The sequence below is a fragment of the Fulvia fulva genome, chromosome 3, assembly GCF_020509005.1.
Source record: "Fulvia fulva chromosome 3, complete sequence".
In the NCBI taxonomy this organism is placed as follows: Eukaryota; Fungi; Ascomycota; class Dothideomycetes; order Mycosphaerellales; family Mycosphaerellaceae; genus Fulvia; species Fulvia fulva.
In genome coordinates, this window is record NC_063014.1 from 4,191,691 (window position 1) to 4,335,869 (window position 144,179).

At 44.6% G+C, this 144,179-nt stretch overlaps 10 protein-coding genes across 10 annotated transcripts; 3 read left to right on the forward strand and 7 right to left on the reverse strand.

Annotated features, from left to right (window-relative positions):
- Positions 1-27,708: 27,708 nt before the first annotated feature.
- Positions 27,709-28,037, reverse strand: CLAFUR5_20395 (uncharacterized protein; the record flags this gene model as incomplete). The annotated part of the gene is made up of 2 exons (XM_059463231.1): positions 27,709-27,752; positions 27,986-28,037. The coding sequence occupies 2 exons, from the start codon at positions 28,035-28,037 to the stop codon at positions 27,709-27,711; spliced, it is 96 nt and encodes a 31-aa protein (XP_059318936.1).
- A 30,309-nt stretch (positions 28,038-58,346) lies between these two features.
- On the reverse strand, positions 58,347-59,978 carry CLAFUR5_08383 (uncharacterized protein; the record flags this gene model as incomplete). Its single annotated transcript, XM_047907531.1, has 3 exons — positions 58,347-58,551; positions 58,607-59,814; positions 59,913-59,978. The coding sequence occupies 3 exons, from the start codon at positions 59,976-59,978 to the stop codon at positions 58,347-58,349; spliced, it is 1,479 nt and encodes a 492-aa protein (XP_047759646.1).
- A 135-nt stretch (positions 59,979-60,113) lies between these two features.
- CLAFUR5_08384 (uncharacterized protein) lies at positions 60,114-60,747 on the reverse strand (the record flags this gene model as incomplete). Its single annotated transcript, XM_047907532.1, has 3 exons — positions 60,114-60,466; positions 60,516-60,659; positions 60,693-60,747. The coding sequence occupies 3 exons, from the start codon at positions 60,745-60,747 to the stop codon at positions 60,114-60,116; spliced, it is 552 nt and encodes a 183-aa protein (XP_047759649.1).
- Positions 60,748-62,122: 1,375 nt separating this feature from the next.
- Positions 62,123-64,654, forward strand: CLAFUR5_08385 (uncharacterized protein; the record flags this gene model as incomplete). Its single annotated transcript, XM_047907533.1, has 5 exons — positions 62,123-62,880; positions 62,939-63,772; positions 63,810-63,928; positions 63,977-64,264; positions 64,335-64,654. 5 exons carry the CDS (start codon positions 62,123-62,125, stop codon positions 64,652-64,654), a joined length of 2,319 nt encoding a protein of 772 aa, XP_047759648.1.
- A 31,710-nt stretch (positions 64,655-96,364) lies between these two features.
- CLAFUR5_08386 (Putative protein disulfide-isomerase) lies at positions 96,365-97,912 on the reverse strand (the record flags this gene model as incomplete). Its single annotated transcript, XM_047907534.1, has 1 exon — positions 96,365-97,912. The coding sequence occupies one exon, from the start codon at positions 97,910-97,912 to the stop codon at positions 96,365-96,367; it is 1,548 nt and encodes a 515-aa protein (XP_047759651.1).
- A 341-nt stretch (positions 97,913-98,253) lies between these two features.
- On the forward strand, positions 98,254-99,564 carry CLAFUR5_08387 (Vacuolar protein sorting-associated protein vts1; the record flags this gene model as incomplete). The annotated part of the gene is made up of 2 exons (XM_047907535.1): positions 98,254-98,362; positions 98,417-99,564. The coding sequence occupies 2 exons, from the start codon at positions 98,254-98,256 to the stop codon at positions 99,562-99,564; spliced, it is 1,257 nt and encodes a 418-aa protein (XP_047759650.1).
- A 513-nt stretch (positions 99,565-100,077) lies between these two features.
- CLAFUR5_08388 (Sphingomyelinase) lies at positions 100,078-100,947 on the forward strand (the record flags this gene model as incomplete). The annotated part of the gene is made up of 1 exon (XM_047907536.1): positions 100,078-100,947. One exon carries the CDS (start codon positions 100,078-100,080, stop codon positions 100,945-100,947), a length of 870 nt encoding a protein of 289 aa, XP_047759548.1.
- Positions 100,948-101,264: 317 nt separating this feature from the next.
- CLAFUR5_08389 (uncharacterized protein) lies at positions 101,265-101,597 on the reverse strand (the record flags this gene model as incomplete). Its single annotated transcript, XM_047907537.1, has 2 exons — positions 101,265-101,345; positions 101,448-101,597. The coding sequence occupies 2 exons, from the start codon at positions 101,595-101,597 to the stop codon at positions 101,265-101,267; spliced, it is 231 nt and encodes a 76-aa protein (XP_047759162.1).
- A 461-nt stretch (positions 101,598-102,058) lies between these two features.
- Positions 102,059-102,541, reverse strand: CLAFUR5_08390 (uncharacterized protein; the record flags this gene model as incomplete). The annotated part of the gene is made up of 1 exon (XM_047907538.1): positions 102,059-102,541. The coding sequence occupies one exon, from the start codon at positions 102,539-102,541 to the stop codon at positions 102,059-102,061; it is 483 nt and encodes a 160-aa protein (XP_047759409.1).
- Positions 102,542-143,837: 41,296 nt separating this feature from the next.
- Positions 143,838-144,166, reverse strand: CLAFUR5_20257 (uncharacterized protein; the record flags this gene model as incomplete). Its single annotated transcript, XM_059463093.1, has 2 exons — positions 143,838-143,881; positions 144,115-144,166. 2 exons carry the CDS (start codon positions 144,164-144,166, stop codon positions 143,838-143,840), a joined length of 96 nt encoding a protein of 31 aa, XP_059318937.1.
- Between the last annotated feature and the right edge of the window lie 13 nt (positions 144,167-144,179).

Sequence of the window (144,179 nt, forward strand, 5' to 3'; positions counted from 1 at the left end):
TAAGCGAACTAGGTCCTAGAAGGAGGACTATTCTAGTAATATAAACGCCTCGATACGAAGATATAGATAGATAGATATTTCATTAAGCTGTTGTAGTGCCCTTTGGCCTATGCAGCTATGCTATCTTGTTTTTGTATATATAGAGGGGAAACCGTGTTGGTGAAAACCCCTCCTCCTTCCCGCCTGTCTTTTCCTCCTCGTTGTCGTCTTAAATTTCCCTTGTTAGGGGTACGCTAGTGTCATGGGCCTGCCCTGATGACTACCCTATCTGCAACCCCCCTCGCTTCCGCCTCTTGTCTATCCACTCCTCCGTCTCGCTCGCGAGGCTAAACTGCTGGAGGTATCCCTGCTGTAGTATCCACCGAGAGATTCGGCGAATGTTGCCTTTGTCCCTAATAATTGACTTGTAGTCTCTCCTTCCCGCTTGGTGCCTCCAATTTCCCCTGCCTCTCGCCCACTGCGGGCATCGTAGTAGCATATGTTCTGGGTTTTGCGATGGGTAGCCACACTGGCAGGCTGGGCTATAGATGTCTAGTGCGCGTCTCCTGAACAGGTAGGCCCTTAATCCAATGTGTTCGGACCTGATTTGGATCGCTATGCTTGCTTCGGCCCTTGTCAGGTCCCTATATAGCTGGTAATTGTGTCTCTGGAAGGCTCGGAGCGCTATCGGGCCTGTTGTCTTAGGGGGCTTCCTTTTCCAGTCCTGCTCCCATAGGCAGCTCGCTATCTGTTCCGCTAGGTTTTGGGTCTTAGCCTTGCTCCCGCCGGCCTGGCGAGTCCTACGCTCCTCCTCCTTTCGTGCTAGCCATTCGGTGCTTGTCTGTACGGCCGTAAAGGTCGTAAGGTCATCCTCTTTTTGGCTTGTCCTATATCCTGCCCCTCTCCGGTAGCGGCTTTCTATCTTATTCTTTGCCTCCTGGATCGTGGTTTGTGCTAGGTAACCTGTCGTCTTTGCCGCGTATTGAATTCTCATTCCCCGGATGTACTGGCCGATTGGTGGTATTCCTGTCTCCATTTCTACCGTGCTTGTTGACGTTGTCTTGTATGCGCCTAGTACCCTACGTAGGTTGCCTGCCTGTGTCCTGTTTAGGGGTTGCTCTATCCGTTTCGGGATCGGCTTGCCTGCGCCTCCTGTTCCCCAAATCTGTGCCCCGTACAACATAGCTGGTCTGACGATCGCCTTATACATTACTCTTGCCTTGTCGAATGTTGCTCCCCATGTAGATGCCGTAAGCCTCTTTATCGAGGCTTCATTGACTTGCGCTCGACTCTGGGCTTTCTTAATCTGTACATTCCAGCTTAGCTTCGGGTCGAGCCAGATCCCTAGTACTCGTAGCTCCGCTGATGGCTTGGTCTCGTAGCCTTGGATTCTTACCGCCGCCTTCATATTATGGTGTGTTCTCGCTTTACTGAAGTGTATAAGTTGGTACTTTTCAGGGGCGAACCGGGCACCATGCTTCTTTGCCCACTCCTCGCATTTCTTGTGCCTATCTTCAAGGAGGCGACAGTTCTCTTCTGTCGAGTCTGACCAGGCCAGGATGTTTGTATCGTCTACGAACCCCGATGCTGAGGTTTGCGGAGAGGTGAGTAGGGGGATTAGATCCGACATAAATATTAGAAACAGGATAGGGGAGAGAGTAGATCCCTGAGGTATTCCAGTCTCTGCCTTCACCGGGTCGGACGTGTACCTTCCTAGGACTAGGTATGTCGTCCGTTCCTGGAGAAAGGAGAAGACGAACGACGTTGCCCACTGGGGGATGCCTTTCTGCTGTAGGATATGTATTAGCCTTTGGTGTGAGACGTTGTCGAAGGCCCCTGCGATGTCGAGGGATAGTAAGGACGCCGCTCGGTTCCTGCCGTAGTGCCAGAGGGTCTGGATTTGCTCCGTAATTAGCTCCATTGCTGTTAGTGTCGATCGCTGGCTTCTTCCCCCCATCTGTGTTGCTGGGAGTACGTGGTTGTCCTCGGCAAGCTGCGTAAGTCTCTGGCAAGGAAGGAATCGTATTTAGCAAGCTAGCTACGAGATAAGGTGACAAGTCTTAACCGCGCTTTCCCACTCATCTAGCACCACCGTGTAGCCTCGTTTCGAGAGGTTAGCCCGGAGCAAAAGCTTCCCTCTACGCCCTCCCTCCCTGTTTGCTCCTTAAGCCAATATCCACCTCCATAGGCCTAAGCCCTTTAGTGCTCTCTATTGACCGACATGCGCATCCGTCCTCTCGGGCTGTACAGACAGTGTCAGCCGTCGCTGCCAGTGTACACCACGCCCCAGGTTTTGACGCCCTTCGCGTTACCGCAGCCTATCTCTAGAAAGCGGCCGTCCATGCCTCGCAGGTTTGCTCGGGGCACACACCACGCCGGGCAGCGTACTCCTTGCGTTTCCACCTACTAACCAATATGAAGTTCCTTATCACCCTGCCCTCGATCCTCCCCGATCACAGAACTAATCCACTTGCATTGTACGTCTTTTCCCCGTCCTAACAGCCGTCTTTTCCTTGCTTAGGCTATCGTCTTTTCCTCGTCGCAATCTACCATGTCAGACTAGGTGCGTTGTGTAGCGGGACAGGCAGTGCCTCAGGCAAAACCCTCGTTCCCATACCGGGTGTTCAACAGGCCCTTACAGGCTTCGTCGCGTGTCCACCTACCCACCGCATTGCCCGCTGGCAAACACCAGATTGTTTCGTAGTCCGCTCGACGCCGTTGCATAGTCCGCTCAGTTGTTGTTCTGTAGTCCGCTCGTCCAATGTTCGTCGCTTAGCCCGCTCGGTTTGCGGTCTCCGGAGGTGAAAATTCTGCACTCATACCAGAGGTGTCCTGTCGAGCGTATAGGCCACGGTTCCGCGCCCTTCTTACACGTAGAAAGAAGAGGGACTCGCTCCCGACACGAGTACACGCTCGTCGGATGGTTTTCATACCCGTTTTGCTGGTAGTCCTCTGTTCGCCGCGGCTTCGCCTACGCTACGCGCCCGTCGCGCCCACGACGCTCCAGCGTGAGAATACTTGGCTCTCTCGTAGCTAGACGAGAGGTTCGTAGCCGACACCACGTACAGGTGATTCTCGTCGTCGACCTACGAAGATATATAAGAGTAGCTATAGAGTGCTCTAATACTTTAACTACTAATAATACGGCTATATCGCGCTAAAGTATACCGAGAAGACCCCTAAGTACCTATACTACGTAGGACCGTATTAGGGGAAACAATACCTATAGGAGGAATCGAGGTACGCGTACTACGGCCGTAAATACCCGGTATACTCGAACCAATACCCTATAAGGATAGGAGCGTAAGAAAAGGCCCGCTAGGCTAGGGTAATAACCCCGGCGAGGTACTCTATACTAACGCTTAGTAATTCCTAGTATAGAGGATTCGAGCCGTAAAGAGGAAAAGGATAGACGAAGCGATACAAAATATATAGTAGAGTACCTACCCGCTACCGGGACGCCTAAGTAGGCTATAGAGGGCGGTAAAGAAAGCTAGTTAGATACGAATCTCCGGGTACCCCCTAACGACCGAACGCTAACTAACCTAATAGGATAGCGCAATAAACGAAGGAGCTATATAGCTAACGAGCACCCTAATAGACCTTATCCTAGCTAGTCCGTAATACTAATATAAGCCAACCTTACTATTATATAGTATAACGGTATTAAAAGTAAGGACAAGGTTTAGCTCTACTTTCTCTAGGAACTCGACGACTAAAGGTATTATATTGTAGCGATATAAGAGCTATAGATAAACCTATATACTAGAAGACTAACTACCTATACCGACCTACGGTACTATATAGCTATTAAAGGAGGTATAGGCTATAGCCTAAGGATATAGATAGATAGATTTGTTATTTCCCTATTCTAGGACCCTATCCGGCCTATATAGGTATATATCTATTGTTATATACAAAGGGAAACCCGAATAGGTGAAAACCCTTCCCGCCCCCGACTACTCCTTATCTAGTTTAGCTTTCCCTCTAAACGTACGTAGTCTATGTCACTACCCCGTTAGCCCCCGCTCCTAGCCGGTCTCGTCGCGCTACGCCGTATCCTCTCTTCCTATACTACTCCTACTAGGCGGTACTATTCTAGCTAGCCCTTCTCTAGTATCTAGTTCGTAATACGCCGTAGGTCCTTAGCGTTATTAAGAAGTGCCCTAATCGTCCGGTTCCTCGCCTTTACTATCCACTCCCCCCTTCCTAGCGACCACCTCGGATAGACGAGGAGTACGTGCCGTACGTTCTAGGAGCGATAGCCGTAGGGGCAGCTAGTATTCGTGTATCCTAGAACCTTCCTCTATAATAGGTACCCCTAGAGGCCGATATGTTCGCTTCGTAGTTAGGTTACTATACTACTCTATACCCTCGTAAGGCGGTAGTAGATAAGCTTTAGGGGGTGCTTGACCGCGAATTTCGTAGCTAACTATTCCTTAGGTTGTCCCGCTAGCTAAGGGCGTCTACTATACCCTATAACCTAGTTGTTCTACCTTTCCTTCTATAGTTACTCTATAAACAATTTCTTACCCTCCTATTATATTACTACCTATTCGTCCCTTACCCGGTAGTTCGGCTCGTTTCCGGGTCGAATGCCCTTATATACTAGTACTAATTCGCGGGCCCTTACGACTATACTAGCGATAACCTTCTATACTAGGTACTATACCGACTTGCCTAAGTAGGAGGTCCGTAGTCCCTAGATATATAGGTCGATCGGCGGTATAGCGGTCTCGTACTTAAGTATCCTTATTAGTATCGACTTATATACCCCGGTAACCTTCCTTAGGCATTAGTTTTAGATCTTCGCTAACGGCGCGACGAGTCTCTTTAATAGGTAGGCCCTCTCGCCTAAGGACTACACTTAGCTACTATAGGTAAGGACTGGCCGTATAATAGCCGTATATAGAAGTCGTAACTACCGAAAGTCCGCCCCCTATATAGACGTAGTAAGCCTCTAGTATAATACTATATTCTGTTTAGCTTTCTATAATATTACCTATACGTACTTCCTCTACTATAGCGCCGGGTCTACCTATAGTCCGAGGATCCTAAGCTAATTTACCGGGTTAGTCGTATACCCCTATATCTAGATAGAAGCTTATATATTATAGAACCGTGGCCGGCGCGTAAAGTGTATTAGATTGTACTTTTCTAGGGCAAACCGAGCCCCGTGCCTCCTAGCCTAGTCCTCGTAGATCTTATGCTTCTCTTCTAGTAGCCTATAGTTCTCCTTAGTCGAGAAAGACTACGCTAGGATGTTTATGTCGTCTACGAAGCCGCTCGTAGCGGTGTTCTAGGATTCTAGGGCTAGGAGTAGCGTCGCTATAAAGAAGAGGAACAGAATAGGTACTAGCGTTAAGCCTTACGGGATTCTAGTATAGACTACTTGAAATGGGCTTCTATACTAGCCGACTAGGATCGACGTGCTACGGTTTTAGAGGTAGGACCGTATAAAGTTAATAAGCTACTTAGGGAGTCCTTTCGACCTTAGGATATAGAGTAGCCGCGAGTATAACACGTAGTCGAAGGCTCCCGATATGTCTAGACTAAGTAAGGATACTACCTTGTCCCTATTCCTATACTAGATAGCCTTTATCTAAGAGGTAATAAGTTCTATCGCGGATAGCGTCGACCGCTATAGGCGCGTACCTATCTAGGTGTCCGGGAGTAGAGAGTACTCCTCTACCGCCTTAGAGAGTCTCGATATAACTAGCTTCTTAAACGCCTTTCTAAGAGTATTAAGGAGCGTAATTAGGCGGTACGACTTTACCTACGTATAGTCTTCCTTTTACGGCTTACGTAGGACTACTATTATTGATCGTTTAAATACTATTAGGTAGTATCCGGTCTATAGGCAGGCGTTAAAGATCGCTACGGCTACTAGGGCTAGTTAATCTCTACACTTCTTTAGTAGTTTGTTTAGGATCCTATCCGGTCCCGGGGCTTTCTTCGCCGGTAACTTCCTAAGTATAGCGGTAATATCTCCCTCGGATATATCCTATTAGACCGCAATACTAGGGGCTAGGGGAGTAGAGCTGTTTATGTCGCTTAGATTAGCCTCGACTAGGGGCGGGAAGAACTTGCTAGCTAGTAGATGCGCCTTGGCCTTAGGGTCGCTAACCGGGCTACTAGGCGGTTATAGCGCTAGGAATAAAGAAGGAGGGGCCCTATATAGGGTCCTGTCGGGCTCATTTCGCTAGCTTCTACATTCTCGCTAGCTTGTCGGCAATTTCTTCTACTATAGCTCTCTAGCCGACTACTTTCTCCCTCCGTATTGTAGCTTTCTTTTATTAGTATGCCTCCCTATATACGCTCTAGGCCTCCTTGCTATAGCTGCTTATCTATACCCGGCGGGCTCTCCTTACTTCTCTTACTACCGTAATATACTTCGGCGTCTAGTATAGTTTAGACTATGTCGTTAGTTAAGTAAGCGGAACGTAAAGTAAGGTCGCTTTTCTTATTTCGTCTATTAAGCCTTAGACTACCTCGTCTATCTCGTCTTTACTATTATATTACTACTACACGATCTAGACTAGCCTCTCGGAGTCGTCGAGGTACGCCTAGATATTAGCCTAGTAGGCCTTTCTCTAGTTTAGCTTAGGGGTTCTCGCTAGTATATAATATATCTATATCGTAGTAGAGGTCCTGACTAGTATATAGTCTAACGACGCCTCGAGTTTATGTTCGATCCTATAGTAGTTTACTATCTAGTAGTAGCTATCTAAGATCTAGGAGAGGTCGATCGTGCCTTAGAGTCCCCCTCTCTTCTAGGTGCCTAGGTCCTTTAGGGTATTAAGGGCAATTACGTTGCTCGCTATTAAGTCGAGTACTTCGTCGGCTATAGGGTACGGCTATATAAGGCTTTCCTAGGAAGGGTAGTATATATTAAAGTCTCCTACTACAATGTGGCACCCTTGTCTCTTAAGCGCACTGTCTAGGTATCTATAGACCCCTAGGTCGCGGCTAGACCTCGAGGCTAGCGGTTATATATATAGGTTGTATATCTAGGTACTACCTACGTAGAGGGAGGTAATATCGCCCCCGCCTTCTTCGTCTACGTAGTACACTACCTCCTAGTCGGATTCTAGTATGTCCTTACTAATATAGAAGTACGTACGGGGTCTACCGTCGCCTCGTAGGTATATATAGCCTAGTAACTTATAGGTCGTTAGTCTCTTATAGTACGGGTTAATCTATAGCTCCTAGATTACTAGGACGTAGTAGACGTACGGGTCCGCCTTATATAGGAAATAGTTCTAGACTATATCCTTACTATAGTTGACCTTATACTAGATAATACTAAGCGTGTCGAGGCTAGTTATTGTTATCGATAATCATTTCCTCTATAATGCCCTATATCCTACTACCTAGCGCGTCCTAGTCTACGCCTATCGGTTATATACTAAAGGGGAGCCGGGCCTAGTTAGATTTCCTCGCCGTAGCTAGCAGAGTACGTGGCCTCCTATAAGCCCTAGGTTACGTATCCTTTATATCGTTCTCGGCCCTAGGGCGCTTATACCCGACCGCCGCTAGCTAGTTCCGGTATAGGCTAGCCTTACGGTCGCCGTAGAATCTTAGGGCGACGGTTCTGTTTATAATTGCCTTGTTTTTCGCCAGTTTCCGCTATAGGCATTCCGTACTATACGATAGGTAGTGCCCTAGACAATTCGCGTACCGTCTCGTAGTCGATATATAGTCCCTAGATATATAGTCTCCTATATAGTTCGAGTAGGCCTACTTGTTTATATACGTATAGGTTTAGTATCCGTACTGTTAGTATTTAAAGTATTAGAGGACACGAAAGGATAAGGAGTACTTTTCGACTATCTTAAGGCTATATTACGAGATCGAGCCTTGTTCTATTACTAGATCCGCCGCTTTCGCGTCTTATAGCTATACGATTAGCGCCGAGGCCTTCTTGCCTTCTAGCTATTTATTATAGAGCCAAGTCGCCTTCTAGATTAGAGAGTTAAGAGTAACCGGGTTGTCCTCTTAGAGAGTACGTAGGTAATCTTAGTTAGTTAGGTCGAACTCTTTAGGTATATCGTAGACTAGGATCGTAAGTTACTTCGTTAAGACCTTCGCTAATACCGTAACCTTAGATACCTACTATAGCTATACCTCTAGGTGCCTCCTAGTAGTAGTAGAGCTAGTATAGATCTATAGAGTACCGTTAGACTATTAGTTCACTACGACTACCCCTAGTTAATTAATTTGCTAGGCGAGCTCCTTATTCGATAGCTTCGTAACTTCGACGTAGTCTTCCTTTACTATAATACGGATCGAAACTATATCGTACGTTAGGCGGGCCCCTAGTATCGATACCGCGACCGATACCTAGCTATAAAGGTGTTGATTCCGGGTAGCCTTATTAATCGCCTAAGACGTCGTCCTTATTTCTTATTACCCTCGGTAATACGATAGTACGAGCGCCGTACGTAGCTAAGTAATTATTACCTATAGAGACCGGTATAGGAGCTAGTCGTTAGTTTCTTTACTTTTTATGCCCTCTATAAGTTACTACTAGTTGTCTTAGGGGAGCTTTGTCTATAGAGCCGTAGGCGCCGGTAGTGCCGTAGCCTAGGCTACTATTGCCTAGGAGTTACCTAATGTAGCTAGGTACCTCCGTAGCGTTTAGAGCTAAAGAAATAGGGTAAAGAGAACTTTAAGCTATCTAAATTAAATAAGGTAGAACTCCCCTAATTCTAGGGGTAGTTGCCTACTTTATAGATCGTTAGAATAGCCTTAATAAGGGCTTTCGAATATATCGTGTTTAGTCTAGATCGGGGATATAATATCTTACTTAATATAATTACGAGATCTACGATAAGGAGCTTATAGCTATCGTTCGCGTATTCGAGGAGTAGCAACCTAAGCTAATAAGCGTACCTTCTAAGGTCCTTACCGACCAATTATAAGGGCTTAAAGTAGTTTATAACTACGAAGTAACTTACGAGACGCTAAGTAAGGTAGAGTAAGTTTCTCTTAGGCTTCGACTTCTAGATTAAATATCGCCCTAGTAAGCTAGGTACTAAACCTAATAGCTTGACCCGTCGACGTTAAGATATAGACGCCGAAGACGATAGAAAGTACCGATAGTAGGTAGTACTTAAACCTCGTAACCTACTACCTAAAGTATAAGAGCGCTTAAGGCTCTCCGCCCTAACGACTTTACGTATAGCTACGAAGTAGTACTAGCTAGCTCTATACGCATTAGACGCTAACGAGGTAGCTATCGAGGAGCTAATCGAAGAGGTATACGCTAAGGATAAACTTACTTACGGTATTAAGAAGGTACTTACTAAGAACGCCCGTATACTACCTTAAGCTCTAGAGGGTTCGAGCTATATCTCTCTAAGCGACTTCGAAGTGACCGAGAATAGTATAGTCACTATTTAGGGTTGAGTCTACGTGCCCTATAAGCTAAGACTAGAGCTTATAGCTAGATACTATAATGCTCCTATAGCCGAGTACCCCGGCCGTAAGAAGACCGTCGACCTTCTTACTAGAACGTACTACTAGCTAGGACTCGCTACGGACGTTACTAAGTACATTAAGAACTATTATATTTATACTAGATAGAAGGCTTTCTATAACGCGTATTAAGGATCACTACGGTAGCTACCTATACTAAGTAACGCGTACTAGGAACTTATACTAGATTACGTCGTCGAGCTACCGGAGAGCTATAGTATAGAGGGTATACAATATACGAACGTACTCACCCTTACGGACGGACTTACGAAGTATAAGCACCTTATACCCGTAGTAGACCTAACGCCGGAGGTAGCCGCGGGTACTATACTAAAGTATATAATTAAAGACTATAGTCTCTTTAGTACTATTATATCCGATAGAGGTATATAGTAGACTAGTTCGTTCTAGAAAGCGCTAATAGCGAGACTTAATATACGTACTAAGATCTAGACCGCTTTCTATCCCTAGATAGACGGATAGTCTAAGCGTACGAACTAACTAATAGAGTAATACCTCCGCGCGTAAATTAACTATACGTAAGACGAATAGGTCTAATAGTTACCTATTATAGAGCTTATACTTAATAACTAGTAGAGCGCTATAACTAGTATATTACTATTCTTTACGATACTCGGCCGTAATCTAAGAATAGAAGTCTTACCTTAGGTAACTAGACCTACCGCTAAGCTCCCGGAAGTATAGGCCCTCTCGAAGAAACTTATAGAAGACTTTATAACCTTTATAGAATAAGTTTACGTATACTATATTACCTAACTTAACTATATCTAAGCGCGATACGCTAACGTCGTAGCTAGTAAGCGTAAGCTAGCGCCGTAATATACGATCGGAGATAAGGTTTAGCTAGATATATAAACCCTCCGTACTTAAAGGCCTTATAAGAAACTTAACTATAAGAATATAGGACCCTTTACTATTACGCGTAAGATTAACGCGGATGTGTACGAATTCAACCTATAAGAAAGTATACGTATTTACCCGCGCTTCTATACTAGCGTATTACGACCGGTAAGCGACGACCCCTTTCCTAACTAGTTATAAGGATAGCTACTAGTCGAGGCTACCGACGGAGATAAAGAGCCGGAATATATAGATAGATAGATAGATATTTCATTAAGCTGTTATAGTGCCCTTTGGCCTATATAGCTATACTATCTTGTTTTTATATATATAGAGGGGAAACCGTGTTAGTGAAAACCCCTCCTCCTTCCCGCCTATCTTTTCCTCCTAGTTGTTGTCTTAATTTTCCCTTATTAGGGGTACGCTAGTGTCATAGGCCTGCCCTAATAACTACCCTATCTACCACCCCCTAGCTTCCGCCTCTTGTCTATCTACTCCTCCGTCTCGCTAGCGAGGCTAAACTGCTAGAGGTATCCCTACTATAGTATCCACCGAGAGATTTGGCGAATGTTGCCTTTGTCCCTAATAATTGACTTATAGTCTCTCCTTCCCGCTTAGTGCCTCTAATTTCCCCTACCTCTCGCCTACTACGGGCATCGTAGTAGCATATATTCTAGGTTTTACGATAGGTAGCCACACTAGTAGGCTAGGCTATAGATGTCTAGTACGCGTCTTCTAAATAGGTAGGCCCTTAACCTAATATATTCGGACCTGATTTGGATCGCTATGCTTACCTCGGCCCTTGTTAGGTCCCTATATAGCTAGTAGTTATGTCTCTAGAAGGCTCGGAGCGCTATCGGGCCTATTGTCTTAGGGGGCTTCCTTTTCTAGTCCTGCTCCTATAGGTAGCTAGCTATCTATTCCGCTAGGCTTTAGGTCTTAGCCTTGCTCCCGCCGGCCTAGCGAGTCCTACGCTCCTCCTCTTTTCGTACTAGCCATTCGGTGCTTGTCTATATAGCCGTAAAGGTAGTAAGGTCATCCTCTTTTTGGCTTGTCCTATGTCCGGCCCCTCTCCGGTAGTGGCTTTCTATCTTATTCTTTACCTCCTAGATCGTAGTTTATACTAGGTAACCTGTCGTCCTTACCGCGTATTGAATTCTTATTCCCCGGATATACTGGCCGATTAGTAGTGTTCCTGTCTCTATTTCTACCGTGCTTATTAACGTTGTCTTATATACGCCTAGTACCCTACGTAGGTTGCCTACCTATGTCCTATTTAGGGGTTGCTCTATCCGTTTCGGGATCGGCTTGCCTACGCCTCCTGTTCCCTAAATCTATGCCCCGTATAGTATAGCTAGTCTAACGATCGCCTTATACATTACTCTTGCCTTGTCGAATGTTGCTCCCTATATAGATACCGTAAGTCTCTTTATCGAGGCTTCGTTAACTTGTACTCGACTCTAGGCTTTCTTAACCTATATATTCTAGCTTAGCTTCGGGTCGAGCTAGATCCCTAGTACTCGTAGCTCCGCTAATAGCTTTGTCTCGTAGCCTTAGATTCTTACCGCCGCCTTTATATTATAGTATGTTCTCGCTTTACTAAAGTGTATAAGTTGGTACTTTTTAGGGGCGAACTAGGCACTATACTTCTTTGCCCACTCCTCGCATTTCTTGTGCCTATCTTCGAGGAGGCGACAGTTCTCTTCTGTCGAGTCTAACTAGGCTAGGATGTTTATATCGTCTACGAACCCCGATACTAAGGTTTACGGAGAGGTGAGTAGGGGGATTAGATCAGACATAAATATCAGAAACAGGATAGGGGAGAGAGTAGATCCCTAAGGTATTCTAGTCTCTGTCTTTACCGGGTCGGACGTGTACCTTCCTAGGACTAGGTATGTCGTCCGTTCCTAGAGAAAGGAGTAGACGAATGTCGTTACCTACTAGGGGATGCCTTTCTGCTATAGGATATGTATTAGCCTTTAGTATAAGACGTTATCGAAGGCTCCTACGGTATCGAGGGATAGTAAGGACGCCGCTTAGTTCCTGCCGTAGTGCTAGAGGGTCTGAATTTACTCCGTAATTAGCTCTATTACTATTAGTGTCGATCGCTAGCTTCTTCCCCCTATCTTTATTACTAGGAGTACGTAGTTGTCCTCGGCTAGCTACGTAAGTCTCTAGGCTACTATCTTTTCTAGGACCTTCCCTATCGTGTTTAGAAGTGCGATTGGTCTATACGACTTGGGCTAAGTATAGTCCTCCTTCTATAGCTTACGTAGCACTACTGTCATAGACTCTCTATACGGCTTCGGGTGATACCCTAGCCGTAGGTACGCGGTAAGCAGGTCTACTAGGCTCGGCGCGATCTCTTCTCTATACTCTTTTAGTAGTATAGTTAGTATCCTGTCTAGGCCTAGGGCTTTCCGTCCTTTTAGCTTACTTATAACTCCTGTTACTATATTAGAGCTAACCGCCTAATCTATGTCTAGGGGTCCCGGGTATATACTCGGGTCGATATCCGTAAGGTCTGCCTCTACTTACGTCGAAAAGAAATAGTCGGCTAATACATTTGCCTTATCCCGGGGCGTAGTCTAGGCGATCCCTTCGCGGTCTACGATTAGAGGGAAGTAAGGGGTTCGTTACTCTTTAGGTAGTCGTACCTATTTAGCTAGTCTCTATATCTATTCCGGGTTTTCTATAACGAGCCTAATCGTCGCTCTCTAGTCCTATAGCTTATCGCGTCTTATCTATACCTTCTTCTCTTATATCGCGCGATAGTATTGCTCCTACGTCTCTTAGGTATACTCCTTCGTCTACTATCGCCTTGCCCTTCTAGCCTCCTTTACCTTCGTAGAGTATTTAGGGGTCTAGAAGGCCTTCTACTATATTAAGGGCCGGAGTAACGGCGTATATTGTTCCGCTACCTACTATATAACCGAGGTAATCTGTTCCGCTACTTAATCTAGCTAAGCTATCGTCTCGAGTTCCCTATACTACGGTAGGTTCGCTATTAGGAAGTCTCTTATATCGTCCTAGCGTACCTTCTTCTAGTTACGGCGTAGTTCACTTACTAGCTCCTCTATCGCCTTCACCCCTAGCGTCGTTTAGATAGGGATATAGTCTAAGGAGGCTTCTAGCGCGTAGTTTGGTCGGCATTCGACTAGTCTCTTTTCAAGTTCTTATAATAGAAAGTATAGGTCGATCGTACTTACACTTATACGGGCCTTCTACGTCTCTATTCCCTTTGGTATTACTAAGGCCATTCCGTAGCGTACGGTTATATCTAGTAGCTTTTCCCCTAGAAACGCGTACGGGAGAGTGAATTCGAGTCCCTACCGTAGGTAGTAGAGGTTAAAGTCGCCGAGGAGTACTTGCTTTATGTCTTAGCTTAGGGTCCGCTCTAGGTAGGCGAGGGTTCCTAGTTCCCTACTCGTCCGACCCCGCGGTAGCGGGTTATAAACGTTATGGATCTAGATAGGGCCTTGTGTCGTGTCGATCTAGATTGATATTATGTCTCCTAGGTTGCCCTACTACGGTAGTATAACCTTCTACGACTCAAGGTCTATAGTCTTGCTTACGTATATATATGTCCTCGGGATAACACCTCGTTAGCCCGCGATTACGGTATAATATCTCCGGTCATTACAAGTGGCTAGGAGTCCTTCGTAGGGGTTGATCTATAGTTCCTATACCGCGATAACGTAGTGCCGTAGCGGGTCTAGCTCTTATAGAAAGTGGCGCTAGACCTTGTCCCTACTTTTGTTTACGTTATACTATACGATAGTAATGTCGTCGTATAGTATTATTCGTTATCCGTAAGGTCCATTTCCGTACTAACCTACTATATCTCCTAAGCCTATATCTCGCTGTCCGGCTAGCCCTAGAGCCGCTAGGGCGCCCTAAAGATTCGCATTTAGCCTAGTTCGTTAGCGGCCCGGTTAAGGTGTCGAGGCCTACCGGGAGGTAGATACGTTTACGGTTAGGTTCCCTTGTTCGTCTCTTCTACCCTCTTCCTTTTACTCGGTTCGAAGCCCTTATATACGGTAGGTCCCTCCTACTACCGTTAGGGGTACCTAGCTAGTATAGAAATCCTTACTTGTCTCGCTCGTTCTTATGCTACTATTTTAGTTAGGTATTAGCTTGAATACGCTAGGTGCCTTCTGCCGTAGTATATATACCTACTCTCCTTTTTTAGGCATTCCCTTCCCTAGTATAGGCCTACGTAGTAAGGACACCTTAGGGTCTTCTCCCCGCATTTTAGGGCTATATGACCGTACTATTAGCATTGGAAGCATTATAGTACCCTATAGCTACTTTAATAGATCTCCGTGTCTATTCTCTCGTAGTTCTAGAATAGCCTATTATCTAGTATCTAGTTAGCTTGTTCCGCTATCTCTACCTAGATAATTAGCGATAAGTATGTCTTTTCCCGGTCTACTGTCTTATATAGCTATACCGCCTTCGTTAGTCGTACTCCTACGGAGGTGTTCTAGTTCTATACTTAGAGGTAGAGAAGGTCTTCGACCTTAAATGTCCTAGGGACCCCGTAGGCGATGACGGTATACTGTTAGTAGGAGACTCGTACCGACTTCGCGACTTTAGTAGTCTAGTCCTTATAGGTCTCTAGCTTTCGTCTATTAGACTCTTATACGGTAAAGAGTCTCACTACGCCTATTGCCTCTACCCTCGCTCTAACTACCTCCTTTTGGCCGATTCTATCGACAATCTCCTTACTTATTAGGGCTACGATTTCTTGTTTTTCCGCCGGATTAGTAATATATAGGCGTACCGCCTTACTTGCCTTCGGAGGGGGTTAATTCTTACCTACTACTACTATTGCCTATATAGTTAGTCTCTAGGCTACCTTCTATGTTACTTATTAGATTGTTTTCGGGATTTAGTGTAATAGCGCTTTTAGCGCTCCTAGTAGCTGTGCTATAGTGTTCTTATATGTCCGGGCTAGGTGTTCGCTATCCCCTAGTAAGTCTTCCGCCTCCGTATATAGGGTCGTCCACGCTATATTGTTTGTCGTTAGCCTCTACTTTCTATATAGTAGGCCTTGGCTTGTGTCCTAGGTTTTTCCTTAGTCTGTTCTACGGTTTGACTCTTAGTATAGAGTATTCGTAAGGCTGTGGCTCTCGTTAGTTACTATCCTTTACTACTGTTTAGGGTCGCGCTTCCTAATTAGGCAGTTGTCCTCCGTAACTCCGTAACTCTAGGGTCTGCCTTTAGGGGAACGGAACCTTAGTTTTAGGGTTCTTTATACTACGATTGCGCCGCCGCTAGCGTAGGCGGGTCGCTACTACTTGAGTAGATTGCTCGCCTTAATAAGGGCTGTCGAATAAATAGTCCTCGTCCGCTATAGGTATCACCTTTACTCTAGCCGGAATATATAGTCGAGGCGATTATAGATAGTAAGTAGACTAGAAAGATAAGAAAGTACGTAACGTATACTATCCGCTAGGTAGGCGGTACTATTAAAGAGGTACCTTATAGTAAGTTAAAAGGTAGTATAGAGGAGGTGATAGCCGACTATTACTATAAGAACCTATTAGCGGCCGGTCTACTACCTAGCTTACGGAAGCCAAATAGTTAGATACTAGACGACCCGGATATTATAGATAGTAAGCCTATAACGCTAAAGAATCCGTTACCGATAGTCGACCCTACGACGCCCGCGTAATATAGATATAACTTAAGGTAAGCTAAGGCTTAATATATAGACAGCTTATCTAAGGTATACTACGGTAGAATATAGACTCTCGACTTAAGGCTTACTACGGTAAGATATATAGTCTCTCTACGGTTAACCTAACGTAGGATTAGTTAAGCGTTATATAGATATACCCTACGTCGATATATTTCCGCGTCTAAGGGCGTACGGCGGTTTAAGAGGGGGGATAGTATTACAATTCACCTCGTAAGGCTATACTTAGTATTACTTTACCTCGTACGCTAGCGTACCCGGACCCTAGACCCTAACCTCGGCGTTTACTTTATCGCGGCTTTACGACTTTCTTATCTTCTCTTCTTCGTAGAACTTATTCGATACTAAGGTGTTTATACGTTTTCGCCCTATATCGCCTTATCCGTATTAGAAGGTACGTAGCGCCGGATAATATTATATAATAGGGCTACCTTAGGTACTACCCGTAATATCCTTAAGAGCCTAGTATTTCGCTCTAAGAGTAGTCCGGCTATATATAAGCTCTTATCCTAACTTAGTCGTTATCCGGAGAAGGTAGGTAATAAGCTTTAATTGTATAGTAGTAAAGATATTATATATCCGTTACCTTTAGTCTATATCTATTTATTATAGCTTAATAAGGTCTCTCGCTATAGCGTCTCCTACCGTATACGCTTATTAGATTTCCTAAAACGTTAAGTAAGTAGGCTCTATTAGCCCGTTACTTAGTTAGTAAGAATCTATATACTTCTAGATATTTTAAGATTTAGCGTAGAGCTCTAGCTAACGGTTAAACTTATCCTATTAGTTATAGCTCTTTAGAACTACTGTACTCTAAGGTAGGGTACTAGTTACTACGGTCTCGGTAGTTACTATAACTATAGATAGAGAGGCTAGTAAAAGTTCTATACGGGTTTACTAGGCCTAGAGGTACTACTATACCGGTTATAATAGTATCTTTTTTAATATATATATATATATATATATTGTTTATTAAGCTGTTATAGTACCTCCTAGCCTATCTAGCTATTCTACTTACTTCTGTCTTACGAAGAGGAAACCGCTCGCGGTAAAAACCCCTCTCCTCTCCTATACTACTATTATCCGTTATTTGCCTTCCCGCTTTCCTTATAGAGGGTATACTAGTGTTATAGGCCTACCCTAATAACTACCTTGTCTACATCCCCTTAGTCTCCCTCCTCTTCTCTATCTACTCCTCCGTCTCGTTAGCTAGTTTAAACTAGGCAAGGTATCCTTATCTTAGGACCTAACGTACTATTCTCTATAGGTCGCTCTTATTCGTAAAGATCGACTAGTAGTCGCGTCTAGCTGCTCTCGCTCTCTATATACTCCGCCCTTCTACCTACTATAGGTACCGTATAACTATATATTCCGGATTCTACGACGGGTAGCTATACTCGTACGCTAGGTTATCTATATCTAGGACGTTCCTCCTATATAAGTAAGCCCTAAGCCCGATATATTCGGACCGGATTTAGATTATTACGCTTGCTTCTACCCTTATAAGGTCGCGGTATAGGAGGTAGTTATATCTCTAGAAGGTTCGTAGGGCTAGGGGGCCTATTCTCGCTAGCGGGTTACTATTCTATTCCTATTCCTATAGGTAGCCGGCTACCTACTCTACGAGGCTCTAGGACTTTCCCTTACTCCCCTTCTTTTCCCGGGTTCTTCGTTCCTCCTCCTCCCTCGCTAGCTACTCCGGCGTTACTTATACTTTCCTAAAAACCCGTAAGTCGTCCCGCTTCTAACTCCCCCTTACGTACGGTCCTATATATAGCCGGCTATATCTCTATACGATTCGTACTGTCTTATCGTAGATAGTTTGCTATACTAGGTACTCTATCGTCTTCGCCGTATATTAGATCCTTATCCCTTAGATATAGTAACGGATAGGTAGTGTCCCGGTCTCTATCTCTACTACTCTCGTCGGTATAGTCTTATACGCTCCGAGAATTCTCCCTAAGTTACCTACTTAGGTTCGATTAAGAGGCTATTTAATCCGTCGCGGTACTAGCTTATCGACTCCCCCCGTATCCTAGATTTATACCCCGTAAAGTATCGCTAGTCAAACGATTACTATATAGATAGATAGATTTGTTATTCCCCTGTTCTAGGACCCTATCCGGCCTATATAGGTATATATCTATTGTTATATACAAAGGGAAACCCGAATAGGTGAGAACCCTTCCCGCCCCTGACTACTCCTTATCTAGATTAGCTTTCCCTCTAAACGTACGTAGTCTATATCACTACCCCGTTAGCCCCCGCTCCTAGCCGGTCTCGTCGCGCTACGTCGTGTCCTCTCTTCCTATACTGCTCCTACTAGGCGGTACTGTTCTAGCTAGCCCTTCTCTAGTATCTAGTTCGTAATACGCCGTAGGTCCTTAGCGTTGTTAAGAAGTGCCCTAATCGTCCGGTTCCTCGCCTTTACTATCTACTCCCCCCTTCCTAGCGACTACCTCGGACAGACGAGGAGTGCGTACCGTACGTTCTAGGAGCGATAGCCGTAGGGGTAGCTAGTATTCGTGTATCCTAGAACCTTCCTCTATAATAGGTACCCCTAGAGGCCGATGTGTTCGCTTGGTAGTTAGGTTACTATACTACTCTATACCCTCGTAAGGCGGTAGTAGATAAGCTTCGGGGGGTGCTTAACCGCGGATTTTGTAGCTAACTATTCCTTAGGTTGTCCCGCTAGCTAAGGGCGTCTACTATGCCCTACACCCTAGTTGTTCTACCTCTCTCTCTATAGTTACTCTATAAACGACTTCTTACCTTCCTATCGTATTACTAGCTATTCGTCCCTTACCCGGTAGTTCGGCTCGTTTCCGGGTAGAATGCCCTTATATACTAGTACTAATTCGCGGGCCCTTACGACTGTACTAGCGATGACCTTCTATACTAGGTACTATGCCGACTTGCCTAAGTAGGAGGTCCGTAGTCCCTAGATATATAGGTCGATCGGCGGTATAGCGGTCTCGTGCTTAAGTATCCTCGTTAGTGTCGACTTATATACCCCGGTGACCTTCCTTAGGCATTAGTTTTAGATCTTCGCTAGCGGCGCGACGAGTCCCTTCGATAGGTAGGCCCTCTCGCCTAAGGACTATACTTAGCTACTATAGGTAAGGACTGGCCGTATAATAGCCGTATATAGAAGTCGTAACTACCGGAAGTCCGCCCCCTATATAGACGTAGTAAGCCTCTAGTATAATGCTATATTCTGTTTAGCTTTCCGTAATATTGCCTATACGTACTTCCTCTACCGTAGCGCCGGGTCTACCTATAGTCCGAGGATCCTAAGCTGATTTGCCGGGTTAGTCGTATGCCCCTATATCTAGTAAGGAAGGAATCGTATTTAGTAAGCTAGCTACGAGATAAGGTAACAAGTCTTAACCGCGCTTTCCTACTTATCTAGTACTACCGTATAGCCTCGTTTCGAGAGGTTAGCCCGGAGTAAAAGCTTCCCTCTACGCCCTCCCTCCCTATTCACTCCTTAAGCTAATAACTACCTCTATAGGCCTAAGCCCTTTAGTGCTCTCTATTAACCGACATACGTATCCGTCCTCTCGGGCTATATAGACAGTGTTAGCCGTCGCTACTAGTGTATACTACGCCCTAGGTTTTGACGCCCTTCGCGTTACCGTAGCCTATCTCTAGAAAGCGGCCGTCTATACCTCGTAGGTTTGCTCGGGGCACACACTACGCCGGGTAGCGTACTCTATACGTTTCTACCTACTAACTAATATAAAGTTCCTTATTACCCTACCCTCGATCCTCCCCGATTATAGAACTAATCTACTTGTATTATACGTCTTTTCTCCGTCCTAATAGCCGTCTTTTCCTTACTTAGGCTATCGTCTTTTCCTCGTCGCAATCTACTATATTAGACTAGGTACGTTGTATAGCGGGACAGGTAGTGCCTTAGGCAAAACCCTCGTTCCTATACCGGGTGTTTAATAGGCCCTTATAGGCTTCGTCGCGTGTCCACCTACCTACCGTATTACCCGCTAGCAAACACTAGATTGTTTCGTAGTCCGCTCGACGCCGTTATATAGTCCGCTTAGTTGTTGTTCTGTAGTCCGCTCGTCTAATGTTCGTCGCTTAGCCCGCTCGGTTTACGGTCTCCGGAGGTGAAAATTCTGTACTTATACTAGAGGTGTCCTATCGAGCGTATAGGCCACGGTTCCGCGCCCTTCTTATACGTAGAAAGAAGAGGGACTCGCTCCCGACACGAGTATACGCTCGTCGGATAGTTTTTATACCCGTTTTACTAGTAGTCCTCTATTCGCCGCGGCTTCGCCTACGTTACGCGCCCGTCGCGCCTACGACGCTCTAGCGTAAGAATACTTGGCTCTCTCGTAGCTAGACGAGAGGTTCGTAGCCGACACTACGTATAGGTGATTCTCGTCGTCGACTACGATTACTATATATATTATTCTTACTTTATCGAAGGTCGCCCCCTACGTTAACTTAGTAAGACGTGTTATTAATGCCTCGTTTACTTATAGCCTGTTCTAGGCCTTCTTAATCTATAGGTTCTAGCTAGATTCCTAGTACTCGGAGTTCGGGGGAGGGCTTCGTCTTGTATCCCTAGATTGTTATAGTTGCCTATATATTATAGTAGGTCCTCGCTTTACTAAAGTGGATTAGCTAGTATTTCTCTAGGGCAAAACGGACGCCGTAGCGTCTAGCCTAGTCCTCGTATACTCTATATCTCTCCGTAAGTAGTCTATAGTTTTCCTCCGTTATCGCGGACTAGGCTAGGATGTTTATGTCGTCTATAAAGCCTAACGCCGAAGTCTAAGGGGACGTAAGTAAGGAGATAAGGTCAGCTATAAAGATTAGGAATAGGATTGGCGATAGCGTAGATCCTTAGGGGATTCCGGTCTCTACGTATACCCTTTCGGATTTATACCTCCCGAGGACTATTCTCGTAGTCCTCTCTTTAAGGAAGGAGTGTATAAATTTCGTAGCCTATATAGGGACTCCCTTCTATCGGAGTATATAGAGTAGTCTTTCGTAGGAGACGTTGTCAAATGCTCCGGAGATGTCTAGGGAGAGTAGCGATACTATTCTATTCCGTCTATAGTACTAGAGGGTTTAGATCTATTCGGTTATTAGTTCTATTACTATAAGGGTTAAGCGGTTACTTCTCCCTCCTATCTATATCTCCGGGAGGATATTGTTCTCCTCGGGTAGTTCTATAAGTCTCTAGGCTACTACCTTCTCTAGGATCTTCCCTACTATATTTAGGAGCGTAATCGGTCTATATAACTTGAGCCTATTATAGTCTTCCTTCTATAGCTTCTAGATAACTACTATTAGGGAGTCTCTATACGGCTTCGGATCGTAGCCTTTCCGTAGATAAGTAGTAAAGAGCTTAGCTAGGCTCGGGGCGATTTCCTCTTTATATTCCTTTAGTAGGAGGTTTAGGATTTTAACGGGCCCTAGGGCCTTTCCTCCCTTAAGCTGTTCTATAACGGCCTTAACCTCGCCTAGCTAGACTGTCTAGTATATGTCTAAAAGTTCCGGGTACGACGTGCCTACTATATCCGTTAGGTCCGCGTCGACTTATATTAAGAAGAAGTAGTCCGTAAACGCCTTCGCTTTTACCTCCGGCGTTAACCTTAGCGTCCCCGTTATATCGACTATAGGCGGGAAGTAAGGCGTCTTCTCTATCCCTCTAGCTCTCGCCTACCTCGCTAGTTACTATATCTAGTTAGGATTCTCTATTACGAGCCCTACCGTCGTTCTCTAGTCTAGCTATTTATCCCGACGTATCTAGGCTTTCTTAGCTTAGCTAGCCCTTTAGTATACGTCCTATATTACTTATATATACTCCTTCGTCTACTCTCGTCTAGCCCTCCTCGCCTCCTTTACCCTTTCCGCGTACGCCGGGGTCTAGAATAGCTTCTATCTTTAAGAAGGTCGAATATAGGGTATATACTGACGAGCTACCTCCTATACGACTATTAATATCCGTTCGGCTTCTTTATCGAGCTCGGCTTCTTATTCTACTTCTGTTCCCGTTTCTAGTCCCGTATTTGCTCTATTACCGTATAGTCGTACCGCTAGTTCGTCTCGGATTTCCTCCTACGGGGCCTTCTTCTAGTTTAGGCGTAGCTCCGCTATAGGTTCCTCCTCGACTCCTACCTCGATTATTATCTAGATCGGGATATAGTCTAATCCTACTTCGAGTAAGAGGTTCGGGCGGTACTTGTCTAGTCTCGTTACTAGCTCTCTAAAGAGGAAGTATAGGTCAATCGTACTTACGCTTAATCTCGCCTTCTACGTCTCTATACCCTTTAGGATCGGTAGTTCTATATCGCGGCTCGCGGTGATTTCTAGTAACTTGCCTCCTAGGTACACGTATAGGGGGGTGAAGTCTAGAATCCTATTACGGGTAGTAAAGGTTAAAGTCGCCTACTAGGACTTAGTATATATCCCCTTATTCGAGTATCCGGTCTAGCGTAGCTAGGGTTCCTAGGTCTCTACTCGTTCGTCCTTATAGAGGAGGGTTATAGACGTTATAGATTCGGACGGTTCCCTAGCCTATTACTATTTCGATTGTCGTTATGTCCCCCTAGTAGCCCTCCGGCTACAGTACGACCTTCTATACTTCTATACTAATAGCCTTACTTACGTAGGTATATATTCTTAGGGTATATTCTATACCTCTACTAATTACCGTATAGTATCGTTAGTCGTTATAGGTTGCCTATTTGCTTATATATAGGTTAGTCTAAGGTTCCTATAGCGCTACGACATAGTGCTTTTAGTAGTCGAGTTCTTATAGGAAGTAGAGCTAGACCTTATCTTTACTTTTATTAACGTTATACTATATAATAGTAAGGTTGTCCTATACTACTATTACGGGCTAGCTAGGATAATGTCTATAGGGGTGCTCCGGGCTTAGGTAGTACCTACGGTTATCGTATCTTCCTCTTAGGTTAGTAGACCTTCGGCCGGTAGGGGTGTTCTAAAAATCCGTATCTGTCCTATCTCGTTTACTACCCTATTTAGCCCCCTTAGCCGTCCTAGCGGCGGGTACGTACTCGGTAGGGTACTCCTTATAGCCTCCTCCGTTCTCTTTCTTTTTACCGCCTTAAAGCCTTTATATTAAGCGCTGCCTTACTATAGGGTAGGGTACCTCGCTAGGGTGGTAATCCGTGCTTAGTTAGCCTTCCCTTTTACGGCGATCCGGGTTAGGCATTAGCTCGAGTACGCCGGGTATTTCCGGCTATAGTATACGTACCTTACTTCTTCTCGTAGGCATTGCTTTCCCTAGTATAGGCCTACGTAGTATAGGTACTTCGGGGTCTTCTCTATATATTTCGGGGCGATATGTCCGTACTATTAGTAGTTAAAGCATTAGAGTACTCTATAGCTACTCTAGTAGATTTCCGTATTAAGACGTTCGTAGTTCTAGTATAGTCCTTTATCTAGGACAAGGTTTGCTTGTTCTATATTTACTATCTAGACGATTAACGAGGAGTATATCTTTATTAGTTCGACGCTCCTATATAGCTAGACGGCCTTAGAGAAGCGTACTCCTAGCGATGTGCTCTAGTTCTATATTTGTAGCTATAGGAGGTCATTTTCGACCTTAAAGGTTCTAGGGACCCCGTAGGCTATTACTATAAATCGTTAGTAGGAGACCTTTACTAACTTTACTACTTTAGTTATCTATTCCTTATATGTCTCGAGTCTTTATCGGTCTGTCTTATATACGGTAAAAAGCCTTACTTCCCCCCTTAGCTCTACCTTTGCTCCTACGATCTCCTTCCGGCCAATTCTGTCTACGAGCTCCTTACTCGTAAGGCCCTCGAGTTCCTTTTCTCCTCCGGGTCGGTAACGTAGACTCGGATCGCGTTGTTAGTCCTCTAGGGCTAGGCCGGGTAGTATCTCGCGGCGATTATAGCCTACGTAGGGTTCTTCTATTATATTACGTACTATATAGTCTAGTAGATCGTTCTTAGGGTCTAGTGTTCGAGTGCCTCAAGTATACTAAGGAGCTACGCAATTGTATTCTTATATACTCGGGCTAGGTGTTCGTCTTCGTCTAGTATTACCTAGGCTTCTTTATATAATTCTGTCTACGCGGAGGGGCCGGGGGCGGCTAGGGTTCGTTATGCCTTTCCTAGGCCCTTAGTATATTGTCGTTAGCTATTGTCTTACTATTACTAGGTTAGTTATTAGCTTAGCTATTAAAGGGTTAGTTACTACTAGCTAGATTTCTATGTCGTATCCCCGTTTATAGCGATTTAGGTGTTCCTCGTAAGCTGCTTAATGCTCGCGAGTTAGGTATAGGATCTAGTCTCTATATCGCTATACTTTAGCTACGGCTAAGGTTAGAATTTGCCTAAATAGGCAATTTACCTCCGCGGCTCCGTAATTTTAGGGTCTAGTCGGATAGGAGGTAGATTCCTGTTTTCTAGTCGCTTTCCGCGGCAATTACGCGGCCGCTAGCGTAGGCGCGCTACTCTTATTCTCGTTAGGTAATAGCCTTAATAGGCGCTTTTAAATAGTACGTTATACGTGTCTCTAATCGATAGAAAAGCTATATTACCGTTCTTATATTTTTTTTATAATATAAAATCTACTTTAGGGCTTCCTTATTATAGTAAATATTAGTAAGCGCTAGTCGGGCTTATAACTTCTACGTTATTTATATAGGAAGTGATTATCCGGGCTTATATAGGGTGTTTTAAAAGTAGACTATATATTATATATATCTATCTAGAATAGATAAGTATTACTCTTAAAGAAGCTATATTTAACTAATTAGTTACCTAATTCTTACCGTACGTAGCCTTACGTTTTAATAATAGACTATTACCTATATATACGCTTAGATCGCGATAAGAAGTAGTAGGCTTTCGATAGAGTCTTTATTATTATATATTAGCGTCGTAGTATACTATCTTAGATATAGAGGGATAAGGATAAGGATATAGATAAGGTTAAGCCTAAGCGGAAGAAGACTAGAGCTTTATAGTAATTAATAAGAGACACCGATCCTATCGATTAGACTAATAGAGAAAGCGAGGTATAAGAGCTTCTTTAAGAGAGATTAATAAGTACGTTAATAGATTATATAACGTATACAAGATAGCGTTTAAAAAGCTATATCTTTCCTTAATCATAATATAGTATATAGCGCTATAAGTTCTAACGTACTTTACTACCGAGCGGGCTATACTACCGAGCGGGCCACTTTTACTAAGAACTGGACCACTTCTATAGATATAGCTATATAACCACTATTATAGCGTATATTATCTTCAAACGAGGCCAAACTGACCTTCGCTGTCTAGGCTACGAAACGCGACGCGATAATCACTAATCGACTTACTATAAAGGTATACGACGCGTCTCGAACTATACTAGGGTATCGATTGAATAGACGACCTCCTCGGGGTAACTACGAGCCCAATTTGGAGAAGCTTATAGAGCTAGAAGAGAGGGTAATACTTGAGTACATACTCGAGCTAGATCTTAGAGGTTTCCCGCTATTAAAGGCTAGTATACGAGCAATAGCCGATTTATTACTATAAGAGAAGGGTCTTAAGCCCGCTAGTCTCAATTAGACAGACAGGTTCATTAGGCGGTATCGTGAGCTAAAGGTTCGTATAACACGTAGATACGATTATTAGCGAGCCCTAATAGAAGATCTAGACGTTATCGAGAGGTAGTTCTTGCTTATACGTAATATAAAGGAGAAGTATAGTATCCTTAACTAGGACACCTACAACTTCGAGGAGACAGGGTTTATAATAGGTGTTATTACGTCTTAGAGCGTCGTTACGGGTTCAGAAAGGCGTAGCAGAAAGAGGAAGATCGTTCAATAGGGCAATAGAGAATAGGCAATAGTGATTAAGACTATCTATATAGACGGAATAGCGCTCCTACCCTACGTTATCCTTATAGGTAAACAGTACATTAGTACCTAGTACTAAGACGGCAACTTAGGTCTAGACTAGACAATCGGGCTAATATAGAACGGCTGGACTAACAATGAGTTCGGTATATAGTAGCTAGAGTATTTCTAGAAGTATCCTATAGCTCGTACGACTAGGGTATAGAGACTACTTATTATCGATAGCTACGAGAGCTATAACTCGAAGGCATTCTAGAATCTGTATAAGGAATATAAGATCTTGGCCCTATATATACTATCGCACGCCTCGTACTTACTCTAGCTATTAGATATAGGTTGCTATTCGCCTTTAAAGAAGGTATACGGTACTTAGCTCTCGGGCTTAGTACGCTAGCGCATCACTTATATCGACAAAGTAGAGTTCCTACGCGCCTTCCGGGTAGCCTATAACGCTATATTCAGATAGGAGAACATCCTATCGAGGTTTAGAGGCGCTGGTTTGGTTCTATTCAATCTATAGGTAGTGATAGACAAGCTTAATATTAAGCTACGTACGCTAACCCCTCTAGCTCCGGACTCTACCCCTTAGGAGTCGAAGACACTACGAACTACAAAAGAATTCGACTCTTAATCGACACTAGTAACAAACAAAATGCGTGCCCGGGCAGGTTTATCGCCAACCTCGTTATAGGAAGGGGTGTATTAGCTTATAAAAGGGAGTAGAGAGATAGCGTATTAGATAGCTCTTATACGAAGCGAGATTAGTAAGCTATATAAGTCTAACGAGGCCCTTATATAGTAGAAAGTACGAAAGCGTAAGTATATTTAGTCTAGAGGGTCTCTAACCTTCGATAAGGCGTCGCAATTAATACCTCTAGAGGATACTAGAAGGTAGGAAGTGAGTAGAGAGTCGCTAGATAGTGTTCGGCTAGTACTAAGGCTACGACGCTATAAGCGATATAGCGAGTCGGGGTATAACGTACGTACCTATTAAGTAGACTTACTAGATAGCGGAGAATCTAAAGAGGAATTGTCCTCCTAGTAACAATTCTATAGAATGTCGTCGTATTAAGATACCGTCGTAATCGAAGTAGAAGTAGTATAGTTCTTAGTAAAAGTAGCCCGCTCGGTAGTATAGCCCGCTCGGTAGTAAAGTACGTTAGAGTAATTATATATTAGCGGCTTCTATTAAATCTATATAGCTTATCACCTATATAAACCGCGCTATCGCTAAATATAATATATTCGAAAGCCATTATTAAGGCTATTCTAACGATCTATAAAGAAGCCTACTACCCCTAGAATTAAGGGAGTTCTACCTTATTTGATCTAGATAGCTTAAAGTTCTCTTCACCCTATTTCTTTAGCTCTGGCTACGATCGACTTCCCCTTCTAGACTAGCGATCCCGAGCGTCGGAACCCGAACCCGAATTCAATTTGAACGTCACTTCCTACGAGGAGAATAAGAGAAGGATTTTGGATTTATTTCCTAGGATAACATAACTACTTTTCTCAAATCACCCTATACTAGGATAACCTATAGCCCTAAATAGGCGTAGAGCGAGGAGTACCGAAGGGTCGATAGGGTCTATCGAGTAGTACTATATCTAGAAGAAGAAGTAGAGCATTAGTTATAAAACTAAGGGCTTAGGCTCAAGGCTACTTCATTCTTCTAGAACAGTACTCTCTAGAACACTCTTCGATACCTAAGGGCAGTCCCCTAGCCTACGAGATAGGTTTACGTTACCGTAGGCTCTAATACTTAAGAGTTAAGAGCGACTCTCCTCTAAAGTATACCTTCTACTACTTAGTAGTTAGAAGAGTGCCCTAGTGTCGCTAGTAGGCTAGGACCCGAACGCGATTAGAAATAGAGTGATTAGATAGCCCTCTCGGCGTAGAGTTATTATAAGTCTGTTTCTAAACCGAATTGCTACTAAAATAAGGTAAAGTAGACGTCGATTCTACCCTTCCTCGCTTAGAGAATAGAGACGAACTGGGCGGCCTAGCTACGCTAATCTAACGGTCTACGGGCTTAGTTCTTACTACGAACGAAGCTAGAGGAGTAGAACAAAGGAAGATTATACTAGTCGTAGGCGATAAGAGGTCGAACCCTTTCGTAGGAATTACTACAGACATCTCGCCTCTAAAGCGATTTGAAGTAGGTAGAACCGCCTAATCGAGCGCTTTAGAAGCCGAATTAAAGCTAAACGAGGCTTATTAACTCGTTATCGAAGCTACCTCTTTAGCTAGAGGCGACCGAAAGAGACAGGACCGGATCCTCGAACTAGGGGGGCTATTTAGGACTTTTCGAGAAGATAAGGCTCTTCTAATAGTAATAGCAAAGATCGAAAAGTAAGTATCTACCCTAGAGGGGTTAGTCGCGAAGCTTACTAAGCTAATCGATAGCGGGAACCGCTAGGAAGCGCCTAAGGGGATCCGAGGGACAAATAGCTAAAATAGCTAAAACGGCTAAAAACTAACTTTTATAAGTATCGTCTCTAGGGGCGACCCTACCGTTCGTACCTAAAATACGATACGGCTACTAAATAATACCCGGATAAGACGTGACCTTTCCTAGCCTTCAAAAGGACAGTCTACTACCGAATAGACGACTATCGAGAGCCGTAAGGACTATACTAAGCGTAGGGATAATTAGATCGTTCTAGGAATTAATAACCGAAGTACTACCCCTCTCGATATAATAGCTATTAGGAACAAGGTAAACTTAACCTTCTCGAACGCTAACCTCTACCCCGGACACTCTATTCTCTTAGGAGCTCGTCGATCCGAGAAAGGGAACCTTGTCCTAATACTACGGGACGAAAAAGCGAAGGAAATACTTAAAAAGAACTTCTCTCTCCTAAGAGAAGATATCCCTATCCTCTAGGTCCTCGAAGACAGCTCTTAGTATAAGGTAGTTATCTACGGGATAGACTCTATTACCTTTAAAGAGGACGGACCGCGAAAGGTAGCCGAAGAGCTCGAAGCCTTTAATAAGGGCTTTAAACTCGCTAGTACGCCGTTATAGATTACGAACGAAGAGTATAGGCTATCCTAAATATCGGGTTCAATACTACTCGCTTTTAAAATAAGCGAGGAAGCTAGCCGAGTAAAGAAAGATAGCCTATAGATTAGTACTAAGTACCTACGAGTATAAAGAGCTCTTACGAGAGAGGAGAGAGAAGAGAAGCGTAAGGCGAAAATAACTACTTCCGAATGTTAGATACGCCCCTTCGAGTCGGTAAAGGATACGATAGGTCTATTACCCTACCGAGCGGGAAAGTAATTAAACCCGCGACTAAAGCCGTAAAATAGCTAGGGATTTAGTTTAATACCTATCTTACCTTTAAGGAATATATTTAAATCCGTTCAATAAAGGCACTCGCCTCCTTCTATAGGATGAACCGACTAGCAAATATAGAGAACGGTTTAAGTACTCGTTCTCTCCGGACTCTCTACCTAGTATACGTTAGGACCGTAGCGGACTACGGGGCGCCGGTTTAGTAGAAATCTAGACGATCTATTATTGCTCTAGAAGCGATTTACGGGAAGGGAATTAGGAAAGTCCTAGGAGTATTTCGAACTACTCCTACGGAACCGTACGAAAGAGAAGCGGACCTATTAATCCCCGGTATTCGGCTAGAAAGGCAGGTCCTTAAGTATAGCCTCTAGATAAAGAAGCTCCCTAAAGACAACCCGATAGCTAGAGTCCTAAAGGACACTACCCCGGTGGTTACGAGACGGGCTATAGAATCGGGTTACGAGCCTCTTCCGCCGAAAGAAGGGTCAAAACTATAAGGAATCTAAAAGAGACTATAGGCTTTTAAGTCGCTAGGTATAACTAATAAAGAACACCTTACCGATCTAGTAGCTTCGGCTACGAGAGACAGATTCTATAAGGCAAAGAATAAGAAGGAATATACTACGAATAGCTACTTTTCTCGGTTTAAATATAAAGAGTCACTCCCGCTATAAATAAGATACAAACGGGTAATATCTAGCGCCTACTACTCTCTACGTCTAGGATACGACTTCTTCTACGACTACCTATATTGCTTTTATAAAACGAACGACGATAAATACCGATACTACTAAAAAGAGACCCCGATCTACCTACTATAAGGGTGCCGCCTATACTCCGAAGTACGGACTAGAAAGATTAGAATTGTGGTCTATTCTACTCTATTCCTATCGATCGATACACAATAAGAAGTTGTCGATTATATCCGTACTACGGGGATAGTAACACCTTAGTAGTACCGCGAAAGGGCTACTAAACTTAAAGAAGTCGACTAGAAGTTCTAGAGCTATCTCTCGATTCTAAAGGGTCCGGCTACGGGGGAGACCCTAACGAAATTTAATACTAGGCCTAATCGGAAAGTGCCTAGGCCTAGTTTATACGCCTAAGTTACGCGATTTTAGATCTGGTCTCATTTCTACTATACGAGTACGGGTTCTAAAGTTATCGCCGCCGGAAGGTAGTAATTACTAAGCGCCTAACGCTAAATCTTAGCGCCTAACGCCAAGATACGTAAAGGCAAATAACTCGGCAGTTTCTATACTAATTACGACAATAAATAGCATATTTTATAGCCCGCTTTCTAAGGAATACGATATAATAAAGGGACCCCTCTAAGTTACGTAACCCGGGACCTAGAGCGCGAAATAGAGTTAAAATCGCCGCTTTCTCGACTTTAGAGCTACGCTCTAAGCTACTACGGCTATTTTTCTTAGGTTTTTTTAGGGTTTACGGCGTAAAAGGAGTAGGGATAATCGCCGGGGTCCGTAAGGTAGGAAGGCCTTAGTAATATTGTAAAGAAGGAACTTTAGGTACTCTTAGAGGTTTTTATCGCCGGAAGGCTTTTCCTCTACTAACGAAAAGAGAACGGTAGGGTAACCTACCTATATTATATAGTCTAGGACTTAAATAGTACGTTAATAGAACAATTAATCAATTAATTAATCTAGAGTAATTACTACTAGTACTATAGCCGGTAAGCTAGATATATTACTATTATAAGTTCTATTAAACAGGTACGGGTAGATAGTAGCGGAGTAGAGTAAGAGATCAATCTTTAACTAACTAATAGCACGAGTATGTAGCAATATATTAGGAACCAATGTGTTGATTCTATTAGATGTCTATCTAAGCTAAAGGGGAGAGAAGGTATCTCCCTATAAGCTAAGTCATCGTAGATGCCTTAGGCTACTAGATCACTTCCTGATTATTAACTCCCTTTAAGATGCTACATCTTAACACTCCTACTTATCTCGTATAGGAGGTTACAGTCTGCTCACTTCCTATTAATAGTACTTGGACCTTTTTATGACAGGTTCAGCTAGCTTATAAACCTCTAGAAGTATAGACTAGTCTTTAGTTTTGTAAACCCGTCTACAACTATCTTAGAGGTTAGGTTGTACTTAACAGCAATAAGCCTCCTCTACTAAAGTTTCCTAACAGCGTTATAGGCAATATCAATGTGCTTCGACTTGTTATAAATATATATATCTTTTACTAGGGTAAGGGCAGCTTAATTGTCACCTCTTAATTAGACAAGTCTCAAATTTGATATAGTCTCCTAGTTTCTAGTGATTCTTAGTTAATAGGAACAGTCTCCCACTAACTCTAGACAATCTATTTCTCTTAGTAGTGAAGCTAGGAATTAAGACTGCTTTGTATATACATTTATAGCTATATATTCAGCCTCTATTATAGATGTTGCTACAGACTTTTGCTTCTTGCTTATCCAAGAAACTAGTGCCCTATAGAGGAAGAAGACATACCTAAGGATTAAGACTCTGTCTGCTTTGTCTATTATATAATCAGAATTACAGTATCTAATAAGGTGTCCTTTTCTAGACTTTAAGAACTGAAGTCCTAGATCAGGGTATGATCTTAGATACCTAGTGATCTTCTTCAAAGCCTTCATGTAGTAGGTAGATAGGTCACTTACAAATGAGCTTATCCTTCCTAGGGCAAAAGCAATGTCTAGCCTTATAATTGTTACTAGCTATATCTAAGTACTATTAATACTCTAGTACTCTGCCTTGTCACACCTCTTATCTATGTGGCTTGAAGGTTTGAGAGCCTTATAGCTGTCTATAGGTAAGTGTATAGGTGCTGCCTTCTTATAGTTCATTCCTATCTTGGCTAGGCTGTCCCTAACAAAGTGTCCTTAGTCAAGTTTTAGGATTCCTCTCTTCCTATCCCTTATAACTCTTATACTAAGGATCTTTTTAGGTTCACCTAGATCTTTGATCTTAAAGATCTTGCTAAGTTCTCTTTTGAACTAGAGAACATCTATTAACTTTAGTGTAGCAATTAGAATGTTATCTATATATATAAGGATTATGATCTCCCTCTTCTTATAGATAAGTAGGCATAGATCCACTTCTGACTATGTGAATCCAATCTCTCTAAGCTTTAATACACAGAGTTAATTCTAATCTCTAGCTACTTGCTTAAGTCTATATAAGCTTTTAAGGATTTTGAACACTATGTTTAGTAGAAGCTCAACTCCTAGTAGTAGTAACATGAAGATGTCTTTATAGAGGGTGCTTCCTATAGATGCATTGTTCACATCCACTTGGTAAAGATGAAGATCCTTCTTATACATAATAGCTATAAACACCCTAAGGGTGTCCTGTCTTACTAGAGGTGTAAATGTCTCTATAAAGTCAATACTAAACTTCTGTAAGAAGCCCCTTATAACTAGTTTAGCCTTGAACTTTTTAATAGCTCTACTAATACTTCTCTTAATATCAAAGACCTATCTTGATGTAACTAGATTTGCTCCTTTTAGTAGAACAGAATTTTCCTAGGTATTATTACTCTATAGAGCATCTAGTTCCTTTTGGATTGCTTCCTTCTAAAGATGTCCCCATTTCTTGTCATTTATAGCATCCTTATAGGATTTTGGAATTGGGACCTCTTACTTATATATAATAGCTTCTACAGTTACTATAAAGGCCATTTCCTTAACTTCTTCTAGGAATCCGCTATCCTATAGTATTGAACTGTCCACTGATTACATAGCTATAAAGAAAGCTTAGTAAAAAGCAGTAAGGTTCTCTAAGAGGTCTATTGCTTCTCCTACTTTAGTAGTTAGTTCGGGCTTAGGGACTATAGATTTTAGGGCTTTCTGTTTCATGTCATAGCCCTTAATATTATAGTCAGCCTTTCTCTTTCCAAGGGATGATTTAGGGACCGTCACTTATGACCTAGTAACGTCTATTTCCTAGGGATCTAGGGAGCTTCTCTTAATTAGCTAATCGATTTTCTGAAATTCCCCTACGTTCTCCGGAGGTTAGGGAAGTTATATAAATAGCTTTCTCGGCTAAGCGACTTTAGGGCTCTCAATTGGCTGATCTATTTCGGGGGTGCTCTAATAGACGCCTAAATAGTAGGTAGATTGTCCTAAGGATACGTTCTTCCTCGGCCTTCCTAAGGGCTTCCTAGCTAGTATACTGCTTAGTAGATTCAATATTGGAACATTAAGACCTATATCACCTCCAGGCTAGTCCTTAAAGAAGTCTATATATGTATGTTGTTTAACAGCTCTTATGTCTTGTTCCTAAAAGAGCTAGGCTTTAGCTATGTTTTCAATATACCTAATAAACACTACTTCTTTACCCCTATTTATTAGCTTGTCACTTCTTACCTATTAAGGTTAGGATCTTGTGTCTATATAGACAACAGCTTTATATCCCTAAACTTTCAAATAGTTAATAGTCGGTTTGATACTATTAAAAGCCTTATCTAGTAAAACCTTAAACCTATCCTAATCTAGGCTATTTAGCAGTTTGTTCCTTATATAAGTTTAGGCCTCTAGTGCTCTAGGCCAAAATTTAACCGGCATTTTAGCCTCTTTAAGCATTGACCTTATAGAGTCCTCTAAGGTTTATATTGACCTCTCAACTAGTCTATTCTATAGAGAGTTGTATACCTTAGTCGGCTCGAGCCTAATCCCTAAATCCTTCTCCTACTACTTTACTAATACAATAAGTTCTTTTGTATTGTTAAGCCTTACTGCTTTTAGCTACGCTAATAATTTCCTCTCTACTTTGATCTTCTAGTTCTAGAGAGCAACTGGAGCATCTTCTCTTTTCCTAAGAGGAAAGGTCTACCTCTTCCTAGAGAAGTTGTTAACAATCTCAAGCTAGTATTTAAATCCTAGTCTTAAGATTAGTAGTGGGCTATATATATCAATAGATATAAGGGCAAGCCTTTTAGGTCTTCTCTCTATAACTTTGACTTTGTACTTCTTAATCTTTGCTATTAAATATACTCTACACTAGTGAAAGCTATCCTTAGGGATAGGAATAGGTTCTTTTAAGTCTGTTACCTTATAAAGATTCTAGAGCAAATTCTTCCTAAAGTGTATAAATCTTCTATACTAAAGCTCCTACTACTTTAGGTCGGTCTCTAATTAAGTAGTTACAAAGGAATTCTCTATTAGTAGTGTATATAATAAGTAATGTGCCCGTTCTTATAGGAGAGGAGAAATCTTATTAATAAATAGAACCCCCCTAAGGAGCTTTGTCTAGACAACAGTCTTACTAGAGGGGGAAATAAGAGAAAATGATAGAGGTTGAACACTTAACTACTTACTAAACTAGTTCTATAAAACTAGGTTTACTCCTAGCTTAGGTATAAGTAGGACATCTTCTAAAACAACTTTTCTACTAGCTCTCCTACTCATCTCTACATTCCTAATATAAGTGGCCAATAAAAACCCACCTCCTACTTTGATCTATTTCTTCCTTATTAAGGGAGTTATAGATCTAAAGAGGCAGCTTTAGTTAGTTATATAGGATGAAGTATAGGAGTTAAGTAACTACTCTAACGAGGGGAACTTGCCTTAGACTTCTATAGTTGGGTGAGCCACTTTATTATACTCATCATCATCAGACATTGTCTCTAGGGATGAGCTGCATAAGTCACGTGACTCTTGGGCGGAAAAACCTTTTCTAGTCTTCTTTACTTTAGAGGTATAAGACTAGGCCTAGTTCTTCTAGAGTAACAGTATGTTAGAGCTAAGTTTCTTCACTATTTTCTTAAGTTCTTCTATAGAGGACTTCTCTCTTAGTGTCCTCCTTAAGGTGTGTAGTAGAGTTCTCTTCTTCTTAATATATGTTATATTCTAGGAAGATAGTAGTTAGGAATAAGATCTAAGGACCTTTCTTGCCTTAGGCAAACTAGGGCAGTCCTTAATCAGATGATCCTTCTTATAGAGAAGGCAGGAGAGTGGTCTTACTAGACCTAAGGGCTTGACCTAGGTGGCTACTATACTATACTTAGCCTTAGAGGGATCTAACCTAGCTTCTTAAGCTTTAAGGATCTTTAAGGTCCTTTTATAATCTATCTTTAGCTAAGCTATAATAGTATCCCTAGCTATATAGTAGTTAGGTAGTAGTGAGCTTAAGAGCTAGGTCATCCTTATATTAGCTTTCCTATAATGCTGACCCTCTAGGTCAACATTAGCAATCCTTTTTCTAAGAGAAACTAGGTGTGTCTATACAGATCTAATAGTGAACTCTTTACTTATCTTAAAGGTCACAAATTGCTTTATAAGCTCATATATATAGGTTAGTAGCACCTGGCTATACTTGTTCTAGAGATATACCCACTTCTTAGTAGCTCTTCTAGATTCATATAAGCCCTTAAGCTCAAATTCATCTTCTTCTATAATCCTACTAAGGATACTGAAGTTGTATACTATATTATGTCTTGTCTATATTAGCGTATTAAGGATCTCTTTAGTTGTAGCCTCTTCTTAGAGTTTTAGAGTTCGCCCTTAATGTTGTTAAAAGACACTTCTATTAGGTCATTAATTACAAAGAATGCTAATTAGCTCTCTATCTTATATCTCTAAAGGTTGAACCATCTCTTCTAATTGTCTCTCCTAAGAATTGGGATTTTGCCTCCCTTCTCCTCTGTCTTCTCTTAGTATAAATCTATAATAAATTGGATATAATAAAACAAGGTGTGTATATTCTAAGGTAGTGGCTCAGATCCTACTAAGGCTTCTAGTATAGAATAGGAAAGTTCGTAGGTATAGATACTAAGGCCTACTTAGTATAGTAAAGAAGGAGCGGTATAAGGTCTCGGGGCTAGGACACAGGTCTGTCTCTCCTAGTAGAGCTTCAAATGACTTACTTAAAGTCCTTCATAATAGTATCTCGATGTAGTTCTGCCTATAGAGTATCTTTAAGGTATTAGCTTTAAGTAAGCCGTATAGAGTCCTTGTCTAGGTTACCTATTACTTAGTATCGAACTAAGCTCCTTAATAGGATAGACGGGGTAGACTTCTAATTCCTAGATGTTTTCTACTACAATAGCAAGGGATATAAGTAACCTATACTGATATAGGTTGCTCTTATTTATATATAAACCCGGGCTTATAACCTGTTAAATAGGTACGAGTAGATAGTAGCGGAGTGGAGTAAGAGATCAATCTTCAACTAACTAATAGTACGAGTATATAGCAATATATTAGGAACTAATGTGTTGATTATGTTAGATGTCTATCTAAGCTAAAGGGGAGAGAAGGTATCTCTCTATAAGCTAAGTTATTGTAGATGCCTTAGGCTACTAGATCACTTCCTAATTGTTGACTCCCTTTGAGATGCTATATCTTAACTAGTTCGAACTAATAATTTACCGAGCTAGACTCTATTCTTTTACTAGTTCGTAAGACCCGACCTAGACCGAAGGTTACCGGTCTTTATAAGAACCCGAACCTAATCCTAACTCTTCGGATTTAACCTAGACTAACGTAGAGTCCAGCGGTTAATAACTCTTTAAGATAGACCGGTCATTTTAGAAAGAGAGCCTTATATAAGACCAACGTAAGAGTAGGCTTAACTACGCCTAGTTAGCCTTCGAGGTATATAAGAAGAGGTTATTTCTCTACTATAAGGTAGTAAGAATAGCCTATCTAATATACTATATAGTTATTACTAAAGATAATATTAGGGTATTCTATAAGGTAAGAAAGCTACTTATATCTCTAATTAAGGTGTTACGAGACAGCCCTTTTCACGATCTACCTCGTAATATAGTATCGTCGGCCGTACGCCCGCGCGCTAGCGGCCGCTAGTACCCGCTAGCTCGATTTGCGCGACTTTGTCTTCTCGCGCTTCTCGTACTCTCTTAGATAGCTCGCGTAACTATATATATCTTTACCCGACCCTATTATAGTACTCTTGCCTATAATAGCTAGTTACGCCTTCTTATAAGTAGAGAGCTAACCTCTATATATAATACCGAGACCGCCCGAGACAGTACGTTAGTACTAGACTATACGATTAATTCGCGATAATAGAGAACGCCGACGAGGCCTCTCGACGCCCTCCTCTACGACCGTTAAGTATACGACCTACCGCCGCTACTTAGCGATAGTAGTACCTATATCGTACGCCCTCTATTTTAGCTAAGTTACTAACCGGAGACCCTTAGAACCTAGAACTTTAGAACTAGCTCAACTCGATCCTTAGCGGTAGTATATATCCGGACCGCGTAAGTAGGATATAGTATAAGTAAGGAAATAGAATAGGTAGGGATATACCGCCGTTCGGTATAGGTAGGTCTACTCTCTCTTATCTTTATATACCCGATTTACAAATTTCTATAACTAATAATACGCCTTAGTCTTTAATACGATACGAGGGTAGTAGGGCAGAGGGTAAGAAGCTAGTACGACTAGATATCGAAGACACTCGTCTCTCGTCTTACGAGGACGATAGTAAAGGTATCGACTTTATATAGTTTATTAATAGTATAGCGCCTCCTCGTATAGACTAGATCGACTTCGACGATATAGGCTTCGAGTACGATCTAATAAACTATAAGATCGCCGATACTAAAGCATTTAAGAGGGTAGTTACCTTACGGCCTAATACTATATATCCTAAGGTTAAGAGTACTATAGATAGGTACGCCTACTAGAAGGTTATACTCGACTACTCCTAAGCCTAGGTACGACGCTATCGCGAGGAACGCGATCAAGTCGATACTAAACTTATAAAGCTCTAAGAAGAATATAATGTCGTCTTTAAAGACCGATAGGATATAGCGACCGAGCGAGATAAGATATAAGCCGATACTTTAATATATTAGACATCCTAGGAAGATACGAAGGCCTGTATCTAGATACTATAAATAGTCTTAGACGACGCCGTAACTAAGGAATACTAGAAGAAGATTACCAATGAGCTAGTAGGCCGTATTAATACTACTAATAGCTATCTCGAGTAAGTAGAGGACGAAGTCGACTAACTTAAGGCCAAGATTATATAGTAGGACACTAAGATCTCGTAACTTAAGATATAAGTCCGGCTTCCCGCCTTACTAAGTAAGACCGCCCGCTTACGTTCCCTAAGTAGTTACGACCCTAGTAATAGCCGTAGTAGTAGGAATAGTAGACTACTAGTCTAGAAGGATTCCTATAAGCTAGAACCCGTCGTTCTTAGACTCTAGTAGGTAGCGGCTATTAGGCCCGTACCTATAACCGTACTACCCGCGCCGGTTCTCTCGTACCCTTAGTAGCCCGTACTAATAATACTACGATATTCGCCGCCTAAACCGACTAACGTTTCCCCTATTCTAAAGAGTTCGATAACTTAGGCGAGCTCTCCTATATCGACTAGAAAGAGAGCTATAAGGACTCTATCGCGGTACGATATACTATATAAACACCTTATCTCGATATCTTTAACTACGTTAAGCGTTATACCCTCGGTACCCCTTAGGGGCATTATCCGTACGGCTATCGAGAACGACGAATAGGTAAGCCTCGAGGATATATAGGACGAGTTAGACGACAACTTCGGTAAGAATCCTCGAGATATTAAGCTTAAGGCTAGACGCGACCTATACTAGCTAAAGTAGAAGTATAGCTAGGAGTTTAGTAAATATATCGTTAAATACCGCCGCTTTAGCGCTAAGACCGGCAAGCCTATAGTGTCGTACGAGCTATAGATTAGCCTAAACGGGTTCTAGATAAAGAAGATAGAGGACTACTAGCTTATAGACCCCGTTAGCTAGTTTCTTCGTATCGCTAAAGATAAAGAAGAGGTATATAATACCGTAAAGAGTATATATAGTAAGAGGGATAAGGATAATAACACCTAGTAAGGCGGTAACGGGCGTTATAGTAGTTAAAGATAAGGCTAATAGGGCTTTAGATAATAGAGCGCTAGTATAGTACTACGAGCCGCGCCGCATACTATAAATAATACGCTTACGGTCTCTACGCGTACCTAGAACGCTAGCCCGGCCGTACGCCTTATCCCCTAGCGTTATACTTATTACGGGCCTAGGCGGACGTCTAGTAAATAGCAGTCGGTTACGTAACTTAGTACGGGCCGGCCCGTATACCTCGGCTTATATATTAACTTTCCGTACCTCGTACTCCTCTTAGATAGCCTATCTAATAACTTCGTTATTTGCCCTATATTAAGAACGGCTCCCTTATACTTTGTTAGACCTCCTTTACTAACCGTAGAATACGTACTACAAAGGACCTATAAAGTAATAGGTTAAAGATATAGAAACTACGCTTATCGCGAGTTTTCTATACTAATCGCGCGATAAACGTAATAGGTCTAAGTCAATAAGAACAATCGTACCTTTATTAATAAGATACTAGCTAAGAGTATAGGTAGTAGGTACTCTCTACTTACTAGTCGCCCTAAACTCCGCCGCGAGTCGCTTATATTTAATAGTAGCTAGACTTAAGGTTACTAAACCTAACTCTAATAGCTAACTAACGAGCAAATATAGTAGCGTATTAAGTAACTAATATAACTAGTTACCGAACCGCCTAAGACAATCAACCTCTCCGACTATATCCGGGACGACGAAGTGAAAGAATATACGACTAAAAAGGAGATCGAGCTTGATTATAACGGTAATATAGTAATAGATAAAGGAGAAGGAGAACAATAGGTAGCTAAGACTTTCCGCTAAAATCTAGAGGAGCTAAAGAACCTAGATATAACCGAGTTCTAAGCCCTTATAGCTAGTATACCTAAAGTACTATCTTCGATCTATTACCTACTTCGACGCGCCTAAGCCGACGACTATAATATAACCGAGTTGTTAAAGATATTCGGCTAGACGTATAATAAGCTTTAGGATAAGAGAGTAGTAGTTAGGATAGCCTAGTATAAGCTAAAGCAGGATATGGCCGAGTTTAAGTAGAAGAAGTTAGACATATAGATATTATAGTAGAAGGTAGATAAGTAGGTTAAGCATCTTACGAATAAGGTCGTTAAGTATAAGAGGAACGAGCCGGATATCGCTAAAGTAAAGGACGATCTAAAGGCAATTATAGCCGATCGTAATAACATCTAGAAGAGCTTAGATAACACGACTAAGGAACGCAATACCGCCGTAAAGAATCGCGACTAGCTAATAGTAGCCCGTAATCTACTCTTATAGTAGGTCGACGATTTTAAGAAACTACCGCCTACGCCGGATATAGCTAGGAACCGTAAATATATACTTAACGCTATGTCGTAGATTTAAGATAAGAACGTAGAGCTCTCTAAGCTTAACGCCTAGATCGTAGAGTACGTTAATTGTATCTAGGGCCTCGAGAACTAATAGAGCGACGTCGATAATAAGCTCTCTAACTATAAGTCTACCGCTAAGGACTATAACCGTAAGATCGAGTATATTAAGAAGACTAAGGACGACGAAATTATAGACCTAAAGAAGCGACTTACCGAGAAGCCTAAGTAAGGACGTCGCGGCCGCGGACCGCGTAAGGATAGTACCTAAGACGACAACCTATCTAATACCTCCGATAGCTTAAGCTCGTCCGACTCTAATTCTAACTCCGAGCCTAGCGACGATAAAGATCGCCGTAAGTACCGTAAGAAGAAGTCTAAGAAGAGTAAGCGTAAGAGTAAGGACGAGGAGCCCGAGGCGGACTAGGATATAATACTTAATATTAACCTAGACCTTAACGTTATGTTTAAGACAGATAAGACGGAGGTGAAGAAGTTTAGCGGTAATAGGAATAAGGATAATACGCCTATCGGGCTAACGTTCGAGGTGTAGTAGAATATATTAGAAACTAAGCTATAGAACACTACGTTCCGTACCTCGAAGGCTACGTTAAAGTTAGTATATAACTATACTAAGGGTAGCGCGTTCTAATTAATCGGACCTCAAATCCCGTCCCTTACTAGCGTAAAGGGCGACCGTATATATAAGATACTTAATAAGCTTATAAAGGACTTACGTAAGCGCTGTAGTAAGCGTAACGTAAAGGCTCGCGTACGCGACGATATAGCCGCCTTAAAGTAAGTAGATAGACGTAACGACTCCTTTGCCGAGTTTAACGTCTTATTTAGAAAGAGTACGAACATTATTTCGCTTTACCGCGATTAAGAGGACTATATCGATATACTTAAGCGTAAGCTATATTACCGGTACCTCTAGGAGTTTATCTCTAAGGACCTATAGACGATAAAAGCTATAGAAGATTACTTAAATCGAGCTAAGGAGGATTTCCGCCTAGTCGATTTACTATACCCGAGAAAGTAGCCTACTAAGAAGGATAATAAGAAGGATAGTAAGAAGGACGAGAAGACCGACCTACCTACCGCCGGTTCTAGTAATAATAACGGAGGTAGTAGCGGTAGCGGAGGACGCTCTCGACGTACCCGTAAGGCGTAGGCGGATTATAGCGATGTTAGTATATAGGCTGCTAATATCTGTCCTCTCGATAACGCTAAGAACACTCGATATATAAACGAAGGCCGCTATAAGAAGTGTCGTAAGACCGGACACCGTCTTACTAATCGAGTATATAAGCTCTTCGACTACGAGATACTACCTCGTCTACCTACTCTATAATAGCGGGGAAATGGTCAGGCTAGTACTTAAGCGTAGTAAGTATTGAGCCTCTTAGAAGTCTAAAAGAACTAGAGCTACTACCGCTACTAGGTAAAGGGCTAAGGATATCTTCGCGTTCCTTAAGAACGATTCGAAAGGAATAAGAATAGTAACCTAAGGTAGTAATATACCTAGTAATTCCTAGTATAGCGAAAAGTATTAGATCTTAGTTGTTCTTTAATATCGGTGCTAACTCTAAGTTTATAGACCGAATATATACGTATAATAACAATTTTAAGGTTTATTTGTTACTAGAGCCTCTACTCCTTACGCTAGCGGATAGCTCTACCTTAGGAATAGAGATTACGGAATAGATAACGATAGAACTAGACCTAAATAGTTATAAGGAAGTCATAAGTACATATCTCGCCGACCTCGAATATAATATAGTCCTCGGTAGGCCTAAGAGTATAGTATATTAGCTAGGTGTCTATTATAAATCTAGGACGCTTATTCTCGACTCGGAGCGCTATAAGGAGCTATACCTATAGAACGGCAAGCCGGCATAGGTATAGTTGGTTTATAATAAAGGAAAGTAGCCTATATAGACGCATTAAACCTTCCGTCCGGTAGTAACTATAGAGGATAAACCGGAGCCCCGTCTCTATACTAGACTACCCTTACTAGTAGACGGAAGAGACACTATTAAGAAGCTATAAAGGCGCTCCTTAGGAAAGGACCGGAGAACGCTAGTAGAAGTAACCGTAACTATAATACCGGATAATTAGTTACTAGACATCCTAGAAGTAGGAGTAGGAGCTTTTATAATATATATAAGACGAAAGGGTACTTAAGTCCACCTTATATATATCCGAGAAAAGGATCAACTACTAGGATCGAAGTAAAGTACCGATTCTCTATACCTATACGCGATGTTAACCGCTTAGCTAAGCTTATACTCTATACGGCGTATAATAGGCAATTATAGTATAGTAGTAGACGATAAGACTACGTAACGACTAGACGCTCGAGCCTTAGCCTTTATACTAGTAGTAGAAAGATCCGGGCCCTCGTTATAGGCGTATAAAATATACGCGTAAGTAGATATTGACCAATTCTAGAAATCGCTTAATAAGGACAATATTATAGACCCGGTAGATCACCTACTACCCGAGTACCGTAAGTACGCCCGAACCTTCTCGGCTTAGGCGGTATATAAGCTACTACTATACCGACTAGGCATTAATTATAAGATTAATCTTAAGGAAGGAAGTAAGTTACCTTTTAAGTATCTATTCCGTATATCGTCTTAGGAGGATAAAGTGATTAAGCGTTAGACGGATAGCTACCTAGCCGACTAGAAGATTCGAAGGTACGTAGGACGAGCGGATATAGCTTCGCCCGTACTTATAGTACGTAAGCCTAGTAGTCGACTTTAGGTATATATAGACTATCGCGGCCTAAACGCTATTACGTTAAAGTCTAGATACCCTATCCCCTTAAGATAAGACACGCTTAATAGGATAGTAGGTAAGAAGTAGTTTACTAAGCTCGATATAATCGCCGCCTTTAATCGTATCCGTATTATAGAGGGTCACGAATAGAAGACCGTATTTACTACTAGATATAGACAGTTCGAGTACTTAGTAATGCCGTTTAGATTATATAATACGCTAGGCATATTTCAGTCTTATATTAACGACACTCTTCGCGAGTTCCTAGATAATTTCTACTCTATATACTTAGACGACATTCTTATCTTTAGCGACAACCTAGAAGAGTATATAGAATATATAAAGAAGGTCCTTTAGAAGACCTAGGATTATAACTAGACTTCTCTAAGTACGAGTTCTATACGTGATCTGCGAAGTACCTAGGCCTTATTATTAGTAAGGACGGCGTGTCTATAGACCTAGCTAAAGTATAGGCTATACGAGACTAGGCTACGCCGTAGTAGGCTAAGGGTATCCTCGCGTTTAATAGATTCGTAGGCTTTTACCGAAGATTTATTAAGAACTATAGTAAGATCGTCCTACCGCTAGTTAGGCTTACTAAGAAGGACGTAGTGTTTATATAGTCCCTAGAATGTCAATCCGTATTTAAGGGACTAAAATAGGCATTCACGGACGTCGAAGGTGTCGTATTAGCTATGTTTAAACCCGGAAGAGAGATAGTGCTCGAAACTAATATATCTGACTTCGTAACGGCTACTATACTTAGCTAGCGAGATAAAGACGGCGTACTACGGCCTATCGCTTACCTTTCTAAGAAGATGTCCCCCTAGGAATGTAATTACGACATTTACGACAAGGAACTACTTACGATCGTTAAGGCCTTCGAAGAATAGCGACCTAAGCTTATAGCCGGAGATATAGATAGTAAGGAAGGCTACTTAAAGAACCTATAAGATAGCGGTAAGCCGGTACTCGTCTACTCCGACTATAAAAACCTAGAGTAGTTTATAACTACGAAAGAGCTAAACTAATACTAAGTACCCTAGACTAAAGTCCTCTCCTAGTTCTTCTTTAAGATCGTATATCGACCGGGTAAACAAGGTAGAAAGCCTAATAGCCTAATACGACGGACGTAGGACCTACCGGAGCGGTATAATACTAACGACCTATACCGATAATACTGAAACCGCGTACTACTAGGCCCTAAACGATTCCTTAGTATAGCGGGAATAAACGTCTCCGCCTCTAAGGCTCTAAGTCTCTTAGCTAGTAGGATTATATCTATAGCCACGACTATAAATACTAGTGTAGTTATCGACTAGGGCCTCGAGACCGATATCCGGAATCTATATAACTAAGACAACGCCTAAGAAGCTCTATAGCAACTCCGCGATAAATAGAAGGTAACTTTACTCCGTAGTAGTAAGCTTAACGACCGCGACGCTATTATTATTAACGATATAATCTATATAAAGAACCGGTTTAGCGGGCTTAGACTATTTATACTACCGTCCGAAGATAAGTAGTATACGGTCTATAGCCGAATTGTTAAGTCCTTCTACGATATACCTACTACCGGATATCTAGGAAGAGCTAAGACGTATAAGAAGGTCACCTAGTACTACGTATAGCCGAGGATAGCGCGTACCGTTCGTACTTTCTACCGTAGTTATAGAGTATATATAAACACTACGACTTTAACTAAAAAGCTATATAGCCTACTATACCCGATACCGATTCTATTCGATACCTAGGAAGACGTAGCTATAGACTTCGTAGTCGAGCTACCCGAAGGACGCTATACTACCGATAGCTAGACCTATTAGAACGTCCTAATAGTAACTAATAGACTAAGTAAGGAGAGGCACCTAATCCTAGTACTAAGTATAAAGGCTGAGGATATCGCGTATATCTATATTAAGTACGTATTTAGTAGGTACGGGCTCCTAAAGTCGATTACGTCCAATTACGGTCCGTAATAGTTATTAGTATTCTAGTAACGCCTCTACGAGTTACTATAGATTAAGCAAAAATTGTCTACTAGATACTACCCCGAGACCGATAAATAGAGCAAGAACATAAATAAGGAAATAGAAAAGTACCTCCGAGCTTTTATTAACTATACCTAGGACGACTCGCCGGATTAGCTACCGCTAGTAGAATTTATAGCTAATAACAGAGTATCTAAAAGTACGGGAGTGTTACTATTTATAGCTAACTACGGTAAACTACCGCGATACGTAGACGGCGAGCTAGATCTTCTAATCCGAGCGATACCCGCTAAGTAGAAGCTTAACGTATAATCGGCCGACGCTTTCGTAAAGAGAATAAGCGATATACGGGAGTATCTATACGAAGTAATATAGATAGTATAAGACTTATAAGCCGACTTCGCTAATTAATATCGTACGCTAGTACCTACGTACGAGGTAGGCGATAAAGTCTACTTAAGTACCCGTAACTAGCGTATAGCTCGGCTATCTAAGAAGCTTAACTATCGCTACGTAGGCCCCTACGTAATAATAGAAGTACTACCGAACGATACGTATCGCCTAAGTCTATCGCGGTCGCTAGAGAACCTATATAACGGATTCTATACGAACCTCTTACTCCCTATATATAAAGCGTTACCTAGCTAAGTAGAACTAATCCTACCGCCGATCGAGGTAGGGAACGAAGAGGGAATTGATCAGTTCTAGTATATAGATAAAATCCTAAATATACGGAGGAAGTACGGCTAGTATAAGTATCTAGTTAGTTAGGTAGGAGACGACGAGGATCTAATATAGGAGCTAGCGGAGGATATAATAGAGATAGCCGCTACCTCTATTATAGACTTCTACTATAACAGCCTAAGGAAACTAATGCCTACCGGCTTTATAGTACTAGAAGGATAGGTAGTGAATAAATCGAACGTCTCCGCGTCGGTATTAGTAATAGCTAAAGTAGTAACTATAGGTAGGTACTGCCTTTAGGTAGAAATAGCGCCTATAGCTCTCCTATATAAGGTATATAACTATATTAGTCTAAAAGCGATAGTAGCTTTAGATAAAGACCCGTATAGTACGGACCCGAGAAAAGCGACCGATAGTAGGAATACGAGTAATATACGTCAATACGAACAGGAAGCTTCCTATAACTCTATAACCTTAACGGTACCGCTATCTTCGAATAGTATTAGGTCCTATAGCTCTTTAGATACTTATATAATAGCGCCTATAACGGAGGCCTTCGTAGACTTTATAAATCGCTACGACTCTCTTAGTATCCGATAGAGCGAGGATAATAATAGTATAGTAAAGCGTAAGAGCGTAGCGATAGACAACTTAACGACTAACGACAAAGACGACGTTATAGAGGATGAAGTAATAGATAATAATACAATAGATAATAAAGCAGATAATCTAGAGGACGGTACGACCTTCGTATAGGCCTACGTCGTAAGGAGGAATAGTACTAAGGACAGCCGATTTTGTAGAGGACGGGTAGTATTACGGGCCTAGGCAGACGTCTAGTAAATAGTAGTCGGTCACGTAATTCGGCACGGGCCGGCCCGTATACCTCGGCTTATATATTAACTTCCCGTACCTCGTACTTCTCTTAGATAGCCTATCTAATAACTTTGTTATTTATCCTATATTAAGAACAGCTCCCTTATAATACTATACTACCTAAGCTTACCGACGAACTCCGCGACTAGCTACGCTAGTAAGGCCGCTAGTTCCGCTATCGCGAACCTAGATATACCGGCCTCGACCCCGTATATATTCTTTATAACTCCCGCGGTAAGTAGCGTACCGGCGACGTCGACTACGAGATACCTATCGCTCCTAACGCTATAACCGACGCGCTAGCCCTATAGATTAAAGTACTACCCGTTTAGGGAAATGCCTAGCTTCTTAGTACCGTTGCGCTAAAGGAGTAATATACAAATCTACAAATTATAAATACGAAGAACAAGACTACGAGATATATACCTAAGAGGAAGAATACCTATATATAGTAATAGCTAAGGGTGACGTCTCTACGCCTATATATATATAACTAACGTATAGAAAGTATATAGTATATACTAGTACTATAACTAGTATATTAGGTAGAAGAGCAAACGTACTCACCCTCTCTAATACTAGCGCCTCCTATAAGTTTATTAACCTAAGATTCGTTCGCGTAAACAAAGTCCCTACCTTTAAGCTAGAAAGGCTAAGACGCCTACGTATAGCTAACGGAGCGGCTATACGACTACTCGAAGCAGTACTAATAGACGTTACTATCGGTAGCTATACTAGTTAAGAGCTATACTACGTTACTAACCTCGATAAGTACGACCTAGTACTAGGCATCTCCTAGCTCAAAGAACACGACCCTTTGTATAGCTTTAAACATAAGACACTTAGCTTCGATAAGCCTACCTACTACTAATATTATTACTAGAACGGTATACTTTATACGATTATAATAGAAGCCGATAATAGTAAGCCTAAGGCGCCGAAACTAGTACTATTCGAGCTAGAACCCGATATCTATTTTATTAGCGCGGACGCCTATTATCGTATAGCGAAGCGAGCCTAGAAGCGATAAGACTAGCTAGACGCCGATAAGCTCTTCGTACTATAGCCGGAGGATTTCGACGATAAGGAGTATACCTCTACCTTCGCTATATCGCTAGATAATTTAAAAATCTTTATAGATAGGAATAAGGTATAGGACCCGAAGGCTAAGCTACCGCCCAAATATTACGACCTAGCCGACGCCCTTAGGTATAAGAGCGAGTAAAAGCTACTTAAGTATAGCCCGTCCGACTATACGATTAAATTGAAACTAGGATTAGAAGCGTAGCGACCCTATAAGAAGGCCTTTAGTATAGACTCGGATTAGCTAGTAGTCGTTAAGAAATTCGTTAATAATAGTATAGCTAACGGTACGGTCGAACTATCTAAATTAGACATATCGTCTCCCGTATTAATTATTAAAAAGCTAGGAGGCGGACTCTACGTCTACGTCGACTACCGCGCCCTAAATACTATTTTAGTTAAGGACCGATACCTAATACCTCTATTAAGGGAGACATTTATACGAGTTTCTTAGGCTAAGTAGTTTACTAAGCCTAATATTGTCGCCGTATCTAATAATATACGTATCCGGAAGGGGGACGAATAGATGACCGCCTTTATTACTAGGTATAGATTATACTACTTTAACGTCCTTCCGTTCGGCCTCTATAATAGTCCTAGTAGCTAGTAGCGTAAGATTAACGACATCCTCCGAGAATTCCTAGACGACTTCGCTATAGTATACCTCGATAATGTCCTAATTTATATAGACGGCACCTTAGATAATTATAGAGCTTATGTACGAAAGGTCCTATATAGACTACGGGATATAGGGCTACTAGTAGACATCGACAAGTGTAAATTCTACGTTAAACGGATCAAATACCTAGGCCTTATCATTACGACGGAGGGCGTTAAGATAGACCCTATAAAGATTGAAGCTATTTTAAACTAGGAGGTGCCTCGTAACGTTAAGGACGTTCTTACGTTCTTTAGCTTTACTAGATTCTATAGGAAGTTTATCTACGCCTTCTCTAGAGTAACCGCGTACCTTATAGACCTTACTAAGACAGGTAAAAAGAGTAAAGTCGACGGCAAGGTAGTTAAGAAGCTACCCTTCGTATAGACCTAATAGTACGATATAGCCTTTAAGGACCTTAAGTAGCGCTTTAGCTAAGTAGGTATACTGGCCTACTATTAACTAGGCGAGCAGATTTAGGTAGAAATAGACTCTAGCGACTAGGTCAATATAGGGGTACTATTATAGATAATTAACGGCGTCCTTAGACCCGTAGCGTTCTACTTAAAGAAGCTTAGTCTATAAGAATATAACTACGACATTTACGATAAAGAGCTACTAGCTATTATTAAGGCGTTCGAGGAGAAGTAACCGGAACTTATCGGCGCTATAGACGATAAGCTAGTTTAGGTACTTACCGATTACCGTAATCTTAAGTACTTTATAACTACTAAGTAGCTTAACTAGCGCTAGGTATACTAGGCTAAGTTCCTATCCTAGTTTCACTTTAAGATTACCTATTGCCCGGGCGCCTAAGGAATAAAACTAGATAGTCTTACCCGTCGCTCTTAGGATATACCGGCGGGAGTAGACGATACTAGAACGTAGTATTAATAATAGACTATTCTGAAACCCTATAACCTAGACATTGTTACTTAGTTCGCTATATAAGTATAGGACGACCTACTAATAAACTATTAAGTACTATTAATTTACGACTCGGACGATAAAGAAGAAGACTACTATACTAGTAATATCGCTACCCCCCGGCGATCAACCCGCCTCGCCTAGCGAGACGTAATATAGCCGTTACTCGAACTAAACAACGCCGAGGTAGGTAGTAACGTCGACTCGGAACTAGATAGTAGAGTCCTAGTCAAAGAGATGCCTAGTAACGAGTAACCTGTCGAAGGAAGTATAGAGCCGTTAGACAAACCTACGCTACTAGAAGAACGGGAGTAAACGGAGTTATATAAAGAAGAACTATATATAGAAGTATATAATAGCCGGTCTATAACGATACGTATACTTAAACTAAAGTCCGATCTCTAGTAGGGGATTGCTAACGTATAGCTATAATAATAGAAGATTACCGTATTAGATTACAAAATTATCACGGATCGACTATACGTCGATAAAGCTATATATATACTAGCCTTTTAGAACGTCCGTACTCGGATAGTACGTAAATACTATAATAGTAGAGTAGCTAGCCACTAAGGTATAGTAAGGGCTTTTAATCTACTATAGAGGTAAAACCTCTTCTAGCCTAGTATAGTAAGTAACGTCGTAAGATACGTACGATACTACCTAATATATAGGCGCTCGACTCTATTAAGACTAATAAAGTAAGGCACCCTATCCCTATACTATACGCCCGGTTACGAATAGAAGTATATCGCCGTAGACTTTATCGTCGACCTACCCGCTAGTAAAGATCCCGATACTAGACTAATCTATAAATATATTATAATAGTTACCGATATACTAACTAAACGCGTACGGCTACTCCTACTAATAACTTAAACGCTAAGTACGCCGCTACCTTATTCTATAACTATATATTCCCCGTATACGGCCTACCGGAGGTGGTCTTAAGCGATAGAGGTATATAATTTATTAGCGCGCTCTTCCGTAGACTCTACGTAAGGCTTAGTATCTACTAAAATCTTTCTATAGCCTTCTATCTAGAAACGGATAGGCAATTAGAACGGATAAATTAAGTACTCGAATAGTATATCCGCGCCTATACTCACTATTAATAAGATAACTAGGTCGAGTTACTACCCGACGCCGAGTTCGCCCTTAATAATTACGAGTCTATAAGTACCGGAATAACTCTATTCTTTACCGACTCTAGCCGCTACCCGCGGATAGAGTTTAGTAGCCTAGCTAAACTATAAGTTATAGCTCGGGAAGTAGCTAATGTCGAGGCCGCTAACGCGTTAGTTAATAATATATAAGATACTTAAGTAAAAATACGGCGGGTACTCGAGTCTATACGCCGCGACCGCCTAGACGAGCTACGCGACGTATATAGATAGATAGATAGATTATTCATTCGCCTGTTTTAGTGCCCTATGGCCTATGCAGGTCTCTCGCTATTTAGGTCTATTTGTGTAGGTAGGAAACCCGATTAACGGATGAAAACCTCCTCGTCTTTGCCCTCCTCGTTCTTTCCTGTCTTGTCCTTTCGTTCTCCTTCCTTCAGGGTACGCTAGTGTCATGGTTGTTACCCTATGACTACCTTGCCCGTAACCCTAGTGATGTCCTCCTCTCGATTCCCTTTCTCCCTTCTGTTTCCCCGGCTCTTCTCTCTCTCTCCCTCCTCTCTATCCACCTTTCCGTTTCTACTGCTAGGGAGAATTGCTCTAGGTAGTCCTCGTTAAGGATCCATCTTGTCACTCTCCTTATATCTTGTCTGTCCTGGATGATGGCCTGGTATTGCCTGTCTCTTGCCTTCGCCCTCCACTGGCTTCTCCCTTTTACCCACTTAGTACAGTTCAGCACCATGTGCTCCGGGTTTTGGGATAGGTAGCCACAGGGGCAACGTTTGGAATCGTATCCTGGGACTCTTCTTTGGTGCAAGTATGCTCTCAGCCCAATGTGCTCAGAGCGAATCTGGATAGCTATGCTTGCTTCCGCCCTCTTCAGGTCTTTATAGATAAGGTAGTTATACCTCCCGAAGGTCCTGGCCGCTGGTGGGGCTCCTGGCCTCACCGGTTTTTGGTTCCAACGCGTTTCCCATAGGTGACCTGCGATCCTTTCTGCTTGGCTTTGCTTCTTTTTCCCTTTGTCCCCTGTGTTAGCTTGCTCCCTCAGAGCTTCTCTCTGTTCAAGGGCTGCTAGGATTTCCTGTGATGTTTTTAGGTCTGCTTCCTTCTGTGGGATCATGTGTGGCCGGTTGGGTCTTCTCCTCCTCTCCCACTGGGTTCTTATCCTTTGAGTAGCTGCTTGGATGGTTCCCTGGGCTGGGTATGCTGATGTCTTCTCTGCGTATTGACACCTCATGCCCTGGAGGTACTCCCTGATGGGGGCTGTACCTGATTCCATTTCCATTGTCCTGTGAGGGGTTGACTTGTATGCCCCTAGTACTCTCTTTAGGCAGGCTGCCTGCGCTCTGTTGAGGGGGTCCTCAATTCTCTTCGGGATGTGTTTTTCCGCTGCCCAAATTGCTGCTCCATATAGCATTGCGGGCTTGACAATGGCCTTGTACATGGTCTGGGCCTTTGTGAAGGTCGCCCCCCAGGTTGACGCAGTGAGTCTCTCGATTGATTGTCTGTTGGTGTCCGCTCTCGCTTGCGCCTTCTTCACTTGTGGTCCCCAGCTGAGTTTCGGGTCTAGCCATATCCCAAGGACTCTGAGTTCCCTTGTAGGATGGGTCTCGAACCCCTGGATTTTTACTGGTGCTGCCAAGTTGTGTTTTGTCTTTGCCTTACTAAAATGGATAAGTTGGTACTTGTCCGGTGCGAATTTTGCCCCATGCTCTCTTGCCCACTTTTCGCATTGTCTATGTCTCTCCTCTAGGAGTGCGCAGTTTTCCTCTGTGGACCCCGACCACGCTAGGATATTTGTGTCATCCACGAACCCCGATGCTGAGGTGTTTGCTGTTTCTAGGAGTGGGGTCAGGTCGGCCATAAAGAGGAGGAACAGAATTGGGGAGAGTGTAGAGCCCTGTGGGATGCCCGTGTTCGCAATTGGGGTCTGCGGGGCTTTGAAGGACCCTAGGAGGATCTGGGTTGTTCTGTCCTTAAGGAATGACTGCACAAAGTGTACTATCTAGGCTGGGATGCTTTTCATTCTGAGGATGTGTAGGAGCCTTGCGTGGGACACATTGTCGAAAGCCCCTGATATGTCTAGTGAAAGCAGTGAGGCTACCTTGTTGTTGCCATAGTGCCAGATGTGTCTGATTTGCTCTGTGATCAGTTCGACTGCTGTGAGGGTAGATCTCTTTTGTCTCCCCCCCATTTGCGTTGCCGGGAGGAGGTTGTGTTCTTCTACTATTCCGGTGAGCCTTATAGCCACGACCTTCTCTAGGAGCTTCCCTAGTGTGTTCAGCAACGCAATTGGTCTGTATGACTTCAACTTGGTATAGTCTTCCTTTTGGGGTTTCCTTAGGACGCAAGTCAGTGATTGCCTAAAGGCCTTTGGGCAATACCCCTGCTTCATGCACTGGGTAAAGATTGGCGCAAGCACTGGAGTGATAAGGCTGCTGCTAGCTTTTAGGTAACAGTTAGGGATCTTGTCTGGGCCTGGGGCTTTGTTGCCCTTCAGTTTCTTGATAATGTTTCCGATCTCTATAGCAGACACTTGCCAGTTAGCCTCCCTTGGCGGAGGAATGTGTGTTCCTGGGATGTTGCTTAGGTCTGCCTCTACCTGAGTCCCGAAGAAGTGGTCTGCGAATGCTTTCGCTTTCCCTATCGGAGTGGTTTGCGTTTCCCCGTCTTGGTCCTGTATTGAGGGAAACTGGGGCGGGGAGTTTCGTTCCTCGTCTGGTTTCCTGGCCCATTCTGCTAGTCTCCAGATTTGTTCCGGGTGTTCTGTGATCATCCCTACAGTTGACCTCCACTCCTGCGTCTTGTCTCTTCTGATCTGCGCCTTCTTTGCTTTGCACGCGTTGTTATAGGCTTCCCAGTTTGCTTGGGTGCGTCGTTGCTCCCATCTCCTTCTTGCTCTCCTTGCCTCCTTGACTTTGGCTGTGCACTCTGGTGTCCAGTATGGCTTCTGGTATAGCGACCATCTCTTCTCAGGTATATGGGCCTGGGCTGCCCTTTGCATAGCTTCTATCAGCTGCTCCACTGCTTGGTCAATCCCCTCCGTTGTGTGTATGTTGTCAATGTTCACCTGTTCTAGTTCGCCTTCTAGCCGCTGCTGTACTAGTGTCCACTCGGCCTGCTTCCAGCAGAGCCTCCTCTCAGGTTCCCTCTCCTCCTCAACTGTGAGTTGGATGTCGGTTTGGATTGGATAGTGGTCTGATGAGGACTCTAGTTGGTCATTGACTGTGCAGCTTTCTACCCGTCGTGTTAAGGCGTGGGACATGAAGCATAGGTCTAGCGTGCTAGAACTGTTGTTTCTAGCCCAAGTTTCTGTTCCCTTTGGCGTGATCAAGTCCATTTGGGCTGTTTCCATCTGACCAATGAGCCTCCCTGCTAAGAAGTGGTGTGCTGGGGTGAAGTCCGATCCCCACTTTGGGTGGTGGAGGTTAAAATCTCCTATCACGATGTTGTGGTTTTGTTGGTTCATTGCTTCCGGGAGCCTTCCTAGCGTGTGTAGTTGTGTGCTGCTTCTGGACTCTGGAGGTGGGTTGTATACGCTATGGATCAGGACTTGGCCTTGAGTTGTTTTGAGCTGCACTGTGGTGATATCCCTGTCGGTACTCGGCCAGGCCTGCCAGTCCTCTGCTAGTACCTTCTTACTGACATAGATACAAGTTCGTGGGACTCCCTCGGTTCTGTTTATTACTACGTGGTATCTCGGGTCTCGCACAGTTGATGGAATCCTAGAGTGTGGGTTGATCCATGGTTCCTGTATTGCTATAATGTGGTGTTCCTCCGGGTCTAAGGCTTGTAGAAAGCTCCTTTGGACCTTGTCTTTGCTTCTGTTCACATTATACTGAATGATTGATAGTCTGTTAGTGTGAGGCATCAGGACATGTTTGTGTCTGGGTCCGTTTGGTCTTGCTGTTGGTCTTGCTGTTGGTTTTCCCGTCCCTCCTCCTGTTCTTCCCTTTGGGGTTGGCTCCCTATCATTTGGTTGATTCTCATTTGTCCATTGCTCTGCGCTGCCTTGTACAAGAACGTTGGTCTCCCTATTGCTGGCACTATTTGTGGCTCCTCTTGTGGCCGGGGTCTCTTATTCGGGTGGGTGGTTCTCTCTGGTTGTTTCTGTTCACCTACTAGGAACCTGGTTGGTGTTGTTACCCTTGCTTCCCGCGCTCTCCACTGGGCTGATAGTCTAACTGGGCATTGGTTTGACCATGCCGGGTGTTTTCTCCCACATGCTGCGCATCTTGTGTCCTCCTTCCGTTTTTGGCACTCTTGGGTCGCGTGATCACCAGCACAGTGTGAGCAGACTGGTGTGGCTTTGCTACACTTTGGGGCAATATGTCCGTACTGTTGACAGTTGAAACATTGAAGGATTCTGTGGTTGCTCTGATGGATTTCTACATCCAGCCTCTCAAAGTCCCAGTACAACCCTTGGTCTAAGACCTTGTTCGCTTGCTCTGGTGTTGCAACCCATAAGATCAGCGAGGAGGCCCTCTTGCCCTCCTCTATCTTCTTCTTGACCCACGCTGTCTTTGTGATCTGTAGTCCTGGTGCTGTTACCTGGTTTTGCCTCTGGAGGTTTGGTGTATCCCTTTGTGTATCAAAGGTTCGTGGGACCCCATGCGCAATTACCATGTACTGTTGATGGGAGACTTTCGCTGTGCTCCCGATCTTCAGTGTCCACTCCTTGTTTATTTCGAGGGCCTTCTTGTCCTGTACGTGTGCTGTAAACAGCTTGACCCCTTTGTTGTCTGCCCTTGCCCCTACTATTCCCTTTACTCCGATCTTCTCGACTATCTCCCTCCCGGTCATCTTTCCTATCTCTTCCTTCTCTTTCTGGTCCGTAATATGGACTCGTAGTACTGTGCTTTGAGGGGGGGTGGGTTGGCTCGCGATTGTTGCCCAGGTCGTTGGGCCCTGGGTCTGTCTCGGGTCTCTTTGAGGGTTGTTTCTTGCGTTTCGTGTTGCTGCCTCGATTGCCATGTTGATCGTAGTGCTTGTTTGTCGTTTGAGCGCCTTCAGTCCCCCGAGCAGTTCGCTCATTACTCCTTTCAGTGCTCTCTCCGGAAACCTCCCTTCTTCTGCCGCTACCATCTCTTCCGCCTTCTTGCAGAGCGTCCTCCACTCGTCTCCCCCTTGCTCTCGGTCGTCTACTGCCGTCGTCGTCGCCATTTTTCAATCCGTTCGTAGTCGATATATAGTCCTAGCAAGGTAGATATATCTACGCGACGTATATACTTTTACGTAAGTACGAACGGCCGACGCCGTAAATACTCGGCGAGCGCTAGCGCCTACCTACTAGCCTAATAATATAGGTCTACTAGATACCCGTAACATTAAGACTATACGTCTAAGTAAGAAACTCGATTATAAGTTCCTTAGACCGTTTCGAGTAGTTAGGGCCGTAGGTAGACGCTCGTATAAACTCGAACTTAGCGATAGGATATAAATCTATAACGTGTTCTATACGAGTAAGTTACGCCGCGTAGTAACCGAAGGGATATCTAGATAATATAAACTACTACTAGCGCCCGTAATCGTCGAACGCGAAGGCTAGGTATTAGAGGAATACGAAGTAGAGGATCTAGTAGATTCTAAGATTAGGTATAATAATATACAGTATATAGTTATTTAGAAGGATCGTACGCGGAGCTAGGCTAAGTAGTTAGCCGTACTACCTAGATATAAAGAACTCGTAATCGCGTTCTACTAGCGATACCTAGATAAACCTAAGCCTACCTTCGACGGACTCGATTAGCCGGTAACTTAATACGGGCTAGCGCTAATCCTCGGACCGTATATATAAACGCGGTATAACTATAGCTTCCTCGATAAAGCTCTCGGAACTAGTACCGGTATTAGTACTAGCGATAGCCCTCTATACGCTCCGAGTATTAAACGTAGAAACGTCGTAGGAGCTCCTTATTCGAGGAGGGGGGGTACTGTTATAAGATAGCCCTTTTTACGATCTACCTCGTAATATAGTATCGTCGGCCGTACGCTCGCGCGCTAGCGGCCGCTAGTACCCGCTAGCTCGATTTACGCGACTTTATCTTCTTACGCTTCTTACGCTCTCTTAGATAGCTCGTATAACTATATCTATCTTTGCCCGACTCTATTATAGTACTCTCGCCCGTAATATAAGGCGGAAGATATTAAATTCTTAGATATACTAGCTAAGTTACTAGACCTCTACTCTATAGAATATATTTAGAAATACTATAGGGAAGAGATTATAATATATTATATATAAATACGTAGTAGTAATATAGTAATACGGCTTATAGCTACTAAATAGATAAGGTGTATTTAGTAAGAATTAGACTTATTCCTTGAGAAAGTACGTATTAAAATAATAGTAAGCTATAAGAAGGGCCTTATACGTAGATATTGACATACTAGTCTACTCTATAGTAATAGATATAAGGATAGTCTATAGAATAAATAGATATATCTTATATCATGTATTAAATACACCTCAATTTAGTACTAAGAATCGATAGACTTTCGGAAGTATAGAGGTAGGGTATAGATAATTATAATCGTCCCTTAGTATAGCAGATTAAGGTACGACTCCTAATACTCGTAATTATAGCTTACTCCTTTACTAAAGTTACGAATCTCTTTAGAAGGGATGTATCGCTTTTAGGAGAAGCCACAGGGTTCACGGAGCGTTGTGCGTAATCAGGGAAGGAGTCTTCGTAGTCTGGCGAAGTCGAAGCTCGACATGTCATGGCATTCACTTCCCTGTCTCGGGGCAAGGTCGGCCCGGAGCACGCTAGCAAGATCTCACAGTACGACACATGTATCAGCGCAATTAGTTTACAAGGCAGTCTACAAGATATGATCTTCACCGACTCGGCAGCGACAAGCTTGGCTGTCACGACACACAGCGGAAGAGACTGTGCGGCCGCATCGTGAGCTTTCCGCTGATTCGTGTTCCGCCTCACGACTCAATGCAGCTCTCCAGGCTTCTTGGTAAGCGATATAGTGAACTAAGACTGTGCTGACGTCATCAACAAGTATGAGTTGTTCTAAAGGCACTTTGGGTGAGTCACTCAATTTGGCCAGCTTGTTATTCAAATCTAACTTCTTCTCAGCGGAGTGGTTAACGCGGTACGCATCCACGTTGATGAGTCGGTCAGAGTCAATCCTGACTATCTGTTAGTTGGCCTGCTAAGCCAATTCCTTCGGGAGCGTGGTAAGTTCAATCCTGCATGCTTTCGCCTTCCTCAACTTCTAACCATATCTTAGTGTTCGAATCACACAGGTGTCGACATATGGTACTGCTCTGCATAAGGAATTTGCAGTTGTGAACTGTGATGCATCATCTTTTTGCCCTTTTCGATCTCGGTGTCGTGCCATTTCACGAAGACATTTCACGCCTTTCCAACTCACACATTCTTCCACATGGAGCTCGAGGCTCAGCTTCAATTCTCTATCTTTTTGACAATTTATCACACTGGCTCGCTTCATCATTCGCGCAGATTCCAAGGTCAGATTATGTTATTGTCTATCCCGCCATGTTCGATGGAGTGTCATAACGTGGAGCGGATTGAAGATCTACTAACAAGACCACGACTTGCTACCTGACCTTATCTTTTTGTCTACTATACTACCATACACCCACCACCATTGACGATTCAGAAGGACAATCGGTCACGCACGTGGCATGTACCTGAAGTGGCCACGGCACGATTTAGAAATCACAACGCAGTCTTCATTGGCAGTCTATCTATTGTACACCGATATTTCGCACCACATATCCCTCGACGTCCTCTTGTCTACCCAACCTGGTGGCGACCTACTGTCCGGCGTCCTTGGCCTTGCGAGCAGCGTTGTCGATGGTCATGATGAAAGCGATCTTATCGCGAGCTGGCATGCACGGGGAGTGCCAGAGGTGTGCGAAGTAGTGGAAGAATGGACCAAAGCCCGGGTGCCACTTGTTCCAGCAGGTCAGACGGTAGAGGCACGGGTAGGCCCACTCACGATTCTCCGAGATCTGAGCTCTGTAAGGTCATGTCAGTATGTGATGTAGATGTAATGTTTTGGATTGTCGCTCACCTCTCAGACGGGAAGCCCTTGCGTGCATCAAGAACACCAACGGAAAGGCCGTATCTGCTTCTCGAAATGACGCCATCGCGAGCAGACTTCTTCTTGGGAGCAACCTTCTTGGGAGCAACCTTCTTGGGAGCAATCTTTGCTGCGGCCAAATCGATGACCATAGCATCGTCGTCGCTGATCTCGTCGTTCTCGTCAGATGCCGCTTCGTTGTCGGACAAGGCGGCAACCTGGTCACCAGCGCCCAGCTCCTCGTCATACACTGCAGGCCGTCGAACGATGAGGTCCTCCGTGCAAGTCTCTGCACCACAGGCGTGCTGCCACTGCAAGAGTTCGCCATACCACTGTAGCCATGACTCATCGTTGCTCTTGCTCTTCCAGGAGACTGCCGCAAAGGCCAGCATGACCGCGCCAAGGTAGAATCGTGCAAGCTCCGCGAAGCGGCGACGTGCAACGTCATCAAGCTTCAGCGACGCACGGTCGGCATCAGACAGTGACAAGACTTGATCAACGTTGGTTTCGTTGGTACGCATTCTGCGAACCAAGGTCATCTTCTCAGTGGCGTGACGAGGATCCACCTGACCACGAACGAGACGAGCAAGATCCTCGATCAACGAGTCCATGACTGTCAGCCATACACTACCCTCACGAACGCAGCCATACATCACTGCTACGAGGGCGAACATTGGTCGAAGAGCGCCCTGGTACTGTTCGTCGGTGGTCCCTTCAGCAAGTAGGCCTTCCTTTCGAAGCTGAGCGGCCAGAACCTTGACGTGGAACATGTTGTCCTTGACGAGCTCAAGGAGACGATAAGCGTTCTCGAAGACGTATTCCTTGGAGTGAGCATCCTTGATCAAGGGTGGACGGCCCGTGATATCTTCAAAGGCCGTCAGATTGGCCTTGAAACGATCGAGGAGCAGACCACTCATGATCTCGTTGACACACCCTTGCAGAATAGCACAAACTTTGTCGTCAAGATCGTTGAAGTCGCTGTTGTTGAGCTTGTTGATGACTGGTTCGGCCCGGGCTTGAACAGTCTTGTCTCTGTTGGTACCGAGTCGATTCTGCACCACGACGACGTCCGTCTGGCCCGAGATAGTGGCATCGAGGAAGTCACAGGTGTACTGCGGGAGCGCATCGAGCTTCTGTTGCATTGCCTGGTCGGACAATTCGTCGACTGTGTCACCGGCTCTGTCACCGACTGGGTCAGCCTTCAAGCCATTGTCAACAGAGATGCTTGTAGTTCGAACAGTAGAGACGCCGGCTCCTGAGTGGACGCAAGGAGCTGCAAAAGACCGTCTTTGCCTACCTTCTCGGTGTCGCAGGCATATATGACTTTACGCAGCTCTTCCTTGACGCCGTCGAGCTGTGCCATCTCCTCTGGGCTGTCTGAAAAGCCCTGATCATCGGCAGCGGCACCAGCACGCTTGTCCGAGAGGAAGCGACGTGATGCGGCATATTCCAGATCAGTAGCAGACTTGATGGACTCGATGACACGGCCCCGTAAGACTTAGTACAGAAAGATGCTCTCGCGTTGAGTGTTCGACTCCTCGTCATTAGATGGTGCTGAGATGTAGGTCTTTTCAATTGAGGTCTGTTGCATGCCGATCTTTTCGCTGTAGATCTTGATGGCGCGCTGCACGACCGCGAGGCGACGCTCAATGCCCCCCTTGGGAGCACTCCACCAACGACTGTCGAACTTCTTGAAGTCGTCGAAATTGTTGTAGCGATAGGGAAGATTGACAGTAGAGAGCCACTTCTTGGAGATGCTGATCGAGGACAGGTCAGGCGCATTTTGCATGATCTTGATGAACTGCTTCTCGCGGACCAGATGCTGTGCCAACATCTCTACCCATCGATTGCCTGAGAGCATGTCAGATAACGTGACGCAGTGATACATGGAGTGCCTCACCCATAGCTACGACATCTTTCCAACCTGGGGTGGCAGTCTCATTGGCAGCAAGATCAACGCCTAGCTTGGAAAGCCACTCAATCGCGGTCGCAGCGTTCTCTCTGCCTTGCAAGTCTTCATGATGCGGTGCCTTCTTAGCCGGAGCTGCCTTCGAAGGTTACGCCTCGGCAGCCGCACTGTCTGCCGCATCTTCCACCTCTTCTGCCTTGCGCTTCTTGTCCTTGGGTGCCATCTTGTTGCTGCGATGACGTTTTGCGAGAGATGGGCGATGTCAGTACTAAGGGAGCTTCCAAAGATCTGAGAAGGTCTGATGAATTGAGCAAAGGGACCAGATGCGAGAGGATCGCGTCCAGGACGCGAAAGAAAGCAAAGTGCTTCAGAAGCTTCCCCTACACCGACATGCCTGCAACGCACATCAGCACCGACCACAGCAACCACACGGCAATGCTCGATACTTGGTCGACCCCATTGACCGAACTCCGCTTCGCACACTGCGATGTGCACCAAAAATGACTACTGTTCGTCTGTGGTTGAGTCAGACATACGTGTATGCCAGGGGAATACCCGAAGCGCGAGCCACGACGACGGACCCCTGCAGATGCGCAATACAACACACAAACGCTTCAACCCTGCATGTCCCTACATTATGATTGCGACCGTGACACCCACTGTCGATGGAGACTTAATGGGTTTCGTGTGTCGCTGTATGTGGCGAGTTGACGTATCACACGGCGCAAAGTCTTGCCTGGTCAGACCGCTGCCTTTGACCAGAGCGATTATGACACGTTAGATATGTCGCTACCCGTGTGCGTGTTCTGATGTATGTGCTGCTGGGCTTGCATGGGCTTGTTGGCTACGAGAGTGACACCGTGGTGTAGCGACTGCTCATACAGTGAAGCTCAAGCGCGACCTACATTATTACACTCAAAAGGCCGAAGTTGCTCAAGCATTCGCAAATTCGTATGACTGTTGCTGTTGATGCCCGATGACCATCTCTTCTCTCGGGAACGCTTGTTGCCAGACCCTGCTCATAGAGGCTGGAACGTACCTCTACTTGGCCGTGCAGGTGGAGCCATGCCATAGCGCATCGGGCAACCTGAGACGTCGAACGCAGACCTCTGTACCTCATGTAGCATGACGGCGCTGCTAAGGTGGCGAGCCGTGATAGTTACGCGCGTCTTGGTAGACACACGAGCGTGTTCTCCTTCGTCGTCGAACAGGATCTGAGGGCTGTACAGCAAGCACGAGCATTCAGCAAACAACGCAGGCCCGATCGTGGTCCAGGCTACAACGCCCAGATCTACCGTGAATGGGCGGAAAGGCAAGCGAACGTGCAGAGCAGAGCTGCATGCCGTTGCTGCCTGCTGCATTGACCGCTGACCTGATGGCAAAGCATTGTCGACCTAGTATCCAGCAATCCAGGTGCAACGTCTTGTGCTTTCCACACGTTTGAGGACACGGTGCTCTCTGACCAACTTCTTCGATAACAGCGGACTCCTTTTTGCATCATTCTTTTTGGTCTTACTTCGTCCCATCTCTCCTCTCAACCATTTGCAGGGCCCAAACCCTCCACCAGTACTTGCAGCAACGGAACAGTTGCATGTTTCATGGCCGCGAAGATTCCATTGCATCCATTCGAGGGCATCCGAGAAGAGATTGAAGCAGGAGCCACACCCATCGACGAGCAGTCGAACAACCAAAAGCGTCTGACCTTCGACGCAATCCGACAGCTTCACGATGTCGACGCAAGAGCAGACTGGCAAGGCGAAGCCTTGGTCGATCTCCAGCCAGGCTGGATCCAAACCATTGCCGTCGCTCTGGCACACGAGCCAACCTTCTGGGCCTTCTGTCTGGACACAGCAATGGGCTTTTTCGCCGAGCCAAGAATCATCCTGGCTCCGGACTGGGTCGTTGGTCCCTACCTGAAGGGCTTATACAAGTACTGCGACAGTTTCCAGGAGGGCTATGACAAACACATCAAGCCACATGAGCACGACATCTACCAAGCCGCTGCGTTCCGGATTCGAGAGATTCTCAGCCATGCCGAAGACTACATGGAAGAGGGTTCGGACCCAATCACCTCGGCCAAGCCACTCTCCACGCTCAATCAAGACATCACTGCCATCTGCCTTGTGATCCGATATGAGAAAGACGAGATCACAGACCGCAACAGACTCGCAAAGTCCCTGCAACCACTTGGGCCCATGCTGTCATCCCTGCCGATGGCGAACAAGATGCTGAAGTCGCTCGACACACCACAGAGCAGCGAGCGTGACACTCTCAGCCGTTTCGGAGCTGACTGTCTGGCGCAGCTGAAGACAGCCATCAAGGTTGTGTCCCTCGCGGACATGCAGCCTCTGAGCGCGTTTGGCGAGGGAGACATTGGCAAGCTTCGACTGGCAAACGCTACCAACTTCGTAAAGGTTGACACTCAAGCTCAGTCAAGAACGGGCAAGCGCCGCCGCGTTGAGGAACACTGCCTCAAACATCGTCGACGATCCTCCAGCTCAATATGAGTTTTTGAGAGACCAGTTCCAAGGTCTCGAGGCTCCAGTGACATACCCATGCTGGGCACCACCTGCTGTAGCCTTCGAGCTGAAGCCCATGCCGACCTTCATGCTCCCGGAGCAGCAAGGTTTCCGGAACGTCGCAAACGTCCAGAAGAATCTGGAAGTTCCCCATGAGGACAAGTCTGAAGCACTCCTCAAGAAGGTCGTCCGCCAAGCATCGAGCTTCCGGATGGCACGCCTGGTGTCTGACAAGGAGCTCGATGAAGAGTTGCCTTCTTCCGAGCAGCTCGCTGCACGCTGCAGCGCTGCATTCAAGAAGTCGGTGGCTACCATGGACCTTGCCGTCTTCGAGAAGCTCTTCGAGAATCTTGCAAGTCTGACAGAACGCGAGACGAGAGCGATCGCGGAGAAGAGAGGTTCATCTTGGGAGACCTACTCCACCATGGCTTATCGTGACAACTGGGTTCACGTGCGCCAGTTCTTCAAAGCCCTCGGCGAATTCCTCGGCGACGGAGCGGAGATGGAGCTTGACGACCTCGAGCGTGGCATGGCGTTGATCCTTACCGCTGTCGCTGGAGCTATCGAAGATCCTGTGCCGTTGCTCATTTGCATGGACCACGTTCTCCAGTCGCTCTGGGCAGTCTGCAATGACTGGCGTGTCGAGAAGGAGCCCGAGATAGCCGATCTCGAGCAGAAGGAGGCTGATCAGAAGCCGACACCAGCCTCTGAGGCGGCTACCAAGACTGCGTCTACCCCGAAGGCCAAGCCAAAACCTGCTACCAAGCAAGAAGTTGACTGGAGACGAGGAACCCACGACACCAGTTCCCAAAGGCAAAGGCAAGAAGGCAAAGGCTGATCAGCAGACCGCTGCGGAAGAGCCGGCGGAGCCAACGCCTGCACAAAGTAGGTGGATGCAAAGCATATGTTGACGACGTGCTAACTGTCGAGCAGAGCTGAAGGAAGACGTCATCCTTGTCAAGAACATCTTCGAAGAACTTGCAGCTTTCGCCCAGGGAACCGTGATCGAGGCTGCCGTCTTGAGGTTTCCATACAAGCGTCTCTACGAGCAGAGCAAGCTCAGCGCACGCGGTACGAAAGTGGGTGGTGACCGACTGCTCGACTGGTACGGCATGATGTCCCTCTTCGAGCCGCGTTGCGCCAACCGTGACTGCCAGCGTCTTCTGGCCAACCCAAAGAACATGAAAGAGATTTTCCGTGTCCGCGAGGTCTTCTCGGTCGGTTCACGTGATGTCCGTGCAGGCAAGCAACTACGCTCCACTTGGCTCAAGGGTTTTCTGACAGTCCATAGGCAAGAGAAGCGTGCGACAGTTCGTCTCGACCAACCGCGATGATTGTTATCCATGCTTCATCAGCGCGGTGTCTTCTCGTGATGCCACGCCGATGCTTGTGGTCATCCTCTTCTACCACTCTCAGCTCTTCCACCCAGTGGCGGACGGCTGCAAGCCAGCCGTGGCAAGCGTAGCCTTCCAGGTCTTCCAGTCTGATTTTAACCATGGCGGCTTCGGGGAAGGAAGTAAGAACAGCGTCGGCGATATCGAACCGCATGGAGGTGTACCTCTTCGGAACATTGTCGAGATCATATTGATGCTCGATGTAAAGACGGTATGACTATTCAATCGTGTCACTCGTTTTGAAGCCACTCATGCCATGTGTTGGATCATGTAAAGTATAGCATACATCATGTAGTTCTAGAAGATAAGCTCAGGTACTCAGCCTACGTGGCCTCGGCTTCCACGCTATACCGCAAGCGGGCGCGAAGCTGCATGCAGGATAAGAGCGCAAGTCGCTTTTCAGTAGATGGTATCACGTTAGAAGCGTAGGAAGTTATTGTACCGGCTCATATAGGGTGTTTCGAAAGTAGAGTATGTATCATATATATCTATCTAGAATAGACAAGTGTTACTCTTAGAGAGGCTATAGGTAACTAACTAGTTACCTAATTCTTAGCGTACGTAGCCTCAAGTTTTAATAATAGGCTATTATCTATATATACGCGTAGATTACTATATATCCCCTGAGCCCGTACGCTAGAGTAAATAAGCTAATCCTATATAATTACGTATACCCTATTATAACTACCCCCTCTACCTATAGTAGTAACGTTAGGCCCTCGGTATTACTACTACTATAGTAAGGGTAAGTTAGCTATTTCTAGTAAAGTAAGCTAAGGTAAGTAAGGTCAGCTTTATACCCCTTCCTTATTCCTTTATATTTTACTTTACTACTACTATTATTACCTATAACGTACTTTACTACCGAGCGGGCTATACTACCGAGCGGGCTACTTTTACTAAGAACTATACTACTTCTACTTCAATTACGACGGTATCTTAATACGACGACATTCTATAGAATTGTTACTAGGAGGACAATTCCTCTTTAGATTCTTCGCTATCTAGTAAGTCTACTTAATAGGTATATACGTTATACCCCGACTCGCTATATCGCTTATAGCGTCGTAGCCTTAGTACTAGCCAAACACTATCTAGCGACTCTCTACTCACTTCCTACCTACTAGTATCCTCTAGAGGTATTAATTACGACGCCTTATCGAAGGTTAGAGACCCTCTAGACTAAATATACTTACGCTTTCGTACTTTCTACTATATGAGGGCCTCGTTAGACTTATATAGCTTACTAATCTCGCTTCGTATAAGAGCTATCTAATACGCTATCTCTCTACTCCCTTTTATAAGCTAATACACCCCTTCCTATAACGAGTTTAGCGATAAACCTACCCGGGCACATATTTTATTAGTTACTAGTATCAATTAAGAGTCGAATTCTTTTATAGTTCGTAGTATCTTCGACTCCTAAGGGGTAGAGTCCGGAGCTAGAGGGGTTAGCGTACGTAGCTTAATATTAAGCTTGTCTATTACTACCTATAGATTAAATAGAACTAAACTAGCGTCTCTACAGCTCAATAGGATGTTCTGCTGTCTAAATATAGCGTTATAGGCTACCCGGAAGGCGCGTAGAAACTCTACTTTATTAATATAAGTAATACGCTAGCGTACTAAGCCCGAGAGCTAAGTACCGTATACCTTCTTTAAAGGCGAATAGTAACCTATATCTAATAGCTAGAGTAAGTACGAGGCGTACGATAGTATATATAGGGCCAAGATCTTATATTCCTTATATAGACTCTAGAATACCTTCGAGTTATAGCTCTCGTAGCTATTAATAATAAGTAGTCTCTATGCCCTAGTTATACGAGCTATAGTATACTTCTAGAAATGCTCTAGCTACCGTATACCGAACTTATTATTAGTCTAGCCGTTCTCTATTAGCCTAATTGTCTAGTCTAGACCTAGGTTACCGTCTTAGTACTAGGTACTAATATACTATTTACCTATAAGGATAACGTAGGGTAGGAGCGCTATTCCGTCTATATAGATAGTCTTAATTACTATTACCTGTTCTCTATTGTCCTATTAAACGACCTTCCTCTTTCTACTACGCTTTTCTAAACACGTAACGACGCTCTAAGACGTAATAACACCTATTATAAACTCTACCTCGTTAAAGTTATAGATGTCCTAGTTAAGGATACTATACTTCTCCTTTATATTACGTATAAGTATTAGAGTCCCCCTCTCTTCTAGGTACCTAGGTCCTTCGGGGTATTAAGGGCAATTACGTTACTCGCTATTAAGTCGAGTACTTCGTCGGCTATAGGGTACGGCTATATAAGGCTTTCCTAGGAAGGGTAGTATATATTAAGTCTCCTACTACGATGTGGCACCCTTGTCTCTTGAGCGTACTATCTAGATGTCTATAGACCCCTAGGTCGCGGCTAGACCTCGAGGCTAGCGGTTGTATATATAGGTTGTATATCTAGGTGCTACCTACGTAGAGGGAGGTAATATCGCCCCCGCCTTCTTTATCTACGTAGTACACTACCTCCCAGTCGGATTCTAGTATGTCCTTACTGATATAGAAGCACGTACGGGGTCTGCCGTCGCCTCGTAGGCATGTCGTATAGCCTAGTGACTTGTAGGACGTTAGTCTCTTACAGTACGGGTTAATCTATAGCTCCTAGATTATAAGGACGTAGTAGACGTACGGGTCCGCCTCGTATAGGAAATGGTTCTAGACTATATCCTTACTATAGTTAACGTTATACTAGATGATACTAAGCGTGTCGAGGCTAGTCATCGGCATCGACAATTATTTCCTCTATATCGTCCTATATCCTACTACTCTATACGTCCTAGTCTACGCCTATCGGCTATATACTAAAGGGGAGCCGGGCCTAGTTAGATTCCCTCGCCGTAGCTAGTAGACTACGTAGCCTCCCGTACGCCCTAGGTTACGCATCCTTTATATCGTTCTCGGCCCTAGGGCGCTTATACCCGACCGCCGCTAGTTAGTTCCGGTATAGGCTAGCCTTACGGTTGCCGTAGAATCTTAGGGCGACGGTTCTGTTTGTGATTGCCTTGTTTTTCGCTAGTTTCCGCTATAGGCATTCCGTACTATACGATAGGTAGTGCCCCGGACAGTTCTACCGCCTCGTAGCCGATATATAGTCCCTAGATATATAGTCTCCTATATAGTTCGAGAAGGCCTACTTACTTATATACGTATAGGTTTAGTGTCTATACTATTAGCATTTGAAGTATTAGAGGACACGAAAGGCTAAGGAGTGCTTTTCGACTATCTTAAGGCTATATTACTAGATTAGGCCTTGTTCTATTACTAGATCCGCCGCTTTCGCGTCTTATAGCTATATAATTAGCGCCGAGGCCTTCTTACCTTCTAGCCATTTCCTAAAGAGCTAAGTCGCCTTCTAGATTAGAGAGTTAAGAGTAACTAGGTTGTCATCTTAGAGAGTACGTAGGTAATCTTAGTTAGTTAGGTCGAACTCTTTAGGTATATTATAGATTAGGATTATAAATTGCTTCGTTAAGACCTTCGCTAATACCGTAACCTTAGATACCCACTATAGCTATGCCTCTAGGTGCCTCCTAGTAGTAGTAGAGCTAGTATAGATCTATAGAGTGCCGTTAGACTATTAGTTCACTACGACTACCTCTAGTTAGTTAATTCGTTAGACGAGCTTCTTGTTCGATAGCTTCGTAACTTCGGCCTAGTCTTCCTTTGCTATAATGTAGATCGTAACTATATCGTACGTTAGGCGGGGGCCTAGTATCGATGCCGCGACCGATACCTAGCTATAGGGGTATTAATTCCGGGTGGCCTTACTAATCGCTTAAGACGTCGTCCTTATTTCTTATTACCCTCGGTAATACGACAGTATAAGCGCGGTACGTAGCTAAGTAATCACTACCTATAGAGACCGGTATAGGAGCTGATCGTTAGTTTCTATACTTTTTACGTCCTCTATAAGTTGCTACTAGTTGTCTTAGGGGAGCTTCGCCTATAGAGCCGTAGGCGCCGGTAGTACCGTAGCCTAGGCTACTATTACCTAGGAGTTGCCTAATATAGCTAGGCACCTCCGCGGCGTTTAGAGCTAAGGAAATAGGGTGAAGAGAACTTTAAGCTATCTAGATTGAATAAGGTAGAACTCCCTTAATTCTAGGGGTAGTAGCCTACTTTATAGATCGTGAGAATAGTCTTAATAAGGGCTTTCGAATATATTATATTTAGCGATAGCGCTGATAGACGTCGTCTCTACGGTTCGACGAGGAAATATACGACGACGAAGTCGCTTATTCTACTACTAAAGCGGTAGACGTATCTCGGTAATCTATCAATATAGATCATTTTTATTATATAGTATAATATAAATAAAAGGAGGTATAAGGTCTAGCACTACTTTCTATAAGAGCTAGACCCGCTACGGTACTACGTTATTACGGTATAGGAACTATAGATTAACTCCTATATATAACTCCTAGCTACTTATAATGACCGGAGATACTATACCGTAATTACGGGCGAACGAGGCGTTATTCCGAGGATATATATATACGTAAGTAAGACTATAGACCTTAAGTCGTAGGAGGTTATACTACCGTAGTAGGGTAATCTAGGAGATATAATATTAATCTAGATCGATACGACATAAGGCCCTATCTAGATTTATAACATCTATAGCCCGCTACCGTAGGGTCGGACGAGTAGAGAACTAGGAACCCTCGCCTACCTAGAGCGGACCCTAAGCTAAGATATAAAGTACTCCTCGGCGACTTTAACCTCTACTACCTATAGTAGGGACTCGACTTTACTCCCCCGTACGCGTTCCTAGGGGGGAAGCTACTTAATATAACCGTACGCTATAGAATAGCCTTAGTAACTCTAAAGGGAATAGAGACGTAGAAGGCCCGTATAAGTATAAGTATAATCGACCTATACTTTCTATTACGAGAACTTAAAGAGAGACTAGTCTAATCCCGACCGGACTACGCGCTAGAGACCTCCTTAGACTATATCTCTATTTAAACGACGCTAGGGGTTAAGGTAATCGAGGAGCTAGTAAGCGAACTATACCGTAACTAGAAGAAGGTACGCTAGGACGATATAAGAGACTTCCTAATAGCGAACCTACCGTAGTATAGGGAACTCGAGACGATAGCTTAGCTAGATTAAGTAGCGGAACAGATTACCTCGGTTATATAGTAGGTAGCGGAACAATATACGCCGTTACTCCGGCTCTTAATATAGTAGAAGGCCTTCTAGACCCCTAAATACTCTACGAAGGTAAAGGAGGCTAGAAGGGCAAGGCGATAGTAGACGAAGGAGTATACCTAAGAAACGTAGGAGTAATACTGTCGCGCGATATAAGAGAAGAAGGTATAGATACGACGTAATAAACTATAGGACTAGAGAGCGACGATCGGGCTAATTATAGAACACTCGGAATAGATATAGAGACTAGCTAAATAGGCACGACTACCTAAAGTATAAAGAACCTCTTACTTCCCTCTAATCGTAGACCGCGAAGGGATTGCCTAGACTACGCCCCGGGGTAAGGCAAAAGTATTAGCCGACTATTTCTTTTCGACGTAAGTAGAGGTAGACCTTACGGACATCGACCCGAGTATATACCCGGAACCTCTAGATATAGATTAGGCGGTTAGCTCTAATATAGTAATAGGAGTTATAAGTACGCTAAAAGGACGAAAAGCCCTAGGCCGAGATAGGATACTAAACCTACTACTAAAAGAGTATAGAGAAGAGATCGCGCCGAGCCTTATAAACCTATTTACTACGTACCTACGGCTAGGGTATCACCCGAAGCCGTATAGAGAGTCTATAATAGTAGTACTACGTAAGCTATAGAAGGAGGACTATACTTCGCCGATTCGTATAGACTAATTATACTTCTAAATACGATAGAGAAGGTCCTAGAGAAGATAGTAGCCTAGAGACTTACGTAGCTAGCCGAGGACAACTACGTACTCCTAGTAATATAGATAGGGGGAAGAAGCTAGCGATCGACACTAATAGTAATAGAGCTAATTACGGAGCAAATTCAGACCCTCTAGTAATACGGTAGGAACCGAGCGGCGTCCTTACTATCTCTCGATATTGTAGAAGCCTTCGATAACGTCTTATACTAAAGGCTAATATATATCCTATAATAGAAAAGCATCTCCTAGTAGGTAATAAAGTTCGTCTACTCCTTTCTCTAGGAACGTACGATATACCTAGTCCTAGGGAGGTATACGTCCGACCCGGTAAAGGTAGAGGCTAGAATACCTTAGGGATCTACTCTCTCCCCTATCCTATTTCTAATATTTATGTCTAATCTAATCCCCCTACTCACCTCTCCGTAAACCTTAGTATCGGGACTCGTAGACGATATAAACATTCTAGCCTAGTTAGACTCTATAGAGGAGAACTATAGCCTCCTTAAAGATAGGTATAAGAAATACAAGGAGTAGGTAAAGAAGTATAGTACCCGGTTCGCCCCTAAAAAGTACTAGCTTATATACTTTAGTAAAGCGAGAACGTACTATAATATAAAGGCGGCGGTAAGAATCTAAGGCTACGAGACTAAGCTATTAGCGGAGCTACGAAAACTAGGGATCTAGCTCGACCCGAAGCTAAGCTAGAACGTATAGATTAAGAATGCTTAGAGTCGAGCGCAAGTTAACGAAGCCTTGATAAAGAGGCTTACGGCGTCTATATAGGGAGTAATATTCGATAAGGTGAGGGTAATATATAAGGCGATCGTGAGACTAGCTATATTATACGGGGCATAGATTTAGGGTATAGGAGGCGTAGGTAAGCCGATCCCAAAACGGATAGAGTAACCCCTAAATAGGATATAGGTAGGTAACCTATAAAGAATACTAGGGGTATATAAGACAATATTAATAAGTACGGTAGAAATAGAGACGGGAATACTACTAATCGGCTAATATATCCGGGGAATAAGAATTTAATACGCGATAAAGACGACAGATTACCTAGTATAAACTACGATCTAGGAGGTAAAGAATAAGATAGAAAGCCGCTACCGGAGAAGGGCCGGATATAGGATAAGCTAAAAAGAGGATAACCTTACTACCTTTCCGGCCTTATAGATAAGTACTGAATAGCTAGCACGAAAAGAGGAGGACCGTAGGACTCGCTAGGCCGGCGGGAGCAAGGCTAAGACCTAAAGTCTAGCGGAATAGATAGCGAGCTACCTATAGGAGTAGGACTAGAAAAGGAAGCCCCTAAAGATAATAGGCCCGATAGCACTCCGAGCCTTCTAGAGACACAACTACTAGCTATATAGGGACCTAATAAGGGCCGAAGGAAGTATAGCGATCCAAATTAGGTCCGAATATATTAGATTAAGGGCCTACCTATTTAGGAGACGCGTACTAGACATCTAAAGCCTAGCCTACTAGTATAGCTACCTATCGCAAAACCTAGAACAAATACTACTATAATGCCCGTAGTAGGCGAGTAGTAGGGGAGATTAGAGGTACTAAGCGGGAAGGAGAGACTATAAGTTAATTATTAGGGACAAAGGTAATATTCGCCGAATCTCTCGGTAGATACTATAGTAGGGATACCTCTAGTAGTTTAGCCTCGCTAGCGAGACGGAGGAGTAGATAGATAAGAGGCGGAAGCTAGGGGGGTTATAGATAGGGTAGTTATTAGGGCAGGCCTATAACACTAGCGTACCCTTAATAAGGGAAATCTAAGACGATTACGAGGGGAATAGATAGGCGGGAAGGAGGAGGGGCTTTTACTAATACGGCTTCCCCTCTATATATTTAAAAATAAGATAGTATAGCTATATAGGCCAAAGGGCAATATAATAGCTTAATAAAATATCTATCTATCTATCTATCTACTTAAAGCGGCTTTTAAGAGCGCCTCTATACTAAGGCACTTCGACCCTTAGCTACCTATTATAGTAATTACTAATATAAGTAACGCCGCGTACGTAGGTATCCTCCTATAACTAGATATAAGTAACGCTAAGTATCGTGTCCGGTTAGAATACATCTTTTAATCATTAGAAGGCTACTTCGTATTCTATTATCTAAACGAATAGTATTAGCTTACTATTCTTACTAGTCTTTATTAAATTCGTAAGGGGTATATAGATTTTAGAAAAGGTCTATATAAACCTTCGATAGAAGTTTACGGACCTAAGGAATGCTTATATATCCTTTAGGTATATTAAAGTAAGCTAGTTCTTAACTACGTCGACCTTTTCTAGGTCTATACGGATGCCGTCGACTCCTATAATAACACTAAGGTACTTCGTCTCTATTTAGTAGAACTCGTATTTATCGATGTTATAACGATAGTCGACCCGATCTAGGGAATCATCGATCTCTACGCCAAAACACGACATATTCGAAAGCTCTTATCAAGGCTATTCTAACGATATACAAAGCAGGCCACTACCCCTAGGACTAAGGGAGTTCTACCTTATTTAATCTAGATAGCTTAAAGCTCTCTTCACCCTATTTCTTTAGCTCTAAACGCCGTAGAGATGCCTAGCTACATTAGGCAACTCCTAGGTAATAGTAGCCTAGGCTACGGTACTACCGGCGCCTACGGCTCTATAGGCGAAGCTCCCCTAAGACAACTAGTAGCAATTATAGAGGACGCAAAAAGTATAGAAACTAACGATTAGCTCCCTTACTAGTCTCTATAGGTAATGATCACTTAGCTACGTACGGTGCTTATACTATCGTATTACCGAGGGCAATAAGAAATAAGGACGACGTCCTAGGCGATTAGTAAGGCCACCCGGAATCAACACCCCTATAGCTAGGTATCGGTCGCGGTATCGAAACTAGGCACCCGCCTAACGTACGATGTAGTTACGATCCGTATTATAGTAAAGGAAGACTAGGCCGAAGTTACGAAGCTATCGAATAAGGAGCTCGCCTAACGAGTTAACTAACTAGGGGTAGTCGTAGTGAACTAATAGTCTAACGGCTGTTATAGTCTCCCTATAGAGAGTATAGAAGGTGGGGACAGAAGAGCCTTAGAGTGCTTAGAAGTCGTTAAGAAGTGACAGTCTAGCTTAGTGTGTGAGCGCCAAGAATTATATACCCCGCAACATTCACTACGGGACCTAGCCCTCCAAATTCACCCCTCTACTAAACCTTAACAGATTCACTTCGGCTCGTGACTATGTGACTTACGGCACTCCCGCGAGCACCCGCGACTACGCTAGACCCTAGAAGAAGTACGTAGAAGACTCGGAACGTAGGGCAGGTTAGAATAAGGTTTTGAGCAAAGCTGCTAAGCGCGGCTTCGCACGGGTTAGCCCTGTTAATGCGGGGACACGTACTCGCGAGGGTCGCGTATAAATATCTAGCCTTCCCTAGGCCTCTCTTGCTTCCTTCGTCTTTTGTTTTGTGTAGCAATTATACTATACCCTTTTGTATCTGCACTTCGCACCTACATTCTCGCTTTCACCCTTACATCTCATAGGCTAGGCTCTCGCCCTAATATCACAAAAGACTAACAAACCGTCAACCACTCGAGTCATCCTCATAGGTGACCACGCCACCGATAGAGGTGTCAACCTCGACAACTAAGACACTCTATTCCACTTTAGTGAGTGGACTAACATCCCCTTCTCGAACGCCGCTACCTTCGGTGCCTAGGCAAACGCTAACCCCGACACCGCCTACGCTCTTATCAACCGCACCGTCTCCTCTTTCCGCGAGACCGCCTAGCAGGTCGAGTAAGCAAACAACCAAGCAATATACCTTTAAGGTATTGTAAACACCTTCTAGAACCTCGCCCCGCACGCCGACGACAACCGCCGCTAGCACTTCTCTAAGAAGGTCAACGACCTAGACGAGTTCGACGGCAATAAGAGCAAGTTTGAGGCATTTGAGACACAGCTCACTATCAAGCTGTTAGCTAATGCCGACCACTTTCCGTAAGAGAAGGACAAAGTTACGTACGTCTTCTCCCTCCTTCGGGGAGACGCCGCGGCTTAGGTATAATACTACATCGACAACGCTACGTAGACTATCGGCTGCCCGGACGTCCTCACCCTAATACAGGACCTCCGTGCTGCCTTTAGTGATCTAGACCGTAGAGCCACCGCCTAGAACGCTATCTACAACCTCCTCTAGAAGAACAAGAGCTTCGCCGAGTACCTCGCGGCCTTCAACCGCGACATCGGGTTCACCGGCTACAACGAAGAGACTAAGAAGAGCACTCTCCGCCGTGGTTTGTTAGCAGAGCTTCTTCGAGCCCTCGAGGACAAGGACGTCGGTGCTATAAGCTTCCGTGAGCTCGTCGAGACCTGCTAGCGCCTCGACTCTAACATAAAACACACCGCCTCTCTCCTCGCTTCCCGTTCTTAAGGTCGTCAGCCTCGTGGTCCCGGAAGCCACTTCGCTGCTCTACTAGGCGCCGCCGCTCCTACGGCTCTCCCTCCCGTCTCTATAGGTGACGCTATAGATCTTAGCGCTAGTGCCGCCGTCCCTCGAGTCTAGGGCCTCGTTAACGGTAAGCTCACTCCCGAAGAGAAGCTTCGCCGTCGCTAGGCCGGACTCTATACCTACTACGGCGGTCTAGGCTATATCGTAGCCAACTGTCCGCAGCTCGCTACCCGTAACGCCCGCAACCCGGTTCGCGGCGCTGTCGGCGCTATCGAGCCTGCTCCTACTGCTCCCGCTAAGTAGGAAAAAGCCTAGGTCTTCCTTATCGACGCGATGAAGACCAAGAACAACGTTTACCGAAAGTGAAGAGAGGAAAGAAGTTGAGGATTAATACAGTATAGCTAGACCTATACGACGAGACGGGCAAGGACCACGCTTATAAACCGTTCGTCACGAATGTAAATATCGGCTCAAAGAAACTCTCTTCTTCCAATCTCACTCTTATAGACACTAGCGCACTAGGCGAGTCTTTTATAGACTATAAACTCGCGACCTCTCTTAACCTCGAACCCTAGGAACTGAAGTACCCTCGCACCCTTGAACTCTTTGACGGCACGGAGACTACCACTAGTAAGATTACTCATGTTATATATACGTTAATCACCCTCGGAGGCAAGCGTATGTCGATCACTAGCTTCCTTACGTCCCTACCGCATTAGAAGTTTATCCTCGGCCTCCCCTAGTTTAGACGACACCGACCTATCATCGACTGGACTTCCCTTACTATTAGCTTCCCTCCAGAAGTTCCTCCGGCACCTCCGCCTTCTCCGCCGCCTTAGCGCGGTCCTAGGTATACTAGGATCTTCTAGGTGAACGCCGCTACCTTCACCACTGCTACTAAGTAGCCTAAAGCTCAAGTCTTCGCCGCCTCTCTCCGCGATATCGACATCGCCCTCGAGAAGCTCGACAAGAAGCGTACACCTACCGACCCTGCTACGAAGGTCCCTCCTTAGGCACACCACATCCTCTATATATTCGATGCTAAAGCCGTAGACGAGCTGCCTCCTCATCGCCCTTACGACCATAAGATTGAGCTAGAAGAAGGTATAGAGACACCGTTCGGACCGTTATATTCTATGTCCCGAGAAGAGCTTATCGTCCTTAAGAGATACCTCGAAGAGAACCTAAAGAAGGGGTTTATTCGAGCGAGCCGTTCTAGCGCTAGCAGTCCCGTCATGTTCGTTAAGAAGCCCGGCGGTGGTCTACGCTTCTACGTAGACTACCGAGGCTTAAACGCTGTTATAAAGAAGAACCGCTACCTAATACCGTTGATTTAGGAGACGCTCGAGCGCCTCTCTAAGGCTAAGTACTTCACTAAGCTCGATGTCATCGCTACGTTCAACAAGTTACGAATGGTAGAAGGACACGAGTATCTCATAGCCTTCCGTACTCGCTACGGGCTGTTCGAGTCGCTCGTTATGCCCTTCGGCGTTTATAACGGGCCTAGTACCTTCTAGAACTTTATTAACGACATCCTTTAGGAGTTCCTCGATCAGTTCTACACTACCTACATCGACGACATCCTAGTCTATGGCGAGACTAAGGAGGAGCACCGCGAGCACGTCTGTAAGGTCCTTTAGAAGCTCGTAGACGCCGGCTTGTAGCTCGACATCGACAAGTGCGAGTTTAAGAAGACCGAAGTCAAGTTCCTTAGTTTGATCATTACCGCAGACGGCATCAAGATAGACTAAGAGAAGATCGACGCTATCGTCGAATAGGATGCTCCTACGAACGTCAAAGAGGTCTAGGGTTTCCTAGGCTTTGCCAACTTCTACCGCCGCTTTATCCACGCATTTTCGGGCGTAGTACGCCCTTTAACGAAGCTCACGCGTAAGGGTGAGAAGTTCGCCTGGACCGACGAATGCTAGGAGGCTTTTAACTTGCTCAAAGCGAAGTTTGTTAAGAACCCGCTTCTACGGCACTTCGATTTCGAACTGGAGACCCGTATAGAGACCGACGCATCCGACGGCGTGGTGGGCGGTGTCCTGCTACAACGCCGCTCGCCTGAATCCCCCTGGTTACCTATCGCCTTCCTCTCTAAGAAGATAACCGCCACGGAGTGTAACTACGAGATCTACGACAAGGAGCTTCTCGCTATCGTCAAAGCTTTCGAAGAGTAGCGCCCCGAGCTCGAAGGCTCTGCTATGCCCGTCTAAGTAAGCTCCGACTATAAGAACCTCGTCTACTTTATAAAGAGCAAGCTGCTCAATCGTCGCTAGGCCCGCTAGAGCGAGTTCCTCTCCCGGTTCAACTTCGTGATCTCGTACACGCCCGGCAAGGCCAACTCGATAGCCGACGCCCTTACCCGCCGCCCTAGTGACTCTCTAGTTGATCGAAGAGGGGGCCGGCAAATCGTAGGGCAACAAGTCATCAAAGAGCACAACCTCTCTTCCGAGCTTCGAGAGTACCTATCGAACGGCTAGCCTACGCTCGCCGCTTCCTTTGCTACTCTCGTGCTCGCTCCTACCTACCTTAACGAGAGTGACGATGAATCCGAGCCTAAAGAATACGCCTCGGACGCTAAGGACTTGAACGACGATGAAGAGGGCTTAGTAACGACCGACGGCTTATCCGAATTAGACTTTAAGGGGTTTGATAATGAGGAGCAGCCCGAAGGCATCATAGCACGAGTACGAACAGCGTACGATGCCGACATAGACGCCTAAGAGTTAGTTCAGGCCCTTGAATCTGGCGCGAGGACATTCCCGGGCTTCTCGCTATCCGAGTGCGAGCTCTAGGAAGGTGTCGTCTACTTCCGTAAGAAGCTTTACGTACCGTAGCCCGAAGGCTCTAATATCCGAGCTGAGATTCTTCAAATCATCTACGACTCCGCCTCTAGGGGTCACCTAGGCGTAGCTAAGACCCACAAGCTCCTCGCTAGGTATTACTAGTAGCCGCATTCCTAGAAGGACGTCCGCCGCTACGTGCTGAACTGCGCTACTTGCCGAAGAGCCAAAGCTAACCGCCACCGTCCCCACGGTCTCTTACACCCTCTCCCGGCTCCTGATCGTCCGTGGAAGCACATCACTATAGACTTTATCACCGATCTTCCTTACGGCAAGACCTTTAGCGGCGTGAAAGCAAAGGCCCTTCTAGTGATCGTGGACCGTCACTCTAAGGACCGGTACATGATCCCGTACTAGAGTATAACCGTAAAGGAGACTGCTCGCTTGTTCTACGAATTCGTCTGGCGCTTTTAAGGCCTCCCGGATAGCATCACCTCTGACAGAGGCACCTAGTTCATCTCGCACTTCTAGAAGCGTCTGTGTGCTATCCTAGGCATCAAGCATAACCTCTCGACCAGTTTTTAGCTACAGACCGACGGCCAGACCGAAATTACGAACGCTATCCTCGAGCAGGTCCTTCGTTGCTTCGTCGACTACTACTAGAAGGATTGGCCTTAGCATATCCCTACGGTGGAGTTCGCTACTCGTAACTAGGACTCGGAGACTACTGGCTACTCTCCCTTCTATACTACGAGAGGTTACTACCCTCGTACAGGCATAGAACTAGAAGAACCTCTCCCGCCTACCGAAGACGTAAACGAGCAAGCAGTAGACGAGTTCGCTACTATGCTCTCACAGATCTATAAAGAAGTTCACGACGAGATAGTATACGTATAAGCAATCTACGAGGATCAAGCCAATCGTCGTCGCTAGCCAGCTCCCGACTACTAAGTAGGCGATATAGTCCACCTTAACTCTAAGAACATCAAGACAGACCGCCCCTCCAAGAAGCTGAACTAGAAGAACCTAGGTCCTTTTGAGATCACCGAGCGTATCAGTTTACACGCCTACCGTCTAGCTCTTCCTGCGAACATAAAGATCCACGACGTCTTCCATCCCGTACGCCTTCGGCCGTCGGCTAAGGACCTATTCCCGAACCAAAACCAAGACATACTAGGTCCTCCCGATAAAGTAGAAGTCGACGAGCCTATTAACCTACCTTCTAACGACTATACCGTCCGCAAGATCCGGGGAATCCGCGTAGAGCCCAACGACGTTGAAGGACTACCGCCGATCAAGTATGAAGTCGAATGGCAAGGTTGCCCTGAGTGGGATACCTCATGGGAACCTATCCAACATATCATCTTCAATCGTCAAGCAATCGAAGAATACCACGCCCGCGCAGACGGCCCAGAAGTCAACATCGGCAGGCTCTTCGAATCTGAGCTCTTCGACGGGGCTTACCAATGGTGTATCGACCATGACATCAGGCCTAGGCCTAGTACTGAAGCTGAACATCCTCGATATATAGAACTACTACGGCTTCGTAGGAACTCAGCTTTGTTCGGGGGGGCTACTGTCATAGTCTCCCTATAGAGAGTACAGAAGGTGGGGACAGAAGAGCCTCAGAGTGCTCAGAAGTCGTCAAGAAGTGACAGTCCAGCTTGGTGTGTGAGCGCCAAGAATCACATGCCCCGCAACATTCACTACGGGACCCAGCCCTCCAAATTCACCCCTCTACCAAACCTTGACAGATTCACTTCGGCTCGTGACTGTGTGACTCACGGCACTCCCGCGAGCACCCGCGACTGCGCTGGACCCTAGAAGAAGCACGTGGAAGACTCGGAACGTAGGGCAGGTTGGAATAAGGTTTTGAGCAAAGCTACTAAGCGCGGCTTCGCACGGGTTAGCCCTGTTGATGCGGGGACACGCACTCGCGAGGGTCGCGTATAAATATCTGGCCTTCCCTAGGCCTCTCTTGCTTCCTTCGTCTTTTGTTTTGTGTAGCAATCATACTATACCCTTTTGTATCTATACTTCGCACCTACATTCTCGCTTTCACCCTTGCATCTTACAGGCCAGGCTCTCGCCCTGACAACGGCACTCTATAGATCTATACTAGCTCTACTACTACTAGGAGGCACCTAGAGGTATAGCTATAGTAGGCATCTAAGGTTACGGCATTAGCGAAGGTCTTAACGAAACAATTTACGATCCTAGTCTACGATATGCCTAAGGAGTTTGACCTAACTAACTAGGGTCACCTACGCGCTCTCTAAGAGGACAACCCGGTCACTCTTAACTCTCTAATCTAGAAGGCGACTTAGCTCTATAGGAAATGGCTAGAAGGTAAGAAGGCCTCGGCGCTAATAGTATAGCTATAAGACGCGAAAGCGGCGGATCTAGCGATAGAACAAGGCCTGGTCTAGCAATATAGCCTCAAGATAGTAGAAAAGTACTCCTTATCCTTTCGTGTCCTCTAATGCTTCAAATACTAATAGTATAGATACTAAACCTATACGTATATAAGTAAGTAGGCCTACTCGAACTATATAGGAGACTATATATCTAGGGACTATATATCGACTACGAGACGGTACGCGAACTGTCCGGGGCACTACCTATCGTATAGTACGGAATGCCTATAGCGGAAACTAGCGAAAAACAAGGCAATCATAAATAGAACCGTCGCCCTAAGATTCTACGGCGACCGTAAGGCTAGCCTTTCCCGGAACTAACTAGCGGCGGTCGGGTATAAGCGCCCTAGGGCCGAGAACGATATAAAGGATACGTAACCTAGGGCGTACGGGAGGCCACGTGCTCTACTAGCTACGGCGAGGGAATCTAACTAGGCCCGGCTCCCCTTTAGTATATAGCCGATAGGCGTAGACTAGGACGTATAGGGTAGTAGGATATAGGACGATATAGAGGAAATGATTGTCGATACCGATAACTAGCCTCGACACGCTTAGTATTATCTAGTATAACGTTAACTATAGTAAGGATATAGTCTAGAACCATTTCCTATACGAGGCGGACACGCGCGTCTACTACGTCCTTATAATCTAGGAGCTATAGATTAACCCGTACTATAAGAGACTAACGACCTACAAGTTACTAGGCTACACGACATACCTACGAGGCGACGGTAGACCCCGTACGTACTTCTATATTAGTAAGGACATACTAGAATCCGACTAGGAGGTAGTGTACTACGTAGACGAAGAAGGCGGGGGCGATATTACCTCCCTCTACGTAGGTAGTACCTAGATACACAACCTATATATATAACCGCTAGCCTCGAGGTCTAGCCGCGACCTAGGGGTCTATAGACACCTAGACAGTACGCTTAAGAGACAAGGGTGCTACATCGTCGTAGGAGACTTTAATATATACCACCCTTCCTAGGAAAGCCTTATATAGCCGCACCCTATAGCCGACGAAGTACTCGACTTAATAGCGAGCAACGTAATTGCCCTTAATACCCTAAAGGACCTAGGCACCTAGAAGAGAGGGGGACTCTAAGGCACGATCGACCTCTCCTAGATCTTAGATAGCTACTACTATACGGTAACCTACTATAGGATCGAACATAAACTCGAGGCGTCGTTAGACTATATACTAGTTAGGACCTCTATTACGATATAGATATAACGTATACTAGCGAGAACCCCTAAGCTAAACTAGGGAAAGGCCTACTAGGCTAATATCTAGGCGTACCTCGATAACTCTAAGAGGCTAGTCTAGATCGCGTAGTGGCAATATAACAGTAAAGACGAGATAGACGAAGCAGTCTAGGGGTTAATAGACGAAATAAGAAAAGCGACCTTACTTTACGTTCCGCTTACCTAACTAACGACATAGTCTAAACTCTACTAGACGCCGGAGTATACTATAGTAGTAAGAGAAGTAAGGAGAGCCCGCCGGGTGTGGACGAGTAGCTATAGCGAGGAGGCCTAGAACGTATATAGGGAGGCATACTAATAGAAGAAAGCTATAATACGAAGGGAGAAAGTAGTCGGCTAGAGGGCTATAGTAGAAGAAATCGCCGGTAAGCTAGAGAGGATATAGAAGCTAGCGAAATGGGCCCGACAGGACCCTATATAGGGCCCCTCCTTCTCTATCCTAGCGCTACAATCGCCTAGTGGCCCGGTTAGCGACCCCGAGGCCAAGGCGCGTCTACTAGCTAGTAAGTTCTTCCCGCCCCTAGTCGAGGCTAATCTAAGCGACATAAACAGCTCTACTCCCCTAGCCCCTAGTATCGCGGTCTAATAGGAGGTGTCCGAGAGAGAAGTTGCCGCTATACTAAGGAATTTACCGGCGAAGAAAGCCCCGGGGCCGGATAGGATCCTAAACGAGCTACTAAAGAAGTGTAGAGATCAACTAGCCCTAGTAGTTATACCGATCTTTAACGCCTACCTATAGACCGGATACTACCCGATAGCTTTTAAACAATCGACGACAGTAGTCCTACGTAAGCCGTAGAAGGAAGACTATACGTAGGTAGAGTCGTACCGCCTAATTGCGCTCCTTAACACTCTTAGGAAGGCGCTTAAGAAGCTAGTTATAACGAGACTCTCCGAGGCGGTAGAGGAACACTCCCTACTCCCGGACACCTAGATAGGTACGCGCCTATAGCGATCGACGCTATCCGTAATAGAACTTATCACCTCTTAGGTAAAGGCTATCTAGTATAAGAATAGGGACAAGGTAGCTTCCTTACTTAGCCTAGACATATCGGGAGCCTTCGACTACGTGTTATACCCGCGGCTACTCTATATCCTAAGGTCGAAAGGACTCCCTAAGTGGCTTGTTAACTTCGTACGGTCCTACCTCTAAAGCCGTAGTACGTCGATCCTAGTCGGCTAGTATAGAAGCCTATTTCAAGCAGTCTATACTAGAATCCCGTAAGGCTTAACGCTAGTATATATTCTGTTCCTCTTCTTTATAGCGACGCTACTCCTAGCCCTAGAATCCTAGAACACCGCTACGAGCGGCTTCGTAGACGATATAAACATCCTAGCGTAGTCTTCCTCGACTAAGGAGAACTATAGGCTACTAGAAGAGAAGCACAAGATCTACGAGGACTAGGCTAGGAGGTATAGGGCTCGGTTTGCCCTAGAAAAGTACAATCTAATACACTTTACGCGCCGGCCACGGTTCTATAATATATAAGCTTCTATCTAGATATAGGGGTATACGACTAACCCGGCAAATTAGCTTAGGATCCTCGGACTATAGGTAGACCCGGCGCTACGGTAGAGGAAGTACGTATAGGCAATATTACGGAAAGCTAAACAGAATATAGCATTATACTAGAGGCTCACTACGTCTATATAGGGGGCGGACTTCCGGTAGTCACGACTTCTATATACGGCTATTATACGGCCAGTCCTTACCTATAGTAGCTAAGTGTAGTCCTTAGGCGAGAGGGCCTACCTATCGAAGGGACTCGTCGCGCCGCTAGCGAAGATCTAAAACTAATGCCTAAGGAAGGTCACCGGGGTATATAAGTCGACACTAACGAGGATACTTAAGTACGAGACCGCTATACCGCCGATCGACCTATATATCTAGGGACTACGGACCTCCTACTTAGGTAAGTAGGCATAGTACTAGTATAGAAGGTCATCGCTAGTACAGTCGTAAGGGCCCGCGAATTAGTACTAGCGTATAAGGGCATTCGACCCGGAAACGAGCCGAACTACCGGGTAAGGGACGAATAGCTAGTAATATAATAGGAAGGTAAGAAATCGTTTATAGAGCAACTATAGAAAGAGAGGTGGAACAACTAGGTTGTAGGGCATAGTAGACGCCCTTAGCTAGCGGGACAACCTAAGGAATAGTTAGCTACAAAATCCGCGGTTAAGCACCCCCCGAAGCTTATCTACTACCGCCTTACGAGGGTATAGAGTAGTATAGTAACCTAACTACCAAGCGAACACATCGGCCTCTAGGGGTACCTATTATAGAGGAAGGTTCTAGGATACACGAATACTAGCTACCCCTACGGCTATCGCTCCTAGAACGTACGGCACGCACTCCTCGTCTGTCCGAGGTAGTCGCTAGGAAGGGGGGAGTAGATAGTAAAGGCGAGGAACCGGACGATTAGGGCACTTCTTAATAACGCTAAGGACCTACGGCGTATTACGAACTAGATACTAGAGAAGGGCTAGCTAGAACAGTACCGCCTAGTAGGAGCAGTATAGGAAGAGAGGATACGACGTAGCGCGATAAGACCGGCTAGGAGCGGGGGCTAACGGGGTAGTAATATAGACTACGTACGTTCAGAGGGAAAGCTAATCTAGATAAGGAGTAGTTAGGGGCGGGAAGGGTTCTTACCTATTCGGGTTTCCCTTTGTATATAACAATAGATATATACCTATATAGGCCGGATAGGGTCCTAGAATAGGTGAATAACAAATCTATCTATCTATCTATTTATCGATATCTAATTATAGGCCGGCTTTACGTATACGTTATAGTACTTTACGTACGTATTATATATGTTTCTCGAATATGTCGCTAAAGATCAGGATATTATTTAGGTATACTAAATAGAAGTCATCGAGATACTCCCTAAGCGTATCGTTATTATATAATTAGAATGTTCCTAGAGTATTATATAGGCCGAAAGGCATTACTATATACTCCAATTAACTATAGCGAGTACTAAACGTAGTTTTCTATTCGTAGCCCTCCGTAATACAAATACGATTAAAGGTAGAGATAATATCGAGTTTAGTAAAGTACTTCTTCCTATTTAGGCGGTTTAGCGTTTCTTAGAATAGCGGTATTAGGTATCTACTTTTGACCGTAAGGGCGTTAAGAGCTCTATAGTCGATATAGACTAGTAGACCGCCGCCTAGTTTACGTAGAATTAGTACTAGTATAGAAGCCGGGCTCGTACTTTATTATATCGCTCTAGATTCTAGCTAATCGTCGACCTACTTCTTAATTACCTTATTCTTACGAGACGACGTTACGTATAGCCGCTTAAAAGGAGGTGACTTGGTTTTGTCTTTAAGGTATATTTTATAGTCTTTGCTAGGGCGGTAAGGTAGGATCTTCGATATATCCTAACGGTTAAAACAGTCCTCAAAAATCGTATAGTCCTTAGGGTAAGTAGACCTTAGTATCTTAGGCCTTATCTTTGCCTTTTATAAATCTGTCGAAGTCGCTATTTACTATTATTATATATACTGTTAAGGGGTGTACTAACTACACCTTTCGAAGGTTTATAGCGTAGAGCCTAGTAGGATCAAAGTCTTAGCTAGTCGCTACTATTACGTAAGCTCGGTCGACGACGAGAATCACCTGTACGTAGTGTCGGCTACGAACCTCTCGTCTAGCTACGAGAGAGCCAAGTATTCTCACGCTAGAGCGTCGTGGGCGCGACGGGCGCGTAGCGTAGGCGAAGCCGCGGCGAATAGAGGACTACTAGCAAAACGGGTATGAAAACCATCCGACGAGCGTGTACTCGTGTCGGGAGCGAGTCCCTCTTCTTTCTACGTGTAAGAAGGGCGCGGAACCGTGGCCTATACGCTCGACAGGACACCTCTGGTATAAGTGCAGAATTTTCACCTCCGGAGACCGCAAACCGAGCGGGCTAAGCGACGAACATTAGACGAGCGGACTACAGAACAACAACTGAGCGGACTATGTAACGGCGTCGAGCGGACTACGAAACAATCTGGTGTTTGCTAGCGGGCAATGCGGTGGGTAGGTGGACACGCGACGAAGCCTATAAGGGCCTGTTGAACACCCGGTATAGGAACGAGGGTTTTGCCTAAGGCACTGCCTGTCCCGCTACACAACGCACCTAGTCTGACATAGTAGATTGCGACGAGGAAAAGACGATAGCCTAAGCAAGGAAAAGACGGCTGTTAGGACGGGGAAAAGACGTACAATGCAAGTGGATTAGTTCTGTGATCGGGGAGGATCGAGGGCAGGGTGATAAGGAACTTCATATTGGTTAGTAGGTGGAAACGCAAGGAGTACGCTGCCCGGCGTGGTGTGTGCCCCGAGCAAACCTGCGAGGCATGGACGGCCGCTTTCTAGAGATAGGCTGCGGTAACGCGAAGGGCGTCAAAACCTGGGGCGTGGTGTACACTAGTAGCGACGGCTAACACTGTCTGTATAGCCCGAGAGGACGGATGCGCATGTCGGTCAATAGAGAGCACTAAAGGGCTTAGGCCTATGGAGGTGGATATTGGCTTAAGGAGCAAACAGGGAGGGAGGGCGTAGAGGGAAGCTTTTGCTCCGGGCTAACCTCTCGAAACGAGGCTACACGGTGGTGCTAGATGAGTAGGAAAGCGCGGTTAAGACTTGTCACCTTATCTCGTACCTAGCTTGCTAAATACGATTCCTTCCTTGCCTCGACATCGCAGGGGCCTTCGACAACGTCTCACACCAAAGGCTAATACATATCCTACAGCAGAAAGGCATCCCCTAGTAGGCAACGTCGTTCGTCTTCTCCTTTCTCTAGGAACGGACGACATACCTAGTCCTAGGAAGGTACACGTCCGACCCGGTGAAGGCAGAGACTAGAATACCTCAGGGATCTACTCTCTCCCCTATCCTGTTTCTGATATTTATGTCGGATCTAATCCCCCTACTCACCTCTCCGCAAACCTTAGCATCGGGGTTCGTAGACGATACAAACATCCTAGCCTGGTCAGACTCGACAGAAGAGAACTGTCGCCTCCTTGAAGATAGGCACAAGAAATGCGAGGAGTGGGCAAAGAAGCATAGTGCCCGGTTCGCCCCTGAAAAGTACCAACTTATACACTTCAGTAAAGCGAGAACACACCATAATATAAAGGCGGCGGTAAGAATCCAAGGCTACGAGACCAAGCCATTAGCGGAGCTACGAGTACTAGGGATCTGGCTCGACCCGAAGCTAAGCTGGAATGTACAGATTAAGAAAGCCCAGAGTCGAGCGCAAGTCAATGAAGCCTCGATAAAGAGGCTTACGGCATCTACATAGGGAGCAACATTCGACAAGGCAAGAGTAATGTATAAGGCGATCGTCAGACCAGCTATGTTGTACGGGGCACAGATTTGGGGAACAGGAGGCGCAGGCAAGCCGATCCCGAAACGGATAGAGCAACCCCTAAACAGGACACAGGCAGGCAACCTACGTAGGGTACTAGGCGCATACAAGACAACGTCAACAAGCACGGTAGAAATGGAGACAGGAATACCACTAATCGGCCAGTACATCCGGGGAATGAGAATTCAATACGCGGCAAAGACGACAGGTTACCTAGCACAAACCACGATCCAGGAGGCAAAGAATAAGATAGAAAGCCGCTACCGGAGAGGGGTAGGATATAGGACAAGCCAAAAAGAGGATGACCTTACTACCTTTACGGCCGTACAGACAAGCACCGAATGGCTAGCACGAAAGGAGGAGGAGCGTAGGACTCGCCAGGCCGGCGGGAGCAAGGCTAAGACCCAAAACCTAGCGGAACAGATAGCGAGCTGCCTATGGGAGCAGGACTGGAAAAGGAAGCCCCCTAAGACAACAGGCCCGATAGCGCTCCGAGCCTTCCAGAGACACAATTACCAGCTATATAGGGACCTGACAAGGGCCGAAGCAAGCATAGCGATCCAAATCAGGTCCGAACACATTGGATTAAGGGCCTACCTGTTCAGGAGACGCGCACTAGACATCTATAGCCCAGCCTGCCAGTGTGGCTACCCATCGCAAAACCCAGAACATATGCTACTACGATGCCCGCAGTGGGCGAGAGGCAGGGGAAATTGGAGGCACCAAGCGGGAAGGAGAGACTACAAGTCAATTATTAGGGACAAAGGCAACATTCGCCGAATCTCTCGGTGGATACTACAGCAGGGATACCTCCAGCAGTTTAGCCTCGCGAGCGAGACGGAGGAGTGGATAGACAAGAGGCGGAAGCGAGGGGGGTTGCAGATAGGGTAGTCATCAGGGCAGGCCCATGACACTAGCGTACCCCTAACAAGGGAAATTTAAGACGACAACGAGGAGGAAAAGACAGGCGGGAAGGAGGAGGGGTTTTCACCAACACGGTTTCCCCTCTATATATACAAAAACAAGATAGCATAGCTGCATAGGCCAAAGGGCACTACAACAGCTTAATGAAATATCTATCTATCTATCTATTACGTAAGCTCGTAATAGATTAGCGTAGTGCTTCTGACTAGGTAGTATAATCTATATTATATAGACTTCCGCTCCTTTCTTACGAGCTAGTTTTACTACGTAGGCCGCGGAGATATTTACGATATCGATCTCTAGTTCTAGTTTAACAACTCGTTACTTTTGTTTTATATATTAGTACGGTCGCTTTAACGTCTTAATACCGTCTACTAGTAACGGTTATCGAGTATACGTACGGAAGTCATTCTCTTCGTCCTTAAACGTCGTATAGAACTATAGTTAGGGTATATGCTTAGGTAACGATAGCGTAGGAGCGGTAACTTCGTCGGGGTTATCTTCTACTATCGGCGGTCGATAATTGCCTAATAGTACTAGCGTAGCTAGATAGTTAATAGACTGTACTATTAGGTACTTATTAGACCTCTAGTTTGCCTTATAGGTACGGCATTTCAAATGATTCATTATTATAATGCCCTTCTCCTATTATATCTCTAGTTTGTAGTCTACGAACTAACTAGAGCCGAGCACGATATTATACTCTAGTAATTCTACTAAATAGTAGCTAAGGATTTCGACGTAGCCGCCGATATTAAAAGGAAAGTACGTAGACTCGGTAATAAGCTCGTTAGCGGAGCCGCTATTAGCTAGTCCTAATTAAAGAGGTTCTTCCTAGAGTCGAGGAAGATTATATTCACGAGCGTATACAGAATTTATATACTAAGAGGTGGCACTATAATTAAGGAAGGTAAGAGCTTGATTACTATCTATACTACTAGGCATTATAAGGTAAGGGGACACTCTCGGCCTTAGTACCCCTCGTATAATAGGCGGTATTAGAGAGCTTACTAATATACGTAAAGCGTACTCTAGTCCTTATATTACCGTATCTCGCTATGTTTCCTTCTTAGTATTATGTTCGTAAGTAGGACTAACGGTTGTCGTACTTAAGCGTTAGTCTAGCTATTTCTCTATCACTAAGGGCTAGCCGGTATCTATATTATAGAGCTAGTATTCGCGCGCGGCGGAGGGCGCTTATACTACTTAATAGGGTAGTCTAGCGAGTATAAGTTATAGTCTATATAGATAGATAGATTATTCATTCGCCTGTTTTAGTGCCCTATAGCCTATGCAGGTCTCTCGCTATTTAGGTCTATTTGTATAGGTAGTTATAGTCTATATAGCGGTAGCGGATATAACCGCCTACTACGATAATACTAGCCTTCTCCTTAGGCTCGAGCTTCTTAAGTTCCTTAGATTCGCGCGGTATCTAAGCGTATAGCTTAAGGCCTAAACGTTAGGCTACGCCGGGCGCGGTAGGTATAGTGCCGTTACTACCGCTATTACTACCGCTAGTACTACGAGGTGGTCGTAGTGTAGCTAGGGTCTTTGACTTTAGGCGCTTGAACTTAGCTTCGAGCTTATAGTATAGGTCGACTAAGTCTTCGCGGTCCTTAGTCTCTATAGGTAGTGCCTCTATATATTTATGGTTAACCTTACCGCGGTGATTAGTCTTAGCTAATAGGTCGTATAAGCTACGCTATTCGTCGTACTTAGCGATAAAGATAGAAAATGACTCGTTCTTACCCTACTATAAGACCTAGAGCTTCTAGAAGGCCTTACCTACGACGTCCTTCTTACTATACCGATCGATAAGGAATTAGATTATCCTATCGATAGACTTAAAGAGGTTGACGTAATTGCGCTTAGTACGCTTAGAGGGTACTCGCGGATTATATAGCTAGTACGGGTACCCGTCTAGGTAGTTAAGGATATAGCGTAGTCCGTCCTCGATAATCTAGAACTATATTACGGACAGCTTAATCTCTAGCTAATCGAGCTAACGGTTAAGGTTTATATTCTTATTATCGAACTTGCTTTCTAGATTCTTAACTGACTTATTAGTATATATAACATTAACGGAGGGTTCGATAGTAGTGAACTAGCTAACGGCGGTATTACTAGTTACCCTAGAGGAATAGGACCTATTTACGACGAGCATTCTAACGATCTATAAAGTAGGCCACTACCCCTAGGATTAAGGGAGTTCTACCTTATTCAATCTAGATAGCTTAAAGTTCTCTTCACCCTATTTCCTTAGCTCTAAACGCCGCGGAGGTGCCTAGCTATATTAGGTAACTCCTAGGTAATAGTAGCCTAGGCTACGGTACTACCGGCGCCTACGGCTCTATAGGCGAAGCTCCCCTAAGACAACTAGTAGCAACTTATAGAGGACGTAAAAAGTATAGAAACTAACGATCAGCTCCTATACCGGTCTCTATAGGTAGTGATTACTTAGCTACGTACCGCGCTTATACTGTCGTATTACCGAGGGTAATAAGAAATAAGGACGACGTCTTAAGCGATTAGTAAGGCCACCCGGAATTAATACCCCTATAGCTAGGTATCGGTCGCGGCATCGATACTAGGCCCCCGCCTAACGTACGATATAGTTACGATCCGTATTATAGGAAAGGAAGACTAGGCCGAAGTTACGAAGCTATCGAACAAGGAGCTCGCCTAACGAATTAAATAACTAGAGGTGGTCGTAGTAAACTAATAGTCTAACGGTACTCTATAGATCTATACTAGCTCTACTACTACTAGGAGGTACCTAGAGGTATAGCTATAGTAGGTATCTAAGGTTACGGCATTAGCGAAAGTCTTAACGAAGTAATTTACGATCCTAGTCTACGATATACCTAAGGAGTTCGACCTAACTAACTAAGGTCACCTACGTACTCTCTAAGAGGATAACCCGGTTACTCTTAACTCTCTAATCTAGAAGGCGGCTTGGCTCTATAGGAAATGGCTAGAAGGTAAGGAGGCCTCGGCGCTAATAGTATAGCTATAAGACGCGAAAGTAGCGGATCTAGCGATAGAACAAGGCCTAATCTAGCAATATAGCCTTAAGATAGTAGAAAAGTACTCCTTATCCTTTCGTGTCCTCTAATACTTCAAATGCTAACAGTATAGACACTAAACCTATACGTATATAAGTAAGTAGGCCTTCTCAAACTATATAGGAGACTATATATCTAGAGACTATATATCGGCTATAAGGCGGTACGCGAACTGTCTAGGGCACTACCTATCGTATAGCGCGGAATGCCTATAGCGGAAACTAGCGAAAAACAAGGCCATCACAAACAGAACCGTCGCCCTAAGATTCTACGGCGACCGTAAGGCTAGCCTTTCCCGGAACTAGCTAGCGGCGGTCGGCCATAAGCGCCCTAGGGCCGAGAACGATATAAAGGATACGTAACCTAGGGCTTATAGGAGGCCACGTACTCTACTAGCTACGGCGAGGGAATCTAACTAGGCCCGGCTCCCCTTTAGTATATAGCCGATAGGCGTAGACTAGGACGTATAGGGTAGTAGGATATAGGACGATATAGAGGAAATGATTCTCGATACCGATAACTAGCCTCGACACGCTTAGCATTATCTAGTATAACGTTAACTATAGTAAGGATATAGTCTAGAACCATTTCCTATACGAGGCGGACACGCGCGTCTACTACGTCCTTATAATCTAGGAGCTATAGATTAACCTATACTATAAGAGACTAACGACCTATAAGTTACTAGGCTATACGACATACCTACGAGGCGACGGTAGACCCCGTACGTACTTCTATATTAGTAAGGACATACTAGAATCCGACTAGGAGGTAGTGTACTACGTAGACGAAGAAGGCGGGGGCGATATTACCTCCCTCTACGTAGGTAGCACCTAGATATACAACCTATATATATAACCGCTAGCCTCGAGGTCTAGCCGCGACCTAGGGGTCTATAGATACCTAGACAGTGCGCTTAAGAGACAAGGGTGCCACATTGTAGTAGGAGACTTTAATATATACTACCCTTCCTAGGAAAGCCTTATATAGCCGTACCCTATAGCCGACGAAGTACTCGACTTAATAGCGAGCAACGTAATTGCCCTTAATACCCTAAAGGACCTAGGCACCTAGAAGAGAGGGGGACTCTAAGGCACGATCGACCTCTCCTAGATCTTAGATAGCTACTACTATACGGTAACCTACTATAGGATCGAACATAAACTCGAGGCGTCGTTAGACTACATACTAGTCAGGACCTCTATTACGATATAGATATAACGTATACTAGCGAGAACCCCTAAGCTAAACTAGGGAAAGGCCTACTAGGCCAATATCTAGGCGTACCTCGATAACTCTAAGAGGCTAGTCTAGATCGCGTAGTAGTAATATAACAGTAAAGACGAGATAGACGAAGCAGTCTAGGGGTTAATAGACGAAATAAGAAAAGCGACCTTACTTTACGTTCCGCTTACCTAACTAACGATATAGTCTAAACTATACTAGACGCCGGAGTGCACTACGGTAGTAAGAGAAGTAATAAGAGCCCGCCGGGTATAGACGAGCAGCTATAGCGAGGAGGCCTAGAACGTATATAGGGAGGCATACTAATAGAAGAAAGCTATAATACGGAGGGAGAAAGCAGTCGGCTAGAGGGCTATAGTAGAAGAAATCGCCGGCAAGCTAGAGAGGTTGTAGAAGCTAGCGAAATGGGCCCGATAGGACCCTATATAGGGCCCCTCCTTCTCTATCCTAGCGCTATAATCGCCTAGTAGCCCGGTTAGCGACCCCGAGGCCAAGGCGCGTCTACTAGCTACAAGTTCTTCCCGCCCCTAGTCGAGGCTAATCTAAGCGACATAAACAGCTCTACTCCCCTAGCCCCTAGTATCGCGGTCTAATAGGAGGTGTCCGAGAGAGAAGTTGCCGCTATACTAAGGAATTTACCGGCGAAGAAAGCCCCGGGGCCGGATAGGATCCTAAACGAGCTACTAAAGAAGTGTAGAGATCAACTAGCCCTAGTAGTCGTAGCGATTTTTAACGCCTGCCTATAGACCGGATACTACCCGATAGTATTTAAACAATCGACGATAGTGGTCCTACGTAAGCCGTAGAAGGAAGACTATACGTAGGTAAAGTCGTACCGCCTAATTGCGCTCCTTAACACTCTTAGGAAGGCGCTTAAGAAGCTAGTTATAACGAGACTCTCCGAGGCGGTAGAGGAACACTCCCTACTCCCGGACACCTAGATAGGTGCGCGCCTATAGCGATCGACGCTATCCGCGATAGAACTTATTACCTCTTAGGTAAAGGCTATCTAGTATAAGAATAGGGACAAGGTGGCTTCCTTACTTAGCCTAGACATATTAGGAGCCTTCGACTACGTATTACACCCGCGGCTACTCTATATCCTAAGGTCGAAAGGACTCCCTAAGTAGCTTGTCAACTTCGTACGGTCCTACCTCTAAAACCGTAGTACGTCGATCCTAGTCGGCTAGTATAGAAGCCTATTTCAAGCAGTCTATACTAGAATCCCGTAAGGCTTAACGCTAGTACCTATTCTGTTCCTCTTCTTTATAGCGACGCTACTCCTAGCCCTAGAATCCTAGAACACCGCTACGAGCGGCTTCGTAGACGACATAAACATCCTAGCGTAGTCTTCCTCGACTAAGGAGAACTGTAGGCTACTAGAAGAGAAGCACAAGATCTACGAGGACTAGGCTAGGAGGTATAGGGCTCGGTTTGCCCTAGAAAAGTACAATCTAATACACTTTACGCGCCGGCCACGGTTCTATAATATATAAGCTTCTATCTAGATATAGGGGTATACGACTAACCCGGCAAATTAGCTTAGGATCCTCGGACTATAGGTAGACCCGGCGCTACGGTAGAGGAAGTACGTATAGGCAATATTACGGAAAGCTAAACAGAATATAGCATTATACTAGAGGCTCACTACGTCTATATAGGGGGCGGACTTCCGGTAGTCACGACTTCTATATACGGCTATTATACGGCCAGTCCTTACCTATAGTAGCTAAGTGTAGTCCTTAGGCGAGAGGGCCTACCTATCGAAGGGACTCGTCGCGCCGCTAGCGAAGATCTAAAACTAATGCCTAAGGAAGGTCACCGGGGTATATAAGTCGACACTAACGAGGATACTTAAGTACGAGACCGCTATACCGCCGATCGACCTATATATCTAGGGACTACGGACCTCCTACTTAGGTAAGTAGGCATAGTACTAGTATAGAAGGTCATCGCTAGTACAGTCGTAAGGGCCCGCGAATTAGTACTAGCGTATAAGGGCATTCGACCCGGAAACGAGCCGAACTACCGGGTAAGGGACGAATAGCTAGTAATATAATAGGAAGGTAAGAAATCGTTTATAGAGCAACTATAGAAAGAGAGGTGGAACAACTAGGTTGTAGGGCATAGTAGACGCCCTTAGCTAGCGGGACAACCTAAGGAATAGTTAGCTACAAAATCCGCGGTTAAGCACCCCCCGAAGCTTATCTACTACCGCCTTACGAGGGTATAGAGTAGTATAGTAACCTAACTACCAAGCGAACACATCGGCCTCTAGGGGTACCTATTATAGAGGAAGGTTCTAGGATACACGAATACTAGCTACCCCTACGGCTATCGCTCCTAGAACGTACGGCACGCACTCCTCGTCTATCCGAGGTGGTCGCTAGGAAGGGGGGAGTAGATAGTAAAGGCGAGGAACCGGACGATTAGGGTACTTCTTAACAACGCTAAGGACCTACGGCGTATTACGAACTAGATACTAGAGAAGGGCTAGCTAGAACAGTACCGCCTAGTAGGAGCAGTATAGGAAGAGAGGGTACGACGTAGCGCGAGAAGACCGGCTAGGAGCGGGGGCTAACGGGGTAGTGACATAGACTACGTACGTTTAGGGGGAAAGCTAATCTAGATAAGGAGTAGTCGGGGGCGGGAAGGGTTTTCACCTATTTGGGTTTCCCTTCGTATATAATAATAGATATATACCTATATAGGCCGGATAGAGTCCTAGAACAGGGGAATAACAAATCTATCTATCTATTATCGAGTCTATATACAAGCAATACAACTTATTATTAGATACGGAAGTATATTAGCGTAGCGACTACATCGCCGCCTTAAATACTTATAGCCGGAATTATTAATAGACCTTATACTCTAAACTATTAAGTAATACTTATAATACCTTATTTCGGCCTTACTATATATTAGAAAGATTCTATAGATTATCTAGTACGTCTAATAAGTCCGAATCTAACGTAGTATTACCCTTATTATCTAATTCTTTACAATTCTCTTCTACGGCTTCTTATATAGTAGCTATACGCGTATAACGCTACGACGATATATTATAAGTAGGTATAAGTACGTAGTCGGGTAAGGTACAAGTCGAATAGATGTTCTATCTAAGAGAGGTGCGGAGGGCGCGAGAGTTATATACGGGCGCCAAGCCGCTAGTCGGATTAGTCAGCGGGCGCGAGGTCTAGGTACGTACCCGCGGGTTTAAGTAAATATACGCTAGTAAGGTAATACGATAGCCGTATACTATCTTCTAGACCTTCTCTTTCTACTAGGTCCGTTATATTCCTAGATATTACGCAAAATTTACCTAGTTTACGCTACTAGCGATCTATAGTATACGCTCTAAGCTACGCTATATTTCTATTATTACGCGGTATTACTTAAATATCTCTTTACGGATCGATAGCGCCGACCTCTATACGTAGGATAACTTATAGCTCGTCGTAAATAGGTACGTAGTCGTAGAGGAGTAGTCGCTATAGTATATATACTAAAATAGGATATAGAAATAGGTTATACGGAAATCTCTAAGGCTTTTACTATAGTATAGCTATAGATAAGCGGTGTATAGGAGATTATAGAGGATGCCTTATTCTATAGATCCGCGAAGTAATAATTTAAAAAAAAATCTTAATTTCGCTATTATTACGTATAGAGTAATTAAATATCGTAAGCTATTATAGTATAAAATAGGTACGCGTCTACGTAGCGATAGCGCTTTTCGCGACTTGCGCCCTTAGATTACCTGCGCTTTAGTAGCCTAGACTTGTGCCTATTAGGCAACGAAGCGAGCTTGCGTTAGGGGTTCTGATAGGCTGAGATTATCTAGAAGAGAAGCGGTGGTAAGCGCGGGGAACTTGTTCGGTCAATCTCGGAAGACGCAAACTCGCGTCAGGAGACACACGACCTTCGGACCTTGGACGCCCACAGCCCAGCAAGAGCTCGAAGTAGGTAATAGCTTGCATTGAACCATTAATGCTGCCCCTAACATGTTCTAGTCTCTTAGATGTCGCAGTACAACCTCCCCGGAACTTGAAGCTCAGCTTCAGTCTACTATCTTTTTGCCCTTTCCAAGGACCCCAACTCAAGACACTGCATCTTTATTCGCTATGCCAGAAGGCGATGCTAATTCGATATATACTGTGCGTCGTTGTCGTGAGGTGAATTCTTGGTCAAAACTTGGGTCCAAGTTGATTGGAAAAGATACGCGTTCTTTGAAGACAGATTTCACTACTTGGAAAGACTTGTAGCACAGCTCCAGTCTACTATCTTGTTGTCCTTGTCAGTCAGGCCGGCTTCATGTGTTACGAAGCTATCATGGTGAACATCATTATCCTCGCAATGATAAACTGGGATGATACGATATCGATGGGACGAAGATTGCTGACACAGCCACGATCTGTCACGGAATTTCATCTTTTTGTCCGCTACACTATCATACACACATCACCACATCACAGCTCATCATGATCATCCGCAGCCTTCGCCTCCGCCTCCGCCTTCTCCTTACCCGCATTCATCAATCTCTCATACTCCTCATCATCAATCTCCTCCATCATCATCTCCATTCCCTCCGGCAACTTTCCCTTCAGCGCCTCCTTCATCGCCTCAGTGTCGACCTTGACCTCCGCTGGCAATGTAGAAGCATCAACAATCAGTCCATCTGGGATGCTCTTTTTCGGCGAGTCGCCCATGCGGATCGCATCGACCCAGTCCTCGAGCTTGGTCAGGCTCAGCTCACCGCCAGTGTAATGCCTCCACCAACCACGCTTGCCGTTCGTTGCGATGACCTCCACATCGGATGACGATAGGCCCAGCTGCTTACGGATTGCAGCCCCTTGGGTGTTGACAGATGCTACCTGGTAGAATGGGAAGAGGTTACGCTTAGCTTGCTCGTGCTTGTGATGAAGCTCGCTCAGACTTGTGACCGCCTGAATCGTCTTCTCCGATGGAACCTCATCCTCTGGCAGGATCGCAAGAACACAGGTGCCAGCTTTGTCGTTCAAGCACTTCTGCTGTAGCGAGACCTCATCCTGCAACGATGCGATCGGCTTGGCAGGTTCAAGCTGGATCGGCTTCTGCGCTGCCACCGCGGGCTTAGGCGAGTCTGTCGGATCGTTCACAATCGTCTCCTCTGTTTGTGTAGCCGCCTTAGTCTTGGCCTCCTCCGAAGCATGAGACGCAGAAGACTTGGCAAAGCTGGACGACGACTTCGATGCCTTGGCCTTGTCGGTACTCTTCGGCTTCTCTTTCTTCGGTGCAGCGTCTGGATTTGGTGAAGCGGCCTGAGAGAGGAACTTTACAATAGCATCCTTCTTAAGCTCGCCGTCGTAAGTGATCGGGTCCTTGCCATCTCCAGGTAGCAGCACAAGCGTTGGGAACTTCTCCACCCCAAATGCCTCCACAGCCTCTGTCTCCTTGTCCCTGATTTGCGCAACGCCCAACACGCCCAAGAAGTCGATCGCGGTAGCCTTGAGCAATGCACTCACGCTACCCTTCTCTGTGAACAGAATAGCCTTTGGACCTCCCTCTGCCACCCAAGCAGCGTAATCGGCATCTTTCAGCTTCTTGACATGATTTGGAATCTTGTCTATCACGGCATCCACAATGCCCTTCGCAGCTCTTGGTCCGTGGTAGTCTTCGACGATCGGCTTGCCTGGCTTCTTGCCCGGCTTGATGATCTTGAGCGTTGGGAAGCCCTGCACACCCATTGTGCCGCAGAAAGGCTTGTTCGTCTCTTCATCGCAATTGACAGCGGCCACCTTGGCGAGTCCAGCTAGTGACTTGGCGGCCTTCTCGTAGGCTGGCTGCAGGCTCTTGCAGTGGCCACACCATGGCGCGTAGAACTCGACAATGGCTGTGTGGTTTGACTTGGCGATCAGACTGTCATATGATCGGCCGTCAACTTGGAGGACTGGAGATGATTTGCTGTAGAGTGAGGCATTGGCGGTTTGAAGGAGGAGAAGAGATGCTGCAACTGCAGCGAGCCGGGACTTGACCATGTTGTATGATGAGAAGTGTATGTGAGAGAGTTGCTACTGTTGCTGAAGGTTTCAGAGGAGGACCATGGTCATATGAGTGGTGCCCTCGTACATGAAAGTTGTCACGATCTCCGAAGCGACAGCATCGAGAGTTCCAGCTCGCGATCCCTGCAGTTCGGCGTTCGTTCATGCGGGGAGAGCTCTCGGCATGGCACGTGCCTGACGAACGAAAGAGTGGGCACATGCGCAGGCAGAGACATTCACTCACTTTCTGCCAGCATTTCAGTTCTCCACGATATCAACAATTCCTCGTCCACTGAATAGCTGGACAGAATATCCCCACCCCTTCCAGGCTGATCGACATGGCGGCGGCACTCCCAGCAAAGCTCAAAGCAGCCGCGCCCGATGTCGGACGATTCGCAACCAGAGCGGCTCAGCTCGAGAAGTTCAGGCCGGTAGTGGCATATTGGTGTACGCGACTGCCAGTGTAAGAGAGGACATACAGCCGACTGATATGGCTGCCAGGCGAATACTACATCCTGCAAAAGGTCCTCGAGAAACAGCTGCACACCACCGACGAAGAATGCACCGCATACGCTATCCAGCTCATGGATAAGCTCGAACAATACAAGTCGGAAAACAGCACCAACGATGCAGTGGTAGACGATGTGGCGGCCAAGGCATATATCGAAAATTTCGCGCTCGAGACGTTCAACAAGGGCGACGAGGCACAACGGACCAACAAGGTCACGAAACAGACGGCAGACACTTTTCAGGCATCGGCTACATTCATGGATCTGCTAGGGATATGGGGTCCTCTGGAACCTGAGTTTCAGGCCAAGAGCAAGTTTGCCAAGTTCCATGCACTGCGTGTAGCAAAAGCCTTCAAGGCGGGAGAAGATCCAAATGCCTCGAATCCAGTGATAGAAGAGCCAGCCCAGCCCGAACATATGCCCATGGACGATGGTATCGAACAGGAGCTGAAGAATCTGGAGAACGACGCTCGTGTCTATAAACAGCCGACTGTGGAGAGTGCGGCTGAGAGCAGGCAACCGTCTCGACCTCATTCGATCATGCAGAACGACCTGCAGACTGGAGGCACACCCCTGCCACCCCAAGCAGAACCCGATGTATCGCCCATTGATCAAGCAGAAGACATCAACAGTCGAGCCGGATCGATAGGTGGTGGCTACTTCCCAGCGGGACCGGGAGAAGTCCAGCCAACAGGTGCGCCCCTAAACGTCAACAGCGTCGCCTCGGTCGATCAGCCACCATCAGCGCCATCAACATTTGCAACTTCTGATCTGGCTGATTTTCACGGGCAATCACAAGCACCACCAAGCGCACCGAGTCCCGGTAGCTTTGGCATTGGAACACCGAATCGACCGAGCGCCCCTACATCATACCAGAGGCACACTCAGCTACCATCAGCTCCATCGATACACGTTCCATCCCCAGTAGCACCTGTCCCAGCACCTCAGCAAGCTCCTCCGCTACGCGCACAGCCTGCTGTCGGTACAGGACCGCCGCCAGGAGGATATCGCACAGACGACGACTCAGTCATGGCGGCGCAAAAGCATGCCAAGTGGGCGATATCAGCTTTGAACTTCGAGGACGTCAACACTGCTGTCAAAGAACTCAGAAGCGCTCTGAACAGTCTTGGTGCGAGCTGAGTGCGCCGTAAGCGAGGCGTGCCACCGTTCTCTGCGGTGCGGTGCGTCCGCCACTGTTTACATTACAAGGTACGAAATGCCAGAAGGAAAGCGCTGTAAGGAACCTGCACGGCATTTATGCAAACCACTATACTGCGTCCGCTGGAACAGGCACGTTGTGCACAGTCCGAGCTACCTCCCGTGCCTCCTACACGACAAGCCCTGCCAAGCGTGATCGTCACAGCTTCTCGCTTGTTGATCACGTCGTGCTAGCAGGCCATCCTGCCATTGGCATGTCTACCTCACCAACTAACGATCGAAACTATAGCAATGCGAGCACGTGGACAATGGACGAATGATGTTGTGTCACAGGCGACTATGCGGGTACACTATAAGCTGGACGTAACCTGCCTTTCCTGGACATCACCCACTAACTGCATATCTACAGCGGCTAGGACTGACACAGCTATAAGAAGTCCGAGGGCAAGTAGGTGATGTACAATTCCAGCTAAGAAAACATTCGAAATCACCAAGATGCACTTAAGCCACCTCACAACGCTCGCACCCCTCCTATCCTCGGCCCTCGCCGCCTCAGGCTCTTTCAACGTCCTCTCCTTCAACGTAGCCGTCCTCCCAGAATTCATTAACGACAATGGCATCAAAGGCGGCAAAGAAAATGCCGCCACCATGATCGGCCAGCGATTCGCCCAATACGCCTTCGACGTAATCCAAGTCCAAGAAGACTTCGACTACCACGAGGAACTCTACGCAGCAGACAACCATCCTTTCCGAACCAAGACCTTCGGCGGCGTTCCTTTCGGCAGCGGCCTCAACACCCTCGCTAACTTCGGCTGGAGCGACTACCGCCGAATCACTTGGGATGACTGCTACATCGACAAAGGCGACTGCCTTACGCCTAAAGGATTTACGTTCATGAGAATGAACCCTGTACAAGGGGTTGAGATCGATTTCTATAATCTTCATGCGGATGCAGGCAGTGGTAATGACGATGAAGCGGCAAGGCGAAGCAATATCCAACAAGTGGCGGATTACATCGGTGCCAATTCTGCTGGGCGCGCTGTCGTTGTGTTCGGCGATACGAATACGCTCTACTCACGCCCTACGGATAATGTCAGAATCTTTGGCGGCCAGAATGGACTCACGGATGCGTGGGTGCAGTTTCAGTATGGTGGTGTGATACCGGGTGGCGTGCCGGAGTGTCCGGAGCCTACGACGGACAATAGCTGCGAGACGCTGGACAAGGTGCTGTACAGGAGGGGTAGCGCGGTGACGCTGAGTGCTACGGCTTTTGACTATGTTACGGATCTGTTCTTGCAGGCGGATGGGAGTATTCTGAGTGATCATAATGCGGTGCTGGTGGATTTTGCTCAGAGCACGGTGTAGATGACCTACTGAGAGGCAGTGGCGGTCGAGACGATACTTGGATTGAGAATGGTCTGAAGGTCATGAGACGCTGCTGTGGGCGACTACAATGAGAGTCATTCCGATCGCTTTCGCTCTCTTCGACAGTTCAACTGCGCTTCGTGTCAGCCACAGCCTCGCACACAGTCCGCACGAGGCAAGTGAAAGCCTGATGTCGACTCACCCTACCATAACCTCCACACCTCCCATGCAGGTTTCCTATCCCCGAGATCTAGTCCACCACAGGCAAAATGCTCATAACCTGATCACACTCCGTCATAGTCGTAGTCTTAGCGGGATCAGTAGTTGGCGAGGCCTCGCAGGGGGGCGAAGCAGTTGAGTGGGACCGTCTCGGTGTGCAGCTGGCAGCCTTTGCAGTTCTATTCGGACGGGGAGGGGTTAGCTATCTTCCATGTCCACACGGTAATGCTGAAGAGATTGGTACTGAGGAGGAGCCGAGGTGCTCTGGTCTTCGCACTTACGGAGATGATCCATTCGGTCTGCGCTGGATACTGGGGGCAGCATTCTGACTCAGTGTAGGTGGATGTGATGGTGCATGGTGTGGCTTTTGGTTTCGCCGAGGCGGCGATGGCGAGAGCCAGGGTCGTGATGATGATGGTCTGGGAATGCATGTTGTTGAAGGTTTGGGAGGACGAGGTTGGATAATGGTATCTCGAGGACAGGACGGGTGTGATTGTGGTGTGTGTGTGAGTAGCAAAGGCCGGATCAACTGTTGATCTTATATCTTGGTCAAGCAAGAGCTGAAGTTGCTTCTTCACTTGGACCTTTAAGCTACTCTTCTAGTTATCCCAATGGCAGTATGCTACAGTCACACGTGTACGCCTGCGATGTCAGGATGTAGGTTGGATGCCCTCGTGTTGGATGACGGGTCACAGTTTCTCAGCTGTGAATTCTGTGCAACGGTGAACATGCTTACGATCGCTTGGCCCGGTCGTACTCGTTCTTTTGCTGAAGCGTGTTACACACAAATGTGCAGCATCATGAGAGTGGAAAGATGAGAATCTTGCATCACATGGCAGCATATCTTCTGAAGTATTACATTCTTTGGCTAACCACGCTCTCCACCCACTACTCAGAATATCGTCGGCTTGGGGCTCGCCTTGCACGCTTTCACCGTCGTCTCCGTCGCTGTAGGACACATGCAGATCCCAGGTCCCGTCGTCGTAGTCGCAGCCAGAGCGCATCCCTTGCAGTCCACACGGCTCGTTTTTGTGGTTGCATAAATGTGTCCACAATCGCCGCAGCCATTGGCAGTATAAGTTGCGGTGGTCTTGCACTTTGCCGTTGATGTGGCGGCACAAGCAGTCTCGGTGGTCGTGAGTTCCCAGTCCGTCACCGGATTCGATATGCACCTGCATTGTGGTGTAGGCTCATACTCGAGGGCACAGCCATGGCAGTTCGTATATGTTGTTGTTGTGTGTGCCGCGATAGTCCCGCAGCAGGTGAATGATGTTGGTGCGATGGTCTTGGTGCAGGCGCTGGGTGTTGCGTAGTCGGCAGCTAGAGCAATGGGGAAGGTAGCCGCAACAAGCATGAATATCTGGTAGAGCTTCATGGTGGACTTGGTGTACTTGGATCAGTCGATATGGCTTGCTTTTTGCTGGCTTTTGAGGCGCTCTCGCCCGCTTCTTATGCCTCGTGCTTGTGTCACCTTCGTGGATTCCTGCATGTTGCCAAGCACAATATTTCAGAAGAAACAAGCTTCAACAGGAGCGCGATCACCTTACCTTTCGGCATGTTCTCGTCAGTTCCGACCCAACTTCTTTATTCGGCTCCAATTTAAGAAGTCCTGAACACACACTTCGGGTGCCAAGTCGAGCTACTCCGCTCAGCAGCTGCATAGCAATGTGTTGAAGCAGTATGATTGATGGACGCTATACGGTCCTGCTACTGTGGCGTTATGTGTGAAACCATAAGCATACCTGTAGCTTCGACCTCCGTTTCAGCTGACTCGCTGTGCAATGTCGTGTACGCAGTGCCACCAGCACCGCTAGGACTGCTACTTTGAGAGCAGGAATGTGATGGTCGTACGGCTTGTCTGGACCTGCGCATGCTGCGGTGGTGAGAGGCATCGGGTCATTGGATTCCTGGGGCAAGGGACATGGGTCATCCGCTCCTAACAGCCTATTCTTAAATAATCAAAGGGTGAGACAGCGACAGGGATAGGAACGTTAGATACGCTTTTTTAGTGCAATCCTATAGTAACCGTATTCTACCTTCCTATATGCTCTATATACCTTACTATTGCCGTGTTTACAATATATAGCCTTATATTATAATTCTAGGTATTATTAGCGCTATACCTTACTACTATTACGTTAGAAGTATAGGAAGTTATTATACGGGCTTATATAGGGTGTTTCGAAAGTAGAGTATGTATTATATATCTCTATCGAGAACAGACGAGTATTACTCTTAAAGAGACTATAGGTAACTAATTAGTTACCTAATTCTTAGCGTACGTAGCCTTAAGTCTAAATAATAGGCTATTACCTATATATACGCTTAGATCGCGATATACCCCCTTAGCTCGTACGCTAGAGTAAATAAGCTAATCCTATATAATTACGTATACCCTATTATAACTCCCCGCCTTCCTATAGTAGTAACGTTAGGCCCTCGGTATTACTACTACTATAGGAAGGGTAAGTTAGTTATCTTTAAGTAAAGTAAGCTAAGGTAAGTAAGGTAAGCTTTATATCCCGTCTTTATTCCTTTATATCTTACTATTACTCCTACTATTATTACCTATATAATAAAGTATAGATTATATAGATAGATAGATAGATACTTTATTAAGCTACTATAGTGCCCTATAGCCTATATAGCTATACTATCTTGTTTGCTATATATAAAGGGGAAACTATATTAGTAAAAACCCCTCCTCTCTCCTATAGGTCCTATCTCTCGTCTCTATACCTTACGCTTTCCTTATTAAGGGTACGCTAGTATTATAGGCCTGCTCTAATAACTACCCTATCTATAACCCCTCTAGCTTCCGCCTCTTGTCTATCTACTCTTTCGTCTCCTTTACTAGGCTAAATTATTAGAAGAAACCTTGTCGTAGTATCAACCGTATAATCCGGCGGATATTACCTTTGTCTTCGATAAGAGACTTATAGTCCCTTCTCTCTACTTAATGTCTCTACGTATTACTACCGCTTACCTACTATAGGCATCTTAGTAGTATATACTCCGGGCTTTACGATAGGTAGCTATATTAGTAAGCTAAGCTCACGATATCTAGTACGTATCTTCTAAATAGATAGGCCCTTAACCCGATATGTTCTAACTTAATTTAGATCGCTATACTTACTTCGGCCCTAGTAAGGTCCTTATATAGTTAGTAGTTATGTCTCTAGAAGGTTCGGAGTACTATTAGGCCTATTATCTTAGGGAGTCTCTTTTTCTATTCCTACTCCTATAGGTAGCTTACTACTTATTCTACGAGGCTCTAGGTCTTTACCTTACTTCTATAGGTCTAGCGGACTCTCTACTCCTCTACTTTCCGCTCCTACTATTTAGTACTTACTTATACGGCTACGAAGGTCTTAAGGTCGTCCTCCTTTTAGCTTATCCTATATCCGGGTCCTCTCTAGTAGCGGTTCGTAATTTTCCTCTTTGCCTCTTAGATAGTAGTCTATACTAGATAGTTACTTGTCTTTACCGCGTACTAGGTTCTTATTCCCCTTATATATTAGGCTATTAGGGGTATTCCGGTATCTATCTCTACCGTATCCGTCGGTATCGTCCTATAGGCCCCTAGTATCCGTCGTAGGTTACCCGCCTACGCGTAGTTAAGGGGTTACTCTATCCGCCTCGGGATTAGTTCACCTACTCCGCCCGTAGCCTATATCTACGCTATATAAAGTATTGCCGGTTTTACTATTACCTTATATATTACCTTTGCCTTCTTAAACGTCGTCCCCTAGGTAGATACTATTAGTCTCTTTACCGAAGCCTCGTTAGTCCGGGCTCGGTCTAGCGCCTTCTTAATCTATAGGTTCTAGCTTAGCTTCGGGTCGAGCTAGATCTCTAGAACCCTAAGCTCGCTCGAAGGTTTCGTCTCGTATCCCTAGATATTTACTACTACCTCTATATTATAGTACGTCTTTACCTTACTAAAGTATATAAGCTAGTATTTCTCTAGAGCAAAACGGGCGCTATATCTCCTTACCTACTCCTCGTACTATTAGTGTCTCTTCTCGAGTAGGCGGTAGTTCTCCTCTATAGAGTTAGACTATACGAGGATGTTATTATTATCGACGAATCCCGATACTAAGGTCTACGGGGAGGTTAGTAGTAGGATAAGGTCCGCTATAGAGGTAAGGAATAGGATAGGGGAGAGAGTAGATCCTTAAGGAACCCTAGTCGTTACTTTTACCGGATCGGAGTAATACGGACAAGGCGTAAGACAGGGCGTAAACGTATTAATACCTTAGGATCGAATAAGTTCTACGAAAAAGAGAAGATAAGAAAGTCGCGAAGCCGCGATAAAGTAAACGTCGAGGTCAGGGTCTAGGGTCCGGGCGCGCTAGCGTACTAGGTCACGTAATACTAAGTATAGCCTTACGAGGTGAACCGTAATGCGGATCTATACCTTCTAAGAAGGATATTCGTCGTCCGGTCTTAGAGGAAAGAGTAGACAAATTCTATAGCCTAGAGGGGGATACCTTTCTATCGTAGAATATAGATAAGCCTATAGTATAAGATATTATCGAACGCTCCTAAGATATCGAGAGAGAGAGAGTAGTAACGCTACCCGGTTCCTACCGTAGTACTAGAGGGTTTAGATCTATCCCGTAATTAGTTCTATCGCCGTTAGCGTTAACCGTTAGCTCTATCCGCCTGTCTATATTACTAGGAGTAGGGAGTTATTCTTAACTATTCGCGTAATCCTCTAGGCTACTATCTTCTCGAGGACCTTACCTATTATATTAAGGAGCGTAATCGGTCGGTATAACTTAAGTCGAATATAGTATCACTGGTAGTAATCTATAAGACGATAGTATAGGGTTACCGTAAAATAAGCGTTATTTGGTAAGGCTACGAAAGAGAAGCGCGAAGCGCGCGAGATATATAGAGAAGCGCTAAGGCGCTAGTACGCGGGGAAGAGCCGCGGCGCGACGTTACGGTAGTAGTAAACTGTAATAGTACCCCCCCTTTAGATCGCTATTCGTCCTCGGACGGCTCTGTCTCTATAGTAGTATATCTACGAAAACTATATCATCCTCTAGTCTACCTTATTTAGCTTAATGTCGATCACTATATCCGTCGGGCGGCTAAGCTAGTACGGCTATATAGAGGCTTAGGGTATGTTACGATAAGATACTAACGGCGACCCCTTAGAGAAGCCCGATCCTTATAGAAGTAGGTATACGCGGTTCTATAGCAGCCCTAGCGTATTAAGTATCCTAGGATAAAACTCTATCGCACTTATATTAAGTCTTATCGAGCGGCGTAACGTCCTTACTTATAGCTTAGACGCCGTTACGGGCGTATTAGTTTACGGTATAACTACCGGTATAGATATACTCGCGTTCTCCGTAGGTACCTAGCTAGACTTAGTATAAGATCGTAATATACTAGTAACTCGGTTCTTATTAGGTACCTAGTCGTACGGCGGCTTAAAGTCGGAGAGTATAGACTTCGTCGGAAAGTTATAGTAGAAGTCTATAATAGAGGCGGCTACTCCTACTAATACTTCTAGTAGCTCCTAGCTCGGCTCGCGGTATCCTTTCTACTTTACTAGGTACTTATACTCGTCTTACTTCTATAGTAAGTATTTTAGTAGTCTTCCCTTTAGCTTAAAATATTTCCTATCTAGTATGTCCTCTACGAAGTACTCTTCGGATGTCTCGCCGTCGTCGTTACGGGTAATCTCGATTAGAGGCGGCGGTACTAGGATCTGTCTAGGTTCGGGGTCATTAGTAGCTAGTTATAGGAGCGAGGCGTAGAAAGTATTATAGAGATTGCCTAACTAATCGGGTATTATAACGCGGTAAGCATTTTGATACGGGAGTACTACGGTAATCTCGTACGGCCCTACGTTCTTAATACCGAGCTTCTTAGACGGGCGTATTATTAACTAGTCAGTAGTATTGATATAAACTTCGTCGCCGATATTATAATTTAGAGGTAGCTAGCGATATACGTTTATAAAATCTACTTATAACGCTTAGGCTAACATAATTTCTTACCTTAGGTATACGTATATCTAGTTTATACGCTTAGTAAACGTATTCGTAGATTCTATATCGAGTCGTTACTTATAGGGCATAAGCTTCATAGGGGTAGTTAGACTAGTATCCGTAAACTCTAGGTTACGACCGGTATTAGCGTAGAAGGGTAACACTCTAGTAGTAGCTAATATATAATTATTAGTAGTAAACTCGGCAAGTAGTAACTAATTAACCTAATCATCTTAGGCGTAGTTAATATAGGCCCTAAGGTAACATTCTATAACCTTATTCGTGTTTTTAGACTATCTATCGGATTCTAGGTAAAAGGCCGTCGATAGTCGTTATTAAATACCGAGTAGGGAGCAAACTCGTCCCTAGAACGTAGACGTCTACTAGGGGCCCCGATCCGAGACGATACTCTTAGGAATACTATAACGTACGAAGATATAGCGGATAAAGATATATACGATATATAGGGCGTCTATCTATAGTACTAGAATCAGGTGTCTCTCCTTAGTAAGTCTGTCCGTAACTATAAGGACGTTCTTATACGTTTGTCTATCGGTTAAGCTCTTACTTACGGGCAAATCTATAACGAAGTTAATAGCAATATCCTCCTATACTCCGAAGGGTACCGGTAATAGTATAAGGAGGCCCTAATACTACTGACCTAACGGAACCGTTATTCTATATCTAATATAATTACGGACGAATCTCTTAATTGTTTATACTATACGTAGCTAGCGGTAGTATCTACTAATCAACTCGAATGTCTTTTTACGGCCGAGATACCTAGCCGCGGGTATATCGTAGAAACGTTTCGTAATTAGAGTACGAAGTTCTACTACGCTAGTAACTTCTAGGACAGATAAGCTATATCCTCTATAGGCGTTCTTTATATAGATTATGCTATCTTCTACTTTAGACGTACGATCGTTGATCTTATATTTTTATAATAGGGGTACTTGCTAGTTCTAGGATAGCTATTATAGAGTAGCCTAAACGGTCTCTTCGTTATATAGAGCCTTAACTTATATAAGTAAATTCTACTACACTGCCTACTACGCTACCTCCCCCTCCCGTAGCTCGCTTAAATTGAGCTTAATATCGAGGCGAGCGGGCGGTAGGATAACCTAGCTCTAATACTATAGACGTGGATCGCTTAGATCCGACGGTAGATCTTACGATCGTCTAGTAAGACTATTAGGCTTTATACCCTATATACCTAGATAATAGGTAATTTTGAATACTAACTGTACTAGGAACTATACCTAGCGTGCCTACCGTCTATTAAGTTATTTCGTACTTATAAAGTATTCTAGGTTCTTATAATCGGAGTAGATAATAACGGGATTGTTATCTATATCCTTCGTATTCTCGAAATCGGTATCTATATTATCGTCTAAGTTAACGGTAAGCTTAGGTCTCTATTCTTCGAAGCCGAGGACGATAGCTAATAGTTTCTTATCGTATAGGTACTACTATCGCTAAGTAGCGGCGGTAGGTCGTATACTTAAAGGTATCTCGTAGTTATACTCCTATAGTAACATCTTCTTAGACATATATACTACCGGTCTCTAGACGTCTCCGTATTTCTATAAAATTACTACCGTAGTAACGAAATCTAAGGCATCTATTTCGACTATAGTTTCTAACCCGAGTACGAAGTATACGAGTATCGTGTCCGTTAAGAATGCATCTTTTAATCCTTAGAAGGGTACTTTGTATTCTATTGTCTAAACGAATAGTATCGGCTTACTATTCTTACTAGTCTTTATCAAATTCGTAAGGGGTATATAGATTTTAGAGAAGTTCTATATAAACCTTTAATAGAAGTTTCCGAACCTAAGGAATGCTTATACATCCTTTAGGTATATTAGAGTAAGCTAGTTCTTAACTACGTCGACCTTTTCTAGGTCTATAAAGATACCGTCGACTCCTATAACTTCGTCTCTATTTAGTAGAACTCGTATTTATCGATGTCTAATTATAGGCCGGCTTCACGTATACGTTATAGTACTTTACGTACGTATTATATATATTTCTCGAATGTGTCGCTAAAGATCAGGATATTATCTAGGTATACTAAATAGAAGTCATCGAGATACTCCCTAAGCGTATCATTAATATATAATTAGAATGTTCCTAGAGTATTATATAGGCCGAAAGGCATTACTATACACTCGAATTGACTATAGCGAGTACTAAACGTAGTTTTCTATTCGTAGCCCTCCGTAATACAAATACGGTTAAAGGTAGAGATGATATCGAGTTTAGTAAAGTACTTCTTCCTATTTAGGCGGTTTAGTGTTTCTTAGAATAGCGGTATTAGGTATCTACTTTTGACCGTAAGGGCGTTAAGAGCTCTATAGTCGATATAGACCCGTAGACCGCCGCCTAGTTTACGTAGAATTAGTACTAGTATAGAAGCCGGGCTCGTACTTTATTATATCGCTCTAGATTCTAGCTAATCGTCGACCTACTTCTTAATTACCTTATTCTTACGAGACGACATTACGTATAGCCGCTTAAAAGGAGGTGGCTTAGTTTCGTCTTCAAGGTATATTTTATAGTCTTTACTAGGGCGGTAAGGTAGGATCTTCGATATATCCTAACGGTTAAAATAGTCCTCGAAATCGTATAGTTCCTAGGGCAAGTAGACCTTAGTATCTTAGTCCTTGTCTTTACCTTTTATAAATCTATCGAAGTCGCTATTTACTATTATTGTATATACTGTTAAGGGGTTTACTACCTATACCTTTCGAAGGTTTATAGCGTAGAGCCTAGTAGGATTAAAGTCTTGCCTAGTCGCTACTATTACGTAGGCTCGTAATAGATTAGCGTAGTGCTTCTAACTAGGTAGTATAATCTATATTATATAGACTTCCGCTCCTTTCTTACGAGCTAGTTTTACTACGTAGGCCGCGGAGATGTTTACGATATCGATCTCTAGTTCTAGTTCGACAACTCGTTACTTTTGTTTCGTATATCGGTACGGTCGCTTTAATGTCTTAACGCCGTCTACCGGTCATAGTTATCGAGTATACGTACGGACGTTATCCTCTTCGTCCTCGAACGTCGTATAGAACTATAGTTAGGGTATGTACTTAGGTAACGATAGCGTAGGAGCGGTAACTTCGTCGGGGTTATCTTCTACTATCGGCGGTTAATAATTGCCTAATAGTACTAGCGTAGCTAGATAGGTAATAGACTATACTATTAGGTACTTCCTAGACCTCTAGTTTGCCTTATAGGTACGGCATTTCAAATGATTTATTATTATAATGCCCTTCTCCTATAATATCTCTAGTTCGTAGTCTACGAACTAACTAGAGCCGAGTACGATGTTATACTCTAGTGATTCTACTAAGTAGTAGTGTCATGGTCTCCCCACAGAGTGTACAGAAGGTGGGGACAGAAGAGCCTCAGAGCGCTCAGAAGTCGTCAAGAAGTGACAGTCCAGCTTGGTGTGTGAGCGCCAAGAATCACATGCCCCGCAACATTCACTACGAGACCCAGCCCTCCAAATTCACCCCTCTACCAAACCTTGAAGCACGTGGAAGACTCGGAACGTAGGGCAGGTTGGAATAAGGTTTTGAGCAAAGCTGCTGAGCGCGGCCTCGCACGGGTTAGCCCTGTTGATGCGGGGACACGCACTCGCGAGGGTCGCGTATAAATATCTGGCCTTCCCCAGGCCTCTCTTGCTTTCTTCGTCTTTTGTTTTGTGTAGCAATCATACCATACCCTTTTGCATCTGCACTTCGCACCTGCATTCTCGCTTTCACCCTTGCATCTCACAGGCCAGGCTCTCGCCCTGACATCACAAAAGACCAACAAACCGTCAACCACTCGAGTCATCCTCATGGGTGACCACGCCACCGATAGAGGTGTCAACCTCGACAACCAAGACACTCCATTCCACTTCAGTGAGTGGACTGACATCCCCTTCTCGAACGCCGCTGCCTTCGGTGCCTGGGCAAACGCCAACCCCGACACCGCCTACGCTCTCATCAACCGCACCGTCTCCTCTTTCCGCGAGACCGCCCAGCAGGTCGAGCAAGCAAACAACCAAGCAACATACCTTCAAGGTATTGTGAACACCTTCCAGAACCTCGCCCCGTACGCCGACGACAACCGCCGCCAGCACTTCTCCAAGAAGGTCAACGACCCAGACGAGTTCGACGGCAACAAGAGCAAGTTTGAGGCATTTGAGACACAGCTCACCATCAAGCTGTTGGCTAATGCCGACCACTTTCCGCAAGAGAAGGACAAAGTCACGTACGTCTTCTCCCTCCTTCGGGGAGACGCCGCGGCTCAGGTACAACACTACATCGACAACGCCACGCAGACTATCGGCTGCCCGGACGTCCTCACCTTGATGCAGGACCTCCGTGCTGCCTTTGGTGATCCAGACCGTAGAGCCACCGCCCAGAACGCCATCCACAACCTCCTCCAGAAGAACAAGAGCTTCGCCGAGTACCTCGCGGCCTTCAACCGCGACATCGGGTTCACCGGCTACAACGAAGAGACCAAGAAGAGCACTCTCCGCCGTGGTTTGTCAGCAGAGCTTCTTCGAGCCCTCGAGGACAAGGACGTCGGTGCTATGAGCTTCCGTGAGCTCGTCGAGACCTGCCAGCGCCTCGACTCCAACATGAAACACACCGCCTCTCTCCTCGCTTCCCGTTCTCAAGGTCGTCAGCCTCGTGGTCCCGGAAGCCACTTCGCTGCTCCACTAGGCGCCGCCGCTCCTACGGCTCTCCCTCCCGTCTCTGTAGGTGACGCTATGGATCTCAGCGCTGGTGCCGCCGTCCCTCGAGTCCAGGGCCTCGTCAACGGTAAGCTCACTCCCGAAGAGAAGCTTCGCCGTCGCCAGGCCGGACTCTGCACCTACTGCGGCGGTCCAGGCCACATCGCAGCCAACTGTCCGCAGCTCGCTGCCCGTAACGCCCGCAACCCGGTTCGCGGCGCTGTCGGCGCTATCGAGCCTGCTCCTGCTGCTCCCGCTGAGCAGGAAAAAGCCTAGGTCTTCCTCATCGACGCGATGAAGACCAAGAACAACGTTTACCGAAAGTGAAGAGAGGAAAGAAGTTGAGGATCAATACAGCACAGCTAGACCTGTACGACGAGACGGGCAAGGACCACGCTTGCAAACCGTTCGTCACGAATGTAAATATCGGCTCAAAGAAACTCTCTACTTCCAATCTCACTCTCATGGACACTGGCGCACTAGGCGAGTCTTTTATGGACTATAAACTCGCGACCTCTCTCAACCTCGAACCCCAGGAACTGAAGTACCCTCGCACCCTTGAACTCTTTGACGGCACGGAGACTACCACTGGTAAGATTACTCATGTTGTACACACGTCAATCACCCTCGGAGGCAAGCGTATGTCGATCACCAGCTTCCTTACGTCCCTACCGCATCAGAAGTTTATCCTCGGCCTCCCCTGGTTCAGACGACACCGACCTATCATCGACTGGACTTCCCTTACTGTCAGCTTCCCTCCAGAAGTTCCTCCGGCACCTCCGCCTTCTCCGCCGCCTCAGCGCGGTCCTGAGTATACCAAGATCTTCCAGGTGAACGCCGCTGCCTTCACCACTGCTGCTAAGCAGCCCAAAGCTCAAGTCTTCGCCGCCTCTCTCCGCGATATCGACATCGCCCTCGAGAAGCTCGACAAGAAGCGTACACCTACCGACCCTGCTACGAAGGTCCCTCCTTGGGCACACCACATCCTCCACGTATTCGATGCTAAAGCCGCAGACGAGCTGCCTCCTCATCGCCCTCACGACCACAAGATTGAGCTAGAAGAAGGTGCAGAGACACCGTTCGGACCGTTATATTCCATGTCCCGAGAAGAGCTTATCGTCCTCAAGAGATACCTCGAAGAGAACCTAAAGAAGGGGTTCATTCGAGCGAGCCGTTCCAGCGCTGGCAGTCCCGTCATGTTCGTCAAGAAGCCCGGCGGTGGTCTACGCTTCTGCGTAGACTACCGAGGCTTGAACGCTGTTACAAAGAAGAACCGCTACCCAATACCGTTGATTCAGGAGACGCTCGAGCGCCTCTCTAAGGCCAAGTACTTCACCAAGCTCGATGTCATCGCTACGTTCAACAAGTTACGAATGGCAGAAGGACACGAGTATCTCACAGCCTTCCGTACTCGCTACGGGCTGTTCGAGTCGCTCGTTATGCCCTTCGGCGTTTGTAACGGGCCTAGTACCTTCCAGAACTTCATTAACGACATCCTTCAGGAGTTCCTCGATCAGTTCTGTACTGCCTACATCGACGACATCCTAGTCTACAGCGAGACCAAGGAGGAGCACCGCGAGCACGTCTGTAAGGTCCTTCAGAAGCTCGCAGACGCCGGCTTGCAGCTCGACATCGACAAGTGCGAGTTTGAGAAGACCGAAGTCAAGTTCCTTGGTTTGATCATTACCGCAGACGGCATCAAGATGGACCAAGAGAAGATCGACGCTATCGTCGAATGGGATGCTCCTACGAACGTCAAAGAGGTCCAGGGTTTCTTAGGCTTTGCCAACTTCTACCGCCGCTTCATCCACGCATTTTCGGGCGTGGTACGCCCTTTGACGAAGCTCACGCGCAAGGGTGAGAAGTTCGCCTGGACCGACGAATGCCAGGAGGCTTTTGACTTGCTCAAAGCGAAGTTTGTTAAGAACCCGCTTCTACGGCACTTCGATTTCGAACTGGAGACCCGTGTAGAGACCGACGCATCCGACGGCGTGGTGGGCGGTGTCCTGCTACAACGCCGCTCGCCTGAATCCCCCTGGTTACCTGTCGCCTTCCTCTCCAAGAAGATGACCGCTACGGAGTGTAACTACGAGATCTACGACAAGGAGCTTCTCGCCATCGTCAAAGCTTTCGAAGAGTGGCGCCCCGAGCTCGAAGGCTCTGCTATGCCCGTCCAAGTAAGCTCCGACCATAAGAACCTCGTCTACTTTATGAAGAGCAAGCTGCTCAATCGTCGCCAGGCCCGCTGGAGCGAGTTCCTCTCCCGGTTCAACTTCGTGATCTCGTACACGCCCGGCAAGGCCAACTCGATGGCCGACGCCCTTACCCGCCGCCCTGGTGACTCTCCAGTTGATCGAAGAGGGGGCCGGCAAATCGCAGGGCAACAAGTCATCAAAGAGCACAACCTCTCTTCCGAGCTTCGAGAGTACCTATCGAACGGCCAGCCTACGCTCGCCGCTTCCTTTGCTACTCTCGTGCTCGCTCCTGCCTACCTTGACGAGAGTGACGATGAATCCGAGCCTGAAGAATACGCCTCGGACGCTGAGGACTTGAACGACGATGAAGAGGGCTCAGTAACGACCGACGGCTCATCCGAATCAGACTTTGAGGGGTTTGATAATGAGGAGCAGCCCGAAGGCATTATGGCACGAGTACGAACAGCGTACGATGCCGACATAGACGCCCAAGAGTTAGTTCAGGCCCTTGGATCTGGCGCGAGGACATTCCCGGGCTTCTCGCTGTCCGAGTGCGAGCTCCAGGAAGGTGTCGTCTACTTCCGTAAGAAGCTTTACGTACCGCAGCCCGAAGGCTCTAATATCCGAGCTGAGATTCTTCAAATCATCCACGACTCCGCCTCTGGGGGTCACCCAGGCGTAGCCAAGACCCACAAGCTCCTCGCTAGGTGTTACTGGTGGCCGCATTCCTGGAAGGACGTCCGCCGCTACGTGCTGAACTGCGCTACTTGCCGAAGAGCCAAAGCTAACCGCCACCGTCCCCACGGTCTCTTGCACCCTCTCCCGGCTCCTGATCGTCCGTGGAAGCACATCACTATGGACTTTATCACCGATCTTCCTCACGGCAAGACCTTCAGCGGCGTGAAAGCAAAGGCCCTTCTAGTGATCGTGGACCGTCACTCCAAGGACCGGTACATGATCCCGTGCTGGAGCATGACCGCAAAGGAGACTGCTCGCTTGTTCTACGAATTCGTCTGGCGCTTTCAAGGCCTCCCGGATAGCATCACCTCTGACAGAGGCACCCAGTTCATCTCGCACTTCTGGAAGCGTCTGTGTGCTATCCTGGGCATCAAGCATAACCTCTCGACCAGTTTTCAGCCACAGACCGACGGCCAGACCGAAATTACGAACGCTATCCTCGAGCAGGTCCTTCGTTGCTTCGTCGACTACCACCAGAAGGATTGGCCTCAGCATATCCCTGCGGTGGAGTTCGCTACTCGTAACTGGGACTCGGAGACTACTGGCTACTCTCCCTTCTATACTACGAGAGGTTACCACCCTCGTACAGGCATGGAACCAGAAGAACCTCTCCCGCCTACCGAAGACGCAAACGAGCAAGCAGCAGACGCGTTCGCTACTATGCTCTCACAGATCCATGAAGAAGTTCACGACGAGATGGTGTACGCACAAGCAATCTACGAGGATCAAGCCAATCGTCGTCGCCAGCCAGCTCCCGACTACCAAGTAGGCGATATGGTCTACCTCAACTCTAAGAACATCAAGACGGACCGCCCCTCCAAGAAGCTGAACTGGAAGAACCTAGGTCCTTTTGAGATCACCGAGCGTATCAGTTCACACGCCTACCGTCTAGCTCTTCCTGCGAACATAAAGATCCACGACGTCTTCCATCCCGTACGCCTTCGGCCGTCGGCTGAGGACCCATTCCCGAACCAAAACCAAGACATGCCAGGTCCTCCCGATGAAGTAGAAGTCGACGAGCCTATTAACCTACCTTCTGACGACTATGCCGTCCGCAAGATCCGGGGAATCCGCGCAGAGCCTAACGACGTTGAAGGACTACCGCCGATCAAGTATGAAGTCGAATGGCAAGGTTGCCCTAAGTGGGATACCTCATGGGAACCTATCCAACATATCATCTTCAATCGTCAAGCAATCGAAGAATACCACGCCCGCGCAGACGGCCCAGAAGTCAACATCGGCAGGCTCTTCGAATCTGAGCTCTTCGACGGGGCTTACCAATGGTGTATCGACCATGACATCAGGCCTAGGCCTGGTACTGAAGCTGAACATCCTCGATATATGGAACTACTACGGCTTCGTAGGAACTCAGCTTTGTTCGGGGGGGCTACTGTCATGGTCTCCCCACAGAGTGTACAGAAGGTGGGGACAGAAGAGCCTCAGAGCGCTCAGAAGTCGTCAAGAAGTGACAGTCCAGCTTGGTGTGTGAGCGCCAAGAATCACATGCCCCGCAACATTCACTACGGGACCCAGCCCTCCAAATTCACCCCTCTACCAAACCTTGAAGCACGTGGAAGACTCGGAACGTAGGGCAGGTTGGAATAAGGTTTTGAGCAAAGCTGCTGAGCGCGGCTTCGCACGGGTTAGCCCTGTTAATACGGGGACACGCACTCGCGAGGGTCGCGTATAAATATCTGGCCTTCCCCAGGCCTCTCTTGCTTTCTTCGTCTTTTGTTTTGTGTAGCAATCATACCATACCCTTTTGCATCTGCACTTCGTACCTGCATTCTCGCTTTCACCCTTGTATCTCATAGGCTAGGCTCTCGCCCTGACAAGTAGCTAAGGATTTCGACGTAGCCGCCGATATTAAAAGGAAAGTACGTAGACTCGGTAATAAGCTCGTTAGCGGAGCCGCTATTAGCTAGTCCTAATTGAAGAGGTTCTTCCTAGAGTCGAGGAAGATTATATATACGAGCGTATACAGAATTTATATACTAAGAGGTAGTACTATAATTAGGGAAGGTAAGAGCTTGATTACTATCTATACTACTAGGTATTATAAGGTAAGGGGACACTCTCGGCCTTAGTACCCCTCGTGTAATAGGCGGTGTTAGAGAGCTTACTAATATACGTAAAGCGTACTCTAGTCCTTATATTACCGTATCTCGCTATGTTTCCTTCTTAGTATTATGTTCGTAAGTAGGACTAACGGTTGTCGTACTTAAGCGTTAGTCTAGCTATTTCCCTATTACTAAGGATTAGCCGGTGTCTATATTAAAGAGCTTAGGCGAGAGGGCCTGCCTATCGAAGGGACTCGTCGCGCCGCTAGCGAAGATCTAAAACTAATGCCTAAGGAAGGTTACCGGGGCATATAAGTCGACACTAACGAGGATGCTTAAGTACGAGACCGCTATACCGCCGATCGACCTATATATCTAGGGACTACGGACCTCCTACTTAGGCAAGTCGGCACAGTACCTAGTATAGAAGGTCATCGCTAGTATAGTCGTAAGGGCCCGCGAATCAGTACTAGCGTATAGGGGCATTCGACCCGGAAACGAGCCGAACTACCGGGTAAGGGACGAACAGCTAGTAATATAATAGGAAGGTGAGAAATCGTTTGTAGAGCAACTATAGAAAGAGAGGTGGAACAACTAGGTTATAGGGCATAGTAGACGCCCTTAGCTAGCGGGACAACCTAAGGAATAGTCAGCTATAAAATCCGCGGTCAAGTACCTCCCGAAGCTTATCTACTACCGCCTTACGAGGGCATAGAGTAGTATAGCAACCTAACTACGAAGCGAACACATCGGCCTCTAGGGGTACCTATTATAGAGGAAGGTTCTAGGATATACGAATACTAGCTACCCCTACGGCTATCGCTCCTAGAACGTACGGCACGCACTCCTCGTCTATCCGAGGTAGTCGCTAGGAAGGGGGGAGTGGATAGTAAAGGCGAGGAACCGGACGATTAGGGCACTTCTTAACAACGCTAAGGACCTACGGCGCATTACGAACTAGATACTAGAGAAGGGCTGGCTAGAACAGTACCGCCTAGTAGGAGTAGTGTAGGAAGAGAGGACACGACGTAGCGCGACGAGACCGGCTAGGAGCGGGGGCTAACGGGGTAGTGACATAGACTACGTACGTTTAGAGGGAAAGCTAAACTAGATAAGGAGTAGTCGGGGGCGGGAAGGGTTTTTACCTATTCGGGTTTCCCTTTGTACATAACAATAGATATATACCTATATAGGCCGGATAGGGTCCTAGAACAGGGGAATGACAAATCTATCTATCTATTAAAGAGCTAGTATTTACGCGCGGCGGAGGGCGCTTAAACTAGTTAACAGGGTAGTCTAGCGAGTATAAGTTATAGTCTATACGGTAGTAGCGGACATAACCGCCTACTACAATAATACTAGCCTTCTCCTTAGGCTCGAGCTTCTGAAGTTCCTTGAATTCGCGCGGTATCTAGGCGTATAGCTTAAGGCCTAAACCTTAGGCTACGCCGGGCGCGGTAGGTATAGTACCGTTACTACCGCTATTACTACCGCTAGTACTACGAGGTGGTCGTAGTATAGCTAGGGTCTTTGACTTTAGGCGCTCGAACTTAGCTTCGAGCTTATAGTATAGGTCGACTAAGTCTTCGCGGTCCTTAGTCTCTATAGGTAGTGCCTCTATATATTTGTAGTTAAGCTTACCCTCGAGTAGGCGGTGATTAGTCTTAGCTAATAGGTCGTATAAGCTACGCTATTCGTCGTACTTAGCAATAAAGATAGAAAATGACTCGTTCTTACCCTACTATAAGACCTAGAGCTTCTAGAAGGCCTTACCTACGACGTCCTTCTTACTATACCGATCGATAAGGAATTAGATTGTCCTATCGATAGACTTAAAGGGGTTAACGTTATTGCGCTTAGTACGCTTAGAGGGTACTCGCGGATTATATAGCTAGTACGGGTACCCGTCGAGGTAGTTAAGGATATAGCGTAGTCCGTCCTTGATAGTCTAGAACTATATTACGGACAGCTTAATCTCTAGCTAACTAAGCGAACGGTTAAAGTTTATATTCTTATTATTGAAATTGCTTTCTAGATCCTTAACTGACTTGTTAGTATATATAATATTAACGGAGGGTTCGATAGTAGTGAACTAGCTAACGGCGGTATTACTAGTTACCCTAGAAGTACTACTAGGTGTACCCTAGCGTTCTCGTCGTAAGGAGTTACGGCGTAGGTACCGGCGTAGTCGACTATTATCTCTACCCTTATCGTTATAAGAGTTGTCTCCGTCGTTATCGCTACTACCTCTACTACCTCCTCGTCGGGTGCCTCTACCTATACGGTCCTACTAAGTAGGAGGCGTAGGTAATCGTGAAATACCGTTACGACGAGGGGAGTAGACGCGGACTTAACGACTACGGTTATTATTATTATTACCGTTAGTACCGCTAGTATTGCTAGTACCGTTCGTGTCCTTAGCTACTAGCTAAGCCTTTAGCTCTACTACCTCCTTATTTAGAGCCTAATAACGCTTAGATAGGGCTTTAATGTCCTTAGGTGATATGCCTACCTACGACTCCTCGACCTATCCAAAGAGCGTATTATTGTCCTATCGGAGGCGCTAATTAGCTTCCTTAAGGTCTTATATCTAACTCTTATACTTCTAGTATTTATTAAAGTAGAATATAAAGAGGCTCTTAATATCCTTATCCTTTTCGAGTTAACTAAGACTCTTAGATATGATATTACGTTCCTTCTTTATATCGGCGTACTTCCGCTATATAACCTTATTAGCCTTCTTTAGGGACTCGACCTAGTTAAAAAGTATAATGAAGTCTAACTATATCTAGCGAACGAGGTGAAACATAATCTCCGGGTATACTATAGTACTAGTCGCGAACTCGGCTAGGCTCTTAATAGTAGTATACTCTAAGGCGATTGCCTACTCCTTAGGTTAGCGTATATTATTAGTTTCACTATCTTATATAGATATATTATCTCTTGACTCTATAATCTTATACACCTTGATTCCTCCTTCTTCTAAGATCTATTCTTCGTCGAGGAATTATATAAAGTTAATAGGGTCGGAGGTTAAGGCAAACTACTATTCTTTAGGTAGTAGGTCCTTCTCGATCTCTTATTATACGGCGGCGAATACGTTCGAGTCGTCGTCGGAAGGGAAGGCACCTAGGGCGGTATCGATACCTAGGTTATTAAGTATCTACGTTTTAGTAGATACGGTTAGGAATAGCTTAGTACGTACGAGCGACTAACGCTTATACTTACTAAGATCTAGATAAAGAGGTTACTTAGGTAAGAGCACCCCGTTAGTAGTACTACCGGGTATAGCTATACTATACTATTACGTAGTAGATAAGACGGCTCTCTTAGTAGGTATATAAAGGCCCTATAAGAGTAGGGAGGCGCGCGGTTTACGCGAAGGAGAGAGGTAATCTATTAACTTAACTAATACGCTTGTTTACGCGACTATAGTTATTATTAATACGCCTATACGCGCGACTCGACGGTTAGTAACTATAGTGAACTTGACCTACCTTAACGCGTACTTTACTAGTACGATTTGATTATAACTACTAGCCTAGCTAGATAGGCCGCTTATAAGACCGAACAAACTATTACGGGTAGTGATCTATAAGACGATAGTATAGGGTTGCCGTAAAATAAGCGTTGTTCGGTAAGGCTATAAAAGAGAAGCGTAAAGCGCGCGAGATATATAGGGAAGCGCTAAGGCGCTAGTACGCGGGGAAGAGCCGCGGCGCGACGTTACGGTAGTAGTGAACCGTAATATATAGTCCTCCTTCTATAGCTTCCTAAGTACTACTATTATCGATTCTCTATACAGCTTCGGGTAGTATCCTTATTATAGGTATACGGTAAAAAGGGCTACTAGGCTCGGGGCAATTTCCTTCTTATACTCTTTTAGTAGGAGGTTAGGTATCTTATCTAGTCCCGGGGCTTTTCGTCTCTTAAGCTTACCTATAACTCCCTCTACTATCTCTAGAATAACCGCCTAGTCTATTTTTAATAGCTCCGGGTACGTTATCGAGTCTATATCGGTAAGGTCCGCCTCTACGTATATTGAGAAGAAGTAATCGGCTAAGGCTCTAGCTTTATCTCTAGGCGTAGTCTAGGTAACCCCTTCGCGGTTTACGATTAGGGGGAAGTAGGGAGCCCTTTCTTCTCGGGATAATCTTACCTATTTAGCGAGTCTCTATATTTACTCTAGGTACTCTATAACTATCCCTACTATTACTCTCTATTCTTATAGTTTGTCGCGCCGTATCTATACCTTCTTATCCTTTACCGCGCGGTAGTATCGATCCTATACTTCTTAAGTATATTCCTCTATCTATTATCTCCTTACCTTCCTTACTTCCTTTACCTTCGTAGTACATTCCTAGGTCTAGTACGGCTTCTAGTAGGTCGAGGGTTCGAGTAGCGGTATATATCGTTCTACTACTTACTAGATTATAGTAGTGACTTGTTCTACTATATAGTCTAACTAGGTTATCGTCTCTAGGGTCTAGTTCTACGGTAGGTTTACTATAAGGTGTTACCGTATTTTGTCCTATCGAGCTTTCTTCTAATTATAGCGGGGTTCTCTAATAGGCTCCTCTATAGCTTTTACGTCGAGCGTTATCTATATAGGGATATAGTTAGAGGATACTTTAAGTACGTAGTTTAGCCGGTAGTTAACTAGTCTTTCCTTAAGTTCCTATAATAGGAAGTATAGGTCGATTATACTCGTACTTATACGTAGCTTCTACGTCTCTATTCCCTTTAGGGTTACTAGAGCTATTCCGTATCGTATAGTTATATCGAGTAGCTATCCTCCTAGGAACGTATATAGAGGAGTAAAGTCGAGCCCCTATTAGGGTTAGTAGAGGTTAAGGTCGCCTAAGAGTAAGTATTATACTCCTTAGTATAGGGCCTTCTCTAGGTAGGTAAGGGTCTCTATTTCCTTACTCGTACGGCTCTACGGTAGTAGGTTATAGACGCTATAGATCTAGATAGGTCCTTAGAATATAGCGATCTAGATTAATATTAAGTCGCCTCGTCTTCCTTACTATAGTTATAGTATAGTCTCCTATATATCGAGGTCTAGCGTCTTACTAACGTAGATATATATCCTTAGCGTCTATTACGGTTTACCTTTATATAGACGTACTTCAGTATTACGTAACCTCGTACCCTAGCGCGCCCGGACCCTAGATTTAGGCCCGATCTTATCTTACGCTTCTCGCGACTTCTTACTTCTCTTCTTTATAGAACTTATTCGATTCTAAGGTATTAATACGTTTGCGCCCTATCTTACGCCTTATCCGTATTATTAAGTTCTACCGCCCTTAGATCGCCGAGCCGTACGATTATAGACTATATATCGCTACTACGACTACGTACGACCGAGACTTAAATAGCCGTAGGTACTAATACGACTATTAGACTAGACGAATTATCCTTTATCCTAAGACTTAACCTAAACCCTCTTACGAAGGCGTTCCTCCGAGAAGCCCGATAAAAGTAGAACGGTATAATTAGCGTAGCGTAGTAAGAGGTAGAAGACGAGTCGTAGTAGGATCCGGATTTCGACGATACCGTAGGTATAGAACGACTACGTAATATAGCGTAAGAGATATAGAACGAGACTTAGGGTCGTAGAGATACTAAGTAGGCTTGTTAGTAAGAGGAAGAACGTCGGCGCTAGAAGTACTAAGAGCTACTACGTAATAAGTATAACCGACGTTAGTCTAAGAAGGAAACTAGACTCCGTATAGGTAGAGAGGATAAGACCTTATAATAGGGTATACGTACGCGGAAGAAGGAATATCTTAGCTACCGCTATACGATACCGATTGACTTTACCTAGAAGGGCAAAGAGGTAGAAGCAGGCTACGGTATAACCCTACTAAGTTCTAGATCGCTAGAGCCGAGGAGCTTTCTCGCTCGGTTACTAAGAACCTAGAAGCCTAGCTAGATATCCTAGACGAATACCGTCTCGCCTACCTCGGTCTTAAGGAGGTACGGGAGGTATTAACTATTTAGAAGAGTCGGCTTCAGGCTAAGGCTAATAGGTATAAGGATAAGTTAGTATCGCTCTAAGTAATACTCGACGAGCTTAGGGACGATAAGGACTTAGCGGCTAAGATCGCTTACCTAAAGAAGTTAGGTAAGAAGGCGGCCGCTAATATTAAGAACTTACGTAGTTGTTAAGAATATATAGGCCGTAGGTCAAGTATATAGATATAGGTGTGTTATGTAACTAGATTACGTGACTAGGGTTTACTAGCCTATAGGCTAGTAAACATCCGGACACCTAGTATCTACCTATACTAATACTAGCGATACTATATATAGATACACGCTATCCTATTAGGTCCTTCTTCGTCTTTCGTATAATCCGCCGTCTTCTACTACTACGTAACTCGTACCTATTTAATAGGTTATAAGCCCGGGTTAGTAACTCGGTATTTTACCCTCGATAAAGTCGTATTAGAGTTATTACTCTTTAGAACAAAAGGAAGGTAGACTAGAGGCCGTACCCGCCTTGTATAGGAAGCTATAGCCGTGCTATAGGTATATATAAGACGTAAAAGAGCCTAGTAAGGCACTATTAGACTCCGAGTTAGGGAGCCTATACTAATACCTTAGACAAGTAGGCGAGCTTACTAAGAAGAGTCGCTCTCCGGACATCGCGTTCGTATCGACTAACTGTTTATTCTAAGAGAGCCGTAGTGTCTTAGAAACCCCCTCTACTAAGAGAGTTACGCTATAGTATCTTAGTACTAACACGATCCTTCGACTTTCCTCCCCTTCCCGGCGGATAGCTATTCTCTCCGCTATTAACCTCGCGTTCGTTTTATCCTATTTCGGTCCGATCGCGTACGACCGAATATATCCTTTTACCTAAGGGCAGCTAACCTATCCCTTAACTTACAAAAAATAGAGAACGAGACCAGGTTTATAAGAAAGAGAGTAGTACCTATTCTAATAAGAGAGAACCACGAAACATAGTTCAAGCTAATAAGAATATACCTAGTATTAAAGTAGGTTAACTAGGTCCTCGAAGATATTATTATAGACATTCCCGCTATAACCCTATCTATAGCGAGACCCTTTACATTATCGGAGTCATCCCTTCCTTTAAATTAAGCGATAAGGAAGGTATCGTATAGACGGCATAATGTAACGGCCTTATATAAGATGTATATCTGTCTATCGATAGATAATTAAGAGATAATATACGAGATCCGGTATACTAAGGAGTTATAGGAATAGGCTAAAGCTAAATATAAGAGAAGACTTCTCGCTACTAGAAGAAGTTTGCTTTAGCAATATACCAATTTCGTAATAATAGAGGACTAGTCATTAAATAACGCCTAGTAGGAGCTTAGCTCAATTATAAGGAGGGCTGTTTTAATCTCGCCTTAGTTCTAAGACATTAAGACTAAGGACAGAAAGATCTAGTAACTCTTAGTAGCTCTACTAGACTTATTTAGCTCAATTCGCGATGTAATTGATACCTAGGTAAATCTCTTACTACAAGACATTCTTATAATTCTTAGGGAGAAGTAAGAATTAATAATTTATTAAGGGATAGCTATGTTCGTTAAGAAGAGTTTCTAGGGCAAGCTTACGTACTATCTCTACGATAGTAACTATTTTATAAGCAAGTGCCTATACCTTTCTATAGCTCAGTAGGCTATTAGGAACAAGGACAAACTAGCTAGGGTTACCTACCCTACTAAGAGACAACCGTCACTACCTTATAGGAGGTCATTATTACTAAACCTTTATAATGTCCTTAAGGTAATAACGGACCTTACAAAGTAGATAAAGGAGAGCCGTAAGCCAAAGGCCTCCTCTAGTAAGAAGCCTATAAGGGCCTATACGACCTAGAAAGACGTATCAGACTCTAAGATACTATTAGAAGATAATAATGTTAATAAGGTTGCCTATTCTACTATAGAAGCTGAAGGTAAGTACCCCCTGTCCGAGTAGTTACTTAACTCTTATCCTTTATTATATATAACTGACTAAGATTCACTATTTAGGACACTAAAGCCTCTTTAAAAGAGGAAGTAGATCAAGGTTAGGGGTGGCTATCTACAAGCTATATATATAGGAAGTATAGTAATAGGTAGTCCTTCTAGAAAGCAAATTGTCTTAGAAAATGTCTTGTTTGTCCCTAGCCTTAGAGTTAGTCTTGTTTCGTAGAATCAGTTTAGCTAATAGTTTGCTATCTAACTACCTAGTTTCACCCTAAAATCCTTGTCTAGTAAACCCGTTGTCTAGACTAAACTTCGAGGAGGAGTACCGTTTATCTACTCGATCTCGGAAATTCTTAAGCTATAGTATACTAGTATACTCTCTTAAGAACGTGACGGCACCGCTATAGCTAATACTAAGTCCGAAGGTCAGTAGGAGCTATAGTAAAGAAGATATATACACCTTAGTAAGGGACTACTAAGAAACCTTTATAGAGTTACTAATAAGAAAGATCCTATCCCTATTCCTTCTAAACACCTAAGTTGTAAGGTATGCTCCCTTACTAATATAAGGAAGTTTAAGGGACCTACTATAGAGAGAAAAGGAGAAAAGCTAGCCCTTGTCTCTATTAATATCTGTAGGCCTTTTTAGAGCGTAGTCTCTAGGCTAGGATATAAATATTAGCTTAAGATTATAGACAACTTCTCTAGGAAGAAGTAGGTAATCCCTTTAAAGGCTAGGAGCGACACTCCTATAGCCCTACGGGATTAGAAGGTCTAGGTAGAACAGTAGTTAAGGTACTTTCTTTCTACGATCCGTAGTAATAGTATAAAGGAAATTCTCGCCTTACTAAAAGAGTAGGAAAAGGAGTTTAGCACTTAGATAGATACAACTAATACCTATAACTCTCTTTAAAATGGACCTATAGAAAGGTCAATTCAAGCCTCTAAGAATATAGTCCGGGCTATGCTTAAAGACTCTAGTATACTAGTTAAGTTCTAGCTAGAAGCTTTATAAGCACAGACTATAATCAGAAACAGACTGCCTAATAGTCCGATCATTAATAGTATGGCTCTTTTACTAGAAGAAGCCTTTACTAGCTAAGTACCGTTAGTCGACTATTTCCGCGTCTAGGGATATAAAGCTATAGTCTATATAGACCTAAGAGCCTAACCTCAAGGCTTAAGGAGAGACAAGTTAATGAACCGAGGAAAAGAAGCCGTGTTTATAGGCTACTTAGAAAACACTACAAAACAATAGCTCTTCTAGGATCCCGATATAAAAGCAATAAAAGCGTATAGTCACGTCGACTAGTTTAAGAATAAGAAGGGGGGAGATATAGATCTTAGTATCACCTTTACTAACTAGCCGAGTCGAGCGCTATAGCGTAATCCTATTAGAAGGAAGCCCTTAAGGCCGAAATTTTCCGATAGGGGATTATTAGAGACACCGTTACGAAGGCTAGGAGAAAATATTAAGGCGGTTTTAATACTATCGAAGGCCGATAACGGTAGATCTATATAGAACCTACCTAAGTCATTAATACTATAACAACCGCTATTTATACAACTTCCCCCTCCCCTAAAGTATATTAGGAAATACTAGAAGTTTAGAGATCAGGGTACTCTAATAAAAGAAAAAGAAGATGTCGTTCAGTTCGACCTATCCGAACACCTAGCGCTACCTTAGGTTATAGGCAACAAGAGGTTAAGGGTGGACGGAGATAATAACTCTAAAGAGTATAAGGCTAAACACTATAAGGCTCTTATCGCCTAGATGTTCTATCTAGACCCTATAATAAGCTAGGTAGAGGAGATTCTAAACGACGTAGAAGAACATACATTTGCTACTATTAGGCAGGCTATAGCCTATTAGTAGGAAGTGCTAATCCTAAAGTCCTATAAGGTAGCCGTAGGAGACCCCGAATAGGGACATATATAGAAAGAGGTAATCGAGAACGAACTTATTACCTTAGTAAGTAACAACACCTAGGAAGTAGTTATACCGCCAAAGGGTACGAATCTAGTTACTTCTAGGTAGGTCTTTGATGTGAAAAGAATGATTAGTAGAGCTATTAAGAAGTTTAAGGTAAGACTAGTTATAAGAGGGTTTTTATAGAAATATAGAGTTGACTTCGAAGAGACCTTTATACCTACTATTAGACATGATACTCTCCGAGTATTTATAGTAGTAGTGTGTAAGAGAGATCTCGAGATGTACCTAGTAGATGTGAATAATGCTTTTACCTAAAGTAGTCTTCTTAAAGACATCTATATAATCCTACCCCTAGGAGTTGAAGCACCTCTAAACATAGTGTTTAAGGTCCTACGAAGCCTTTATAGGCTTAAGCAAGTAGCTAGAGACTAGAACAAGCTCTGTGTTACGAAGCTAGAGAAGATTAGATTTACCTAGTCCTAGGTAGATCTATACCTACTTATCTATACGGATAGAGACCTGATAGTCCTTACCTATATAGATAATATACCTATTGTAGCTCCGAAGCTATTAGATGTTTAGTAGTTTAAGGCTAAGCCTAGAAAAGTGTTTAAGATTAAAGATCTTAGTGAACCTACGAAGATCCTTAGAATAAGGATTATAAGAGATAGGTCCTAAGGGACTTTAAAGCTTAATTAAGGACACTATGTCTACGCTAACTTAGCGAAGATAAACATAGCTAGAGAGAAGGCTACGCTAACCTACTTACCTATAGAGAGCTACGAGCATTTAGTACCTACGGCTCCTATAGATAAGAGGTGTAACAAATAGGATTACTAGAGCTATAATAGTATCTAGATATAGCTAATGACAACAATAAGGCTAGACTTAGCATTCCCCCTTAGAAGAATTAGCTTATATATTACTAATCCCTCGTAGTAGTATATAAAGGCTTTAACGAAGCTCTCCCGATACCTACGGTCGTACCTAGACCTAGGTCTTATATATAGAAAGGGAAAAATGGCGACGACGACGGCAGTAGGCGACCGAGAGTAAGGTGGAGACGAGTAGAGGACGCTCTATAAGAAGGCGGAAGAGATAGTAGCGGTAGAAGAAGGGAGGTTTCCGGAGAGAGTACTAAAAGGAGTAATAAGCGAACTACTCGGGGGACTAAAGGCGCTCAAACGACAAATAAGCACTACGATTAACATAGCAATCGAGGTAGCAACACGAAACGTAAGAAATAACCCTTAAAGAGACCCGAGACAGACCTAGGGCCTTACGACCTAGGTAGTAATCGCGAGCCAACCTACCCCCCCTTAGAGTATAGTACTACGAGTCTACATTACGGACTAGAAAGAGAAGGAGGAGATAGGAAAGATGACCGGGAGGGAGATAGTCGAGAAGATCGGAGTAAAGGGAATAGTAGGGGCAAGGGTAGACAACAAAGGGGTCAAGCTGTTTATAGTATACGTGAACAAGAAGGCCCTCGAAATAAATAAGGAGTGGACACTAAAGATCGGGAGTATAGCGAAAGTCTCCTATCAACAGTACATAGTAATTACGTATAGGGTTCTATAAACCTCTAATATATAAAGGGATATACTAAACCTCTAGAGGCAAAACTAGGTAATAGCACTAGGACTATAGATCATAAAGACAGCGTAGGTCAAGAAGAAGATAGAGGAGGGCAAGAGGGCCTCCTCGCTAATCTTATAGGTTGTAATACTAGAGCAAGCGAACAAGGTCTTAGACTAAGGGTTATACTAGAACTTTAAGAGGCTAGATATAGAAATCTATTAGAGCAACTATAGAATCCTTTAATATTTCAACTATTAACAGTACGGACATATTACCCTAAAGTGTAGCAAAGCTATACTAGTCTACTCCTACTATACTAGTAATTACGCGACCTAAGAGTGCTAAAAACGGAAGGAGGACATAAGATACGTAGTATATAGGAGAAAACACCCGGCATAGTCAAACTAATACCTAGTTAGACTATTAGCCTAGTAGAGAGCGCGGGAAGCAAGGGTAACAACACTAACTAGGTTCCTAGTAGGTAAACAGAAACAACTAGAAAGAACTACCTACCCGAATAAGAGACCCCGGCTATAAGAGGAGCTATAAATAGTGCTAGTAATAGGGAGACTAACGTTCTTATATAAGGTAGCGTAGAGCAATAGACAAATAAGAATCAACTAAATGATAGGGAGCTAACCCTAAAGGGAAGAACAGGAGGAGGGACGGGAAAACTAATAGTAAGACTAACAGTAAGACTGAACGGACCTAGATATAAACATATCCTAATGCCTTATACAAATAGACTATTAATCATTCAGTATAATGTGAACAGAAGTAGAGACAAGGTCTAAAGGAGCTTTCTACAAGCCTTAGACCCGGAGGAACACTATACTATAGCAATATAGGAACTATAGATCAACCTATACTCTAGGATTCTATTAGCTATACGAGACCCGAGATACTACGTAGTAATAAACAGAACCGAGGGAGTCCTACGAACATATATCTATGTTAGTAAGAAGGTACTAGTAGAGGACTAGTAGGCCTAGCCGAGAACCGATAGGGATATCACTATAGTATAGCTCAAAACAACTTAAGGCTAGGTCCTGATCTATAGCGTATACAACCCACCTCTAGAGTCTAGAAGTAGCACATAACTATATACGCTAGGAAGGCTCCCGGAAGCAATAGACTAACAAAACTATAACATCGTAATAGGAGATTTTAACCTCTACTACCTAAAGTAGGGATCGGACTTCACCCTAGTATACTACTTCTTAGTAGGGAGGCTTATTAGTTAGATAGAAACAGCCCAAATAGACTTGATTACGCTAAAGGGAACAGAAACTTAGGCTAGAAACAATAGTTCTAGCACGCTAGACCTATACTTTATGTCCTACGCCTTAACACGTCGGGTAGAAAGCTATATAGTTAATGACTAACTAGAGTCCTGATTAGACCACTATCTAATCCAAACCGACATCCAACTTATAGTTAAGGAGGAGAGGGAACCTAAGAGGAAGCTCTACTAGAAGCAGGCCGAGTAGACACTAGTATAGTAGCGGCTAGAAGGCGAACTAGAATAGGTGAATATTAACGACATATATATAATAGAGGGGATCGACCAAGTAGTAGAGCAGCTAATAGAAGCTATATAAAGGGTAGCCTAGGCCTATATACCTAAGAAGAGATGGTCGCTATACTAGAAGCTATACTAGACACTAGAGTATATAGCCAAAGTCAAGGAGGCAAGGAGAGTAAGAAGGAGATAGGAGTAACGACGCACCTAAGTAAACTAGGAAGCCTATAACAACGCGTATAAAGCAAAGAAGGCGTAGATTAGAAGAGACAAGACGTAGGAGTAGAGGTTAACTATAGGGATGATTATAGAACACCCGGAACAAATCTAGAGACTAGTAGAATAGGCTAGGAAACTAGACGAGGAACGAAACTCCCCGCCCTAGTTTCCCTTAATATAGGACTAAGACGGGGAAACGTAAACCACTCCGATAGGGAAAGCGAAAGCATTTGTAGACTACTTCTTCGGGACTTAGGTAGAGGCAGACCTAAGCAACATCCTAGGAACATACATTCCTCCGCTAAGGGAGGCTAACTAGTAAGTATCTACTATAGAGATCGGAAACATTATTAAGAAACTGAAGGGTAACAAAGCCCTAGGCCTAGACAAGATCCCTAACTATTACCTAAAAGCTAGTAGCAGCCTTATTACTCTAGTGCTTACGCCAATCTTTACCTAGTACATAAAGTAGGGGTATTACCTAAAGGCCTTTAGGTAATCACTAACTTGCGTCCTAAGGAAATCCTAAAAGGAAGACTATACTAAGTTAAAGTCATATAGACCAATTACGTTACTAAATATACTAGGGAAGCTCCTAGAGAAGGTCGTAGCTATAAGGCTCACCGGAATAGTAGAAGAACATAACCTCCTCCCGGTAACGTAAATAGGGGGGAGATAAAAGAGATCTACCCTTATAGTAGTCGAACTGACTATAGAGCAAATTAGACATATCTAGTACTATAGTAATAACAAGGTAGCCTTACTACTTTTACTAGACATATTAGGGGCTTTCGACAATATGTCCTACGTAAGTCTCCTACACATCCTTAGAATAAAAAGTATCCTAGCCTAGATAGTACACTTTATATAGTCATTCCTTAAGGACAGAACAACCTAGATCCTCCTAGGGTCCTTTAAAGCCCCGTAGACCCTAATTACGAACACAGGCATCCTATAGGGCTCTACACTCTCCCTAATTCTGTTCCTCCTCTTTATAGCCGACCTGACCCTACTCCTAGAAATAGTAAATACCTTAGTATCGGGGTTTATAGATAACACAAATATCCTAGCGTAGTCGGGGTCTATAGAGGAAAACTGCGTACTCCTAGAGGAGAGACATAGACAATACGAAAAGTAGGTAAGAGAGTATAGGGCAAAATTCGTACCGGACAAGTACTAACTTATCTATTTTAGTAAGATAAAGACAAAACACAACTTAGTAGTACTAGTAAAAATCTAGGGGTTCGAGACCTATTCTATAAGGGAACTTAGAGTCCTTAGGATATAGCTAGACCCGAAACTTAGCTAGGGACTATAAGTAAAGAAGGCGTAAGCGAGAGCGGATACTAATAGATAATTAATCGAGAGACTTACTACGTTAACCTAGAGGGCGACCTTCATAAAGGCCTAGACTATATATAAGGCTATTATTAAGTCCGTAATGCTATATAGAGTAGCAATTTAGGTAGCAGAAAAACATATCCCTAAGAGAATTGAGGACCCCCTTAATAGAGCGTAGGTAGCCTACCTAAAGAGAGTACTAGGGGCATACAAGTCAACCCCTTATAGGACAATAGAAATGGAATTAGGTACAGCCCCTATTAGGGAGTACCTCTAGGGCATAAGGTGTTAATACGTTGAGAGGACATTAGTATACCTAGCCTAGGGAACTATCTAAGTAGCTACTTAAAGGATAAGAACCTAGTAGGAGAGGAGGAGAAGACCTAACCGGCTATATATAATCCTATAGAAGGAAGTAGACCTAAAAACATCACAGGAAATCCTAGTAGCCCTTAAACAGAGAGAAGCTCTAAGGGAGCAAGCTAATATAGGGGATAAAGGGAAAAAGAAGCAAAGCTAAGTAGAAAGGATCGTAGGTCACCTATAGGAAACCCGTTAGAACTAAAAACCGGTAAGGCTAGGAGCCCTACTAGCGGCTAGGACCTTCGGGAGGTATAAATACCTTATCTATAAAGACCTAAAGAGGGCGGAAGCAAGTATAGCTATCTAGATTCGCTCTAAGCATATTGGGCTAAGAGCATACTTGTACTAAAGAAGAGTCCTAGGATACGATTATAAACGTTGCCCCTATAGCTACCTATCCTAAAACCCGGAGTACATAGTGCTGAACTGTACTAAGTAGGTAAAAGGGAGAAGCTAGTAGAGGGCGAAGGCAAGAGATAGGCAATACTAGGCTATTATCTAGAATAGACAAGATATAAGGAGAGTGACAAGATAGATCCTTAACGAGGACTACCTAGAGCAATTCTCCCTAGTAGTAGAAACGGAAAGGTAGATAGAGAGGAGGGAGAGAGAGAGAAGAGCCGGGGAAATAGAAGGGAGAAAGGGAATCGAGAGGAGGACATCACTAGGGTTACGGGCAAGGTAGTTATAGGGTAATAACTATGACACTAGCGTACCCTAAAGGAAGGAGAACGAAAGGATAAGACAGGAAAGAACGAGGAGGGCAAAGACGAGGAGGTTTTTATCCGTTAATCGGGTTTCCTACCTACACAAATAGACCTAAATAGCGATAGACCTATATAGGCTATAGGGCACTAAAACAGGCGAATAAATAATCTATCTATCTATCTATATATAGAAAGGGAGGGGGCAATCTCTAGGGATACTCGGACTCTAACTACGCTATAGACAAAGTAGATAGAGTCTCGATTCTAGGATACGTATAGTTCCTTTATAGATCACCTATGTCCTAGATAAGTAGGAAGTAGAAGTCTATTATAACATTAATAATAGAAGCTAAGTTCATACCTATAAACGTAGCCGTAAAGTAGTCACAATTTCTTGCTACTGTCCTTAGGAAAATGGGGTGCCTAGAACTAGTAGGAAAGAGCTCTTTCTAGCCGAGTATAAGGGCAAGCAAGGGCACTATTAACGAGCTAAGGCTAGTCAAGCTTATAGGTAACAACTAAGCCGCTTTAACACTTATTAAAGATGCCTATATATATAAAAGGTCAAAGTATCTTAATGTTGTATATAACTATGTTAGACATCTCTAGTAGTAGAAGAAGATTGTAGTAGACTACTACTATATAAAGGACATAGCTACTAATAGGATAATAAAGCCCCTTAATAGCTAGTAGTTCTAAAACTTTATAAGATAGCTCTAGCTTACGTAAAGAGATTGTAGGAGACTATATAGCCTAAGTAGGAGTGTTAAGAACATATAGGCCGTAGGTCAAGTATATAGGTATAGGTATGTTATATAACTAGATTACGTAACTAGGGTTTACTAGCCTATAGGCTAGTAAACATCCGGACACCTAGTATCTACCTATACTAATACTAGCGATACTGTATATAGATACACGCTATCCTATTAGGTCCTTCTTCGTCTTTCGTGTGATCCGCCGTCTTCTAATACTACGTAACTTGTACCTATTTAATAGTAGTCGTAATATAGATCTAGCTAGTAAACTCGAAGCGACCTAGACTTAGTTAGCTACTAATTAGAGCTTAGGTAAGCGTACTACCGCGTTTATTACGGATCTATAAGCCTAGCTAAAGGAGCGCGATAACCGTATCGCTTAGCTAAAGCCTAAGGAACCGACACCTCTACTACCTCCTACGAGGTAGAAGTCTACCCTCGAGAAGCTACTCGACGGCGAGGACTCTAGTATTAAGATAGCTATAACGAAGACTAAGAAGGCTACCTCTACCGTAGCTAGCAGTAATAATAACGATACTACGGTAGTCTTAGCTAACGCCGCTATCTAGTATAGTAACGGCGGTACCCGTAACCTAATTAACTCGAGGAAGATTTCTATATTCTTAGCTAATACACCTAATTATAAGGATGAACTAGGATTTGTAGAGTAGAAGGAGAAAGTAGAGGACTATATAACTATAGAAGAGTTATATAGCCGATTATCTATAGTATACTTAGTAGTATTTAATAACTTTGTCGTCGGTAATACTAACGCCTACCTACGGCTATATAAGAAGAAGGTGACCGGTTAGCGTAAGTTAATAACAGTGCTAAAAGACTCTTACGGCGAGCACTATAAGCTTAAGAAGCATAAGAAGGCTTATAATAACTATACCTAAGGTAATCGTATATTTAATACATTTTATACTAAGTTCCTAGAGCACGGGTACTACCTAGAGAAGATAGATAAGGAACTTATTAACGATATCTAGGACAAGCTAAACGATAAGTTAAAGTAGGTACTAGTATATCGCGACGACTTTGATGACCTCCTAGCCCTTTAGCGTTACCTTCGCGATATCGAACTGAAATTAGACAATATTAAGGGTTCCGGCGGAGGCGGTAGCGGGCGTAATAGTAGTAGTCGTAGTAACGGTAACGGTAATAATAGTGGCCGTCGCGGTAGTAACGAAGGTAAGCCTAAGTATATCTACTATAACGAGAAGATTCGTAAGGAATATAATCTTAAAGCCGCTAAGTATAAAAGTTATACCTTCCGTAATCTTACTAAGGAAGAAGTAGCTAAGCCTAAGGAGGATATATTCTACTACGTATATAACGCTATAGGCTATAAGGGTGCCTAGTCGCTTAAGTGTCCCTTTAAGAAGTATAAGAAGACTAGTAGCGACGCTAATAACGCTATAAAGAACGTATCGATCTAGGTCGGCGACGTACTAGTAGAGCTTAAGGCTACCGAGTCGGGGGAAGCCTAGGCTCTAGTCGTATATATACTTACTAGTAGCCTATACTCGCGCCTAGTACTAATCCTCTAAAGACGGTACTACTAGAACCTCCTAAGGTTACGCCCTTATTATATTACCGTTATAGAGGAAAGAGGAACCCTAGATAGTAGGAAATAGTAATTAGTAACATCCCCGTAATCTTTAGTCTAGAGGTTATACTATATACTATAAAGACGATAGACCTTCCGCTAAGAAGCTCGTATATTATAGTAGTAGGTATAGAGGATAGTAAGCTAGTACGTATTCTAATAGATCCCGGTACCGAGTCGCTATTTTATAATACGAAGTTTACGAAGAAATATCTATTACGAGCATAACTACCTTAGGCTTAGAATATAGGCCTAGGAGCTAACCCTAAAGTATCTAGTTAAGCTATAGAATGTATAAAGACTAACGTCGACCTAAACGGTTATATCGAGGAAGTTAGTTACTTTGTTACTAACCTCGACTACGACTTTATATTCAGTATACTCTAGTTCTAGAAGTCCTATCCTATACTATACTAGAGAGCTAATATATTTATATTTACTAAAAAGTACTATACGGATTGTTACGATCCTTATCCTACGACTATCGGCGGTATAAAGGTTCGTATATATTACGCTATCCCTTATTTATAGACTCTAGACCCTAATATCTAGGTGTCTAGTACAACGATTAGCGAAGCTTACGAAGAAAACCTAGACGAAGGTTACCTTATTTAGGAAATAGAGACTCTTAACCCTAACGAGCTAGAGCCTACGACTAAGAAACTTATTTACGATATTAGTATATAGCGAAGTACTATATTAGCTAAAGACGAGGCTATCTATATAAACAAGAAGTAAGCGACTATACGAGAAGTCGAATCCTTACTACTCTAATAGCTAAAGGACCTAAAGTACGGATTTGACCCGTCTATTACTAAAGGCCTACCTCCCTATCGCTCCGAATTAGATTTAGCGATTGAATTCGTTAAAGGCGCTAAGCTACCTTCTAAGCGTCCTTGTCCTATATCAAAACTAGAGCTCGATATAACTAAAGCCTACGTCGATAAGGAAGAAGCCGCTAGTAAAATCCGACGCTCTACTTCCTAGATCGCTAGTCCTATCATTATTATTAAGAAGCTAGGTAGAGGACCTCGTGTCTACGTAGACTATAGAGCTATTAACGCTATTACCGTAAAGAATAGGTACCTAATATCTTAAGTCGGTAAGACCCTAGCTCGTATAAGCGGTATATAGTAGTTTACTACCTTAGACATTATTATAGTATTTAACGAGCTAGACATTCGAAAGCTCTTATTAAGGCCATTCTAACGATCTATAAAGCAGGCCACTACCCCTAGAATTGAGGGAGTTCTACCTTATTTAATTTGGATAGCTTAAAGTTCTCTTCACCCTATTTCTTTAGCTCTAAACGCCGTAGAGATGCCTAGCTACATTAGGCAACTCCTAGGTAATAGTAGCCTAGGCTACGGTACTACCGGCGCCTACGGCTCTATAGGCGAAGCTCCCCTAAGACAACTAGTAGCAATTATAGAGGACGTAAAAAGTATAGAAACTAACGATTAGCTCCCTTACCGGTCTCTATAGGTAATGATCACTTAGCTACGTACGGCGCTTATACTATCGTATTACCGAGGGCAATAAGAAATAAGGACGACGTCCTAGGCGATTAGTAAGGCCACCCGGAATCAACACCCCTATAGCTAGGTATCGGTCGCGATATCGAAACTAGGCCCCCGCCTAACGTACGATATAGTTACGATCCGTATTGTAGTAAAGGAAGACTAGGCCGAAGTTACGAAGCTATCGAACAAGGAGCTCGCCTAACGAATTAACTAACTAGGGGTAGTCGTAGTGAACTAATAGTCTAACGGTACTCTATAGATCTATACTAGCTCTACTACTACTAGGAGGCACCTAGAGGCATAGCTATAGTAGGTATCTAAGGTTACGGCATTAGCGAAAGTCTTAACGAAGTAATTTACGATCCTAGTCTACAATATACCTAAGGAGTTCGACCTAACTAACTAAGGTCACCTACGTACTCTCTAAGAGGACAACCCGGTCACTCTTAACTCTCTAATCTAGAAGGCGGCTTGGCTCTATAGGAAATGGCTAGAAGGTAAGGAGGCCTCGGCGCTAATAGTATAGCTATAAGACGCGAAAGTAGCGGATCTAGCGATAGAATAAGGCCTGATCTAGCAATATAGCCTTAAGATAGTAGAAAAGTACTCCTTATCCTTTCGTGTCCTCTAATACTTTAAATGCTAACAGTATAGATACTAAACCTATACGTATATAAACAAGTAGGCCTACTCGAACTATATAGGAGACTATATATCTAGAGACTATATATCGGCTATAAGGCGGTACGCGAACTGTCTAGGGCACTACCTATCGTATAGCGCGGAATGCCTATAGCGGAAACTAGCGAAAAACAAGGCTATTACAAACAGAACCGTCGCCCTAAGATTCTACGGCGACCGTAAGGCTAGCCTTTCCCGGAACTAGCTAGCGGCGGTCGGGTATAAGCGCCCTAGGGCCGAGAACGATATAAAGGATACGTAACCTAGGGCTTACGGGAGGCCACGTACTCTACTAGCTACGGCGAGGAAATCTAACTAGGCCCGGCTCCCCTTTAGTATATAGCCGATAGGCGTAGACTAGGACGTATAAGGTAGTAGGATATAGGACGCTATAGAGGAAATGATTATTAATACCGATAACTAGCCTCGATACGCTTAGTATTATCTAGTATAACGTTAACTATAGTAAGGATATAGTCTAGAACTATTTCTTATATAAGGCGGACCCGTACGTCTACTACGTCCTAGTAATCTAGGAGCTATAGATTAACCGGTACTATAGGAGACTAACGACCTACAAGTTACTAGGCTATACGATATACCTACGAGGCGACGGCAGACCCCGTACGTACTTCTATATTAGTAAGGACATACTAGAATCCGACTAGGAGGTAGTATACTACGTAGACAAAGAAGGCGGGGGAGATATTACCTCCCTCTACGTAGGTAGTACTTAGATATACAACTCATATATATAACCGCTAGCCTCGAGGTCTAGCCGCGACCTAAGGGTCTATAGACACCTAGATAGTACGCTTAAGAGACAAGGGTGCTACATCGTAGTAGGAGACTTTAATATATACTACCCTTCCTAGAAAAGCCTTGTATAGCCGCACCCTATAGCCGACAAAGTACTCGACTTAATAGCGAGTAACGTAGTTGCCCTTAATACCCCGAAGGACCTAGGTACCTAGAAGAGAGGGAGACTCTAAGGTACGATCGACCTCTCCTAGATCTCGATAGCTACTACTATATAGTAACCTACTATAGGATCGAATATAAACTCGAGGCGTCGTGAGACTATATACTAGTCAGGACCTCTATTACGATATAGATATAACGTAAACTAGCGAGAACCCCTAAGCTAAACTAGGGAAAGGCCTACTAGGCTAATATATAGGCGTACCTCGATAACTCCGAGAGGCTAGTCTAGATCGCGTAGTAGTAATATAACAGTAATAACGAGATAGACGAGGCAGTCTAAGGGTTAATAGACGAAATAAGAAAGGCGACCTTACTTTACGTTCCGCTTACCTAACTAACGATATAGTCTAAACTATACTAGACGCCGAAGTGCACTACGGTAGTAAGAGAAGCAAGGAGAGCCCGCCGGGTATAGACGAGCAGCTATAGCGAGGAGGCCTAGAATATATATAGGGAGGTATACTAATAGAAGAAAGCTATAATACGGAGGGAGAAAGTAGTCGGCTAGAGGGCTATAGTAGAAGAAATCGCCGGCAAGCTAGCGAGGATGTAGAAGCTAGCGAAATGGGCCCGATAGGACCCTATATAGGGCCCCTCCTTCTCTATCCTAGCGCTATAATCGCCTAGTAGCCCGGTTAGCGACCCCGAGGCTAAGGCGCGTCTACTAGCTAGTAAGTTCTTTCCGCCCCTAGTCGAGGCTAACCTAAGCAACATAAATAGCTCTACTCCCCTAGCCCCTAGTATCGCGGTCTAATAGGATATATCCGAGGGAGATATTACCGCTATACTTAGAAGGTTACCGGCGAAGAAAGCCCCGGGGCCGGATAGGATCCTAAACGAGCTACTAAAGAAGTATAGAGATCAACTAGCCCTAGTAGTCGTAGCGATCTTTAATGCCTGCCTATAGACCGGATACTACCTAATAGTATTTAAACAATCGACGATAGTAGTCCTACGTAAGCCGTAAAAGGAAGACTATACGTAGGTAAAGTCGTACCGCCTAATTACGCTCCTCAATACTCTTAGGAAGGCGCTAAAGAAGCTAGTTATAACGAGACTCACCGAGGTAGTAGAGGAATACTCCCTACTCCTAGACACCTAGATAGGTACGCGCCTATAGCGATCGACGCTATTCGCGATAGAACTTATCACCTCTTAGGTAAAGGCTATCTAGTATAAGAATAGGGACAAGGTAGTATCCTTACTTAGCCTAGACATATTAGGAGCCTTTGACTACGTGTTATACCCGCGGCTACTCTATATCCTAAGGTCGAAAGGACTCCCTAAGTAGCTTATTGACTTCGTACGGTCCTACCTCTAAGACCGTAGCACGTCGATCCTAGTTAGTTAGTACAAAAGCCTATTTTAAGTAGTCTATACTAGAATCCTATAAGGCTTAACGCTAGTACCTATCCTATTCCTCTTCTTTATAGCGACGCTACTCCTAGCCCTAGAATCCTAGAACACCGCTACGAGCGGCTTTGTGGACGATACGAACATTCTAGCGTAGTCTTCCTCGACTAAGGAGAACTATAGGCTACTAGAAGAGAAGTATAAGATCTACGAGGACTAGGCTAGGAGGCACGGGGCTCGGTTTGCCCTAGAAAAGTACAATCTAATACACTTTACGCGCCGGCCACGGTTCTATAATATATAAGCTTCTATCTAGATATAGGGGTATATAACTAACCCGGTAAATCAGCTTAGGATCCTCGGACTATAGGTAGACCCGGCGCTACGGTAGAGGAAGCACGTATAGGCAATATTACGGAAAGCTAAACAGAATATAGCATTATACTAGAGGCTCACTACGTCTATATAGGGGGCGGACTTCCGGTAGTTACGACTTCTATATACGGCTATTATACGGCTAGTCCTTACCTCTAGTAGCCAAGTGTAGTCCTTAGGCGAGAGGGCCTACCTATCGAAGGGACTCGTCGCGCCGCTAGAGAAGATCTAAAACCAATGCCTAAGGAAGGTTACCGGGGTATATAAGTCGATACTAACGAGGATGCTTAAGTACGAGACCGCTATACCGCCGATCGACCTATATATCTAGGGACTACGGACCTCCTACTTAGGCAAGTCAGTATAGTACCTAGTATAGAAGGTCATCGCTAGTGTAGTTATAAGGGCCTACGAATTAGTACTAGTATATAAGGGCATTCGACCCGGAAACGAGCCGAACTACCGGGTAAGGGACGAATAGCTAGTAATACGATAGGAGGGTAAGAAGTCGTTTATAGAGTAACTATAGAGAGAGAGGTAGAACAACTAGGGTGTATAGTATAGTAGACGCCCTTACCTAGCGGGACAACCTAAGAAATAGTTAGCTATAGAATCCGCGGTTAAGTACCCCCGAAAGCTTATCTACTACCGCCTTACGAGGGTATAGAGTAGTATAGTAACCTAACTACGAAGCGAATATATCGGACTCTAGGGGTACCTATTATAGAGGAAGGTTCTAGGATACACGAATACTAGCTACCCCTACGGCTATCGCTCCTAGAACGTACGGTACGTACTCCTCGTCTGTCCGAGGTGGTCGCTAGGAAGGGGGGAGTAGATAGTAAAGGCGAGGAACCGGACGATTAGGGCACTTCTTAATAACGCTAAGGACCTACGGCGTATTACGAACTAGATACTAGAGAAGGGCTAGCTAGAATAGTACCGCCTAGTAGGAGTAGTATAGGAAGAGAGGATACGGCGTAGCGCGACGAGACCGGCTAGGAGCGGGGGCTAACGGAGTAGTAATATAGACTACGTACGTTTAGAGGGAAAGCTAATCTAGATAAGGAGAAGTCGGGGGCGGGAAGGGTTTTCACCTCTTCGGGTTTCCCTTTATATATAACAATAGATATAAACCTATATAGGCCGGATAGGGTCCTAGAATAGGGGAGTAACAAATCTATCTATCTATTTAGGCGGTCCCTTATAGTCGTCCTAAAGAAGCTATAGAAAGAAGACTATATAAAGCTAAAGTCCTATAGGCCGATCGTACTCCTAAATATAATCGGAAAGATACTAGAGAAGGTCGTAGTAAGAAGAATTATATAGCTCGTCGAGGATAACAACCTACTCCTAGAGACATAGATAGGTAGTAGGAGCAAACGATCTACCCTAACGGCTATAGAGCTTATTACCGAACAGATTTATACTCTCTAGTACTATAGACGGAATAGGGTTATATTACTATTGTCTCTCGATATCTTAGGGGCATTCGATAACGTCTCCTACGAGCGACTCCTCTATATCCTACGGTAAAAAGGAATCCCGCGGTAGGTAATAAGTTTCGTAAACTCCTTTCTTAAGGAGAGAATAACGTAGATTGTCCCTAGGAAGCGTAAGGAGAGTAACCTTATATATAGAATACGGGATCCCCTAGGGCTTAATACTATCCCTAATCCTCTTCTTAATCTTTATAGCGGACCTAATACTACTACTCACCTTACTATAAACGTCGGCCTCGGGGTTCGTCGACGATACGAACATCCTAGCCTAGTTAACGACGACCGAAGAAAACTACCGGCTACTTATAGAAGGACACGAGGTATACGAGGAATAGGCACGTCGACACGGCGCCCGTTTCGCCCCGGAAAAGTACTAGCTTATCCACTTTAGTAAGGTAAGAACCAACTATAATATATAAGTAACGGTAACTATCTAGGGTTACGTAACGAAGCTCTCTCCCGAATTACGAGTCCTAGGAATCTAGCTAGACCCTAAGCTTAGCTAGAACCCCTAGATTAGGAAAGCCTAGAATAGAGCCTAGGTTAACAAGGCTATAATAACTAGACTCATAACGTTAATATAGGGAGCTACGTTTAGTAAGGTAAGGATTATATATAAGACGATCGTAAAACTAGTAATAGTCTACGGGGCCTAGATATAGGGGACAGGAGGAGTAGGCAAACCGATCCCGAAGCGGATAGAGGGACCCGTAAACCGGACGTAGGCCGCGAACCCTAAACAGATACTAGGAGCCTATAAGACAATACTAACGAGAGTAGCGGAGGTAGAGATAGGGTCCCCCCCGATTAAACATTATATTAAGGGAATGAGGATCTAATACGCTAGGAAGACGGCGGATTATCTAGTATAATAAGCTATTCGGGACTCTACGGAGAAGATCGCTAGGAGGTACGACCGACTACCTAGCCTTAGGGTACGTCAAAACTAAAAGTAAGACGACCTACGTATATTTAAAGTCGTTAAGCGAACCTAGGAGTGGCTAGAGAGGAAGGAGGAGGAGGAGAAGGCACGGAGATAAAAGGGTAATAAGGTAAAGACGTAAAGCCTCGTAGAGTAGGTAGCGGGCTACCTTTAGGAATAGGAATAGAAAGAGAATCCCCTACTAAATCGAGGACCCCTAGCCTTACGCCCCTTCTAGAGACACAACTACCTACTCTACCGTGACCTAATAAGGGCCGAAGTAAGCATCGCGATATAGATTAGGTCCGAATATATCGGGTTAAGGGCCTACCTATATAGAAGGAAAGTCCCGGACGTATATAGCCTAGTATACTAGTATAACTACCCGTTATAGAACCCGGAGCACATAATACTACAGTGCCCGTAATAGGTAGAAGGACGAGGCTAGTAGAGAGCTAAGGTAGTAAGACGTAACTACTAGTTAATCGTAACGGACAAGCGAGACATAAAACGGATAGTATAGTAGATACTATAGTAGGGCTTTCTTAAACAGTTCGCGCTAGCTAGCGAGACGGAGGAGTAGATAGAGAAGAGGCGGGAGGTTAAGGGGCTGTAGATAGGGTAGTCATTAGGGCAGGCCTATAATACTAGTATACCCTTAATAAGGAAAACACGAAAGAAGGCAAGGTTAAGAACGTATAGGAGAGGAGAGGGGGTTTTTACTCTATAATACGAGTTTCCCCTTTATAACTAGAAGTAGGTAGTATAGCTATATAGGCTAATAGGCTCTATAATAGCTTAATGAACAATACATATATATAGTAATAATAGTATACGGGCTACCTCGTAGAGATTAAAACTCGAAGCTTACCTTAAACCTCTTCTATAATCTATAACTACTATCTTATAGCGATTCGTCTACTTCTCTCCTACGTCTCTTCTACTACCTCTTCTCGCCTAATATACTACCCGCTAGTAATAGTACTACCCTCCGGACCTATTACCTATTTGAACCGCGCTATCGCTAAGTACGACACATTCGAAAGCCCTTATTAAGGCTATTCTAACGATCTATAAAGAAGGCTACTACTCCTAGAATTAAGGGAGTTCTACCTTATTTAATTTAGATAGCTTAAAGTTCTCTTTACCCTATTTCTTTAGCTCCGGCTACGGTCGACTTCCCCTTCCGGACTAGCGCCCCCGAGCGCCGGAACCCGAACCCGAATTCAATTTAAATGTCACTTCCTAAGGGATGAATAAGAGAAGGATTTTAGATTTATTTCCTAGGATAACATAACTACTTTTCTCAAATCACCCTATACTAGGGTAACCTATAGCCCTAAATAGGCGTAGAGCGAGGAGTACCGAAGGGTCGATAGGGTCTATCGAGTTGTACTATACCTAGAAGAAGAAGTAGAGCATTAGTTATAAAACTAAGGGCTTAGGCTTAAGACTACTTCCTTCTTCTAGAATAGTACTCTCTAGAACACTCTTCGATACCTAAGGGCAGCCCCCTACCCTACGAGATAGGTATACGTTACCGTAGGCCCTAATACTTAAGAGTTAAGAGCGACTCTCCTCTAAAGTATACCTTCTACTACTTAGTAGTTAGAAAAGTGCCCGAGTGTCGCTAGTAGGCTAGGACCTAAACGCGATTAGAAATAGAGTGATGAGATAGCCCTCTCGGTGTAAGGCTATTATAAGTCTCTTTTTAACCCGGATTACTACCGAAACAAGGTAAAATAGACGTTAGTTCTACCCTTCCTTACTTAGAGGATAGGGACGAACTCGGCGGCCTAGCTACGCTAATCTAACGGTCTACGGGCTTAGTTATTACTACGAACAAAGCTAGAAGAGTAGAACAAAGGAAGATCATACCGGTCGTAGGCGATAAGAGGTCGAACCCTTTCGTAGGAATCGCTACGGACATCTCGCCTCTAAAG